The sequence below is a fragment of the Camellia sinensis genome, chromosome 14 (genome assembly GCF_055761805.1).
Source record: "Camellia sinensis isolate YWXY chromosome 14, ASM5576180v1, whole genome shotgun sequence".
Classification (NCBI taxonomy): domain Eukaryota; kingdom Viridiplantae; phylum Streptophyta; class Magnoliopsida; order Ericales; family Theaceae; genus Camellia; species Camellia sinensis.
This window is the reverse complement of record NC_138974.1, coordinates 12,557,156-12,701,334: the sequence shown is the minus strand read 5'-3', so window position 1 is coordinate 12,701,334 and position 144,179 is coordinate 12,557,156. Positions and strand designations below refer to the sequence as shown.

At 35.2% G+C, this 144,179-nt stretch overlaps 5 protein-coding genes, 2 long non-coding RNA genes and 1 pseudogene across 9 annotated transcripts; 6 read left to right on the top strand and 2 right to left on the bottom strand.

Moving 5' to 3' along the window:
• Window positions 1–37,933: 37,933 nt before the first annotated feature.
• Window positions 37,934–38,873, top strand: LOC145807707 (uncharacterized). Its single transcript, XR_014351008.1, has 2 exons — window positions 37,934–38,173; window positions 38,274–38,873. It is a non-coding gene; the product is annotated as an uncharacterized LOC145807707 (long non-coding RNA).
• An 881-nt stretch (window positions 38,874–39,754) lies between these two features.
• On the top strand, window positions 39,755–40,954 carry LOC145807710 (uncharacterized). The gene is made up of 3 exons (XR_014351012.1): window positions 39,755–40,383; window positions 40,463–40,669; window positions 40,757–40,954. It is a non-coding gene; the product is annotated as an uncharacterized LOC145807710 (long non-coding RNA).
• Window positions 40,955–54,461: 13,507 nt separating this feature from the next.
• On the top strand, window positions 54,462–79,512 carry LOC114286335 (BTB/POZ and MATH domain-containing protein 4). Its single transcript, XM_028229486.2, has 4 exons — window positions 54,462–55,157; window positions 61,525–61,870; window positions 62,270–62,546; window positions 78,982–79,512. The coding sequence occupies exons 1-4, from the start codon at window positions 54,763–54,765 to the stop codon at window positions 79,167–79,169; spliced, it is 1,206 nt and encodes a 401-aa protein (XP_028085287.1). The 5' UTR covers window positions 54,462–54,762; the 3' UTR covers window positions 79,170–79,512.
• A 9,209-nt stretch (window positions 79,513–88,721) lies between these two features.
• On the top strand, window positions 88,722–90,749 carry LOC114286336 (cation/calcium exchanger 1). Its single transcript, XM_028229487.2, has one exon. It carries the CDS (start codon window positions 88,786–88,788, stop codon window positions 90,652–90,654), a length of 1,869 nt encoding a protein of 622 aa, XP_028085288.2. The 5' UTR covers window positions 88,722–88,785; the 3' UTR covers window positions 90,655–90,749.
• Window positions 90,750–94,618: 3,869 nt separating this feature from the next.
• Window positions 94,619–98,597, top strand: LOC114286338 (zeaxanthin epoxidase, chloroplastic). Its single transcript, XM_082906929.1, has 5 exons — window positions 94,619–95,015; window positions 96,225–96,289; window positions 96,375–96,435; window positions 96,969–97,115; window positions 97,790–98,597. Exons 1-5 carry the CDS (start codon window positions 94,742–94,744, stop codon window positions 97,918–97,920), a joined length of 678 nt encoding a protein of 225 aa, XP_082763055.1. The 5' UTR covers window positions 94,619–94,741; the 3' UTR covers window positions 97,921–98,597.
• A 7,526-nt stretch (window positions 98,598–106,123) lies between these two features.
• Window positions 106,124–108,121, bottom strand: LOC114298078 (uncharacterized). Its single transcript, XM_082904618.1, has 3 exons — window positions 107,347–108,121; window positions 107,155–107,260; window positions 106,124–106,766 (listed from the first exon to the last, which is right to left on the bottom strand). Exons 1-3 carry the CDS (start codon window positions 108,119–108,121, stop codon window positions 106,124–106,126), a joined length of 1,524 nt encoding a protein of 507 aa, XP_082760744.1.
• An 8,979-nt stretch (window positions 108,122–117,100) lies between these two features.
• Window positions 117,101–125,275, top strand: LOC145807979 (NADH--cytochrome b5 reductase 1-like). Of its 2 annotated transcripts, XM_082907147.1 has the most exons (9): window positions 117,101–117,360; window positions 119,371–119,512; window positions 119,632–119,722; window positions 119,844–119,921; window positions 120,409–120,489; window positions 120,618–120,707; window positions 123,288–123,353; window positions 124,710–124,796; window positions 124,906–125,275. In XM_082907147.1, the coding sequence occupies exons 1-9, from the start codon at window positions 117,237–117,239 to the stop codon at window positions 124,996–124,998; spliced, it is 852 nt and encodes a 283-aa protein (XP_082763273.1). In that variant the 5' UTR covers window positions 117,101–117,236; the 3' UTR covers window positions 124,999–125,275. The 2 variants fall into 2 exon arrangements, with proteins under 2 accessions (XP_082763273.1, XP_082763274.1); XM_082907148.1 differs by lacking the exon at window positions 120,618–120,707.
• Window positions 125,276–125,816: 541 nt separating this feature from the next.
• LOC145807978 (T-complex protein 1 subunit eta-like) lies at window positions 125,817–134,718 on the bottom strand (annotated as a pseudogene). The gene is made up of 14 exons (XR_014351430.1): window positions 134,129–134,718; window positions 133,642–133,902; window positions 132,878–133,003; window positions 132,560–132,763; window positions 131,436–131,606; window positions 131,225–131,360; window positions 130,573–130,689; window positions 130,293–130,412; window positions 130,116–130,214; window positions 129,937–130,026; window positions 129,054–129,141; window positions 128,146–128,234; window positions 127,965–128,039; window positions 125,817–126,338 (listed from the first exon to the last, which is right to left on the bottom strand). The product of XR_014351430.1 is annotated as a T-complex protein 1 subunit eta-like (transcript).
• Window positions 134,719–144,179: the final 9,461 nt, after the last annotated feature.

Sequence of the window (144,179 nt, the reverse complement as noted above, 5' to 3'; positions counted from 1 at the left end):
TTTGATTTCTTTAACTTTACTAAAAAGGAAGTTAGGCCAAGTTTGGGGAGTCTCCAAAAAGTCAAAAAGTCAAAAAGTTATTCAAAAAGTTAAAAAGTTATCACTATTCACCAAAAGTCAACAATTACGGCTGTACAACTCCCAACACTAATTTTTCCCTACACATTAATTTATACAATTTTTTAATACACATTTTTCCATAAAAAGTCAAAAAGTTAACCCAAACATTCATATTTTCAACCTCAACTTTTTAGTTTAAAAAGACAAAAAGTGCACTTATTTAGGACACCCCAAACAACCCCTTTGTGTAATTATGCCAAAACTGTGAGATTTGGTATATTTTCTTCAACCTCAAGAGAGGTCAATGTAATTTACCATATTCGCTAATAGTTGAGGGGTCTTGGTATAAGTAACCCAAATTTTTATTAAAAACTCTACCAAAAGGATGTAATAATAATATTTTTAAAATAATAAGTTTTTTTTTTTTCTAAAATAAATATATTAGTGGAAAGTAGAATTCAATACATTTTTAGTCAACTAATAGGCTGATTCAATTACATTCCTCCAAACTTTAGTAATACTAAGAAAGTTAAACTTGGTACTAATACTCCTAGTATCATTAATAACATTAAGTATGTTCCAATTTGCAATTGCCATTCAAAATATCAAGCAAAACTTAGCAAAACTTGGCTACCTATTAGAATGGATATTGTAGTCAGATTATTTGCTTTTGCCCACTTGATGGCCTCTGTGGGAGCCCAAAAAATATCAACTCACTTAGGTCCAATCCAAACAAGTCTTAAGAATGGGCCAAGACCAACAAGAAAGCCTACCGAACAAATATCTACCAAGCAAATATCATACATCTATAAAAGGAAAAGATCTCGTAGATGGTAGCGAGGGCCTCATCTCTGCAACACAAGCACACTCACACTTTGAATTCTTCTTCTACTTTCTTTGATTCAAGTTGCTAATTTTATCATTGGAGTGTCCCCAGCCGAAAACCCCAGTTGGATGGTGCAGACTATGTTTACCTTTGCAGATCTAAGGGACTAGGCTAATTTATTCGTTGGATATCTTCAACAATTCATGTGAGAGGATTCTGGGTCTTATAGCCTCCGTGCAAGCTTGAGTCTTTGTTGCTTAAGAAGATAGAAAATAAAGTTGCATCACTTCCTAATTAATGATTTCATTCCTTGTTGTATAACAGATCTTTTCCATAGTCAAATAATCAATGTATACACCTGCAAACCTTGAGAGTTAGTAGTATTATGCATGAGTATACAAGACCTACTATGTAACCTAGTGTGGTTTAATGCAATAACTAAAAGCTAGGATGGTTGATGAAGATTCTTCCTAACAGATGCAGACAAATCTTGCACTAATTTCACTACTTGTATTAGGTTTATTAAGTTATGCTTAAATTCTATACTATTTCTCTGAAGTCATATAACCTACAATACAATTATGGACTGAACGAGAAGGTTATTATCCTTAATATACTCCACCAATTAGCGAAACCACTCTTTAAAACTCAAAAGGTTCCTTATACGAGAAATCTAAACTGTGGGGGCTGAGAAGATGATTACCAAGAATGAAAAACAGTACATCCAAGCCCATCTGAGATGAGCCGAATAAAACCCATGCTTATCAGACGTTGGGCCATTACCAAGTATACACAGCAATAAAGAGAATATGTCGAGTAAAGTGTACCTGAACTATAAGGTCGAGTTGAGTGTATCGGGAAATTCGACTTCACTAGGTCAGACGAATCTGGATTGACTTCCACACAATTGGCGCCATCTATGGCAATACTCAAACTCATCCATGGAGAGCCCAAACTAAGATCCTCCGGTCACCGGAGTTGATAATATTACACTAGGACCAATTTTAGGCCCAAAAGAAACCTTTGCAAGGCGGTCTTTGAATTTTGACCCGCTAACCTCATTTCAGCCTTCAACATTCGCAGAGGATGCCATGTAAACATTAATGAGTTGGATGCAACGTAGCGAAAGCATCTCGAAGACATGGTAGTGGAAAACGAACATCTGCGTTAGGAGTTGGCAAAGTCCCAACAATTACCACCTCTTCGTGAACGTGGTCAATCATCAAGAGTGTAGAAAAGGTGACAACATCAGTCTTGAAGGCACGGTAGCAGTATGTTAGATTCTTTCTGGGAAAAACCTAGAAAGCAAGGTCGAGCAGATGCATCTAGCTCGTCAATGGGGGAAGTCCTCCGCAAGTGCGTCATAGACGAAAAAAGAGAGACGATAATTTAGATTCAGAGGACAAGCACGATCCTTTCATACGATGTATTACCAAGGCCGTTTTACGTAAGAAGTTTCAAGCACCATCGTTTACTCTTTATGATGGAAAGTCGGACCCCATGGATCACGTTCGTTATTACAAGCAAGTAATGACACTGCATGCAAACGACGAGGCATTCATGTGCCGGATATTCCCTAGTAGCCTGGGACCACTCGCCGTCAAATAGTATTACAAGCTTGAGTTGGCTTCAATTAAGAGTTTTCATCAGCTCCAAAAATATTTCAGGGCTAGGTTCATCACCAACGAGACACAATCGAAACAAGCAGACTCACTATGGGCAATGAAAATCAAGACTAACGAAACTTTGCGTGAATATTCGGCGTGCTATTGGGAGTGCTTTAATTTAGTGGATGATGATTTCAACGATTCCATGGCAATTAGAGCCTTCAAGATGGGATTGTATCCCGATAGCTTGCTCAGGAGTTTACTGACTTGAAAACCTCCCAAGATAGTCTGGGCTCTAATGAAAATGGTAGAAGAGTATTGCACAGTGGAAGACGATGCAATACAAGTTAAAGCTAGACTGTAAGCTACAAAAATGACAACACCTATCCTGGTATAGCCACTGACTATTACACCACCAGACAGAAGCCCACCAAGGAAGAACCTAGAGCCAAAAGGCTGATCAAGAAGGGAAAACCCCTGAGATTCATGCCAACAAAACGAGCAATACCAAGTAGAAAACAGGCACTCTAGGCGGTCAAATAAAAAATACACCGAGTTATCCGAGCCGATCAATAAGATTGTGCCAAAAATCTAACAACTGGCTTTCTACAAATGGCCCACCAAGATGGTTGGGCCCTCTGATATGATACAACAAGACCTGAAATACGACTATCACAAGGACAATGGGTACACGACCGACAAATGTTACGCCCTGAAGAATCATGTAGAAGACCTGGTCCGAAGTGGCCGATTAACTAAATAACTCCCAAAAAAGGCTAACCCACTAGGTATACTTGTTGTACGTCCCGATTTACCTTCACTTCGGGTAATCTATGTGATATATAGCTTACTCCCGTCAAACGAGGTGAATACGATCCAGTTGTAACAATCTTCCCAACTTAGTTCCGAGCCCAGTATCTCATGCAAACGACAGCGATTGTCGAATGAAATTAGCTTCTCCGATGACGATCTTGAAGGAGTCACTGTGCCTTATGACGACGCCCTCGTTATCAAGTTGCAAGTAAATAAGTTCACCATTAGGCGTATCTTGGTTGACCAGGGGAGCACCTCCGAGATAATGTACTATAAAACGTTTTTCAAACTCGGCTTTAAGGATGTAGATCTCATGCCAGCCGATTACCTCCTTTTTGGTTTCAATGCCAATTTGGAATACCCTCCTGGGCAAGATCATGTTATCGATGCAGGCAGGCACCAAGACATTAGAGGTTGAATTCTTAGTCGTTAAGCTCTTATCACCTTACAATATAATCATGGGCCGAACATGGCTCCACGCAATACAGGCCATACCGAGTACTTACCACTAGCTCCTTCGATGTCTGACTCAATTTGGCATCGAGCAGATCTGCAGTTCATAGAAATCGGCAAAGGATTGTTATCTCACTGCCATTGAGAAGAGGCCAAAGGAATTGGAAATGAATTTAATTGAAGTTTCGAATCAAGAGTGTCTGGAGGATGTTGGAAAACTTTGGCTGAGAAAGTAACAGAGGTTTTGGACCGAGTACAAATCAGTAATGACCTTGACCAATTCTTTTAAGTCGAAACAAGTCTAAATGCCATCGAGCGACAAGAGTTAGTTTCCTTCCTTCTTGGCAGCATCGACGTTTTCTCTTGGTCACTGTACGACACGCCAAGGATAGATCCTAACATAGCTATGCATAGCCTAAATGTTGACCCCAAATTTAAGCTTGTTGTTCAACGAAGCCGTCGTTCAATTGCTAAGCATGTCGCAGCCATAACTGATGAAGTTGACAAGCTATTGGACGCTAGGGCAATTCGCGAAGTTACATACCCCATGTGGTTATCTAACACTGTCGTAGTCAAGAAGAAGACAGAGTTGTGGTGTGTCTGCGTAGACTTTACTGATCTGAACAAAGCCAGCCCAAATGATTGTTTTTCCTTACTCAGAATTGATCAACTAGTGGATACAACTACCCAATATCAGTGCATGAGCTTCTTAGATGCTTACAAGGGTTATCATCAAATTGACATGAATCCACTTGACTAAGACAAAACGGCATTCCTCACTCCTAAGGGAACTTATTATTACAAGGCCATGCCTTTTGGACTGAAAAATGCCGGGACAACATATCAGAGATTGGTCATTACCATGTTCAAAGATCAAATCAGCAAATCCATGGAAGTCTACATCGATGATATGGTGGTGAAATCTAAGGAAAAGAAAGCACACTTAGCTGATCTTGCTACCACTTTTGAAATTCTCCAGAAATACAAAATAAAGCTCAACGCCTCAAAATGTGCATTCAGCATTGAGTTAGGCAAGTTCCTTGGCTATATTTTCAATCATCATAGAATCAAAACTAACCCGAAACAAATTAAGGCCATCATGGAGCTTGCCTCACCAGGTATGGCCAAAGAAGTTCAGAAGCTAATGGAAATGGTTGCAGTATTGAACAGATTTATTAGTCGGTCTTTAGATCAGTATAGGCCATTATTCCAAACACCTCGACAGGGCAAACTATTTAAATGGACTCCAGAATGCCAAACCACTCTGGAAGGGTTGAAAGCCTATCTCAGTTCCATCCTGCTTCTGGCCACCCCCTGGCCAAGCAACATGATTATCTTATATCTGGTGGTATCCGATCGGGCAGTAAGCGCTGTCTTGGTTAAAGAGGAACTCAGTGAGAAAAAGCTTATCTTCTATGTTAGTAAGGTAATAGTGGACGCCAAAACCTGATATCTACTCCTGGAGATGTTAATCCTAGCCATCGTAATGGCTGCCAAAAAGCTTATGCATTACTTTCAAGCGTATACCATTAAGGTTTCAACGAATCACCCCCTCTGTTCAATCATCAGCAAAGTACAATCATCGGGGTGAGTTTTCCAAATGGGCGTTGGAACTCGGTCAATATGACCTCCAGTTTTAACCAAGGACGGCTATTAAGGGATGTCTTGGCCAATTTAGTTGCCGAGTTTACTACACCACAAGTCGAGCTAAATTAGGACCAGTCGGCTTCCTAGTCACAGCCGGAATGGAGAATGTATGTTGGCGATATCTGGCAGTTGTATTGCGATGGATTATCCAACCAGCGTGGCAGTGGGGTAGGAACAGTTATTATGACCTTCGAAGGAGCAGTGGTAGAGCAATTGGTCAAACTTGGATTTGATGCCTAAAATAATGAGGCCGAATACGAAGCCTTGTTGGTTGGCCTTAGAACCTCACTTCAAATGGGAACTAAACATATGAAAGTCTTTTGTGACTCGAAATTGGTCATAAACCAATTTCAGGATGAGTATGCCGCTAGGAATGACCGCATGGCGGCCTAATGAGGATAGCCAACTCCTTGCTTATGCAATTTGACAACCATGAATTGAATCAGATTACTCATGATCAAAATACCCATGTTAATGCTCTCGCCTACTTAATGTCGGCGGTAAACTCAGAAGTTACGTGTACCATCGAAATGGGTTTTATTTTGGAGCTGAATATTAGTGCCCCCGAGTATCTCGTTGTAAACACCATTGAAATAGGCCAAGTTAGGTGGATCCTATTGTTGCATTCCTTGCTTCAGATCAACTGCTAAAGGATAAGAATGAAGCTCACAATCTACGGAATAAGGCTTTGAGATATTATCTGGATCCTCAAGGAAAACTTTATAAAAAAATCTGTCTCTGGGTCTTACTTGGAATGTGTCCATCCGATCACACAAGGGTATTAGTGGTCGACCATGCATACTGACGCTGAGGATTATGTTAAGAAATGCGAACAATGCTAGAAGCTCTCCACTAACACATTTGCCCACTGAAGAACTGAACTCCGTGACTAGTTTTTGGCCTTTGGCTCAAAGAGGCTTGGACATAGTTGGGCCACTGCCGAAAGCTCCAGGCAATAAGTGGTTTCTAATTGTTGCTACTGATTATTTCATAAAGTGGGTTGAAGTAGAACCATTAGCATATATACAGAATGCAGATATCAAGGGCTTTGTTTGGACGAATATCATCACTCGATTCGGCACACCCAGGGCGCTCATTTATAATAACGGTACTTAATTTGACTGTGACATCTACAGAGAGTTGTCTGACATGTATGGTATTCAGCCCTATTTTTCTTCACTAGCTTACTCGCAAACTAACGGAAGGATAGAAGCTTCCAACAAAGTAGTTCTGGATGGTATCAAGAATGTTTAGAAAAATCCAATGACATGTGGGTTGAGGAGTTACCGAGTATATTGTAGGCCTATCGTATTATGCCAAGACATCCTACAGGGGAGACCCCATTTACCTTGTGTTTTCGCAACGAAGCTATCATCCCCCTAGAGATTGGCCTACCAACCTTTCGATTGAGGGCCTTTGATACAGGCCGAAATAATATGATACTAGCCTTGGATATAGACTTACTTGAAGAACGCCAAGATCGGGCCCTTATGACTATAGCGCGATATCAGCAGTAACTTGCTAAATCATACAATCAACGAGTACATCTTTGCCGGTATACTCTAAGAGAGTTAGTCCTTAAAAAAGTACTCCCCGCTGCTAAGAATCCTATAAAGGGTAAACTTGGACCTAATTGGGATAGCCCATACCAAATCGATTCCATCGCCGAGGCAAGGGCATATCGACTCTCAGACATGAATGGCAAAAAGCTACCCTGGCCCTAGAATTCGACTCATCTCCATAAATTCTATTATTAGTATTGATGGTTATTTTGCTCGACTTTTGTATATATTAGTACCTTGTATGCGTACAGAATCAATGTTACGAGATGTTATTTTGCTTGTTTATTTAATTCTAATTACTTTACTCTTATTCAGAAGTGACAATAGTAAAGTCTCCGAATTCATAGCGCTTTTTGTGCTCGGCATGACGAGCTATCATCTAAGCCTCTGAATTCGGAGCGCTCTTTGCGCTTGGCACGGAGAGCTATCATCTAAGCCTCCAAATTCAAAGCGTTCTTCATGCTCAGCATTTATGCTCAGCACAAAGAACCATCATCTAAGCTTCTAAATTCAGAGCGCTCTATGTGCTCGGCACGAAGAGCCATCACCTAAGCTTCTAAATTTGGAGCACTCTTCGTGCTCAGCACGGAGAGCCAATAGTAAAGCCTCTAAATTCAGAGTGCACTTTGTGCTTGGCACGAAGAGCCATCATCTAAGCCTCCAAATTCGGAGCGCTCTTCTTGCTCGGCACTGAGAGCCAGTAGTAAACCTCCGAATTCAGAGTGCTCTTTATATTAAGCACGAAGAGCCATTATCTAAGCTTCCGAATTTGAAGCGCTTTTCATACTCGGTACGGAGAGCAAGCAGTAAAGCCTCCAAATTCGGAGCAATCTTTGTTTTCAGCACTAAGAGCCATCATTTATGCATTTGAATTCGAAACACTCTTCATGCTCGACACAGAGAACCAGTAGTAAAGTTTTTGAATTCGAAGCGTTCTTCCTGCTTTATACGGAGAGCCAGTAGTAAAGCCTTCAATTCGGAGCGCTCTTTGTGCTTAGCACAAAGAGCCATCATTTAAGCCTCCGAATTTAGAGCACTTTTTGTGCTCGACACTGAGAGCCATCATCTAAGCCTCTGAATTTAGAGTGCTCTTTGTGCTCAACACAGAGAACCAGCAATAAAGCCTCCAAATTTAAAGCGCTCTTTGTGTTTGGCACTAAGAGCTATCATCTAAGCCTCCAAATTCAAAGTGCTCTTCGTGCTCGGCACGGAGAGCTAGCAGTAAAGCCTCTAAATTAGGAGTGCTCTTTATGCTCAGCACGAAAAGCCATTATCTAAGCCTTTGAGTTCAGAGCGCTCTTTGTGCTCAGCACGAAGAGCCATCATCTAAACCTCCAAATTCGGAGCGCTCTTTATGCTCGGCACGAAGAGCCATCATCTAAGCCTCCAAATTCGAAGCACCCTTCGTGTTCAGCTCAAAGGGCCATTAAGCCTTTGAATTCAAAGCATCATGTAAAGCATTATTTTCCAGTGAGATTTGGAGACATAACTAGCTTAGTGAAGGTAAACAAATGAAATTAATATTTTTGTTAAAAAAAATCATGATATTCATGTTACATTTCAGGAACATTGTTTTTTCTTAAGACCGATTGGCATCCTAATTACATGGATAAAACCCGAATAATTAAAATATTTATTACGTTGGATAGATCTGCTCAAGGTTCACGGCCTTCTCTTCATAATCCATTTTTTCGACATCATAGGCCTCAAACGGCATTACATAGCTCTGATAGAGCGACGAAGCAAAACCCACACCCATCGCTTGGAGAGCTTTTTTCCAACCATGTTTGAAACCTCGATTATCAAACTTTAGGGCCCCGTCGACATACTTCTATATGGCCGACAACTCTCTATCTCCAAATGCTTTGGTCGCCGCCGACTGCGCCTCTTTCGTCACCGTCTTCGCTGCCAGAAGCTCAGCTCTAAGCTTTTCCAGATCAATCATTGCTTTTTTTAAAGCGACATCTGAAAGATTAGCCCATTTTTTCAGTGGCGCGGTGAAGCAGGTCAACATGTTTTGTCTTTTCCTCTTTAGTGTCGGCCCTCAGGCGCTCTTCATCGGCCCTTTTCACTTCAGCCTCAGCTTTTTGATTGCTATGGCCAATTCGGCAGCTGCTGACTTTGCCTTACTATGCTCGGCCGACACTTCACCTTTCAGCTAATTAATCAGCTCAATAGCATCATAGTGACGATGGCCAATCTCCACAATCCACTCAGCCGCCTACAAAAGAGAATACTTATATTAAGAAATCGATGAGGCTCTACTAACTTACACATTTGTTGAAATAAACTCACCAGAATAGCCGATTATGCGGCCATAGCGATTGAGATGACATTCGGTTCGGCGCAGAACGCTGCCTTGTCCAAAGGCAATGTAATGCACAACTGCAGGCTCCTTCACTGCTAATGGGCCTGTAGGGAAAGTGGCCCCTTGATTTTTGGTTGAATTGTAAGTGGTGCCATCAGATCTAAAACGGGTGAGGCCCTTGGTCTCTTTTCAATTCGACCGACTGAGTGGACTCGGTGAGGGCACTTGTCACCCCTTTGTTCAGCCACTGTTTCTTCGATCAAGGGCTCAGGAGTTAGCTATGCCAACTCCGTAGGAATGGAGGGTGCAGTTATCTCTTCAGGTTGGGTCGCCGCCAACAAAGAAGTTTCTTGATTGCTTCCAGTGACTCCCGCATTCCTCGTCACTGTCATCCTCTCGGCATTTCGCTTCTTAGCAAGTTGGGCGAGCGAAAGGAACTCACCTATCATATCTTCGGCTCTGGACCCAGAAAGGTCATCCAAACTAAAATATATATCGGCCTCTTCTTGAGCACTTTCTAAGTCGGCTCAAGCAGAAGATGACACTAATTTTAAGCATTGTTAGTTGGATTCTTTACTTTCGATGATCTCGACGATAGTCAAATCAATACTTTGTTGCGCTTGCTCGACGCCTTCGTTATCTATGCCTTTACTTCGTTCGACACCTTGGTTAGTTTGTTCGGCGCTTGCTTTGCTGCTTTCACTGTCTGCTACTTCAATGGTTCCCATGTCTCTTAAATTGACGAAACTGTGAAAAACCAAAGTTGTCAGCTGTTGTTCTCCTTCAGGAATGGAAATGTGATCGGTAGCAGTGAAACTAGAATAGGATGGATCGCATTTGAGAAGAATATGTGTAGTACGGCCTTGCCTTTCGAGATTCTCTAGGTTAGTATACTAGAGAGCAGTCTTGACTTGGGCCAAGACAGCTTTGTCCTCTGAAGCGATCGGCTTCTTCAGATCGTTACCTGTAAGGAAACAAAATTGTTAATACATTGAGAGTCGAATAAGATTAAAAACAACTGTTGAGTTACTCGGTCACTAGGTTTCCCTTTTTTGTCTAGGAATCAGATCTGAAAGATCCTCATTAGTGGTGAATTCCAAATTTCCACTCACTAGGACCATGCCATTGTCCACCTTCTTACATAAGCTGGCAAGCATGGTCACCAGTTGGTGATCCGTATCCTTGGCCCTAAGAAAGAATCGTCCTAGCCGCCCAGATGATTTAGCAATGGCGTAACGATGTCGAATAGCAGAAATGCCCAGATTAATCCGTAATCGGCAATTGAGTGCTATGATATCCATGATTATTCGGTAAAAATTGACATTCGATTTTGAGGAAATTAACCCCAATAATGGAGAAAAGTTCAAAAAAACGGGTGTAGGGGAAATCGCGCTCCATCTTCAGCAATGGCTAGCAATGGAAACACTATGATATCACTATTCGTCCTCTCCATATCCATTACTATTTCTGCAACGAGCTCTATTTGAACGTCGTAGGGAATAGAATAATGATGGCAAAAAGCGGTGACTTTACTCTCAGAGAGTAAGGCTTTCAAATAGTTTGCCATAGAGATATTGAAGGGTGGACAGACCAAATGCAAAAAAAGTGGACCGGTGGTGGAACAAAGTCAAAAGTTCAACCGAAAAAGCACAAAAAAAAAATGAAAATGAGGGTTCATAAGACTTACAAGATTAAAACGAGGAGTTTCTAAACAAATGAGGGCTGCCACAGTTATAATCAAGTGATAGAAATTGAAAGGGTGGAAGAATGAAGTCTTTTCAGAAGTAAAGGGGAAGAGGCGACGGATTTTTTGAATCATAATAAATAAAGAGCCATGAGACAAAGGGGCAGCAAGCTTTACATATCCCCCATTGGGTTCCATCCATTGTGTCAGGTGTGATAGCGTGTCTATTACACACTCGCTTTTCTAGGAACAAATTACGATTAGTGCAATACATCTGTACGAAGTTAGCCTAGCGGAAGCCGAGCACAAAGCCCATTCGGCATAAGAGTTATCCCGGTGCTGAGGGGGCAATTGTGAGGGTCGAGAAGATGATTACCAAGAATGGTAAACAGTATATCCAAGCCCATCTGAGATGGGCCGAATAAAACCCAATCTCATTAGACGTTGGGCCATTGCCGGGTATACAGAGCAATAGAGAGAATATTCCAAGTAAAGGGTACATGAACCATACGGTTAAGCCGAGTGTATCGGGAAATTCGGCTTCACCAGGTCAGACGAATCCGAATTGACCTTTCTTTTAAATAAAATCATTTAATAAGAATATGATAGGGAGATGGGCACTGACAAAGTAATGATGGAGGGCTAGGTTAAAAAGAGAAAATATCAAGAAGAATAATAACGATATAAAAGGAGAAGGGAAGCTCAAGAAGGAGGTATGTGAAAAAGAACCTTAACCTCAAGAAATTAAAAAACACTCACCTTCCTACAAAGACTAACTTGTCTGTCGGAGTGTTAATTCTGACACCACCATCTAAAGTTTTATTTCTATTTCAGATGACAACTGGGAGGATTATCCAAGAGCTTGTTTGGATCAGTAGGAAAGAAAGTTTTAAGTAAATCAAGATGCCAATAATAGAGTTCATGATCAATAAAATGAGCAAAGGAAAAGAAGTAAAATCCTGTTAGAGACCTCTTCCCTTAAGTGGATTGTCAGTGGTCAAAATATATTGAGTTTTGTGAGTTTTATGATTTAAAATGAATGAATACCCACTTATTTATAAAATATTAATTATAATTTTATATTATTTTAATTATAAAATAAAATAGATAAAAATAAAAATATATATACTTTTTTAGGGTTTAAATTAAAATATTTGTTAAAAATTAAATTTATTTTACCATTGAATTTTGTTGATGTTCCAAATTCAAAACTGATTTAGATGGTATGAAAACACAATAACATGCAAGGTAAAATGTACATTTTAATGTAAAAGAGATAATAATATATCATTTTTTAGTCATACAATAACAACTTTTTGATAAAACGAGGCCAACTATTATATGAATTAAAATATTAAGTAAGACCACTATAATTATGCCAAACTTGTGAGGTTGTACTTTTTTTAAAATCTTAACAGAGGTTAGTGTAATTTATCCAAATTAAAAAGAGGGGTGCCCCCAATATGTGTAACATAATTTACTTTGGAACACCACTTTATGTGTAAATAAATAAATAAATATTTGACAAAGTTTGAACATGTTTGTTTGTTTGTTATTTTTTTTCTTTAAACGAGTATCTTAAAGGCATTGATCGACGCACACTCAGAAAAAAAATATATATGTATATATACAACAATGATAATTGCTAACAAGTGTACATATGGCATTATTTAGTATTAGGATTGATGTTTAAAAAAAATGTTTTAAAAATAAATGAAAATGCTTGAAAGAGTTACGGATTTAGTGAAAAGTGTATTGTAGTAAGTTTTAAAAAATAGATATTTTTTTTGTTATACCTTAATCGCATTTGTTAACCCGACTCTTTCAAGTTTATCATTAACAAATACTCTAAAAATATCCATTGAGATTACATACATTGAAATAATGAGCACTTATGATGTACAACTAATGGCATTAATGTCACGACCCAAACCCGGCCCTATGGGTTTAGCACCGTAACCGGCCAGTAATCCGAGATTACCGAAGGCCTGCTTAACAATAGTACAGTAAAACAGAACACAGGGCCTGGCGGAACCCAATACAGTAAATGAATAATGTCCATTGAGCTGTGACAGTCTGCATGCCAAAAAGATTTTTCATGCATTCACATATACAAACAGTACAGTCTATACAAAATTTACAGTCACGCAGTACAGGGACCTAATCCCTCGATAGCAGTACGGTAAACATTCAGTCTATACAGAACAGTAGACGGTACAGAAGGGGGAATTGTAAAACACCCCTAAGCCTTAACACGATAGGCTCGGAACCTCGCAGTGAGGCACATAGGCTGGCTTGACAAAACTGGAGTCTAACCCACGCTCCTAGCTCCGGTCTGGTGGCTGAGCACCTACATATATATATAAACAGTGAGCTAAAGCCCAGTGAATAACATAATGCGTAAAGAGGTTATGAATGAAATGTCCTTACAGTAATGAAATCAGTTCATTAAACAATACTTCAGTCTTTCAGTCAGAACAGTTATTCAGTCATATGTGGTACATCCATTAGCATAGCAGTAAACAGTAGGTCTTAAAGACCGAACAGTAATGATGGCCATCAGTCAGTAAACAGTAGTGGTTCCACGAGGGGACCGACAGAGATCTCTGTAACAGTAACAGTAACAGTAACAGTAGTTGCCAAGGATGCCACAGTACAGTTTAGAATATAGGACATACATTCATTCAGTAAACAATAGCAGTTCAGTAAACAGTTCAGTTCAGTATTCAGAAGATAATCATTTGAACATATCTTTACACAATTGTTACTCACAGAGTTCGGGCTACAGTAAGCTAGAGCGTGTCTCCCCAGTCGCCAACCCTACACAGTTAACAGATTGAACACACTAAGCTACGCAGTTGGGAAATATAACAACTTAATCCCTAATGCCTCGGTGTGTTCTACCTCTATATCCTCAATAAGATGTCTTAAACTAGGCCTAAGAATGCCTAGGATGGGATGAGGATGCAAGGAGGCACACTTAAAAGCATTTTCAGAAAAACAGAGTTCCCGTTCGAGCGCAGGTTTCCCCGCTCGAGCGGTCATGCAATAAAGGTACACGCTCGAGCGTAAACTTTCCCGCTCGAGCGTACTGTAAAAGTACTGGTTAGGTGAAATCTCCGCTCGACGCCCGCTCGAGCTTGAGACATGACTCCGCTCGAGCGCCCGATCCTCCGATCGAGCGGACTGTAAAACAGTGCAGAGAGATGCTGAATGCTCGAATTCCACGCTCGAGCGGAACTTCCCCCGCTCGAGTGGAAGTGCGAAATCTGGAAAACCCAGATTGCACCTCCAAGCTCAAACTCAAGTTTAAATGCATCAAATCCGATCCTCTTGGGCTCATTTTCTGGAAAACTCTTATAAACACATGGAATAACATGATTCAAAGCTCAATTTTGAGAAATCAAGGCCCAAGGGTGGTTAATTCAAACCCAATTTCAAGAACAATATGAACATGCAAACATGCATGAATTCAAATCATTTTGAAGCTTCAATTTGATGCTCTCAGGAGCCAATTCTTTTCAAAACATGGTGAAATCATGGACTTAAACATGATTATGAACATGCATGTAACCTTTTGCCATGAAAACAACTCAAACATCTACAATACAAACATGCATGCATGAAATGAGCTTCAAATCAACAACAATGAACCAAAATATGACTTAGTTCTACAATGAAGCATGACTCATGCAAGAACTAGCTCAATGGCAACAATAAGAAGGTGAGTTTCCTACCTTAGTCTTGTATTCAAGGTTTAGGGGCTCAAATGTGAAATCTACACTTCAATCCAAGCAATTCTTCAAGATGAATTCCAAGTTCTCTCACTCTCTCCCTCTCTTGGTCGGCTAGAGCAAGAAAATGGCTGAGCAAAATGTTGCCTAAGTGTATATTGAGGCTCAAATATGTTATATTGAGTGGGCCACTAAGGGTGGCAAAATGGTAATTAAGTCAAACTCTTTAATTAGCTTAATTTAATCTAATTTAATCATACCTAATCAGTTTTCAGGTAAATACACCATAAAATCACATTAATTATGACGGTCATAAAACATTAATCAATTCCAGATTCGGCCGCTGATAGGGCCTTCAATTAGCAGTCTAAACATATAAGCATGAACAGATAATCATACAGTCAAACAGATAGAATGCAATTTAACTAACATATACTCAATCAATTCGGTTTTCAATTTCAGTCAGTCAGTTCAGTACTTTTAATCAGTCTAATTATCAGTCATAATCAATTCAGTTTAACGGTAATCGATGGTTATCGGCAATCAATCAGTCATTAATCGGTAAACAGTATGAGGGTTGTTACAATTAATCACCAAACAGTCTATATCCATCTGTAAATGCTATTCATACAAATAATAATACAAAATCTATCGCAAAAATATGTGATAGTAATATTATTGTAAATGTCATTAAAAAAATACTTTATTTAAAATAATAAGTTCTATTGCAATTATTCTACATATAAATCCTGGAAAATTTTATGGTATATAAGTTTCATTGGGGTGTGTATCATATGTATTTTTGGTTACAATCTTTGTGGTCTTGGTTATGACCTAAAGTATTAGTTATCACTCATTATTACGTTAATTATGACATTATTTTAGTTATGATTTAAGAGCTCTTTAATTCTACCTTAAGTAGTATTTGGTTATAACTCTCTCTCTCTCTTCTTTTTTATTTATTTACTAGCGTATACCCATGCCTGAAGGTACGATGTAAATAATGTTGGGATTATAATATAATTGTAATCCCAATACTATTTAATAGATTATCAATTATCAATTATTAATTTAATATAATTGTAATCCCAACCCTTCTTGTCTTAAAAATAAAATGGCAAGAAAATTATGCCTTCTATCTGAAAATCCCTGTTTCTATACCAAGAAAATGGCATAGGCAAATAACCATTGTTAGGAAATTAAAAAACATTAAAAAAAAATTGAGTTATTGACATAGAATGGCAAAGCTAAAGGAGTCTCAAGAAGGTCTATTAGTGTGCCCCCAATCTGGGAGTCCTTTGCATTATATAGGACAATCAGTAGTGATGGGTCATCACTTATGTCCATTTATGTTGGGATGTTGGGATGGTGAACCCCAATGACAACATATTGAGATTAATGTTGGGATGACAATTGCTATAAAATTGATGTAGGGATTACTCCCAAGATTAATCCCAATATCTCCAAACATTTTGTCCCAAGATTAATCCCAAGATTAAAGTTGGGATGACAGTGTATACCCGTAATAAAATTGGACAGGAGAAGATTGGACAGAAGAAGATTAATCCCAGGATTATTTCTCCTTTATTTTGTACTTTTTTTAAGAAGCCATCAAATACATTAACTAAGACAATTTTAAAAATGAAATTGTTGTCCTAAAAATTGGCCAAAGTTAAAAGGATTTGAAAGTCGTTCAATAGCCATTCTAATATCGATACCTGAAATTAAAAAAAATTAAAATTAAATTTGAAAATTAATAATAAAGTTAGGTTAGATGGATTAAAGTAAAAATGTCTAATGTTCAGTATTTCAAATCAACATCACATAGTATGTAATAAACTTTCTAACTGCTCAAAAGCATCTATCATTTATCAAACATCACTGCCATCACACACAGTCCAACTCGCTTTCTTCACATATTTCCTTATCTAGTTTTACTACATTTATTATGTACTTGACAAAAAATGAAAACACTCGTTTTCCTTTACTAACTAAACCAGGCAAGAAGAATAATGAGACAACAAAAACTCTACACCACGATTTTGTTGTCCTCATATTCCAAGAGGTTAAAAAAGAGAAGACAGAAATAGAGAGGAAAAAAGAACCTACAACTTTAGTTTTCTCTTAAATAAAATGTAAATTTATAAATCCTGAAAAATCAATTTAAAAGACAATTAGACATCAATTTTTATTTTGACAATGGGGGATTCCAAAACTAAGCACAAAGTTATTTCCAAAGTAACTCAAAATTTACCAACGTATATTGTCTTAAGAAAGGCATTTTGTTACCTAAGATTAGTTTGTATTCACAAAAAAAAAAAAAAAAGAGATTTATCTATGTTTATCTTCCTTTTTCTTTTCTTTTTTCAAATTTTTCAATCCTCATTATGTACATTTTCTTTTTGGTTTAAATTTTCAACACACACTCCCAACAATCCCCAAAATATGTAATAGCCAAGCCAACACTTTCTTATGGGGGAAAAAGAAATCTAGTGTACAGTGCATAGGTCATACTAATCCATTCAATTTCATTCCACTACTTTAACATTCACCAAAACCACTAACAGAAAAGCTACAAAGACTACTACAACACCCTTTACTAAGCTCCATAAAAAAAAAAAAAAAAAGATTAAGAAAAATAATCTAGTGGAAAAAGCAAATAAAAGCAAAAAGTTTGAGTAATACTATTTTTTTTTAATCATAGTTTACTGCTCATTAGTCCCATTTTGCCTATCTTTTGTGCAAATGGAAAGGGAGCTTTGTTTAAAACATAACTAAAAAAGTAACAAACCAAACAATTTAACTTTTATCAAAATTATATAAGTAATGAAACAGATGTAATAAAGAAAAATTGTGTGAGAGAGTTGTACCTTTGATTATATTGAGAACCTAGAAATTGATGACCACCAGCAAAAAAACACAACACAATATGAAAATAGCAGAAAATAACAAACTAAAATTTGGGAGAAAACTAATGATTAGAGGGAGAAAGGAAATGACATTTATCAAAACTTTAATGAAAAAAAATTGAATACCTTTCATTATAGAAACTGATGAACTGCGTCAAAAATTCATGAACTGCAGCAAGAGGGAAATCAGATATTAGAAATTGATTTATAAAAATATAGCAATCAAAACAAAAGAAATAAAACAATTAATCAAAGTAATATAATGTTTGTACAGGATCATTTTCAGATAACTTTATTTTTTTAACACAAATAAAATAAATACAGAAGTGAATAGTTGAAAACAAACATTAAGGGTTGAAAGTGAAGCCACCTTCTTCTTCACTTATGAGGTACCATTATGCATAATCATCTAATTAAAAGTATAAAGCAGGTTTAAACTGCTTCAAGCATAAAGTAAGTATGGAGTTTCGAGTTATGTGTTTGGTTATGCGTTTACTAAATTAGCTTATCAGAAATGATATTTCATCTTCAAGTAAAATGGAAAAAACTAATCCTTTAATTTACTGGAATAAGTAATTAAATTGGCTTTGACACAAACACATAGCTATCATCCTCCTATCCTACATACATATCAAAAAAATAATAATTCGATAAACTTTGTAATAAGCTAATTTGAAAGAATAAAAAATAAATAAATGACCAAAAGAATAAATATTGAATGTAGCCCTCATATGCTTAACTTGCAGAACAGATTGATCGCATCTCTATCATTCAATTTTACTAACATAGCAATGATAATCACCAAACAAAGAAAAGAAAATATGGACTCCCTTGAAAGGTAATCACTTCAAATAAGCAGAGCAACAAATCTATTACATTATATTAAGCCAACAGCTCACTTTCGACTGATAGGCAGTTTTTATGTCAAAGTTTGTTCTGACTACTTTAAGTTGTTGACAGTTGGCAAAAGTATAGAGTTTGATATATAGATAAAACTGTCGAGAGTGGGCAACAGCTCCGACCTTATCCTGCAACCACTGCATACAAAGAGCACCAAGCTTATCATAAAAAAATCCCACACCCAACTGACTTGCCAATAAAGGTATGTATTCTATTATTGCAAGTCGAACCCTCCAATGCCTATCCTCAGCAAGTTCAACTATAGCCGGCAATAGAGATTGTGATAAAAGATCAATTCCAATAACCTGCAATAATAGCTACTTATCAATATGATTGGAAATAAATATGCATATATTCAGTCTGCAAGTGCATTGCAGAAGAGCATGTAAATATGACAGAAGACATGAACACCTAAACATTTAAAGGCATACATAAGCATGAGTGAGAGATGCATAGGACAGTATGGACAATCATGAGTAAATTGTAAAGATTTGGCAAAGCATAATTAGGGCCAATCTCTATTGTTATTATTATTTTTAAAAAGGCCAAAATAATATACAAAAGTAAATTATCCTGATGAGGTGAAATCAGCCATGCATGAAATACACAACAAATATGAATAGTGATTATCCTTATCTTTGTTGCATAACACACAACAACTATGAAGGCCTATTAGGGAACATTATTGTTTGTTGCCCCTATATATCATGTTTGGATTGAAAGGAACTCCAAAATTTTTTGGAGGAATGAATAGGCATGATTGTAACCTATGGGAATTTCTTTTAAGGTTCTGTTTGTCTTTATTGCTTTGATTAGTTGGTTTCTACTCGTGTTCTTGTCTTGATTGCTTTTAAGGTTCTTTGAGACTGTTGTTTCTTTCTTTTAAGGTTCTGTTTGTCTTTATTGCTTTGATTAGTCCCCATTATATAGATAAACATTATTGAATCAAAGCCTTGGTTCCATTTGAAAAATCAGTCCCCATTGCTCACCTGAAAAATCAAAGGCCAGATATCAGTCTCATCCCCAATTAAAAAACACCCTTGCACAGTGGCTCCATTGGTCAATATTGAAGCGGGTTTAGGGCTGCCACTGTTGATGACAATTGGGATGGCGGAGGGAGGGAAGAAGAGAGGAGATGAAGAGAGTAATAGGGGGTTTGGGGTTCGGTCGCTGGCAAGGGTTGGGCTCCGACAGGAAAGCACCGGACAGACACTTAGTCTGATTTCAAAACAAAATACTGGTTAGTTAATTCCAAGTAAACTAAAACTATAAGTTTGATTGCATAGAAACCCGACAGACACTTAGTCTCAACGGAATCTTTGAGAAAGAGAGGTCCGTTTTTACAAATCTTAAACATTGAGATCCAAGAGTCATCTCAAGATTTCCTAGCAAACAAACCAAAACACAAAATAAAATCAAGTAATAAATTATCAATTAAAATAAAAATAAACATAAAAAAAATTAACAAAATAAGTGAAACTTAATTCTAAACTAAAACTATAAATTTGATTACAAAGAAATATGATAGATAAACTCAGTCTCAATGGCAACTTCGAGAAAGAGAGGTCCGTTTTTACTAATCTCAAGCATTGAGATCCAAAAATCATCTCAAGATTTCCTGGCAAGCAAACAAATCAAAAGATAAAGTAAAATCAAGCAATCAAGCAATAAATAATATATTTACCAAAAGAAAACCAATCCATTTAAAAAAAACAAAATAGAATGCTGTGAGATATTCCAACTCTACAATAAATAATTAGAGAGACAAAGAATTAATTATTTGAAGTCAGATTGTTAACAAATCTAGTATTATAACCATGAATTATTTTCCACTACCATATAAATGTTAATCACCTTTTGTTATTTTACTATTCCATGATTCAATCCCAGGTCTTGTGTAGCCTCCAACAACCATTTATCCCCTCAAATAGAATGCTTATAATTATTTACAGTGTACAATTAAAATATGGGAAACTCGATAGCATTTTTGACAATTTTACCATTTAGCTTATATTATAACCATGTTCGTTATCAGCTGTAACTTGACAAAATGCAGCATGATGTCTTTTTCTACACACACAAAAATATAGAGAGAGAATGTATTGATATGGTTGTTATCCCAAGTTCTATATATTCTACTCACATTATGATGGTTGCTCATTTTATTAGGCAATGGCAATGCCAAATGAGAGAAAAACAACAAACAAAATACTTCTAGTTTTATTTAACTGAGAGTTAATTGACATATTATCTTATGGACTTCACAGTTCATCATTAGCTAGTTGGTGAGGGTGACTTATCTCAGAAATGAAAGTCTAGGCAACAACACATTGTCCAACTTATCTATTTAATCGTTGGACCTAAAGTTTGGAATGATCTCAGCCAAACTAACAAAATGTAAGAGATATGGTATGCATATTGCAAAGCATACAATAGATGGGAAGTGTCTGTTGAATATCATACTGCAACAAAAATCAATGGTGATGATTCACCTTGGCACACGGTTCCAGAGGCGTGCAGTTGAAAAATAGCAAGGAAGTGTCTGTTGGAAGAGAATAGGGTTCAGTTTTGTGTCAGTAACAAATAAAAGATTGGATAAATAAATAATTTCTATTTTAGAATTTAAATAAAGCTTCTTTTTTTATTTTAAAAAAAAAGTTCAAAATTAAAGGTACCTTGAACATTACATTGTCAACAGTTAAAAATTACTTAGATGAAACCAATTCAAAACTCTAACTTCAAATGAAACTTTTCCCAAACCAATTCCATCAAGACCTTCTTAAGCTGAGGACAAATTTCACCAACTAAAACCAAAATAGAGCAAACAATATATACTAAAACAAAGTTAAACTACATTTTTCAGATTATTACAAATAAAAAGAATGAAAAGGACAACTTAAAAAACTTTAAAAGGGCCAAATTTATTCAATACCACAATATATTCACATCACACCTTGAAAATAACTAAAATAACCCTGAAATTTTCTTGTTTCTTTGATTGAATAGAAATTAATTTTCGATTTAACAGAGGGGGATAGAATCACCAGAAAACAACTGAGGTTCTACTAGATTTCAAAAATTCAAAACAGTAGAAGGAGCACCTGAGGGGGGGAGGGGGGAAACACAACAGAATGGTGTGTATGTGCTGTGAGCTGGAGAAAAACAGATATTGCAATTCTCTTGCAGAAACATTGTCTCCAAAATTATTTAGGAAAACATTTGCTCCCATGGAGAGAGAGAGAGAGAGACTTACCTTTGAGGAGAGTGGGTTCTTCAGGAAGAAAAGCGTCAATATCAGGCTTAAAAGGGGGTACTTATTAGTGCAATGCAAACTAAAACTGATGGAAATCAAAGAGTTGAAAACACAGCACTCATGCACCCAGACCCAGACGCTGTGTCTCTCTCTCCTCCTCTTAATCACACCAATCAAACCCAAATCACACCGATTTGATGATTCACATGCGGTAGATCCATCAGTTTGGGCACAGGAGGGGGACGGTGCAATGAAGAACGGCGAAGGCGGAGGAAGAGCAAGAAAGGAGGCAGCGATCTTCTTTAAGGATGAAGCAGTTGTGAGAAACACGGGTGATGAAGGATTGGACGAAACCAATGCCGAAAAAACTAAGGAGGTAGATGAAGGAAGCGATGAGGGAGGCGATGACAGCGAGTTCGGAGAGAGTGACGACGTGGAGAGGGGTGGAGGATCGGATCTGATCGCGCTAACGATGGAGGAGGTAGTAAGCCATAGAGAAGAAAAGTGTGAAGAAAATGCTGTTGGGAGGAGGAGGAGGATGAGAGCGAATGTGTAGAGCATATGTGTTTAGCTTAGACGTGGGAGAGAGAGCAAAGAGTTGTTTGGACGGGAGATCCATTGATCTGAACCATTGATATAAACTTGGATTAATCTGAGTCATTGGATCAAAATGTATCTCACATACATTTTATACATTTTCAAAAACCTTCCCCCTTATTATATAGATAGTCATGTCTTCTATTTCTATAGACTTTTTATATATGTTCATCATAAACTTATATATATACAAGAAGGTGAGTAGACCTATAAAAATCTATCGATTGAAGGTAGACGAAGAAACTTTTTACAAATTTAACAAACAAATACAGGTGGAGGAAGATGAAAACTAGAAAAGTTATCAAAATCTAAAATTTGAAATTTGAAATCAAAATCAAAATCTAAGCAATTACATAGGGTCAATTTGAAAAAAAAAAAAAAAAAAAAAAAATTTGTGACAAAATTCATACCTAATTGACTTGTACATTTATTTAATAGAATAAATATATGAGTTTATTACATTTTCTGCTCTCTAAACTATTGGCCTCTTTTAGGAACTTGGTTAAAAATCAGTTTTTTGATTTTTTAATTTTTTTTGAGTCACACCACTTTTCTAATTTTTTACATGTTTTTTCAAAAAAATCAAAAAGTTAGCTTTTAACCTACTTCTCAAAACAAGATTGTCTATTTAATTTCTAAACTATTGATTGGTATATAAATAAAATCTATTTAATCCTTAAACTATCGATTGAATCTATTAAATCCTTAAAGTATTTAATTCAAAACTATTTAGACCCTAAAAATATTACAAAAATAAAATATATGCTCATAAATATTATAAATTAGTAAAATACCCTACATAATTAAGATTTTATTACAGAAAAATCTTAAAATTTTATTTTATCTTTAAGAAGTATTTTATTTTGTTGTGTGTTTAAATTAGTATTAAAGTCTAGTTTTTTAGTCTTGCCAATAAAATTATATGAATATTAGATATATTGAAGAAGTAAAATTAGAAAATTTAAATAAAAATAGAATAAAATAATACATTGATTAGTTATAAAAAGAACTTAGTGAAAAACTTAAAAACAATCAATTAAAATTATAAAAAGAATTTATGCTCACTTTTCAAAAACAGAATAAAAATTAAAGGTTTTTTGAAATAGAACTGTAACTAGATATGGTCTTTTACTAATTTATAATATTTATGGGCTTATATTTTAATTTTGTAATCCTTTAAGGGACTAATTAATAGGTTTGAATTAAATATTTTAGGGACTTAATATATTCAATTAATAATTTAAGAACTAAATAGATTTTGATTTATATACTTTAGGGACATAATCAAAAGTTGAGGAACTAAGGCCTCGTTTGGGAATAGCCTATTTTAATAATTTTTTTATTTTTTACGAAAAGATATGTAGAAAAATAGAGAGAGTGATGTGATAATTTATAGTGACTTTTTGACTTTTTAGCTAAAATATGTTGTCCCCAAATAAGGCCTAAGTAGATAGTTTGACGATAGTTTAGGGATTTAAAATATAATAAATCTTAAATATATATACTAGAAGGTGTGCTTACCCGGTGGTGTATTATGAAAACCAGTTAAAATCGAATCTTTTACTGATTGACAAAAAAAATATAGATGAAGTGAAAAAAAATAAAAGAAATTATAAAGATTTAAAATATGAATTTAAAAATTAAAAAAAAAAAAAAGGCTTAGTTGTAGGATAATTTGAGAATGAAAAAGCAATGACAAACTTAAGTAGATCGAGAAATAAAAAATATATATATAAAAAGTTACAAAAATTTGAAATTTGAAATTTAAAATTTAAAATAAAAAAATAAAAAAGTGAGGCTATTTCAGGACAATTTGGGAATAAAAAAACTATGACAAAATGTATTGCATTGTAGGTTTATATATACAGTAATGCTAGGTATCATGAAAAACTTTTTATAAAAATAATCATGAAAGTTTTGTGATCCTTGAATTACAAATAAAATATCATACACTAATCAAAGTAATCTAAGGATCATAAATTTTTCATGATCATTTTCATAAAAAAAATTTCATGATCTCTAACTTTTCCCTTATACATATATATATAGAGAGAGAGAGAGAGAGAGAAAAGTCAAGAATCATGAAAAAAATTTTATAAAAATGATCATGAAAAATTTATGAACACTTTGGGTTAAACCAAAAACAACCTTAATTAGGCCATGACTAACCATTTGGGTTGAACCAATAAAACCCTAGTTACTTTATTTCTCTCTATTTATTTGCAAATCCCATCTCTAGTCTGTGTACATAGGAAAGAAAAAGATTAAAGATGAGTCCTTCAACCTCCTCAAACCACCTCTCTGCAACCATACCCACCACCACCTCACAACCAACCCATAAGAAGCCATCCAAGTCCAAGGACCGCCATTTGAAGGTGAATGGCCGAGGTCGTCGTGTCCGCATTCCGATTGTATGTGCTCAGCAAGTCTTTCGGCTTAATCAAATCCTCGGCCATCGAACCAGTGGTCAGACCATCGAATGGATCCTCAAACAGGCTGAGCCCACTGTCACCAATATTCTTGATAATGCCACCACTGTGCCACCCTCTGATCCTTCTTCTTTAGCCCCTTCAGTGGCCAAAGAAACTCCGACTCCTCTTGAAAATCGGGATTTTGAAGTCACTGAACCGGGCTTTCTGTCTGTTCAAGACTATGATGTTCTTGTGAACTATGAAGATGATTTTTTTGTTAATGAGTTTGCCAACATGCCTATGTACTTCTAGTTGCTTTGTTTAAGAGAAGAAGGAAGACTAGAAAGAATATCTTCCATAGGCCAATAAATAAAAGGTAATATCTATGTTTTATATTTAAATTTGAAAGTTGTTGTATATGGATTTTTCTAAGGCATCCTTAGAGTGTGTTCTTCATTACCTACAACATATGTTTTGTTTGGTAATGATAGTTTGTGGGAGTTATATAGATGGAATGGAAGCATAGAAGAGCTCCAAATTGAATTAGTATTTTCTTGAGAATGTATCAGATAATTACTATATAAATTGTGTGTGTGTGTTTTTTTTTTAAGACTTTGGAGTATGAAGTTCATCCCCTTTTGTCTTAACTTTTTTTTTTCTTTCTTATTTTTTTTGGCAAATTGTTTTGTTAGTTTGTGGGTTGGCTAATAAACCAACTTTAAAATTTTGCTCTTTGCTTTTTATTTGAGCTTCGGCAATGATTCTTTATTCTTAAATCTCTATAATGATATCTGATTGAATGTGTTTGAGAATTGTTTTTAATTAGTTTTTTCCTTTTACTTTTTTTTAAATAATTTTGTTGGATTTTTTTAACAAAAAAATTAAAACTTTCCAATTTTAAGTCTGCTAGATTAGACAAATCTAAAAAATAATAATAATTTTTTTAAAAAGGCTACTAACAACAAAAAAATTGACTTTTTGTTTATATATATATTTTTTTAATTTTTTAAAAAAAACTTTCTAGATAATTTTATACTAGGCGCATCTGAGAAAGAAAAGATTTGAAATGCCTCATGTCAAATGTGGTGTGACAATCCTACGGATTTAGATGGGGTGACATGACTTAACTCTTTGTGTCCTTAGAGTAATACAATATTTATTAAATTTGTATATCGTATTTTCTTTATTGTCTCATGCTACCTTAAATTATTTTTTTTAAAAGATTTTATTTTCTATGAATTGTTAACTCTAAAAATACAAGAAAAATAGCAAGCGAGAAAAAAATAACAATCAGTGTGTTTGGTTTGAGTTTTTTGGATTAAATTTTTTTGAAAATTAAGTTTTTTAGTTTTCGTATTCTTTTGTTTTTAGTGAATATTTTTTAAATTTTAAACATTTTTTTTAATTTTGTAGATGTACCTTAGTTAGATGTATCTAAAAAGTAAAAAATTTGTGAAAAAATATTTTAAAAAATTAATAAATACATAAAAATACAAAAAATGTACTGAATTCTTGTATTTTTTTTTATATTTTTGGTATTTACTGGATTTTTAAAAGATTTTTTTTATAATTTTTTTACTTTTTAGATGTATTTATGTTAGGTGTCTCTAAAAAGTAAAAAAATTGCTCAAAATATTTTTAAAAAATCAATAAAAACAAAAAAATACGAAAATAAGAACGTAGAATTTTTTGAAAAGTGTTTCCTGAAAAATGAAAACAAGCAAGACGGTTTTATACATGGTCAAATTACATGAGTGCCATTATTGCCAGATCATATTTTGATTGATCAGATAATATAAGTGCCGTTGTTGCCAGATCATGTTTGGATAATTCCAGATAAATGTTTTTAGAGAAATTCAATGCGTTCTTTAAGAGTTTCATAGAAATTTAATGTTATAAATATATTTACAAGATTTAACATATTTCCTTAGTTGTAGGCATTTTTTGTTTAACACCTTAAAGTTAAATTATACTTTCCAAAATGGGTCATTATAAAATGATGTTTTCCCACCGCATACAACCAAGCAGTTGTTTGGAGTGTCTTAAATAAGCGTATTTTTTATCTTTTTGAACTAAAAAGTTGAGGAAAAAAAGATGGATATTTAAGTTAACTTTTTATTTTTTTACGAAAAAATATGTAATAAAAAATTGTATAAATAAAGTATATAGTAGAATGTCTTACCTAGAAAATAATTGCCTCTTTCGGAGCAAAGTGTTTGGAGAGTGATAGTCGGTCCGTGGGGGCCATCATGGGTCCATTTTAATAATCTGAACCGTTCAATATATATAATTCGTCGAGTATTATATTTTTATAAAAAATCACGTTGATCGGATATCAATAGCTATATGATCGGATTAGTTTTTTTCAACAGTTAACTATCACACCATCCGTTTTGTTTATACAAAACTGATTTGATCATATAGTTAACGATATCTTATCAACGTGATTTTTTACAGGTATATATTACTCGACGAGTTCTACATATTGAACGGTTCGGATTATCAAAATGGAACCCTTAGTAGGCCCCCAACGGCTCAACATTAGCATCAAACTTTGTGCCTTTACCTATGTTATTTTTTTTTTTGCCCCAAAAAGTGTATAATGTCATTCCTGCTTAACAAGTACGGCTGATAGCATCTATCAAACTTTTGTATTATAAAAATATATAAAATATTTTTTTAATATTTTTTATTTATGAATAGTATTGTCTTTTTTACATTTTGTATAACATTTTAGCTTTTTAAATTATTTTGAACTTGCCAAACCAACCCTAAGACCGGGGGATTGAAATATGTAAGATTTTTGAAAGATACAAGGGTATTTTGGTTGTTGAGAATGCTTTTTAATGTTAGACACGTGGCACACATTGATAGATTGAGTGATTAGATGAGATCTGATGAGGTAGTAGGTAATTTTAAATCTGAAATTGTTCACACATGACAAAAAAATATATAAACAAAACACACATAATTGGTTTGAAATTGTAGAGCTCACTAGTTTTGATGAGGTTAAATACAAATTTAGAGTCCAGTACACAATTTTGGACTAAATAGTACATATCGTTGTGAACAAATTCATTTTCCTAGGAACTCTAGTGGAAGTAATTGATTTGCCAAGTACATATGTGTGTGAAAGCATCATTTGTACAAGTATCTTAAAAGAGTGTTTTTGGAGAGTGTCCATATTTATTAGGAGAATTTCAAAAAAATAAAGTGTAGGTAAAATAATTTTAAAATGATGGAAGGACAAGTGGTTCATGCATAAATTTATACAATAAAGATTTATACTATCATCATTTTTTTCTACTCACAACCTTTTTAATATTCCCCTATTTATTATATATGTTATACATATTATCAAGCATTTTATAAATTTTTACATGTTCATTTTTTGGTAAAAGTTACAAATATTTATTGAATTAATATGCAAATATGATTGGTATATGTTTTTGTGAATAAGATAAATATAAAGAACACAACTTAAGTAAGGGTGTTTTTATTTTCATTTATGCCACGTGTTTGATTCTTATACGGGACAACTTACTTCCGGGATTCCAATGTCATGAGGTGTTTTAAGGGTTATCATTTGGTTTGATGGCTTGCGGCCCTAGCCTGAGATAGGCCACTCGAATGTGTCTTGGGCTAGGCCTAAGCTTAGGGTTTGAAACTTAACTTGCAATGCTAACCCATTAGACCACAAGAGCTTGCATGTCAGGCCAACTTGTGAGGCCCTTAGAAATTATGGAAACAAAGTAGGGGCGAAATGAAAAAAATGAAAAAAGACCTTGTCTCTTGTTCTGTTAGGAGGGAAGCTAGTCTTTGGTGAATTGGGAGATCCTCTTAGATACATAGCTTACATACCTAACTCAACATTTTGAGATAATAATCGAATTGGAAGTTTGGATAGCCTGGAGCAATCTTTATTCTATATAGTTTTAGGCTTAGGCATTGTTAAATTTGACATGACTGAGAGCACTATAATAAAATCTATATGGGAGGGCTTTTCTTAATCCATTCGGATGTCAAAATTTGAAGTGTGATAGACTTACTGATAAGAACGAAAACTATATCGTAGCGGAAAGAATATTTCTTCTTTTGCTTGATGGCCCGAAAGGTACACAACTTATTCTTTTGGAATTGATGTAACAAACTATATGAGCCTCCCAACGAAGCTAGCTCGTAAGTTGGTCTATTGTCTCGACCTAGAAAGTAGTGATAAGGAGTGGAACAGAGGTTGGCTCTAACGACAGCAATAGAGGCAGCAATTGTGGTTGTCCAACGGAGATGTTGGAGAAGGGAATGAGTGAAAAGAAAAATTAGGGTTGTGTTTGGTATAGAGTTTGAATCATGATTCTACCTTTTAGTTTAAGTGCGGCGTTTGTTGACGGTTTTCAAAACACATGTCCACACCCGCGTTTGAAAATTTGTGTACCCGAATGTCTCCCCGGACGTCCGGCCGGTTGACCGGAACAGTGTTCTTGATTTTTTTTTTTTTTTTTTTTTTTTTGCACTTGTTATTTTTATATGTTAAATAAAAAAAAATTCAATTTTTTTTAAAAAAATTTTATGAGTTTTGAATAGAATTTTGGATTGTGTGTTTGGTTATGAGTTGTAAGTTTTTGTATAAAAATTATGTCACATCACTAAATTCAAAAACTTTTTTCAAAACTCATTCATTAAACAAATTTTCTACACTTAAATCATAATTCCAAAACTCACAAACTCAAATACAACTCATATTTAGAAAACTCTACCAAACGCAACCTGGGATTTTAATTTTTTAAGGTTTGTATACTTTCTGGTAATTTTAAAAATAGCTAAAAGTGTACTAATTTGTTTTAAAAAAATTAGGGCGCATTGAGCTCCCTCTAAAATTCTATTTACATATTACGAGAAATCTTACTATTGATTGGCTTGGATGTAAAATTTTAAACAAAAGTCAAATACTTAATGTAAATTTATGAATAAAAAAAAATTATTCAAATATATACATTTTGTTTAATTTTTTTATCGTGATTGTTTTTGTTATAAGTCAAATTTACCCTCACATTTGTAACAACTTTTAATGTGGCCATTCCAACTCATTGTCTCATTGTTTCAAAAACTCATCATCTCATCGGTGGAAATGTGAAAAGGTTCGGGCTTATTTTTAGTTTGGAATCCGACTGGAGTATATTGAGCTCCGTGAACTTATTATAAAGTTCGCATTCATGATTCAAGTAGTTTAATATTTAGTATTTGTCAAATATTTTATTTACGTAAAAAAATTATATTTATTAAATATCAATATCCACTTAATCAAGTTAAATTTGTGGAGGCTTTTCCCAATATAAGCCATTTTTGTATTGTATTTCCAAAACTAGGCCAACTTCTGACGGAATTTCAAAACTAAGTTAAAGCGCCATTACTATTCGCGCTTTTACTGTTAGGAGCGCAAAAGTAGATGAACAGGAAAATCGCTATTACAAATAGCGACTTTGATTAAGAAGTCGCTATTACAAATAGCGCTTCTAGTGTTTGTTTTTCTGCGGATAAAAACGCTTTTTCTAACAGCGCTTTTTGCAAAATTGCCCAAAAATGCTATTTCTAATAGCGATTTTAACAAAAAAATTTCCCCAGAAAAACGCTATCTCTAATAGCGATTTCAGTTCAAATTTTGTTGCCAAAAAAACGCTATTTCTAATAGCGATTTCATTTAAATGAAATCGCTTTTTAGATCAGCGTTTTCAAAGTCCTCATATATACGAACGAACCCCCCCTCATTTGCATACGTTTTTCAGATTTTCAGACTTAGGTTTTTGGCTCTCTGCTCTCTGCTCTCGCTCGCTCTCTCTCTCTCTGCTCTCGCTCCTCCATCTCAGCTCGCTCTCGCTCTCTGTCTCTGCTCTCTCTCTCTCTCCGTGGTATGACATTAACCCTAATTTTATGTATTTAGTTTTTGTGTTTGTAAATGTGTTGTATTTTTCTGTCAATGTTAGGGTTTTACTTGTGAATTATTAAATGTGTTAGGGCTTTTATCATTGTGGTTATGAAATTAGGGTTTGGAATTTTTTGGCATACGGGTTAGGGTTTTTCTGTCAATGTTAGGGTTTTTAAATGGATTTGAATTTTTTGGAATCAAGGTTAGTTTTTGAATTTTTTGGAATTATTAAATGTATTTTTCTGTCAATGTTAGGGTTTTTATCATTGTGGTTATGAAATTGAATATGGTTATGAATGTTTATGCTTTGTCCGTGTGGTTGTGGTGATGAAATTAGGGTTCGATATTAGATTGTTCACATTATTAGGAATGTTCAAATTAGGATGTCATTTTAGGGTTCACATTATTAAGTGTTGTAATGCATTTGAATTTTTATGCTTTTGAATCATAAATCGGGTTTGGAATTTTTTTAATTTTTTGAATTTGTTAAATAAATCATAAATATGAGAATTGAGAATTGAGAATTGAAATTTGGAATGATGAAATTCGTAAATCATCAATTCATATAATTGATAATTGTTAATGTGATATTATGAAATTCATATAATTGAGAATTGAGAATTGAGAATTGAGAATTGAAATGACGAAATGTTTATATTTTTAAATTTGAAATCAGGAATTAGAATTTTGAAATTATGCTTGTGAATGAAAATGTCTATATTTTGAATATTGAATAAACCAACGTACATTTGTTGAATTGGAAATTGTTTTTTTTTTTTGCTTGTGAAGAGGAATTAAAAGGAAATTAGGGTTTTAAAAGTAATTTTTTTTAATTAAGAATTGGGATTAAAAAATCCGAAATTCATATATTTAATTTTGACTCTATTTTATTAAAAAGAAATATTTTTATTGGTTTATCAAAATAAAGTATTTTTAATTTGAAACATATACTGTCATTATATAATTTTAAATAAAGTATTTTTATTTATTTGGTTTTTTATTTTTTGGAATAAATTGAAATGCTTTTTTTTTTTTTGTAATATTATAGCATCAATGGATTTTTGGTTCTAATATTATAAAATTAATAGATTAAAATCTAATTGTAAGTGAAGTTCAACAATCTATTTCAAAGAATTGTTTCAAGTTAAATGAGCTTCCAAATAAAGAAAGTAATATTATTTATATGATTTATAAATTTATATTTTATTTATAATGAAATATTAATGTTTTTTGTTTTTTTATTCAAGAGGGTACTATCATTTTATTTTGTTATATTTTTTTTATAAATTAGTTAATTTCATTATTTCAGATGTGAGAACATTTTTGTCTATGTACAAAAATATCTAAGTTTCATCATATTTATTTCTATTTATGTTTTACATTCTCCTATACAAATGAAGATAGTTAAAATAATTAAATACATTGGGCACATGTTAAAAAGACGCTTGTCATAATGTGCTTAAGCCTTCAAGTCCCATGGGATTTGCTAATTAAGGTCCGTTTGACCAGAGGTAAATTGGCTAAAATATTTGGCTGAAAAGACTACTAAAAAAAAAAAAATCAAAAATCAAAAAGTTAACAAATTCAACCCTATTAGCCTCTATTTGGGAAGAGACTTTTTGGGCTTTTTTTGGTTAAAATAGCCACAAAAGATAAAATAAGCTATTTTAGTCACAATAAACAAAATATCACATTCAACCCATAATCCTTACACTCTTCTCTCACAAAAAAAGTCAAAAAAGTCAAAAAGTCAAAAAGTCCTTCTCAAACCAAACTTTTTAGCCCAGGCTAAAATAGTTAAAAAAGCCAAAAAAACAAACCCACTTCCCAAACAAAGTCTAAGTAAAAGATCACATCATATATATCAATCATTTTTTTCCTCACAACTATTTATTCAATTAAAAAAAAATTCCAAACACATTAATTTTTTTCACCTCATAAAAAGACCAAAACATTAAAAAGCTACTAAAAAAATAAAGTTCCCAAAAGGGTACTAAAATGTGATAATGTAGGATTTTACAAAATAAACGGTTCGAATCATCGAAACGGAACTTGTGATGGACTCTATAGGCTCCTCAAGTTCTCTCTTATTGAGATCTCAATATGAGAAAAATCCAAAGTAATTATATGTTGGATCTGATTAACGAATGTTTCAAGGCACAGGGACTATAAGAACAACAACAACGTAAAAGATCATGTTATCTCTATTTATCTAATTGTCATTTATCTGTTCACGTGTCACTCATTTGTCCAAATTATCACCACAACTGTCGATGACTTTTCCGATGATGGTCCTGTGACTATCTAGCGACAGTCGAGTGATTGTGGTGTGTAAGGATATAACTACACAAGAGTGAAAATAAAAATAAATAAATAAATCTTCAAAACAATAATTTGTTTTTTTTTTTTCCACCAAAACCTTTTATTATTATGTCCTTATCAATAAAATAAATTAATCAGTGAAAATGTCTATATTTTGAATATTGAATAAACCAACGTACATTTGTTGAATTGGAAATTGTTTTTTTTTTTGCTTGTGAAGAGGAATTAAAAGGAAATTAGGGTTTTAAAAGTAATTTTTTTTAATTAAGAATTGCGATTAAAAAATCCGAAATTCATATATTTAATTTTGACTCTATTTTATTAAAAAGAAATATTTTTATTGGTTTCTCAAAATATTTAATTTTGACTCTATTTTATTAAAAAGAAATATTTTTATTGGTTTCTCAAAATATTTAATTTTGACTCTATTTTATTGAAAAGAAATATTTTTATTGGTTTCTGAAAATATTTAAATTTGACTGTATTTGATTTTAAAAAAAAAAATTGGTTTAATTTCGTTTGGTTTATTTCACTATATTTGGGGTCAAGCAGCCAAAATATGATTAAAACATTTAATGAGCTGAATTTGTAATACATATAATAGTATTCTAGTACAAATTAAAATTTTATGAGAAAACTGAAGAAAATTTGAGAAAGTTTTTGAAATGGGTATTGAACGAACTGACTTATCGTCTTTTTCACTTTGTGATTGTCCACTACCATTGAAAAGGAAAATCTACTTTGTAATAAATTTAGAGTAGTTACAATATATGCATGAAAAGAGTAATAAATTATTTTAATTAATAGTCCATAGCAATTTCGTACGTAAGAAAGGGGAAAAAAAAATTGGCACTTTGATGGGTAAGCATGTGTTTTGTAATACCAAATAATTGGTACGGATGGCCCGATAGATTCACATGGATAACTATCCAAAATGTAGTCCATATATTTAACCACCAACTTCAATTTAATTATCTGTAATTTTTTGCCATTATAAATTATTTCTGTAATTATTTTTTTGTTTTTGTATGTGTAAGAAAAAAAAGGAGTAAATAAATTTAATTTTTTTCTTACTTTTCAGAACGATCCAAAATGATCCAAAATCAAGTTTTCTTACTTTTCAGAACGATCCAAAATGATCCAACATGGAAACACTTCAAATAATTTTTCAGTTTCTAGTATCCATATTTCAACTTTCAGTGGCTCAATAACACCTAGAAAAGTCAGAGGTTTCATCTTGTTAAATTTCTGAGTCAACCCGATAATGTCATTAATTATCAGTTCCACTTGCACTGAAGAAGGCGAAAGAGGTAGTTGTTGTCTTTGTTGTTATCTCATGGACTCGGTTAAAGCTTCTAACATTCTTTCCATTCTGCCATCAAAGGATTCAATCACATCATCACTTCTTGTTCTCTCCATTTGCTATAGGTAAATAGAGCACTAATAAACATAGGCAAATAGCTCGTTTATAGTTTTGACAATGCTCAATTTCATTTCATGTCTAATTGTTTCAGACATGTCGTATAATTTCACATACACTAACACATGCTGATGTAATGCCCCTAATTCTGTCTAGGACATCTAGTAGCTTATATGGACTCATGTGTACGGTATAACTCGTGCTCTGATACCACTCTATCACGACCCAAACCCGCTACTATAGGTATGACCGGCCAGTAATCCTAAGATTACCGAAGGCCACTTAAATAGATTTACAAAATTAGGGGTTGACGGAAGCAAATATCATAATTATTCTGTCCATAAAGGTGTGCAGACATATATGCATGAAAAGAGTAATAAATTATTTTAATTAATAGTCCATAGCAATTTCGTACGTAAGAAGGGAAAAAAAAATTGGCACGTTGATGGGTAAGCATGTATTTTATAATACCAAATAATTGGTACGGATGGCCCGATAGATTCACATGGATAACTATCCAAAATGTAGTCCATACATTTAACCACCAACTTCAATTTAATTATCTCTAATTTTTGGCCATTATAAATTATCTCTGTAATTATTTTTTTGTTTTTGTATGTGTAAGAAAAAAAAGGAGTAAATAAATTTAATTTTTTTCTTACTTTTCAGAACAATCCAAAATGATCCAAAATCAGTTTGTTGTTTTAATTTTATAAGAAAGCCTCTATGCCCTCTACAAAATGGACGAGGGTTACTAGTTCACATAGAAAATAACTTTGTCATTAAGGTCCGTAATGGCACAAGTTGGAGCAAATCAAATTAACTTATATTTTCCATAAATCTGAACAATTACATCACCAGGTTAAAAAAATCTCTCTCAATGTTTGCACCCTGTATTTTATATTGTCCAAATCAATCGCGTCACCCTCTACTAAATATCTCTCAACCTATTTTATTTTTCGCCACTAATTCGAAAGAATTAAGACAACAAGTATACTTCTTGTTATGTGTTTTTTAGATGAAGACAATAGAGCAATGACAACAAAGAACATTCACGTTGAACAGATAAGAGTCTTCACATACGAAGTAAATGAGACACAATATATAACTCCACGTATAGATGAAATCTCAGCTGTTCTGTTATACGAATAAAAATAAGTGAACAAAATGAGAAAATAAACAGTAATAATCAAGTTGAGACACAAATATATAGTTGACAAAATACAAATTGAATTAATGTTTCACCTCTACAGTTCCTTCAACCCTGGAAAATATAAATTGATAAAAAATTAGAGGGTTGCTTTTATTTGTGGCTTCTGCAAATTTTAATGTTTATTTTACAAGTACAATTCGATATATGTATATTGTTGATATTTTAATATTTATTGTTTCATTGAAGCAAGTATATGGCAACTGTTCCAATTATCTTTTACTGGGGGGGAAACATAATTCGGGATCCCGATGAAGGTGTGTCATATGATGCTGAGCCGAAAGGGATATATATGGTGCAACTTGGCACCACACTTGGCAATTTGGAGGAGATGTTTATGTCCAAGGTCGCAAGTTACGGGGAAACAGTCCGATTGATCTTCAAATGTAGATATCCTTATCGCCAGTGGCAAGCAACCAGCAAATACAAAATATTACCGATAAATGACGATGAGGCGTTGAACACCGTTTTAAGTATCGGTGGAAATTTCGAACCACCAAATTGTTTGGAAGTGTACATTCAGAAAGAGGTTGTATAGAATCTTCCGAATGTAACACAGATGGAATCGCATCCGTTCACTACATTGTTGACACATGGGGTTGACACAACAGCATTTCAGTCTCCTATGTATGAATCAAATGAATGTTATGCAGTTGGCTACATACAACAGACATTTCATGGCCATGGTGGAGAATCAAGTTCACATGGTGGATACGAGACTGAATTTCACAATAACACCCAAGATGTGCCCACCTATAGCCATCATACGACTCCAGTTGAAGTTGCTGGTAATATGGCTGAAACGGTTAATTTTGTGCAGTTTGCTGACAGTGACATGTACGGTCATGATGTCGCCCTAGACAATGATGAGAATGAAATGTGTGATGAAGAAAATTTATTGGGCGGATCAGATGATGATGATGATGAAGAAGATGATATCGACGCTCCCGTTGATATTCAGAATGCCCCCATTCCACCTAGACCTGAAATCCCTTTCTTTGAAAACATTCACATGGGTGGTGATTTTGACATTAGTAACCGCGATGTCGTTCCCCGTAACCGAATCTGGAATGCTGAAAATCCATAGTTGGACAAAGGGATGGTTTTCATTGATAAGAAGCAACTCGTACATGCTGTGAAATTGTACCATGCAACAAATAATCGAGAGTACAAAGTCGTAACCTCCAAGCGAGACGTTTGGGTGTGTGCTTGCAAGCACGACTGTAGATGGTGGTTGCGTGCATCTCTTAGTAAGAGACATGGGCTTTTTGAAATAAAGCAGTATAGGGGTCCTCACCATTGTTTATACCCACGAACGAACAGGGACCACACAAATATTAGCTCCAGTTACATTGCTTCTCATCTTTTGGGACAAGTTGCGATGAGTGTACAAAATAAATGTTTACATTTATATACACATTGTTTATTTAAAGTGTTCACACCAAAATTGTGTCTTTAAAGTGTTCACACCAAAATAATCTGACTCATAGGTATTGTTGTATGCAGAACGAACCTGATATGCCCATTAAGAATGTCATCGAAGACATAAAAAAATCCATGAACTATACTATACATTACAAGAAGGCGTGGCATGCAAGGGCAAAGGCAATTCGAATGGTATTCGGAGATTGGGATGAATCATATATGATGTTGCCTAAATTCATGTATGCATTACAAACATCTAATCCTGGTACCATCGTGCAATGGAAGCATAGATATACCGGAAATACAACCATTATGCCCGTCTTCCACTTTGTTTTTTGGTCTTTTAAACCCGTCATCGATGGATTCAGACATTGTAGGCCTGTTATAACCATAGATGGTACATTCTTATACGGGAAATACACTGGTGTGTTGCTTGTAGCAACGATTGTCACCGCCAATGGCAAAGTACTACCGCTTGCATTTGTTGTTGTCGACAAGGAGAGTTTGGAGTCTTGGTCGTTCTTCATTTCAAATATCAAGGAACATATTGTCATGGACCGACAGGGAGTGACTTTGATATCCGATCGAGCTGAGAGTATTTTAGCTGCTGTGAGGCGGCATTGGTTGAATCCCTCGCTCCAATTTGTTGGATATCATCGGCACTGCCTTCGACATGTTTGTAGTAACTTTAACACTACGTTCAGAAATAAGGAGCTGAAACAACTTCTATGGAAAGCAGGAAGTGCTCATCAACGACGAAAGTGTAATGGTTACTTACAACAAATACAGGCTATTGACCAAGAAGCCATCACTTGGGTTTACAAGATGAATCCTGAGAAGTGGGCCCTTTCGTATGACGGTGGACATCGCTGGGGGGTATTGACTAGCAATGATGCAGAGTGCTTCAATAGCGTCTTGAAAGGTGCAAGGAACTTACCTATCTCAGCTATGGTAGAATTTACATTTCGGCGGCTTGTAAAATATTTTGACGAGATGGGAGCCCAAGCTGAACTAGATGTACGAAATGAGTTCCAATACCCTAGACAGATGCAAAAAACTATTGAGGATGGCATCGCAAGGGCAAATACTTTCAAGTTGATATCATATGACAGGTTAGTTTGTAATATAAATTAAATTATTGTTATTATGTTGTCAATTTAACTACACCTAAAAACATGAACTTCATTAGTTTCTATTATAATTTTTTTATAGGCCACGCCGCGTGTTTGAGGTGCAAACATCTTTTCGCCATGGACGAGATCGCAATACACAAATTGTGCGGATGAATCAACCCACGTGCAGTTGTGGGAAATATGAGATACGACACTATCCATGTTCTCATATGCTCGCTGTAATGTCTGAATGCGGTGACAATCCATTCGAGTATGTTGATCCAGTATATAGGCTTCCTGTATACATGAGGGTTTGGGAAACTAAATTCAATCCAATACCGCATCAAGATTATTGGGCTGATCCGCAGTGGACTTTAATGCCTAATGTACTGCGTCTGCGACAAGTGAAACGGGGTCGTGCATCTATGTCTCGTATTCCGAATGAGATGGACATATCAGATAGGCGTTTGACCGCTCGTTGCAGTGAGTGCCAGCAGACAGGTCATGACAGGCGAACATGTCCGGCGCGACTTGGTCGATGAAGACTATGTAATACTTACATATTGTAATAGATCTTTTTGTAATTCTTTATTTGTAATAGATCATTTTCTTTTCTTTTGTAATTCATTATTTGTAAACGGGGTCATACATGTAATAGAACATTTTTTATTTGTAATAGATCATTTCTGTTGTTTAATTCTTTATATATTGTAATTGTTTTATTTGCTTGACGAAATTTACAACTATCATAGTTTTTATTCTCTACTTCATTCAAAATGTTTATTACAGAATTTTGTGAATTACATGTACGTAATTTACATGTACGTAATTTACAAATTTTTTACTTTATTGCAAAACAAAAATTACAAAATCAATAATGAAGTTGTCGAATATGCCATAAATGTAACGAATTTTGTCAAATATGTCAAAATCAATAATGACGTTATGTCAAATATGCCAAAATCAATAATGAAGTTTTGAAAAAAAAAATGATCATTCCATTTTGTTTGTAAATATTGACATACAAAAACTATCCACATGTTATTGGTCATTATTAAGCTTATGTAACTGATATCGTAAAATGACTTTGTAAAAGATTTTTATATTAGTCCGAAGCATAGATAACGATAGGTTATGTTGAATTGCTTATCATATTTAATGGGCACATAATATGCAAAATTTTGATTTTAGTTAATTGCTTCCATGTTAATGGCACACAAATTTATACTTTTAAAATAATCGACCACATTTATTTTTCAAGTCGTCATGTACATAATAATTTCAGCTTAATTGATATTGTTAAATTACATGCTCACCAATATAGTTTTTCAAAATGTATTTGTTTTTCAACTGTACAGGCTTCGTGGCGCATCTACCTGATGAGGTCCCCCTTTTGAGTCATCCACATCGGGCTGACAGTATATGGGAGGACCCGGTATGCAATAACGTTTGTTGGACTTTACGCATACAATGAAAATACACTGCATTTTGTTTTTCATTTCCTTGATAATGCTATAATTTAAAATACTCATTATGTTATGCAGGACCAGCCACGCACCGTGGTGGCATGCCGACGGGGAGATTCCGGCCTGTGGGATCGTCCATTGGACCATAGAGTCTTGCAGTGTCTACTACGCGCGGGATTCTATGGTGTATATCGTATAGGCCATATCAGACTGGACCACCCACTCATTACTGCTCTCGTCGAGAGATGGCGCACAGAGACTCATACATTTCATTTCCCGACCGGTGAGGCCACCGTCACATTGCAGGACGTATCTGTCCTATACGGTCTACGGATTGATGGGCGAGCAGTTACTGGACTTGACCCATCATTGACGACGGAGCAGTGGATAGCGCTATGTGCTGAGCTATTGGGAGTAGCACCTACACCTGCAGACTTACAGGCAGGTAGAGTGAGGGTGAGGTGGCTGTCGGAGCATTTTCAGGGCGATTTTCCAGATGATGCTGCAGATGAGTTAGTACAGCAGCATGCGCGAGCATATATTCTGTGGCTTATTGGGGGGGTACTTCTCCCTGATAAGTCACAGAACCTGCTCAAGCTGATGTATTTGCCACTGTTGAGAGACATTGACGTCATCGGCCAGTACAGCTGGGGCACCGCGGCTTTGGCATGCTTGTATAGGATGTTATGTCGAGCCACTTAGGTGGGTGTGACTCAGATCGGAGGACCCCTTGTCTTGCTACAGGTTAGTAAGAATTTTATTACATGTCAATTCATATTGTATGGCATATATCAGTATTGTAATTGCGTTCAAACTATTACAGATTTGGGCGTGGGAGAGATTGATTCGCATTGCCCCGTCTAGGCGGCAACTAGTTGCTCCTAGTGAGGTTCCCATCGGGCAGGGAGACATGCAGATGCCGGCCGGACCTCGAGGTAGCCGATGGAGGGTTGACATGAGCCACGAGGTCGTATCGACCCACGTAGTGGTCGTGTATAGAGACCAGCTTGACCGGATGATAGACGGCGAGGTATCAAATTTAAATACCTAAATTTTAATTGTCATATGGACTGTATATGTTTATGACCGATTTTTAATAGACTTGTCGTTATTGTAGTTTATCTGGCAGCCTTATGCTGATGTCCTCCACACGCTCCCAGACTACTGCCGCCTAGGTGAGGATATATGGATGGCGAGAGTACCACTCATTTGTTATGACGTGGTTGAGTGGTATCTCCCTGATCGTGTCCTCCGACAGTTTGGTCGGGTCCAGGCCGTGCCGGATCGGTGTGACACCGAGTGGCGGTTGCATGTGACGGATAGACGTGGCCGAGCCAGCACTGACTGGAGTCAGCATCATATGCGATACATACAGTTGTGGGATGCCCGTCGCGACACTATTGTACAGGCTGACTGGAGCGATGGGGTCCTCCCCTCTCCCGACCCTTACATGTTGTGGTATCGGCGACATACACACCTACTTGTCGGTAATCCGAGCCACCTGTCCGAGGCCGGATATCAGGGAGTTGGGCCTTCTCTCGAGTCATTGGTGAGTAGCGTACTATATCTCCGATAATTGTTAATATCATAATTGATTATTTTCAGTCAACTATAGCCTAATATATCTATTTTTTTTACAGGTGGTTCGAGCTGAGAGGTCATATCACTTGGCTGAGGACGCTATTTTCAGACGTGATGGACAGCTTGGTCTGCAGGCCCTTGTAGAGATCAGAGAGTTATTGTACGAGGGGATCCAGCATGCCCATCGGGTAGATCGTCTGCATTTTGGGGACTACGGTGTACACACTGCAGCAGCTGCTCCAGACACATCAGTCCCGTCCACGTCAGTGCCTTCCAGTTCAGCGCCAGCCACAGCAGGTTCTTCGACTTCAGTCACCCCACCACATGATACCCCATACATTTCTCCATATTCCCCACACATACATCTTACCCAGCATGCTGACCCTGACCCTGATTGGTCACCGCCCCGCTTCATACATGATGTTATTACCCCACCCACCCAGTTACATCCTACTTTTCTGGGGAGTACTTCGACCGCCCCCCGGTTCATGCATGATGTTGCTACCCCACCCACCCAGTTACCACCTGCTTTTATGTGGACTACATCGACCGCGCCCAGGAGTACACATGATGCAGTTCTCACTGACATCTCACACATTGATGATGAGGGCCATATTGAGCCCCCCCCAGAGCGCGAGGGAGAGGTTATGGTCGTGGGGGACGTCGCGGCCGAGGTCGGGGTGCGGGCAGAGGCAGAGGTCATGGTCCAGCTGCAGATCGTGATACAGTTGCACCAGACGAGGGAGTGGGAGTTTCACAGCTCACAGCAGTATATGATCTACAGGCACAGGCAGGATCAGGGGCATCAGATGCAGGAGAGGGGGGGTCACACTCACACTCACAGGCTCCACAGGCAGTCAGTGGAGGGCAGCATGCAGGGGAGAGAGTGCCAGATATTCAGAGAGTCTACCGTAGGAGACCGAGGAGGGAGATCCACGGTCGGGGTTGTGGGACTGGGGGCAGGTTAGGGCATTAGCGGTTGCGATATGGACTATATAGGTTTTTTTTTTTCTTTTTTTTGTTTGTATGTGTCAAACTTGTACAGCTGATGTAAGTGTCATACTTATTTATTCGCAATTATCATTTCACAATTTTTTATTCTTATTTATATTGATGAATCACACAAATCTGTTTCACATCTCTACCCCTCTCTCATTATCCGTAATTTAGGAGAACATAAATTACAAACGCGTTTGGTTTGAACAAAACGTGTAAAGAAGCTATAAAAAATATGTTTGTTCAAGGCTAAAAATAATTGAAATATCTCGCTTCATTGATAAGTCATGGATAAGCATTACAAATTGCATGCATTACAGAAATGCCCTGGGCGTTCATCCAAACAATTTCATTCATTATCATCATCATCTGACATCTCAATATCAGATTCATACATAACATCCATGCTCCAGGCGTAGTACTGGTGTGCATCATCCATTAACCCATCTTCGGCACGCTCATTTGCGGTCTTCATTAGTTCGGACCTCTGCAAACGTTGGGTCATGCGATTAACCTCGTCGCGGATACGATGCAATGCCCTTTGCAACAACTGTGGAGTGTCAGTTGGCATACGCATGGCTAACCGGCGAGGAAATTTAAGATTAACTTCACGGCATAGCTCAACAAGAACGTTTGCTCGAGTTTTGCGAAATTCCCACTCAACTCTCATGGTATTGACGGTGGCACGTGAGTAACGCAAATTTGGATTTAATGGGTATTGAAATTCATCTCCATCTGCAACCCAATAGCGACCCATTGCTGAATATAGATCAACCACCGTATATGTCATGATCATATCGGTAGAAATAGCTGTAAAACTTTTGTTGTGGTATGCTACGATATTTATACCATATACACACATGGTAGCTGTGTGTATGCAATTTCCTGTTCGATCACATGCATGCCACTGACCTTATCCAGTGCATACGGCTGTCAGGACTCGACTTTGTGCAGTCATGAACGAATCAACGGCCTGTAGCATCGGCTATTGTGCCACAGATGCAGCGATGCCTGTGACTTTGTGCATAATTGCAATGGGCACAATACGTAGGAGGTATGTGACTTTGTGCAGCGATGCAGGGATACATCTGACTTTGTGCAGTGATACAGTGATGCGTGTGACTTTGTGCATCACTGCATCACTGCATGTGACTTTGTGCAGTGATGCAATGCTGCATGTCACTTTATGCAGTGATGCAGTAATGCATGTGACTTTCATAAAAATCGGATGACTGTGAAGTTCATTAACTGAAAAAAAGATAAAATATAGGCACCAAAGTTCCAATCGTGTTTACCTAGCAGGTGACCATTTTCTTATGTTGGTGAGAAAAACAATGATAGTTTATGAACAATATTACTTTAATACAAAGAAAATTTCATTTTTCGATTTCATTTATAATTTCTCGAAAACACTTATACGTACTGAAATCGTCAATTCCAAGTGAGTACTTATTGTATTACAAAAGTAAGCATGACAAAATAGTTTCATGTGCCGATGTGACAACTCACTGCATTTTGTTTTATTTGACAACGCACTGCTCGAATATGAAGGGATAACATTGTGATTCTATGGCCTACAATTATTATTTTATCTTACAACCACGTCCGTGACTACATCACAGGTACACAAAGTCACGGGTAATCAAAATTACATGAAATGAATAACATCAAATAATATCACGTGTATCACTTATTCCATAGTGCCCTAGCACCACTATCATGTCTATAAATACCCCAGTATGATGTTTGTTGAAGGCATAACAATAGTAATAGATATACAATTACTATTATTATTATTTTTTTTAATTTTATTAACAATGTCTTCAAGAGGTGCAGGAAGTTCACGCCGGCAAAGAAATCCGAAAGTATGGCTGCTACCTCCATTTATGTATGACTACAAGAGCGAAAAGTACTCAAGTCCGAAGGATTATTATGCTGGTATCCGAGCAGAATGGGCGTTCAGGGTAACGGAGCAAGAAGGATTGTATAATGATCTACGTAACTTTGGGGCACCGATACCTCATCGTCGTTCATTGACCATGGCTAGACGAAATGTGAGTGACTATGAAAAAGCAGTTAGCAGAATTAAGAAGGAGAACAACAGGATGTTGATGCGGAGATGTCGACATTTCATGCTTCAGCTAGCCACTGAAATGGCAGAAGCAAGCAACAGAGATTTGACAATGGTTGAGCGAAATAATGTCTTCAACAATGAAAAATATCTCTCTAACTACTACATGTCAGATGACGAATAAGAAATCAAACACCGTTATCTTTCATATGTTCGTTCCTGGAGTGTAAGACAACGTTGTTGTTGGTGTAACGTACGGATGTATTTCAAGTATTTTTGTTATGAACCTGAAGTTTATGAAATACCTACATTTATAAGTACACATTTATGAGTTCATGACTTTCTTTATTGAATTGCAATTTGTTAATGAATGTTCTGGATTAATTAATGGATTAATGTATGTTCAATTATGTGAATACTTAAAACACATAAAATAGATCAGGCAACTCGGAGAAAAGGTTCCCTTAACTGGGGCTGCTGAAATAGGGATGAAATTACAACGAATTTCAATCTCCATCAGGAAAGAAGAAAGAGTCACCTTCCAATTCTTGAAAGTCCAGTAAAAATTATGACTCCGGTAATGAATGAGGGGTTGACAAAAAACTAAACTCGGTGAATCGAACTACCGCCTTCAACAACACATAAAACATAACAGGTAGGTCGGTGAATAGCTTCCCAAATGACAAGAACAATTCAAATAGTCATACTTTTCAATGAAATATAAATAGCGGGTCGTAAGCTTCATAAGCTTCATTTTTTCACACATTGAGTAGTCAAATCGTGGAGAGACTTGTCAGTATATGCAGATAGATTGTGAAGTCATGTGACCTGGTGCACAGTCTTCGGTTTTATTGATTTGTTTATTACAGTCACAACTCATCTCTTATTTACATATGTGGGATTCTCAACTCAGAAAGTCACATGGCAACAGTGAATTCATTGATTTACCTTATTGTCAGCCTGCCTTTATTTTGTCTGTATATGCAGATGGATTGTGAAGTCATGTGACTTGGTGCAGAGGCTTTGGTTTTCTCGATTTTTTGCTCGATTTTTTTTATTACAACTCATCTGTTATTGATATATGTGAGATTCTCAACTCAGAAAGTCACATGGCAACAGTGAATTCACTGATTTACCTTAACAACAGCATGCCTTTATTTTGTCCTTATATGCAGATGGATGGTCAAGTCATGTGAATTGGTGCACAGGCTTTGGTTTCCTCGATTTGTTGCTCGATTTTTTTTATTACAGTGACAACTCATCTGTTATTGATATATGTGGGATTCTCAACTTAGAAAGTCACATGGCAACAGTGAATTCACTGAATTACCTTACAGTCACCATGCCCTTATTTTGTTCGTATATGCAGATGGATTGTGAAGTGATGTGACTTGGTGCACATGCTTTGGTTTTCTCCATTTTTTGCTCGACTTTTTTGTTACAGTGACAACTCATCTCGTATTGATATATGTGGGATTCTCAATTTAGAAAGTCACATGGCAACAGTGAATCTACTGATTTACCTTACAGTCAGCATGCATTTACCTTACAGTCAGCATGCATATATGTGGGATTCTCATTTATCCGTTCATAATCAACTATATAAACGAGTAAAGGTGAAGACACAACCTTACAACTCAAGGTGAAGACACAACCTTACAACTCATTTCGCCCTACGAAATTATTATTCATTTGTTTTAAAAAATTAGCATGGCTACATGGTTCATAGGAGGGAGTGGGGGTCGCAGAGGTGGTAGGAACTTGTAAAGGGGTGAAAGTTCACGACGAGGAGGGGGAAGGGGAAGTGGCGATGCTGAAGATGAAACACCATTTCCTTTCTTGGATGCCTCTTGTGCTTATCATGATAGGTTTGGGAAGCGACATTTCGTCATGCCCAAGTACTATCGAGATCCATGTGGTTTGGTGGAGGATCCATCAGAAAATCAAACAGGATATGGTTATGCAAAGGCTAGACTTCTTAAGTGGCCCGCACTATTTATAGAGCGAGTGCAAAACGAAAGATTATGTCGAGAAAGAGGACTGAAGGTGCCAAAAGCACGTTCTGTTGAGATCCAAAAGGAAGATCCTGATAATGTTGATCGACTATGTCAAACACTAGAACGTGAGATTTCTCAAATGGGTCGTAGATTGGTCCGCGATATGCAACTACTCATACTTAAGAAGGATGCCCAGAAGAACAAAACAGAACCAAATGTTGCGGCTATCAAGGCTATCATGGAGGATCCTGAACTTGTCTCTGACGCTGAGCTTTCGGATTGTTCAGACTCTGAGCCACCTGCCGATTTAAGCGCGAATTAGGTGTTAATGTCTACACTTCGGCAATATAACAACTTCCATTAATATGTAATGTCTGTGTTAGAGTAAGTATAACTGTTATGTTATGTTATGTTTATGTTTAAGTTTATGTTTATGTATTGTGTCTATCAAATGTTACGGCTATTAATATGCAATATTAGGTCATGAATTAGGTGTTTCTCTATCTAACTGCTATGTTTATGTATTGTGTGTTCAGTTAAGAGTGTCCAGGATGTATGTAATGTGTGTTCAGTTCATGGTGTCCATAATGTATTTTTGTGGGAGAATTATGTCTGTACTACCTACGTAACTGAAAACTATTACATTTGCAACTTCAGTTATGTTGTTTTCATACCCGTATGAGTATTTTGTAAAGTACTGACTTCGTATACTATGTATTAAGTATTATTACAAAAATGTTGAGAAAATTTATTTTAGGAGCTCTCGCTGTGGCCTTTGTCTTCTTGGCCTACTCCGCGATGGTCTTCGCGTCTCACCCTTCGTCGTTGCTCGTCGAGTTGCACAATGTGTGGGTGTGCTTCGAACTGTACAGCATGCATATCACATTCTAACCTATAACAAAGACGATACAAAAAAATAAATTTTATAAATGAAAACGGGTACAAAACGGTTTTACTAAACTGGTTTACTAAACTGATTTTCTGAATTACATTCTCACCTTCTAACCCAAAACAAAAGAATAAATATATATTTATGTTTAAATGAAAACGGCTTTCGTAAAGCCAAAATAATTTTCTAAATAACACCTTCCAACCCAAAACAAAGACAAAAGAAAAAAAAATTACATGAAAACGACTTTAGTAAAGCGAAAAAAAAAATAATTAATTACACAAAACAATAAGCAAAAATTTTTTTTTACATGAAAACAACTTTAGTGAAGACGAAAAAAAATTTTTAATTACATTTTCTAAAACAAAACAAAGACAAAAGAAAAAATGAAAAATGTAACATGACAACGGCTTCAGTAAAGCCAAATAAATGAACATGATTGACTTAATAATATCTACATGAATATGATTTTGAAATTATATATATGAAAAATAGTATGTAAAATTAATATATGAAAAGAGGTTTTTTTTCATATTATGTAAAATTTATGAATTACACATTCTAAACAAAAACAAAAGAAAAAAAAAAACATATTTTAACATGATAATTGCTTTATGTTTTTTTCTTTTGTTTTATCTTGAAAATAGCGTTTTATTCCAACAAAGTTTATGTTAAAAACGCTGGGTGGGAAAAAAATTTCTGTTAAAATCGCTATTAGAAATAGCGTTTTTTTGGAACAAAATTTGAACTGAAATCGCTATTATGAATAGCGTTTTTTCTGCAAAATTTTTTTTGTTAAAATCGCTATTATAAATAGCGTTTTTTTGGCAAATTTTTTTTTGTTAAAATCGCTATTATCAATAGCGTTTTTTTGGCAACAAAATTTTGTGTGAAAAGCGCTGTTAAGAACAGCGTTTTTTATTGGGAAAAAGAATAACACTATAAACGCTATTCGTAACAGCGACTTATTAATCAAAGTCGCTATTTGTAATAGCGATTTTCATGTTCATCTACTTTTGCGCTCCTAACAGTAAAAGCGCGAATAGTAATGGCGCTTTAACTTAGTTTTGGAATTCCGTCAGAAGTTGGCCTAGTTTTGGAAATACAATACAAAAATGGCTTATATTGGGAAAAGCCTCAAATTTGTGTTAACGGTAACTATAATTTTAAAAATTAACACAAATATAATTTAATTAATTAGCTATTAACATTCCATCAGCATAAATTTTTATAAAAATAAAATAATTTTAAATATTAATATTATGTTTGGTTAGAAAATTTAAAAAGAGAAACGAAAAATCTAAGTGAAATATAAATAAAATATATTTACATTTTAAATAATTTCATACAATTTTTTTGGGGAATGCACCAATAAATCTCAAATCTTTATCTTATGACCCATTTGGTTCTATATTTTGTCTTATAATCCAATTAGTCTCAAGCTAATGTTAATGACAAAATAATCAGTGTTACACTATGTTTTACGCTTTTTAGTAAGGGTAAATGAGGAAACCCCAACGTGATATTGGCTGAAATGCCCAAAACTCTGTAGATGTTTGTTTTCCCTCCAAACACATCGTTACGCCGATCTTAATTGCCTTTTTTTTGGGTTGGTGTTCATCACCATCAACAACATCAACTACATCACTAAGCTCCGTTTGGGAAGTGGGTTGGCTTTTTGACTTTTTGACTTTTTTGACTATTTTAGCCCGGGCTAAAAAGTTTGGTTTGGGAAGGGCTTTTTGGCTTTTTTGATTTTTTTGTGAGAGAAGAGTGTAATGATTATGAGTTGAATGTGATGTTTTGTTTTTTGTGGCTAAAATAGCTTATTTTGTCTTTTGTGGCTAAAATAGTCAAAAAAACGTAGAAAAGCTCTTCCCAAACGGACCCTAAAAAAACAACATCAAAAATCATCAATATCATAGAAACATCATCAAGCATCTGTAACAAGCCCGCGGGGCCTCATGCTACAGTTCGGACTCGATTTGTGTCACGGTTCTTAATCTGAACCAAAGAGTCCAAATCTGGCAAATCGTTTTGAGAAACAGATTTTTGAAAAAGTAGTGCCAAACATGGACTGCTTTGCCAGATACAGAGTCGCCACCTAAATATTTTTTATGGGAGAATTTAGGAAACCCTGACTCGGTGCCGAAGGCCACATATCCGTCATCACCGGAGTTGTCTCGGCTCGGGAGCTTGGGTACGATCGGGGAAGGTCAGCTATGAGCACCCCCTTTCGCCCGGTCCGAAGACCGGCCTCTACTAACCGTGATATCCGTTTTTGAAAACTTTATGTGTTCTTAAACCAATTGTTAGCCTAGAATTACTATGTTATGCGCGCAGCAAACAAGTATAGACCAAATCGCCCAAATTGGAACAAAACATTTCATGTTTGTTTTGAAAATGGTTTGCTACTCGCAAGTAGGCTAAAATGCAGATTTTGCCACCCTCAAGTGGGTTTTTAGAAAAGATGATTTTGCCACTATCTAGTGGGCTTAAAACTCACAGTTTTAATGCATTATTCCAATTTAGGTAATTCAACCTCCATCCACAGGCATTCAAGCAGTTATATCACATAAGCAACTAGCCTCATGGTAATCATGCTATCATGGCAACATTCACACGCATGCGATATGCTAAAGCATAAAAGCTTACCTAGTACTCCGAGCCAAAACAGAAACTAGTTAGTAATCATATGCATGATCTTAGTTCATGTTAAAAATGGCTAATGCAACACATGCAAAGATGCAATCTAAACAGGCTCGGCTATCCTAAAGATGGCATGTGAAATGCTGCAACTAACAAGTACTAAACTTGGGATTGAAATACAAGTGCAGTTAGCATGATGTGCCGAGCCCGGTGCATGTAAGACAAATGTATGGATGCACGCATGCTATCATACTGTTATGCTAATTTAAATATGCCCTAGTCTACCATCATAAGCGGGTAAATAAAAGGGAGAAAGAAGTGGGGGTTGGAAGACATACACACACTCACCCACACTTATTACAGATTTGCCCTCGCTCGGAGAGACCAAATAAATATTACAGTCCAAATGATAAGCGAATAAATTATTACAGACTTTCTAATTAATTAATAAAATAAATGCAGCAAGAAGGTGGCCGCAGCCCTGCCTTGGGATGCGTGAGTGATGCATGCTCGGATCCGTCTCGCCCGGAAAGTCGTTGCCATAGCACTACTGCCTCTGTTTTCACTGCCTTTTCTTCTCTGAAAATTTGTCAAAGTCCCAGAGAACCCTCTATGAGCATTGCAGAACATCATCGGCTGGGAGGGATGGCCACCGGCCGTGTAAAATATCCATCGGCTGGAGATAAAGCTATCGGCACTGAATAAATGGCCGGTCGGCACTGAATGTTGCCGGTCGGCAGAAACTTCCTGCAGAAGACAGTTTTGACAGCAACAAAGGACAGGCAGTGTATGGCATGAAATTTCAAGCAAATGTGTGCACCAACACATCCCTTATTATGCTTTTGACTCAAAGGGGTATGTTCCTTGATTCTCGGACCACCAATTGCGTATTTCGATGCATGATGGTCCAAGAAACCAACTATGCGCTTTGATTTCAAATGTCATGCAAACCAAACAAACACATAAAGCCCAACCTCTATCACATGATCAAGAGGCAAGGCATGCATGCCAATGCAATGCAACCTAGGTATGCAAACAAGAATACAAGCATGCTATGCAACTAAATGGCATGCACAATGCTAACGACATAACATGCACAACGCTTTTAAACATGGCATACACAATGCAAGATGGGCTTACACCAATACAAGTGGACCTCAGCCCCACTCACATAGGAGGCCATAAGATGAAAATGAAGTGCCTCGAAATGCGTGCACACGGGCACGCAAACCGAGGCAATGGCATATGTAATGCAATGGCTAAAATGACATATAGAATGCAACATGGGCTTATACTGACATGAGAGAGCCTCAGCCACACTCACATAAGAGGCCGATGGATGAAAATGAAGTGCCTCGAAATGCGTGCACACGGGCACGCAAACCGAGGCAATGGCATATGCAATGCAATGGCATGGAAAGTGATATGCAAACATGCTAATGGGATTTCAGCACTGAAATGTGGGGGAAAACATCCCCGAAATGAGGCGAAAACACACCCGATGCATGGAATTTCTCCCGAAATGCAAGATTAAGTACGTGAAATGGCTTACAGCTATACAAAGCATGCATAATTGGTACATGGAATGAAAATACAGAAGCAAGGCAGCCTCAAAATAAGCATTTTTCTAGTACAAGTCATGGCCAAACAACAAGCAAAGATAGGGCAACAATGGCATGCAAAAATGGCCCCAAACATAAGGTTATGAAGCAACTCACAGCTGCTAACTCCAAACAGGTTAGGGCCCTTCAACAACATTGAAGAGGGGCCCAAAATAAGCCACTTTACAGAACTGTAAAAATCCAAAAACAGTATACAAACATGCTAGAAATGCAATGCAAAATGAGGCTCAAAAAGAGGCTATAACACAAAGTGTGCAAAATATTCAACAAACAGCCAAAGACCCTTAATAAAACATGTTAAGAAGGTCAAAATAAGACCTTTTCTAGGCCTGTAAAAAGATCAAAAACGGAAGAACAATGGGCTGCCAAAGCATGCAAAAATGGGGACCAAAAGAGAGTATAAAGGCAAGTATAGCATGAAGGTCCCAAACAGTGTTGAGCCCTTCTTCAATGTTGAAGAGGGGCTCAAAATAAGCCTATTTACAGTTTACAGCATGCTCCAAAACAGATCACACGCAAGCCAAAAATTCTATGCAAGATTATGGCATTCAAGGAGGATATTGAAGCAAGTGCAATATGGAGGGCTCAAACAGGGTTGAGCCCTTAAGCAAAAGTGAATAAGAGCTCAAAAGAAGGCCACTTTCAGTTTTGGCCGGAGCTCAAATATACAAGAAACTATGGCTTAGATACGATGCAAGAATAGGCTAGAAAAGGGAAGAAGAGGACTCACCTTTGTAGACCAATGAACCAACAGCTTTTGGTTGAAGTTTGGGTGCTCCTAGCCTCTGGAAATGACCTCCAATGTGCTGGAATGAAGTGTAGAGGTGTGGTGCTATGGATTGGTGAAGAAATGGCCCAAGAACAAGGGTATTTGATGATTGAATGAGAGAGATATGGAGAGAGATCGAGGGTTGTATGTATGTATATTAGATATACATGGTATATCTCTGGTTTTTTGCTTCAAAACCATCCAACCTCAACAATGGAGGAGGAGAGGCCCCTTATATAGGCAAGGCTAAGCTTCTAAGACAAGCTTCAAAGGGTCAAAGGGGTTTAAAGGGGAGGTCAAGGCTTATTGGAGAATCTTGGACAGCTGGTAGGCTTCTTGAGGAAGCCAAGATAAGGGGTCAAGGCTTCCTTAAGAAGCCTTGAGCAAAGGGTGCAAAAGAGGGGTCCAAAGGTGGTCAAGGGTTCAAAATAGCAACATATATGCACGGGGGAGTGTGCTGGTGCATTTCAACTGGCACAGCTGGGATGCACCAGGCTTAGAGAGTGCAAATGGTGCAAACCGGCCAGAAAATTTGGTCGTCGGCCAAAATAAAGTGCCGGTCGGCATAATATTTTTCCGGTCGGCAAAATAGATTGCCGATAGATGATTCCAATGTCAAAAAATGGCCGGTGGTTAAACAAATTGAAGCCCCGGAAGTTAGCTTTCCAATGGCGCAAACCTTGCATCAAAATTCCTCCTGTGCAAAAAGTTATGCCCTTTTTCGTGAAGCCGCGCAGATTAGATCCAACCGGGATGATGCCCGACTTCAACTGATCATATCTCCCCCACCCGGACTTGACTCTAGGAGATTCTTGAGTGCAAAATGAAGTCCCGGAAGTAAGCTTTCCGATGGTGGTGGCCCCATAGCTAAACTCCAAGTGTACAGACAGATAAGCCCGATTCAGCGAGGGCTGCTCGACTCGCTTCTACCCGGATTCATGCCGAACTTCTCCCAAACTAGTTTTCTCCTCTCCTTTCCTCTTTTCTTCAACTCCAAAACCCTAAACAAAGTGTTTTGAAAGATTTGCCTCTCTTCTAGCTGAAGAAACTGATTCTTTGCCCTATACATCTCTCAACACCGAGCAAACCATCAGTAGTGCCCAAGTCTTAAGGGCGGTCAAAAATGGGGTGTCTACAATCGTCAACTACATCACCAACATCACTAAAAAAACATCATCAAAAATCAACAACATTATAAAAATATCATCAAACATCAAACGTCAACAAAACATCATCAAAAAACATCAACAACATCAAACTTTAAAAAAACATCATCAAACATCGAACATCACCAACATTAATCATCAACATGTGAACATCAAACATTCCGGTCCAACAACATCAACCAAAAATTTGAATTTTAGGGCTTAATCGTATAACACAGTAATGTTCTTCAAACTCCCTTTTTTCAGATCGCATCTCCACTATCAACAAAACCCCACTTTGATCATCTTCTCTGTCATTGAATCTAGGGTTTAGATCCAGATCTGGTAGGTCATGGACCCTTAGATGATAGCCACGGGTGGAGAGAGGCAGTAGAAGTGAAAATCGGTCGTTTTCTCTTCCACCGCGATCGCATTGGACGTTGATCGAGCTACGCTGATGAGGTAAAGCCGACAATATTTTCTAACGAAGACAGGTTTGAGGTTTCCAACAGCAGAGGCGGCGCAGTCGCTGTCGTCTGCGGCGGTTACGGAGTAGGAGCTAATAGTGCGATGGATGGATCGCCGCCTAGGGTTTCACGATCTGAGAGAGAGAGAGGCAATGGTTCTGGTGGTGGATCTTGAAGTAGGTGAGGAGGAGGCAGTGGACAGAGGAGTGGCGTCGCTAGAGGAGAGGCGGTGGACAGAGGAGAGGGACTCCTAAGACGATGAAGAGGAAAATGAGGGGGAGAGAGAGAGAGAGAGAGTTTGGTGATGATGTTTACAATGTTGATGATGATGTTCGAATTTATTGGTGAAGATGTAGTTGATGTTTGTTAATGTTTGATGTTATTGATGATGTTGTTGATTTTTGATGAAACAAACATTTCACAAAAGGAGTACTACTCGAACCTACAAAATAATGAAAATTAAATAAACAACATTATCAAAATAAAATAGGGTGCATTTAGGACTAAATGTTTTAATTTTTAAAAAAATAAAATTTATGAATAAATTTTTTTTTTCTTTTTTTTTTATTTTTTAAATCTCTTCTCAAATCTCAGGACACAACCCACCCTAAAAGGTTCGAATTATGACGTGGAGACGAAAGCCCAGCAGAACGCTCCATTTGAGAAACCAACTGGATCTGCCCATGCGAAAACTCCAACGAATACAGATAACACTTCCTCGAGAAAGAGAGAGAAGGAGAAAAAAAAAACCCTAGTCCATCTCTCTCCTCCGTCCTCACAAACAAGATTCTCTCAGAATCCCAAACCCCCAAATCTTCAACAATTGAATACCCAAACCAAAATCTCTCTCTCTCTTAAAATTCCTACTCAAACCCCTCAATTTCACACAGATTACCACGACCTTCCATGAGCTCCATTTTTCCAGAGCTCTGATTCAATGTCTGAGTCCTTCACGCTAGAGAACAACCCCTTGGTCTCGCCGACAAGCTCTCGATCGGTGACCGAGACCGTGAATGGGTCGCACAGGTTCGTAATTCAGGGCTATTCGTTGGCGAAAGGTATGGGAATTGGGAAACACATCGCGAGCGATAATTTCACAGTTGGAGGGTACCAATGGGCGATATATTTCTACCCAGATGGGAAGAATCCGGAGGACAATTCGACTTACGTGTCGGTTTTCATTGCGCTGGCGAGCGAGGGCACGGATGTTAGGGCTTTGTTTGAATTGACTTTGCTTGATCAGAGTGGGAAAGGGAAGCACAAGGTTCATAGCCATTTCGATCGCTCGTTGGAGAGTGGACCGTATACATTGAAGTATCGAGGCAGCATGTGGTATGTTTTTCCATGAAGACATGGTGTATCCAAAGCTAAATTCAACATGGGTTTTGCTTAATTCAGGGTTTATTTTTATTTTATTTATTGTGTATACTAGTTAATTCCATATGGTTTTTGCTCAGTGTTATCAGAAAAGATTAATTTACATTTTGGAACTAATATGAACCACTCCGATGGTTAAACTCAAATTTAAGCATAAATTTGAGTAAAATGTTCACTAATGGCAGAGTGGATTTGAGAGCCACAAAATATTGAAAATTTTGAGTAAACATTCGAGCCTCCCTTGATTTGGGTAAAAATTCGAGTAAAACTCAATTTGGTATAAGTTTGGATCAAGGAGTGAAGGGTGCTTTGCATGATTTTTACTAAAATTTAAATTTGATATAGGTTTGAGTCAAGGATTGGAGATGGCCATAATGACGGACTTACGAAAAGTGCATTGAAATGTGTGAATATAGATATGTGAAAATGTTTTGGATAGTGTAAAAAAGGTCCTATGATTTTAACTTTTTAGCATTTTGCTTTATTAATAGCCTATTGAGCTTCTTGTTAGCATGACCCGTGAAACTGAATGCAAATAATCACTTCATAAGACACTTGCAATGCAGAAAATAATCCAATAAATGATCCATTAACAAATATGTATATAAAGAAACAATTTTGATAGAATATACATTGAATTTAAGAAGGGTGTTTTTCTGTCCGTGAGGATCCCGCCATAGCACTTTGTACTTCTACTAGGCCATCAACTAGATCAGAATCATTCTCAAGGAGTCCATAAGAAGTTCGTGTGTGTGTGTGTACACACACACACAGAATATCAGATATGTCTAGTTGTCAGATGTTTTCAGTATCAGTAATGCTATACTTAATTTTTTGTAATTATATTTTGTTTATGGTCCGATTTGACAAATTAACACACCTACAATAAGTTGAATATTAATGTGGTTCATGTGGAATGAGCCTGCTATGTTACGTGGCCTTTTTAGTTTTGCTGTAGTGCTCATGTCAACATGACCCCACATGGGTACGGATATGGGAAAGGATCCGATCCTTATATTTTGAAATAAATATTTCTTAGTTTTTCTTTCTTCTTCTTTTTTTCTTCCTTTTTTGAGGGAAAGAAATGGAGTAAAATTATTACCGAAATATTAAAATTATAGTAAGGCCAAGTTTGGCATACACAAAATAATCCATCTTTTTATCTTTTTATATTTTTTCCATCACATCACCTCTCTACTTTTCTGCACATCTTTTCGTAAAAAGACAAAAAGTGCACTTATTTAAGTCATCCCAAACAATCCCTAAAAATCATTGAATTCCATATTTTACATTGCCAATATATTAAAATTATAATAAATCATTGTATATAATATAATATTAGCGTGAATGAATTTTATTTTTACATATATAAAATTATATATATTTTCCAATTAAACGACGTATCCTCGTATCCATATCTAATTTTTAGACCATTTTTTGAAGTCCTTGTATCATTGATTTTTGGGGTTTGATTTGTCTGAACCTTAGAAATGCATCCACACCCAGCAACCATACCCTAGTCTGTGTAGCATAGGGAATTTATTGTGTTAATGGCCTTGTTTGGAAAGATGGTTTTTGGTTAAAATAGCCAATAAAAACAAAATATGCTAAAATAACCAATAAGACGAAAGGGTTGTTTGGGAATATGCTATTTTAGTAACTTTTTGTTTTTTACGAAAAGATGCGCAGAAAAGTAGAGAGGTGATGTGATCTAAATAAGATAAAAAAAAATAAGTATGCTAAAGTAGCAGGTTGCCAAACAATCCTAAAAGATTACATCTAACCCATAATCATTTCACTTTTTTTCTCATAGCCATCAAATCAACTACAAAAAAACAAACTATCATCTCAAACAATGACTTTTTTAGTTAGGCTAAAATAGTCAAAAAGTCAAATAGGCAACTAAAACAGCCAAGTTCCCAAACGGGACCAATGATTGTGGATATGTTGGATTGGATGATATAGTAAAAATATGCGGTCATCATAATATTTTTGTCCATTTTCCCCCCTTATGTCTACAAATTGTAAAATATTGTCAAGGTGTTCACGAGTTCGTGTTAAACTACTGCTCATTCTATATCATATACAAGTAATGAATTTTTTAAAAAGGTTAGGGTGTTTAATTGAACACCCTGACTAATACATGGTGATGCCCCTTCGTAATGATTAATCTAGCAATCCAAAAGCAATTCATTTTTTTCTTTATTATTTATTTCATTAAGAGGATAAAGTATTGACTTTAGTTAATTAAAATCTAAAGAGAACAGAGTTTTGGGTAGAAAAATGTAAATAGAAAGAACCATAATGCTCTGAGAAATGTATACAAACTTATCCTACCCAAGCCATATTTTAGAAGATGTGATGAACCACATGTCCATGCTCTTTCCTCATATCGGAACGATTCATATTTCAAGCAACATAAGTTTTGCTTATCTTGTGAATTGTCATGTTAACATGCATAAATGAGTGTTACTTTTGACATAATTGGTGCAATTGGGGATGATGACATTCTAATTCATTGAACATAACAACCTCCATAGATCATTGGCTGTTGGGAAATGCAAAAGGTGGTTGATACTCTTTCCCACTTTCTTTTACATACAACACCAATCAATAATATCTTATGCCTCTTCCTAAGGACGTCAATAGTCAAGATGGTTTCGTTACCGATCCTTCTGACATTCTGTATAAGGACTTTTATGTGGAACTATTGTCTTCACATTTCCCTTGCACCTTAGTGTTGCCTTTAATTTTTCTTGTGCAACCCTTTTTTTTTTTTATTCGAATGGATAACTTAAAAAATGAGGAAAGCAAATTCAAAACAGATCAATCATTAAGCACATGCTTGAGTTTAGACAAGAGACGGAGTGGCAAAATGTGTTCAAAGGTCGAGTCAAATTGACAAAAAAAAAAGCATTAACTTGACCCTATTTAGCAATTTTTCGTAGAACTTTTCATCCCCTTATCCTTTTAAATGGTGAACGAATTTTTCAAAATGGCAAAGAAAACAATGAAGCATGAATATTTCTAAAGCAAAAGCACCTTCATAGTTTAGAATAGATTCACAAGCACTCACCCTTGAACCACCAATACTTTCAACTATGGTTATTAGAATCCCGATCCGGATTGTAGGAGAGTTGGGCTAAACGATTCGGATCACACTAGGATCTTAAATTCAGTAGAATTTTAAAGTGACTACGATCCTAATCATAAAATCGTGTACGATCCAAATCCTACTAATTTTTTTTTTTTATTATTATTATTATTATTATTTATTCCTTATATAGGTATGTATATGTGTATATTTATATAAGAAATTTGACTATAAACTCTTTCTCCAAATATCTCCTCCAATTTATGTTAACATAAAGATGCATTATATCAAATTTATTATTTTTCTTTAAAGATTTTAAAATTATTTAATATACATTTTCATTATGGATAATTTCTTGTTTTATTTTTACGATCCTCGATTCAATTCTATAATCTGACCTTTCCAACTATCTTACTTAGGATCCCAATTTTAACAACCTTGCCCCTCAACTGCCCCGAAATTAGAAGCATGGACATTTCTAAGGGGGCGTGTGCATATCAGACATTCTTCCACACTCGTCAAATACTTCCAAACATGTGTTGGACACACGTCAAAACATGTCCTATTATGCTATATATCTTGAGCATGTTTCCCACATATTGTGTTATGCTTTTTTGGAAAATTGATGTATAGATGTGTCTGTGTTGTGTTGGGTCACCGTGCTTCATAACACAAAAATATTATAGAAATTATGCCCCTTTGAAGTATAATTATTAAAAACATGGTTGTTAAAATCTTGATTTGGATCTTATGATCCTATGATGATATTCTTATGATCCATTTGGACAAAATTGATATGGATCCGGTAGAAAATCTTGGGCTGGTAGGATCTTTCGATCTTGATACTTGGATATTGTAAGATTGTGGAATCTTGATCCAGGGTTGGATCCTACTTGTCCAACATTTAAAACTTGCTTGCTTTGTATGTGGCTTCTTTTTTGTTACTTTTTAGGTTTGTGGCCTAAATACCAATTGCACCTGTTTCCAATTAAACAAAAGTTGGCCTTTTTGAATCAAACAGGCCAAGAAAATTAAACTAGAGCAGTCGAAATTCAAATATTGTCGTTATTCGGGAAAATTAGAGAGTTGAAGAACATCACTACAATTCAAGCATCTCGTTCTCCCCCTAATAGGCTAATACACTCCCCTCTCCAACTATGCTTCATCATCTCTCTCTTCATTGTTGCATAGTAGATTGTCACTTTTTGTTTCTATACATTTGTCGGATTCTCTTCTTTTTAGTGTCCAAAAATCTCACTCTTTTTCTCTTGCTCTTGTAATTTCTCTGTTCTATTTAGTACCAATGGTAGAATGCATCTACTCTAGATTTTTGTAGATACATAAGCCAATCTGTTTCTTTTATTGCTTTCCCTTTGTTGAATTTTAATCTATTTACTATTTTCTTTTTCTTTTATGTACTGCTAAATGAAAGTATAAAATGCTCTGTTATAAAATTCTTCTTCTCTACCATTTTCTCTTAGTTTCATGAAATGCAAAACTTCTATTATTAAACTTTCTGTTATTTTACTCCTTCCATCCCACACTGTTAGTCCTTTTTAATTTGGAATGTTTCAAGATGTTAGTCCTCTTTCAAAAGTCAAAAGCATAAAATTTTACAAATTTCCAAAACTATTCCTCATAAATGATTATGAATATATTTAAGGGTGGGAATATAGGGACAATTTGAGAAACTTATGTCTTGTATTTTTAATTTGAATACATTAATAAGATGTCCTTCCAAAAAAGACTAATATTATGAAACGGAGGGAGTAATGTTCATATTTACATGGTGTATTATAATTTTCACATATTTGCACTTCTTTTAAGTGTAATTTATGTTTATTTTGTGTCTACTTTTAGTAAATGTTTATTCATATAAAAATTATTATACATTGTTTCCTTCCAACTATCTGATGTAGGATCCCTCCAACTATCCAATGTAGGATCTTGAATTTGACAACCTTGATTAAAAAGTTTAGGCTCATTTAAATCAGATTCCTTGTGACATAGTTCAAAATCAAGGACTTCATTGCAATTCACTTTTTGTGGATGTTATCTGTCAATGTTCTGTTTACTGTCACCTCGTGGTTATTGTCCCCATCATCCTTGAAAAGAATACCAAATTCATAATCTGGCTCTTCAATGCTGGTAAAAAAATCTGATTCTTCAACAACTGAATCCGAGTCAATATATTCATCATTGCTTTCTGACACATACTCCAAAGCATCCGTACGCATTGGTATGTCCATCCTCTTGATATTCATATTAGAGTGCGACTATGTTACCTAGAATGTGGATCATTCCGGTACATGGAACGGGAATGTGGTACGTTACATGCTTTAAATTGGGGTATGATAGAGGTAGGCTTGTGTAGTTTACAATGTAACAATTTAAGATATTTTTAATATGGAGAATTTTTTAACAATTAGACATCTGATAATATTATTATTTTATTAGTGTTATTTATTTATTTTTTTCCAAAATTAATCATATGGCAACACATTTTTATGAACATTATATTATCACTGTGTTTTGATGTTGTCATGTTAAAATTGCACTCACCTTAAATTTTAGGTCGTTATGCTCTATTTTTTATCCTCCCAAGGAACCTAAAGGAGATATATTGGAACTACTTTTAGGATCGCTTTGGATTGCCAAATTTTACGTTTTGGAACAGAAGTGTGCCATATTGTGGAACATACTTTCTAAAGCGTAATTCGCTAAGGTATTAACATTTTCTAATAACACTTGCGAGAATATGTATATTAGAGTGTGAGAATGAACTTCTAGAAATGCTTCAAGGTGGGTGATGTAGTTATTTAGATATATTCCCAGGGAGTTGGATTGTAGTATCTACAGAAGATTGAGCAACATTGTCAACATTGGGGCCTAGATAAACGAATGTATCCAGACTAATGAGGAAGAAAAAAAGAATTTATGGTTGTTCTCACCATCTCTGGTCTACTTACCTTTCCTGTACTTTTTATTGTTATTTATATAGTTATATTATATAATTATATTGCTTCAATTCTTTTGCCTCACCCGCAGGTCTCCCAACCTGTTCTGTTCGAATTGGCTAATTTTATGTGTGGAACAATTGATTATTTATACTACAAGTAGAATAAACAAGCAAAAAAGTTTCATCCAGTTTACCATTTTCTCCCCTTCATCTTCAATCTTATTTGTATCTTGAAGACACTCGTTTGTTCTAATCTTGCTATTATACAGGGGATATAAACGTTTTTTCCGAAGAGCGTTGCTTGAAACTTCAGATTATCTTAAAGATGATTGCTTGAAAATCAATTGTACTGTTGGAGTTGTGGTTTCTGCAATAGACTGTCCAAGGTTGCACTCAATTCAGGTCCCAGATTCTGATATTGGAGCACATTTCGGTACACTGCTGGAAAATATCGATGGTTCAGATGTTATTTTCAATGTGGCGGGAGAAAAGTTTAATGCTCATAAGTTGGTATTGGCTGCTCGATCCCCAGTGTTTCGGTCTGAATTGATTGATGGGTCAGAAGGTGATACACAGGAGGTTGCAATTACAGATATGGAACCCGAGGTTTTTAAGGTGAGAGCTTTGCTCATTGTCATTTTTCTTTTTGTTCCATTAAAGCAGTGGATCATCTTCTTGGTTTTCTAGTTGTATTGTGCACTTTAGGCCCTGTTTGGTATAGCTTTTTTTAAGCTAAAAGCTGATAATCAAAAAACAGAAGCTAAAAGCACCCTTTCCCCAGCTTCTAAATAATTAGTTTTTTTCTACTTATTTAAGCTATTTCTGCCTTACAAGTTGTAAGCAGAAGCTGGACCAAACAGCTTGGTACAGACTCTCAAATTAAAATAAGCTATAATCAGCTTATAGAAGCTGCAACAAACAGCCCCTTAGTACTGCTATCACTTTTGTTTCGTTTTTCCAATAAGATGTTCTGCTATTTTTGAGCAGTTGTCATAAAATTTTATTCTGTGACAGGCAATGCTGCACTTTATATACAGAGATGCTCTTGTTGAAGATGAGTTGGTAGCTTCTAGTTCATCATCGACATCCTCTATATCTGAAACATTAACAGCAAAATTGTTAGCTGCTGCTGATAAGTATGATTTGGGAAGACTAAGACGCTTGTGTGAATCGCATCTGTGCAAGTATATATCCGTAAATTCTGTAGCAAAAGTGCTAGCTTTGGCCGACCGTTTTCATGCCACTGAATTGAAAGCAGTGTGCCTAAGATTTGCTGCTGAAAACCTTGCAGGTAAATTGTTCTGGTTCCCATATTGTCTTCACCTCCTTCCTTCCTTCCCATTTGGATAAGTTCCTTACTTCTTTGTTTCTCACGGATGGAGATGCTTCATACATTATCTTTGATTGGGACTCTTCGTCATGAGACCTCTAATGAGATGTTTCAATCTGTTAACTTCACTTGGTTGAATTTTCCCATTCTCTTGCAACCGTACATTGAGCTGATTTATTACTAATCTTATACATAAAGGTTTGCATGATATTCTTAGTAGTTGGATTCTGCAGCGGTAGTAAATAGAGGACTTATGTATTTTGGATACCTTCTAAGTAAGCACAAACACGGACATGCTGACACGACAATTCAAAAAAAAAATGTAGGGCATGATATGCTTGGGACACGTTAAAAATTTAGATTTTTATAAATTTATTATATGTCAATTATGTATCAAATATGTGAATAGTTTATTGAAGGTTAAAAAAAGTAAAGAAAAAGAAAAAGAAGGGGGAAAAAAAAAAAAGAAGCAACATGACACTGATTAAAATTAGAAAGGTGCATATTTCATAACTTAAAACGTTAAGATATCATTCACTTAACAATTTCATTTTAAAGAATGCAAAACAATTGTCGAACATTGAATTACATGCGATTTATTTATCCATTAAATGTTTCAAAACATATTTAGAATGCAGAAGTTGCATCCCAAAGAATACAAAATAGTGACTATGAAGAGATTCATCTCATAACTTATGTTTGAAAGGTAGAAGTGTCGTAAAAGTGTCTAATATTATAAATTTCAATTTTTAATTAAGACACTTTGCACGCTTTTAGGAGTGTCATGTTTGACATAGGTGTTCGACATGATATGTCTACTCAGTGTCTGCTTCTTAAGATGAGCCATGTAATGCAAAAAGGATGCACTAAAATAACAGAAAACAAAATACATATAAAAAATGGTTGAACAATAGCTCTATATTTTATTGTATAATTGCAATAAAAAAGAGACACAACATATAGAGGGAAAAAAAATGAGCCTCTAGGAGACACAAAAGAAGAGAATAAAACAAATAAATAGATCATAGTCTATTTGATAAAATGGAGAAAAGGGAAAGGAAGCAGCCAAATGGTCTTCCTTGTAAGAGAGATAGAGAGACAAAGAAAACGAAGCATAGTTGGAGTGGAGTGGGTTAGAGGGAGAGAGATGGAGATTGCTCGAATTGTAGCAACATTCCTAATATTCTCTAGCTAATCCAAATTATGGCAATATTTGAAGGCCTATAGCCTAGTTATTTTGATTCAACATGAAATATTTTAGTTGGGCGCTGCTAAATGCCCCTACACTAATCCTTTAGACCCCCATCCAAAAAAAAATTAACAATTTTACCCTATAATAAAATTTCATTTTTGAGCTCATCCCTAACCTCCCCAAACACTAACCTTAACCCTACCCCAGCCACCAACTCTAGCCACCACTAGCAGCTAAGGCTGCCCTCTCTTGCCCATTTCCAGCTCTCGCTGCCACCACCCAACCCCTCCCCAGCCATCTCACCCTTCTCCAGCCTCTCTAGTCCCTTCCCTTTTGCACAGACCCAACTCCTCCTTACTTAGCCCCTCCTTATCACTCACTTACCCTTGCGACCCCTTCGCAATCACCGCAACATGCTCATCTTCACCCTATAAGCCGGTGGACGGTGGTCGGTGATGTGGTGGGAGCCTACCAGAGGAAGAGGATTGCAGAGGTGGGGGGTCTAAAGAAAGGGAGGGTAGAGTGGGGATTATGGTGGGTGCTCAAAGAAGAAAAGGTAGGGTTCAATTTTGGTGTGTATAGGACCAAAGAAATAGGGGGTCTGTTGGGTACATAAATTTCAACCGAATTTGTGTTAAGGTTCTAGGTTCAATGGGATGAGGCCCTAAGATTCAAAGTTTTTGAACCTATACCAGTGACACGTGGAGTCTATATAGTTTAGAAGACAATACATTCAATCAGACGATGGCACCTAAAGAGCGTATAGTGAAATGGCTGTAGGAAACCAACCCTAAATTGATTAGTATGATCAGTTGAGATACAATAATATCACATTTAAATGATGTTATGCGGGAACTTTAAGCCAATACAACTTAAGTGACGTGAGTCTACAAGACAATGGATACAATCAAAGGATGACATGTACAATCAGCCCTAGCTCTGTAAACCCTAACCTGTGTAGAGTAGAGCATTCCACACCTATTGCACTGACCTTTATGATCGGAGAAAGGGGAAGGGGTGTGGTTGGTGTGTAAAAGAAGACCACAAGTGGAAGCAACCAATGCTTTGGTCTTTCAGTGGATTCCTTGTTGCCAATCCGTGTTTAGATCCTTTGCCCCTCCAATAGAAGTTGAACGAGCCTACAAGAAGGAAGCTATAGGGAATGAAATTTAGAAGATCAATATGGTTAATTAGATGTATGGTTAATCAAATTTTATACGATAACATTAAACTTAAATTCAAATGATGTTATCATAAAGTTTGAAATTTAAATTGAAGATAAGACTCATTGTGTAGATGACCGTCAATAAAGGAACATCACACAGGAGAAGGGTTCAGAAAGCGAGAAGCAGAAAGGTGATCAGAAAGCAAGAAACATAAAGACGATTAAAAAGAAAAGAGAGACTGAGAGAGTTCAAAAATTGAGAGTTGAGAGAGTTAAGAGGCTACGGAATTGTGAGGAGCACATACATTCACTCGACACCTTAACATACACTACGATTGCATGTTGTAGGTAAAGGGTTTTAAACCTAGTAATTGTACTTTATGTATTTAAGGGTTTTTGAATCCCAAAACTTTAATAAAACAATTCTTCTGCTTAAATTCTCCTATGTTAATTTTTCTCTTCATTAATTGGAGGTTTCACTTGTTTAAAGTGTGTAATTAACGATCTTGAATCTAGATCGAAATAGGAACCTGCTATCAAATAATCAACACTGTTTTGTTGTTTAATCTAAAAACTATACAATGGATGTTTGTGACATGAATTTTGAAATGTGTTAAAAATTCGAAAGGTGTGAGTTGAGAGAGAGTTATAGGCTAGGGAATTGTGAGGAGCAACAAACGTTCAACACTCAACACCCCAACACACAGTACGATGACAAGTTATGTGTAAAGGGTTCCAAATTCATTGATTGTGCTTTGTGTATTAAGGGTTTTTAAATTGCCAAAACTTTAATAAAACAATTTTTTTGCTTAAATTCTCCTTTGTTAATTTTTTTTTGTTCTTCATTAATTGGAGGGTTCACTTGTTTAAAGTGCATAATTAATGATCTGGAATCCAGTTCGAAAATCGGAACCTGCTATGAAATAGTCACAACACTGTTTAGTCTAAAAACTAAACAATGGATGTTTGTAACATGAGTTTTGAAATGTGTTAAAACATTTCACATTTCGAAATTTGAGTCTAGAAATTTTTGGGATGCCTAGTGGGACTTGTTTGTCCACTCCTATCTTTTGAAGCACAGATTTTATTTGTTTATTTCACTTTAAGTCATTGACGTGTTTTCTTGATATAGGAATGTTGAAGTGATTGTCAAAGAGGTCAACTCTCGGGATAGAGAAAGCAAGATCATGGAAAGATCGCTTCTTTTTCCTATGCCTATTACCCAAGGGTCTCTAGAGCGAATGCTCTCGGCTGTCCCCATGGGTAGCTTGTGCTATGAAGAGTACTCTTTTTCAAAAGGCTAAAAGTCTCGAGTCCTCTGAGGACTATGTGAATGCTTAGCTCGAACCTAGAATTTCTTGGTTCAAGCAAAGGAGGCAGACCAGACTGCAACTATGGCCCTTGTAGTAACTTCTATGGGTATAGCACAAAATGTTGTGGCCTAGCTACTCAGAATGGCTTAAAATTTCATTAAGATTGCGGAGTCTGCTCAAATGAATGCTTCTGCTGAATATTGGGCCATAATTAAAGCCATCGGAAGAAAGGTGATGACCCAAACCCCGAACCATGCTAAGCTAACGCTAGCCTTTGAACCAAAGGTTATGGTAAAAGCACAAAATTTGGCTTTTTGGAATTTCCTTACCCATTTGATCATTTTTGAGGAGTCAACAATGACTCCTAAAAAGGAAGAACATTCGTTGGCTCAACGGAGTTTAATGCAACAACGTCGAGCTCCTGTAGTTTTGGGACGTTTTAGAACCCTCCCTGTTATCAAAAATACACGAGGAATATGAATTTGCAATACGCACTAATGCAAATTCTTCCTTCCATGCCAGTAGGGGCTTGACTTGATGCTTGATGCATCGCCAAATGTTCCAAGCTCAACAAGACAAAAGGCAAAGGAAGAATAAAGCCAATGGAGCTAGAGCAAAAATTTGTGGCTGCAAATGTTATTGAAGCTATTGAAAAGGTTCTTGGAAGGGATGAACACCAAAGTAAATTGATTTCCTATCTTCACATTAAGGGGATTTGGGGAACTAGGCTTTGTTGGAAAGTCAAATTTGAACCTCTTTAAAGGTTAGGTAAAGTTATCGATGAGAGATGTTCTTGCCCACAATCGGAGGGCAATGTCCAAATTTATTCCAATCGCCATCTATGTCAGCACCAATAGATGGATCAACAAAACAAACAATGAGTAAAAAGGGTACACTCTCAGATCCTTTATACTCCTTCCATTTTAAAATATTAGTCCCTTATTCCATTTTTCATTGTCCCAAAATATTAGTTCCTTTTCAAAAATCAAGGACTAAAATAATGTAAATTTCCTATTTTGTCATTTTTTTTAAATTCATTAACAACACAAAAAGTACAGTTATGATAATTGATATTCCCAAAAAAAGTACTATCAAAGGGTAATTTTGAAAAATTAATATTTTTAAACTGCAATTATTGTACTACCAAAAAAAGTTAGATTCCCTAAAAGGGACTATTATTTTGGGACAGAGGGAGTAGTTTGCAAGAAAAGGACCAATGACAATATCGATGGCCCGTGCCAAGGCTCAGGACACAGCATCACAGTTCGATGTTTAAGTATAAGTAAAGTTGTAAGGATGGATCATTCTTTGTATGAAAAGGATGCTTTTGTCTCATCCAATTCATCTGCTTTAACCAACATTGAAAATGATGATTTGAAAGGCATCACCAAAGTCATTGTAGTAATGATGTTGAAGGTGGAGATGGCCGAAACTTGCAATCCCAACATGGCCAACGTATCTTAAAGAAAAGGAGGCAGCCTTACGAGAAATGGCTACTATGTTGGAGAAAATGCAAAAGTTGCAAACCAAGATGATGATAGGCACGGGAAGTGTACTTAAACAACAAAGGACACCTATGAAGCATGGGCACTTCTAAGAAGGTGACGTATCCGTGTCGTGTCCGTGTCAGACACCGACATTCTTTGGACACTTTTCTGACACGTGTCCGACACTCTTCAAAACGTGTCTTATTTTTTTTTTTAAAGACTTTAGACACTTAGAGGACACACGTGTCTATTGCTTAAATACATGTGAAATTAATTATAAGTTTGAACAAAATAACTCAAGATACAATAATAAAATAAAAATCAATAAATTTATAGAAATTAGTGCCATATTGTATTTTTTATTATCTTTGAATGCTATATTTATATATATAACATATAATAAATATATAAAATTATATATTTTATGCATGTCCCCCGCGTGTCATGTCTTATATTTTTTTTAAATTGACGTGTCGGCATGTCTGTCTCATATCCATGTCGTGTCACGTGACTGTGTTCATGCTTCTTAGAAGGACACAATTCGCAACAGTAGAGGCATCCATTTGAACGCAACATGCACAAGCTGTGAAGAACGGGTACTCCAAAAATGTTGTCGTACTCATATCGGGTACTGGTACTCATATTGATAGGGCTGCATGCGTACCGGGTACTCGATATAAATATCGGGTACTTCTTATACATTCTTTGATAGTTGGGTACTCCGTGGGTACTTCATGGTTATGAGATGGGTACATTGAGGGTACACCAAGTTATGGGACATGAGTGGAGATAAGTTTAATTTATTAGAGAATTTTGATTTACTTGAAATTACAAATTCTTAACTTGATGCGCCAGAAATGAAAGATGTATTATTTAATGATGAAATTGATGGAAGTGAAAATTGAAATTTTAAGTTTTCAAATTTTGCTTAGCTTGCTTTTGGAATGAAACTTTATTTTGTAATTTCTCCTATTTAATGACATTAAAACAGTTTATAGACTTTACTTTGGTATTGAATTATGATTTCTCTTTTGGTTTTGTAATTTTTTCTTTTAGTTTTGGTATTGAACTTTGATTTGTAGATTGAATCTCAAACTATAAATTAAAAAAAATAAAAAATTTATTGACGTACCCCAGTCGTACCCATATCCTATTTTTTTTATGTCTTGTCGTATCGGCGTACTCGTAACGTACCCTCGTATCACTATCCGTACCCGTGCCCGTGCTTCATAGTGCACAAGCTCCTACAAGGAGCTCCCTTCACAAGTAAAGGCATCTGCTAACCTAGTCACTGTCGATAATGATAATGAAAATGAAAATGAAAATAAATATGAATGGGTTGTTTATGAACCAAAAGGCATGGAAAGACGAAATGCCATGTTGAAAGTTAAAGTTTCAATTTACTTCTATAGGATAATAGAAACCGAAAGATTCCAAGAAGAAGAAAAGGCCTAAAGTAAGCAAAAGCAAGGGGAAAAACACGGCCAAAAGAAGGGAAAAAAGGGAGAGAAGTTGGTTTGTAATGAACAAATAGAGTAGTTCCCCCTCATCCCAGTTACACTTCAGGAATTCCTGTCTCCAAAACTTCAATATTTGGAGTTGCAGGCATATTTTGATAAGAGAAAGGAAGAGAAAATGATAAGTGATGATGAAGAAAATTGTAGTTTGTTCAGAGGCTAAGGAAGGAGATTGCATCATATGTCTCCTATTTTTATAGTTGATTCTCTTGAGAATACATTGTCTTCGCCAGAATATACACAAGAAGTCCTAAAACATACTCTGACCCCCACATGGTAGAAGTCTCCAAGAAACAAAGAAAATTCTTCGGAATATTCTTTAATACCACCAATGTACTATCAAAATATTCCAAAATATGTAAGGGGAATAGGGAAAGGGAAAAGGTATGTGAAATTAGGTGAAATGTAAGTATATTTTATTCACATTTTACTACCCTTTTTTCTATATCTTTCCAAATCTCGTCCCAAATCCCCCTACCAAACACTGCTTTAAGAAATGCAACAAGAATGTAGCTTCAGGAAGATGGAAAATGACTGAGGATGATGATCAATCTTCAGTTGGATCGGTGAACATGGTCCAGATAAGTGATGAGGCAAAAGAAGGTAAAGACAATGGAAAAGTCATTTTTGATGTATGTCAAACTCATCTCTCATACCAGAGGAGACCACAAAATCTACAGGACCCTCAAACATGAGTAGCACAAAAAGAAGTCCAACAAGTATCATTAGAGGAATAGCAGGTGAAATATGATGTACTAGCTCAACTTAAGAAAATTCCAGCACTATTGAGCTTATGTGATGCATTGAAAATGTCTTTGGAACTTCAGTGATCTTTAATATATGCCTTGTCAAAGTCGGAAGACTTCCACAAAGAGGTTGAGGAAAAAGGTCAAGGGAAAATAGCTTCACGCATGGCCATGGTTACATTCGGAAATAGTGACGGACTATAATTGCCCTTTGTTTATCACTGGGCTTATCCATGATGTGAAGATTTCTTGAGTTATGCTCGATGGAGGGTCCACAGTGAATCTCTTACCAAGAAGGGCCTTAAGCTTGTTAGGACTTTCACACCTTCACCCAAGTCATTTCATGATTCAGGGATTCAATCAAAATTAGCAACACCCTATGAGGAAGATTGAACTACAAACCAAGTTTAGGGACCTTGAAGAGGATATTGAATGTTTGGTCATTGATATAGACACCTCTTATATTGCCTTGCTTGGGTGTCCTTGGATGCATAATCATTATGTCGTACTTTCAACTTTCCATTAATGCATCAAATATTGCCTCCACAGAAAAGAGGGGACAATTGTGGTTGACACTATTATGCTAATGCTCATTTCTGTACAGGGATTGCATGAAGTAAAAAGATGTGAAAAAATCTGAAGGCATCATATTCCTTTCACTTGAAAATGTTGAACAAAAGGTGAATGATGAACCAATTCCAAAAGAAGAGGTCTCAAGTTTCAAGAAATCTAGCTTCTACACAAAAGTTGCACAAATGTGGGTAAAGGTTGGTCTAGATCCTGAGAAAGTGTCAATAGGAACAATTACACCCTTTGACATTGCATTGACATCTTCACAGAGGAAAGCCCTTCAACAAGGGAATCATGTCCCTAGAAGGACAAAAGGGTTGGGTTATCATGAAGCTGAAGGAAAGTTCTTAGTGAACATGACTACCACATGAGGCGTCAGAAGACATTCATGAAGATGAAACTCACCCTGCACCAACAAAATTTGAGGAAGGAGCTCAAGCCACATTAGATGATCTTTGTTAAGTAAATCTTGGTGATGAAGGAGAAAACAAACCAACTTTCATTATTGCAAATTTGATAGAAGAGGAGGCTCAAAGATGCATCTCATTCTCAAGAGAATATCATGAATGATGAACCAATTCCAGAAGAGGAGGCTCAAAGAATCTTGTCTTTGGTTGAGGGCTTTTCTTTATCTCCAAATATGATCGATAAGTGGGTTTGGCTCATTCATTCTTCTAGTATCTTTTCATGTAAGTCTTTTTTGGTAAACTTATTATGAGCCTAATGACCTTTCTTTTCCATTTCATAAACAAAATTTGGAAAGTGTTTGTGCCTTTCAAAGTGAATATCTTTATATGGTCTTTTGCTTACAGAAGCATTATGATTAATGATATTGTGTGGTGAACAAATATTCTTTGTTTCTGTATTCCTTGCAACCAAGCTCTGCGTTACTCCGAACGGTGCTGTATAACCTGAAAACACAGTGACGGTGAGCTACCCGACGGGTGTGTTGCTAGAAAACCCCTTTGACAATCAAGTTAGCACCTTTAGAGAGAAAAAATGAGACAAGGATCACTTAGTGTAAGAGATTGCAAACTTTTTGCATGGAGGTGTTGCAGCGTTTATATAGTTTGTGCGTGCGCTACCTCGGTCGTCCTTTCTTGGATGCGTGGATGTACTATCCTCTCTTTGCCTTACATGCAAGGTTTTAAAAAGCGGCCGCAACCGTTACGTAACGGTTTTGGCGGTTACTGCCACCCGTTACGGCCGCTTTTGCAATGTGATTGAGATTCACAGGTGTGTTGGCCGTAGCGGCTGCCGTAGCAGTCGTAACGGTGCTATAACAGCCGTAACGACCTGTTACGCACCGTTACGTAACGGTTCCAAACTGTTTTTTTCGAAAAAACATACAAAAAAAAAGCTGAAAATTGGGGAAGAGGGATAGAGATAAGAGGGAAGACAGAGAGAGAAAATGGAGAAGCAAGAGAGAGAGAGAGAAGAGGGAAGATGAAGAACATATTATTGATTTGTTGAAGTTGTAAGACCTATGCTATTCTATTCAGCTGCTATCACTAAACCATTTTGTTTGTGTGTGTCTATCTATATATTGTTTGAAAATAATAATAATAATAATAATAATAAGTGTGGTCATTATCTATTTGGCTTGGTTAAAATATATATATATATATATATATATTTAGGCTCTTATTTATTCTCTTACTTTTGTCATTGTTTATCTTATATATAATAGTTAGTGATTGATTTTTTGTATAATATAAAGTCATTAATTATTAAAATAAAATGTAAAAAACTCAATTTATAGTGAATTAAAAATATGAAATATATTGGATCATACTTAAAAATTTATAAAAATTGATTAATATTTATTTTTAACCCAATAAATATGATCATGGAAAAAAAATATGCGTATCGGTAAGTTTTTTTCAAATTGTGCGAAAAATAAAAAAATTCACGGTTCCGGTTACCGCAACCGTTACACTACGGCCTTTACACCCCGCAACCGCAACTGCGTCACCGCTACCGTTACGGCGACCGCAACCGCTTTTCAAAACCTTGCTTACATGTGTGCGCATCAATATTGTCAAACAACATTGTCTAAAACATTCAAACGGTATTGATGCGTACGACTGGCGGGTTTTCTTCCCAGCATTCCAATTGGGCCACATAGTATATTCCTGTCAAGCTATCCATAGCGCGGTTTGATGCCGACCAACCTTTGGGATCGTGCTATCCCCAACCGGACTAAATCTGAGATGCCTAGCTAGCTACTTTGAACCCGGTCAAGCTACATGCACTCGTCAAGGCAAATTCCGCCCAACTTTGGAGCTCGGCCGAAGCTTTTAGCCTAGTTAAAGTGCCATTCATTTATCAAGACATATCCCGCCTAGCTTTGAAGCACGGTGAAGAACCTAGCTTGGTTGAAGGCAAAGCCATTGCCTAATCGAGCTCGGCTCTCGGCCCAAGTCAACTAGCTAGCCTGGTTAAAGCGCCATTCATTTGTCTAGGCAAATCCCGCCTAACTCTGAAGCGCGGTGAAGAACCCAACCCAGTCAAGGGCTAGGCCATCGCTTAACCGAGCTCGACCCTTGACCCAAGCCAACTAGCTAGCCCGGTTGCGACGCAAGGCAACGAGCCAAACTTTTCGCTCGGTTTATTTGTTCGGCGCAAATCCTCCTCTCAGATACCTTTCAAAGAAAGAAGCCGAATCGCTCTCTTTTTCCTCAATGGTGCATCATGTGTAGGAAGGATGGGGAATCTTTGAACCACTTATTCTTACATTGTCTTGTGGCATTAAACCTTTGGCGCCGCCTATTTCTTTTGGTTGATGATCATTAGGCGGCTCCAGGGCTGGTCCTCATATGCTTTTAATTGATTTCTGGGTATTCGGAGGCAAAAAGAGAGCAAAAGTGTTGTGGAAGTGTGTTGTTTTTTCGTTTTTTATTTTTATTTTTAAAGAGGGGGGGGGTCATGTGATTGGAAAGGAACTTTGAGGATAGGATTGACAATGAGGATTCATTGTGGGAAAAAGTGTCACTAGGTATTGTACCACATCCAATACTTTAGTTCCCGTTCTATGTAGAGTTGCAAATGAGCCGAGCGGAGCCGAGCTTTTAGATGGTTACGCTCGGCTCGGTCAAAATGGGAGAAGCTCGAGCTTGAGTTGAGCTTCAGAAATTATGTTCGAGCTCGGCTCATTGGATAGTTTTGAAAGCTTGAGCTTGGCTCGTTTAGGCTCGACAACGCAAACAAGCTTGAACGAGCTCAAGCTCGATCTTGATCTCGAACAAGCTCGAAATTCCAATTCCCATCTATAACTAAAAAAATGAATTATGTGCATCCAAAAAAAAATTATGTACTTGTAATAAAAACCTGAAATCTATGCATTCAAAAAAGAATCTGTGCATCAAATCCCCCCCCCCCCCAAAAAAAAAAAAAAAAAAAAAAATTATATACAACTGGTAATAAAGAAATCTGTGCATTACACAATGCATTAAACAATGCATCCTTGAACAAAACATAATTGCCAAAAATATAGTGCATCCTTAAATATAACACATTACACAATGCATCCTTAAACAAAACATAATAACCAAAAATTAAACCACTAATTTCTTGACTCGATTCACTTGAAAACACACCAAAAAGTCTTCATTCCTTTGGAACTTCGCAGGAGCCTTCAACCTGTAACTGTAGAATTATTATATATGAATGAATCTTATGATAGTACTTCAGAAATTTAGTTTATTAAAGATGAAACATACCCAAAGATGTCAAACTAAGGAAGCAAAATCTCTTTGAAAGATGACTCCATAGTCTATCAAAAGAAACAATAATATGTTATTTTAGTATTTTGTTTCACATAAATTGATAATAAAGGAATTTGTCATTGTATTTGTATGGATCAAAGTTAATAATTAAAAAAAATACTTACATCTGATCCCTTTTTGAGTCCATGTAGTGCACGTACCCAATCAGATCCTCATAGTAAGATTTGGACTGTTTCTGTTGATAATGATGCTCGATAGGGATCAATAACTCTACCCCCAACACTAAATGTCGACTCCGACGCCACTGTACTGATTGGAATTGACAATATATCAGCTGCCATCTTGGACAATATTCGATACTTGGGGTTGTTCACTTTCCACCACTCCAACGCGTCAAAATGGGAATTTGAACATTCATTGCATATGTAGACACTTTCTTCTAAATAAATGTCCAAGTCAGATTTTGCAGGCTGAATTGTATCAGCTTTTCTAACAAAAGATTCAAATTTAGATCTTCCCGTCCCGAGAGCTTTTCCAAGACCATAAGTAGCATTATTAGAATCATTAGCTTCTCGAGTGCTTTGCTGCAAACTTTGCTCATTGTTACTTGAAGTATGAATAACAACATATTCATTGTAAAGCTCATATAGGGCCTCATGCACCACGGAAATGTTTTTAGCAGCTTCTGCCTCTGGGTAGATCTCTGGAAAACAAAACTGAACAAGCATCAATTTGAATCTTGGATCCAACATTGCAGCTATAGTTATCAACAAATTACATTCACCCTAATACTTGTCAATTTTTTTTTTTCATCTTCAAAGCCATCCCCTTAATGTAGTCATTGTCATTCACCGATTTTTCATTCAATATTTCTTTTATCCTCCAAACCTCTGCAAGGAACAAATTAGAAGTAAGATATTCAGGGAAGACATCTTTGTGACTTCATTGAAAATTGCCAAAAACTGACATACAGTCTCAACTTTCACCCAATCTTCAAGGCTAGGCACGTAAACAAAACTTTGATCCCTTTCTTGATTTCTAGGGAAGACATCTTTAAACTCCAAAGCAGCAAACAACATCATATAAGCTGCATTCCACCGGGTTGGACAATCTAAAATCAATTTTTTTGAAGGCAACTGTAATTGCTTAGCAATCTCACTAAATTAATTAAGACGTGCTTCTGATGCACTCAAGTACTTGACACCATCTCGAACACCATCAACAATATCTCCCATTTGGCCAAGCCCATCAGGCACCATGATATTCACTATGTGGGCACAACAACATACATGAAAAAATTTTCCACCCAAAAGTAACTTTTTCATTGCAAAGGTTTCTTTCAAAATTCCCAAGCAAACATCATTGTATGAAGCATTATCCACTGTTATAGTACACACCTTATTTTCAATGCCCCATTCAACTAGACACTTGTGAAGAGCATCCGCAATGATAACCCCAGTGTGTGGAGGTGGTACATTGCAAAAGTTAAGAACACGCTTTTGCAACTTCCAGTCATTATTGATAAAATGACCCGTGACAACCATGTATTGAATTTTTTGCCCTGACTTCCATAGGTCGGTTGTAATGCTAATCCTATTAACACTCTTCAATAATGTTTTCAACTTTTTCTTTCCTATATCAGAAGTCGACACACAATCATTTTTTGCGGTGGTACGAGTTATCTTTTGCCAATGTGGAGTAGCAGTTTTCATGAACTTGTTAAATAAAACATGCTCCATTTGCATAAAAAGATATTCATGATAAAGTATCACATGAGAAGCAGCTTCCCTCACCTTTGCTTGGTCATACTTGAAGGCTGTCACATTGGTCACACTGTTAGACCCGGTTGTCTCAAGTGATAGAATCCTTTGCTTTTTGTCAGCAAGTTGTCGTCTAGCACAATTGTTCAAGTGCCTAAGAAGTTGAGTTGTAGCACCCGTTGAAGGAATGGCAAATCTTGTTTTGCAATGCATGCATTCAGCCTTCTTGGTACCATCTGGAAGAACCACTTCTTTAATTTCATTCCAAACTTTTGATGTTTGTTTCCTACTCTTCTTTTGGAATGGATAGTTGTCTTCGGGAACTCCATTTTCTCTTGCATTTTCCTCTAGTTTAAATAAATTATTGACATCATTTGCATCGTCATTAACTGTATCCATCAGTGGACTAGTGGATGACTCCTCAAATGACGAAAACGGTGTAGAAGAATCTTGCTCTAGAGAAGTGAGATTAATTTGTCTGTCTGACATATCTAAGAAAAATAACAATAGTGCAACAAATAAATTAATACACTAATAAATTAACAATCAATATAAAATTGAACTATAATAATAATACATTAAGAAACTGAAAATTGAACCAACCATTGTATTAAATAAGTGAAACCAAGATAGAAAATTACCCAAACAAAGCATCAAAAATTAAATTGTTAAAGCACAAAATTAATAAATCATCTTTATTCACAAATGTAACCAAGACCCATATTTGAATATGGATATATATATATATATATATACATATAGATAAGCACAAAATAATAGCACCATAAACTACAATATTATTGAAGTACTAAAATCACATCCAAAACTGAAATGCAAATTCATCTTCAAAATTGCAGAGCAAATTCTGGTTTTGGCAGTGCATCATGCTCACTACTTATAAGAGGTTTCCAAAGAAAGATCTTTGCCTTACAAACGGTAAATAAAAACGGAACCAAACAATATAACTTACACTCTTAAAATAAATAAATAAATTAAGGTAAGTCATAAACAATACTAAACAGAGTCTTAACATCATAACTGCAATAAATGATTTCTTGGAAAAAAAAAAGGTGTTGAGATTAATGAATTGAATTTGAAAGGTGTTCCAAATTATTTCCTTTGAAAGAAATGCTATCATTGTACTCATAAATTAAAATGGCCCATGTATGTTGAAGTTTTTCAAAAGCCTTGTATGGGTTCATCATTCTTGTTTTATGTGTAAAATTTCAAGCATTCTGTATTGTCAAGGTTTTTAAAATTGTGCCTTCACAATTTCATTCATATGATTTAATACAAGTTTTAACTAATATATTTTGAATTTTGGTTGAATTAAAAATTGAGTGGGAGAGATTGTAATTTTTCCCTAATTTATATGTTCAAAATAGGGAACAAAAACCAATCCAAAAAAAAAAAAACAGTTGACACTCAACAATCCAGATCTGGCCGACACTTGCTACTCTTTGTACACTGCTCCTGCTATTCTGTATCAAGGTTTTTAAAATCGTGCCTTCACAATTTCATTCATATGATTTTATACAAGTTTTAACTAATATATTTTGAATTTTTGTTGAATTAAAAATTGAGTGAATCATGGGAGAGGTTGTAATTTTTTCCTAATTTATATGTTGAAAACAGGGAGCAAAAACCAATCAAAAAAAAAAAACAGGGGACAAATGTATACATGTAATATGAATAAAGTTTCACTCTAGCAGGAGACTGAAGGGAGAGGATAGAGAAAGGGTCAATGGTGAAGTGAAATAAGTGTACTGTGTGTGCATATGAGCATGTAAAACACCATGGTTGAGATTGAGAGAGAGAGAGAGAGAGAGAGAAGAAGATTAACTTACCACAATGGATTCAAGAGAGAAGAATAATCTCTCAGTCTCAGATCTTCACCAGAGCAGTGAAACTATACCGTTGTTGTTGATGTTTGAGTGTCTGAGAGTTGATGAGTTTGTGCGATTGATTCAAGTGTTGGCCAGATCTGTATTGTTGAGTGTTTTGCAGCAGTAATAGGATTAGGAATGTGTAGGTTACAAAGAGTAGCAAGCAGGAGCAGAGCAGCGTATGAATTTGATACACAAAGGAACCCCTAGTTTTTTATTTTATTTATATACTATGGCTCGCGAGCCTTACCGAGCCAAACCTTAGTCAGCTCGAGCTCGGCTCGTTTAGCTCGAGCTCGTTTATTAGCTAATCGAACCGAGGTCGAACGAGCTATTCATGAATAGCTCGGTTCGTTTGCAGCCCTAGTTCTATGTACCAGAATGATTCACGTTCCAGATAATATTGCTTGTGACATATTTCAAGCTCAACATTGACGCAACTAATTTGTAGTTCTTGTTGTATTTTACATATCTCTTTTCATTCATCTATTACTACATACGGCGGGGCTAGGATGATTTCTAAATTGTAACTAACTGTTTCCTAAAAACGTATTACTATAGTCAAATATTGAAAGGTATTTATTTTCAATATGCCTGTATGCTCTTCTGTTTCATTTTGCTAGAATTTCAACCCAATTGTTCTCTCCATGGTTCTGAAGATTAAACTTGATGTTTGAGAACCTTGTTTTTGAATTGAAACAACATGAGGCATTTGCAGTGGCAAAGGAGCTAAGAAAGTGATTTTATGGCTCATTTCTTTCTTTGTGAGAAGGGATGGAGGGAGGATTTGGTGGATAGAGGCTACTAATCTTTACTAATGTGCCCTGCGGAGAAGTTTCTAGAAATGAAATCTGCGAAGGTTTAAATGTGCTTTGACTGTAAGACGGCGTGATGCCCTGCTGCACATTACAAAATTTATCATGCTTTGGAACTGTTCTTGGGATTTTCTTGGTTTAATTGATTGATCGTAGCATTACATTTCCTGTGCATAATTTTTTATTTCTTAACCTTGATTTGGAATTTATGTTGCAGCTGTTATGCGGTCTGATGGGTTCGAGTATCTTAAAGAAAACTGCCCGTCACTGCAGTCCGAGCTCTTGAAGACTCTGGCAGGTTGTGAAGATGATTGTAGTAGTGGAGGTGGAAAGTCGCGAAGTGTTTGGGCCCAACTTTCAGATGGTGGTGACACCAATAGCAGGAGGGTGAGGCAGAGGACTTGATTTTGACAATCAGTGATATCATTGTTCTTGTATAATGATGGTGATGGTGCCAAAAAAAGGTACAGAAAAATGTTAATAGAATGAAAACATATATGTTTTTCAGACATTTTTCTCATGAATGTATGATGTTGGTATGTCAGAAACAGACTGACTGTCGTTAAACTTAGTTTTTTTTTTTTTTTTTTTTTTTACTAGTATAGACCCTAAGGCTGTGTTTGTTTTCGGGCAAAGTATACTAGTACTCTTGTTCTGCAGAGAAGTCCCAGTAGTGTTTTTTCTGTGTCAGTGCTGACAAAGTTCATAGTTGTACAATTTCTTAATAGAAAGTGGTTTTACTTGTGTATGTGTATGTGCTTGTGTGTATACGTAGAAGAGTAATGGTGCTTTGTATGAAATTAGGCTGGTTGCATGTGCTTCATTCAACTTATATTATGCTGATTATTAATTTAGCATGCTGTGTTTATATAGATTCATGTAGTGAGTAATTTAAGCCGTATTAAGTGGCATCGATGGAGCACAAACTTGTGGACTCATGTTTGATTTTTTATGGATAATCATCATCAACATGAGTAATATCATTTGTGACATCTTGAATGGGGTTGTAGCAGTGACAACATTGAGTAATATCTTTGTGGGGTTCTTGCGTTGTAAATTTTTCTTTTCTTGAAAGCAGATGTTGAATTTAGAGGTCGATGTTTTACTCTTCTCCTAACTGTAGATTTAGTTTTACAGATGATGATTACTTTGTTAGAAAGCTTATTTACCGTTAAGTGCTCAACATGACCTGATGATCTATTGCCTCAAATGTTTTTTTTTTTTTTTTTTTTTTTTTTTTTTTGGGTACGGAGTCGGAACCCATGATCTAATAAGGTGTATGAGCTCTAACCATTGGGGTAACGCCAATGATTATTCTCAAATGATCTGTTTGCATCTTCTTAATAGGAATATGAGTTATAAGTAGTAGAATCTGTTCTGGTTTGGACATAAGGTTTTACCGAGTTGAATCTTTACCCTGGTTTAAGGCCTAAAGTTTCTAGGTCTGCCCCCCCTATTTCCCCATCTTTTTGCAGAAGAAGACTTCCTCTTCTTTAAAATCACCCCCAATTCTAGTCAAAATTTGAAATTGGTTTTGGACACTTACAATCTCTTTGTTATTAATCTTCACAAGTACAATCTCTTTGCTACTCCCCCTACGCCTTTTGGCATGCAAGAGTCCCTTTCACAACATCGTGGCATACCTCTAGCTCTGATAACTTTGGGATGTATTTAGAGATTAATTTTGACATATGAGCAAAATGAAGGATCTCATTGAAAGGGTGAGATCCAAATGCCATGCTTGGATGTCTTTTCTTCTTAATAAAGAAGAAAGAATCACTCTCATCAAGTTAGTTTTGGTCCCTTTAATTGATTTACTATTTGTCCATTTATCCTTTTCCCAAATATGTTTGTAGCAAAATCTCTTCCATTCTCTTTAATTTCCTGTGGGCCGGCAATCAGGACAAAAGATCAATTCATTGGCTTAGTTAGGAAGTACGTTGCAAACCCCCCTCAAAATGGGGACTTGGATTAAGAGACCTATCTCTCTTAATCTAACCCTATTGGCCAAACAAAGTTGAAGGATATTGACATGTCTTGACTCTCTCTTGTCAAAAAAAAAAAAATTAAAAATCAATTTTTTTCCCGAGCCAAATATTGCCAATCCTCTTATTTTTTTTTCAGTCCAATTTGTATCCTAATGCTGTGTTTGGTTGGAGGATTTAGGAAGGGAAAGAGAAAGGGAAAGGGAAAAGGTGTGTGAAACTATGTGAAATATAAGCATGTTTTATTCACATTTCACTTACCTTTTTCATTTTTCTTTCCAAATACCTCATTAAATCCTCCAACCAAATACAGCATAAGAGCTCTTGTTAGAGAAGTTCATCTTAGGAAGGAAAGTCGCATCCTAAGAGCTCTTCTTGTGAGAGAACTTCATCTTAGAAAGTAAAGTCTTGGAAAGGAGCATTCATTGTCAAATTGGGAATAGAAAGGACATTTCGATATGGTGATATCGTCATATAGTGTCACCATTATATTCAATATTTACTCTTAAATATGATTCATGGATGGCTTTTGTCCTTACTCTCTCTTTCTCTCTCTCTTCTCCTTGATTGACTCGTCCTTGTAAGTTGTGCGTATCCATCTTTCAGTTCACCTAAACTCTTCAACTTTTGTCCTCTAGAAGGTCAAAATTTTAAGAATGACGTTATTTAATTATATAAGGTATAACCAAAAAAATTATATCATCTTCTTCACAACCAAGCATTCCTTCAATGTTTTAATTGATGCTAAACTTTTTGATTTGAGTAGCTAAAGGACATTTGAATAGCCTAGTTTTCATCACTTTTGGAAAATTATTTTTAATGAAGCAGAGAACTACACAAATGAGAGACAAAGTATTAAAGAACAAAGCTACCGGCCACGGGTAGGGTTGCACAAGAGTCCCAAAATACTTGAGAGTCAAAATAACTCGATCTCTATCAGTTGAGTTGTTTTGGTTTTGGATCTAAACATAACAAATTCAATCAGATCGATTTGATACTAATTAGGATTAGCCCTAGCCCGAACCAATCCGAAGCTTGATGGCACTATGAGAAAAATGATCCCTATAAATTAGAATAATAAATGTAAAAATTCAATTTTACTTTTATTCCCTGGACAATCACTAGTTAATCTAATTCATCTCTACAGTTTTGATTTTGTCTAAGTAGTACCTAAAGTTTTTGATTTTTGTCTATGTGGTTCAATTAGAGACGAGTGTATAAATTAGTAATCATTAAATCTTAATTTGATGGGTAAAAAGACAATTTTATAATTTAGATAACTTAAATGATACAAACAAACACCCATTAAATTGGTTGTGAAGTGTAGTTTGTTCAAAATAATAAGAAAAATGAGGGTTTTGTTATATAATTTAAATATGCTAATTTTCTAAAATAACTTTTTCTTCCATTAAATTAGAGTTTAACGATTATTGATTTGTCTCCAATTAGACCACATGAACCGAAATTAGAAACTTTATGGATTGAATAGACGAAATTGATAGTTTAGGGATATAGTAGAAAAAATAAAAATAGTTTAACGGACAAGTGGAAATTGACCCAAATATATAATTATTCCAGTCCTTTTCATTTGGATAACATGTGGATAGAATCATAGAGATAAAAATGTATATAGAATGTGAGGTGAGGTGGACCTATTGGCAAATTTTGTTTTTGTTTTTGTTTTTTGAAGGGACACTCTTCAAATTATCTGAGGGGCCCCTCTTCTAAATAAGCTTAAGTTCATGTTGTTTATAAGGAAAATGCTATAAATTAATATGGGTCTTACACTCATGTGAGAAATTTGGTAGAAAATTTAATATTATTTGAGATACCCAATATAACTTTGTTTATAATTTATTTATTTATGTTTTTGGAGTGTTCACATTAGAGTGTTTTATGAGAAAAAATAGCTTTAAGTTGAACAAAGTTAATTATTGGACAACTAATGAAGAGATGGTTTTAATTTCTCTTTCTTAATTATTAATTTTTAATTTAGAAGAAGCTGCAGCAAAATTATCTTTTATATCCTTCATATGTCATTTTAAGAATTACTCATCATTATACCAATATCTTTTATACTATTTCATGGCGTTGTTTGGCAAACGGAAATCCAGGCTATTGTAGCCCTCTTGAGGAAAAAAATCCAAAAGGCTATACTGTTGGTCATCACTTCCCACATGATGCACAGCTGTAATGGACAGAGTATAAAATGACTCTTTTGCCCTATTAATTTTGAGAAGCACAGCAGCAGCAATACACACAGGGGCATTTTGGTCATTTAATATCCCAATCATTTCAAAGCTGTAATTGACAAGCTGTAAAATGACGCTTTTGCCCTTTTAATTTTTGAGAAACCCACGCCAGCAGCAACAATACACACGGGGGCATTTTGGTCATTTACTATCCGACATCATTTCAAACATATTTTTTAATATAACAACTCAAATAAAAATTCAATCTATCTTTCCAAACACAAAAACTAAAATAGACTATTAAAATAGCAAAAAAATCTAAAAAATAATCACTTCCTAAACACTCACCATATTTCATTTTGTGCATCCTATTTTAGGTCTATAATAATAATCTGAACTATTTATCTTGGAAATCTCATAGTGAAGATTATTTGTGCAAAAAAATAACTTCATCAAATATTGATAAATAAATAAAAAAATTACATTTTATTCTATAAAATAGACGATTTAAGTTTAAACTCATAATTGTCATCCATTTTAAAATACAATATATAATTTGTTCATGTATCTAATAATATCTGATTATATTAATATTTTATATAAATATTTTTCATTACAAGATGAATAGATTGACTCATTATTGTGGGTTGGAAGATGAAATCCACAAAATAGAATGGTAGTCTCCTTTAATCATATACCCTCAATGGCCCGTTAAGGGCACAACGTGGCACAATCTCTACCTTCATTTTATTATACTATTATATTGGAACTGAATTATGGGTATTTATAATTTATTAGTACCATTTTTTAAATACATGTAATTATCTAACTGAGATGAGATCAGATTTGGGATTTTCTCACTCAAAATCATGCACTTTGATTGATTCCTTGAACCAACAAGTGCCAGCTCTTTCATTAATGCGTTCACATTGCTCAGTGAATCGCAATTTTGGTGTGTCAAGTGTTTAAAAATTTTGGAGAGTGAATGAATATTTTAATAGATTAATTAAAATATTTGTTAAATAAAAATGTGATGTATATATGAAGAGAAAATAATAATTAAAGAATTATAAAAAAAATATGGGCACTATCAGGGACGAAATCAGAACTGTGATTTAGGGAGGCAAATATTAATATATTTTATAAGTTTAATCAAAATATTTATATTAAAATTACAAAATAATTTTATTTATAAAAATAAAAAATATTTGACATTAACAAAATATATTTTTTAATTTGATCATATATCAAAGTGGAACTTGACCATCATGGGTGATGGTCTCGTGGTAAAGGCAGCTCATTTCATAGGAGTGAGTTAGGTTCGACTCTTTGGGAGTGCGAATATGTTGGGTTAATTAGCTTTGACCTCTTCTGGAGTGCGTGGCCTAACTTCCATTAGTGTTTCGATAGTGAATTCCTTTTTATGAGTAGAGTTAAATTAGACTGTCAATCTATTATTTCAAGACTTAATCTACAAATACAGTAATGATATAATATATATATATATATATATATATATATATATTTTTTTTTTGCATTAAAAATGAGTGGGGAACTTGACGCACCTTTTCAAATCTTGAATTTAGATAGGTATGGCATTCAAAATGGTCAGACGGGAGGGGAAAAAATGTTGAAAGAGACAAATGTGTAAAGAAACAAATAAGAGTGAGGGAGAAAGCTGAGAGACATTTTCTGTGCGATTTTTAATAATTATATTATTATATTATATTTTATATATTATATATAAAGTTTCATCACTATAGATAAATATGTCAATGGTGACATAAAAAGTGAAATACAACATGGGATAAGATAATGTAATTATCACGGTATTATTGGTCATCAGTTTGATTATTTGGTAATTAAAAAAGGGACACTTTTTTATAAATTTTTATTTATTTATTTATATTTTATTTAGTTTATATTATTTTTTTATATTTCTATAAGTTTTATGGGTGATATAGTTACCAAAATACCCCTATAATATTTATATTTACAATGTAAATGTTTTGCAATGTGAATGTTCACACTATTAATGTGAATGTTCACATCATCAATGTGAACATTCACACGTCAATATAAATATTCGCATTGTAAAATATAAATGTTCACATTATCAAATTGCTATCAAAAAATATTTGTAAGGGTAAAAATATCCATAAAATACCTTAAATATGAGAATTAAGATTTAATAAATCAAATATCCAAATAATAAAACTTATTAAAATATAATAATATTTTATGGACTAATTAAGATGCAAACACATGAAAATAAATTTTTTAATATTTCCTATTAAAAAACTTGAGGGTCATTTTAAAGATTTCTATCTATTTATTTATTTTAAAAAATGGAAGGGCATGCCTCTAGCCCCATCGCCTGTCATCATCTCTTTCATCACTAACTGTGTCGTTACAGTTAACAACTCTTGTAACAACAAAACTAAAGTAGTGTAACATATGCATCAGAGGTAAAAATAAAATTTGAATTAGTTAAATGAGCTAATACTCGACCCTAGTGAATTCGTAGATGGCTCGCTGGAGATGTTTTTAGAAAAGGAATTTAGTGCTCGTTTGGTAACTATTTTAAAATAAAAATAAAAATCTTTAGTACATATTTTTTATTATTTTATACTTTTTACATTGTTTCGAGACTATAAAGAACTAAATTATTATTATTATTATTATTATTATTATTATTATTATATTTAAAATGAATCAAAATTGGATGATATATTTTCATATCTACTGCAAAATAAACGTGAATAAGAGATGATTATTTATCCCACTAATTTAATTGAATAATCAATTCTATTAATCTTTTCATTATTAATTTTACTAATCAAACGTAATGAAAAAATTGTGGCTGATATATTTTCACTTCATTTCTCCACGTAGGATTTTGTTGTCATATAAATTGGCCACTTAGCCATTACTACTGAATTCACACTGTTATGTGTTGTCCCTCTTACCCACAAGAGTTACAAAAACACATTATAGAGCAGGAGACAAAAAGGACTACCCAATACATTATTGCACATTGTTTGTCATTTGGTGGGGGAAGGCCAGCTCATACAGAGTCCTGGTTGATATTTAATCCCGAGTTTGGGGTTCAGCAGGCTGCTGTGAGGCCCAATGAGGGCATGTTCCGAGTCTTTTTTGATAATCCGAACCGTTCATATTATACGATTCGTTGAATAAATTATTCATACAAAAAATCAAGTAAATTGGACATTTGTAGCCTCATAATAAGAGCACATTTGTTTTTCAAAAAATAAATGGTTAACATGATTTTAATAATTTTTTTTAAAACAATTAAGACTTGATCATGGGGTTATAGATGTCCAATTAATTTGAATTTTTATATAAATAATATATTCGACAAACCTTACAATATGAACAGTCCAGATTATCAAAATACAGTAAAAAAATACCTCTACGGACCTCACAGCAAGGCTGCTGTGCCATAAGGCACAGCAGCAATCCTCAGTCCATATAATCCCATCAAAAATGGACTTCTAGTTTAGAAGCTTTCACACAATGATGAAATAGAACATACCTTCCTTTTTAAATTGGTTCTATAGTGATTTCAGAGTAGTGAACTCTGAATGTAAGAACTAACCAGAGAAACAGATAATATTCATCAATCAATCAGAGTGAATAAAATTAAATTCGATATATTACATACAATAATACTATAAATTTAAAAAATTACTTAGAAAAATAAACCAATGAACTACATTTGTTATGGGCGTGACCCACTTCTCATTAACTTTAATTGTGTATGATACACTCATTTTTCAAAATAAAATTCAGAATATAATTTTGTAGTCCACAACATTTTTGTATTACATATTCAGACACCAATGTTGATATTTCATGGCAAATGATATGACTATAGGGTCTCTAATAGATATTTTTCAAAACCAACAATCTGCTTGACTTTAGAAATAATAGGATGAAGTTGAATTAGTAGCGAGGTGGGGTATATAATCTTCATGTTTGTTTTGAAAAATTAATGTGGGATTAAAAGTCTCATGAGACTTCAAAACCCTCAATGCTGTGAAGGATTTGTGTTTGCTAATTCAATCCCATGATATTGAAAGTGAAAATACCTTATTGTATTTTATTTTACAAAAAAAATAAAATCATCTTTTATGTAATGCGGATTTTTACGTAATTTAATCTCAATCAACTGATATCATTACACTAATGTAAAAATAAACCCAATTTATTTTAGATTTATAATCTAATATTTCGAGATTAATAATCTCCTCGTTTAATTTTACAGTAATCACATTAAACCTAATTCCACGAACAAATGAGGCCAACTCCCATCATCAACCTTGGTGGTGGTTGTGAAGTCACAGTTACACTCATTTTTCTCCCATCCAGAAGTTCGTTCTCATCTGCATTATTACTAAAACTTTTGTCTCCTCACACTACTCAGTCATTCTAATCCCCCCCTCTATCTCTCTTATCCTATGACTATGACTGTTTATTCCAAAAACTCTTTGCCAACTCAATGAAAGTCACTGTATGAAAATCTCAAAATATAATAATTATAAATAGATTAAGACATGAAAACATGAATTGTTTAACAGCAATGCTAGATATCATGAAAAATCTTTTATGAAAATAATCATAAAAACTTTGTGACCTTTGGATTACACTTAGAATAAAACACCACACACTAATCATGGTAATCCAAAGATCATAAATCTTTCATGATCATTTTCATGAAAAAATTTTCATGTTCCCTAACTTTTCTTTCCTGATATATTAATTAATAAAAAATTTAAGTAAAGACTCATTAATCTAAGCCACATAATGGCTATATAGTTAGTCCTTATTTGGCAAGTGAGTTGAGTTTAGGTTGGGATTAAAAGAAGTATAAAATAACAAAATAAGTTAAATAAGTGAATAAGACAAAATGTCATATTTAAACCATAATCATTTTACTTTTTTTCTCATGAAAAAGTTAAAAAAATAAAAAAAAAAAATCTTCCCAAACAGAGCTAATTTAGCCAAGCTAAATTAACCAAAAAAACTAAAAAATTAGGCTAAAAAAGTTAGGGGTACTTACGTGTAAGTCCTATAGGCTTATTGTCTAATAGGTCCTATGAAAAAAATTTGTCATAAAAAAAGTCACTAATTACAAGTTTTAGTGACAGTTTATAAAAATCATAACAAAAAAAAAATCATTAATTATTAATTTTTAGCGACGTATGTAAAAAATTGTCAAATTTTTTTTTTTTTTTTAACAACAATTTTATTAAGACTTATTTTCAATAGAACTTGATGGGAATTAAGTCTAATTATTAGGACCTATTGATAGTTTACTAAAAAGTTATTCTCAAACCAATCCTTAAGATTTTTTAGAGGACAAAACATTGTAACGCTGTGTTTGGTTTGGTAGATTTGAGACAGAATTTAAAAGAAAAATATAGAAAATAAGTAAAATATGATTAAAATATATTTATATTTTACTTAATCTATATATATATATATATATATATATTTAAAAATTATTTTCAAATCTTTTAACCAAACATAAGGTCGTGGTTTGGACACAACTAGTGGAGATTGCATCTTGACCAGCACTGTATCCTAGTCCTGTATCTTCACCCAACTGGGGTGAGTGCTTATCTTGTAATGGGAAAGGCTAGCAAAGCACTTCCCTTGCGTCACTAACAAAAGCTTCTTGATTCCTCCCCCCCCCCCCCCCCCCCCCCCCCCAACAACAAACATATATATATATATATTTGTTTCATGAATCACAATTTTTACTTCCACTCTCTCTCTCCTCTCCCCCCTCTCTCTCTCTCTCTCTCTAGATTTTGCTAGATGGAAGCACCTCTTCCCATTCACAGAGCCAAGTGTCTCACTCTCTTTCTCAACATATCCTTTCTCCTCCTCATCATCTGCCTAACACTCACCCATCTCTCGTCACCTTCCAAATCTCACTTCGTCAATCCCAAAAAAACCAACTACTCTAAAATCTTAGACAGTGACGACATTGGTTGCAAAGACCTTCACAACCACCATGAAAGCCAATCAAAGTGCTCTTACGTGAAATCCCACAAGGGTTGCCAACTAGGAAGCTTCATACCCTATCTCCAACTCTTCTACTGCACTTTCTCCACCAACCCACCACTTGGTTTCACTCTCCTCATCCTCTGGCTTGTCTTGCTCTTCTATCTCCTTGGTGACACAGCTGCAAATTACTTTTGTTCCTCACTTGAGGGCTTGTCTAGGGTTTTGAATCTCTCTCCTTCTATTGCTGGTGCGACTCTTCTCTCTCTTGGAAATGGTGCTCCAGATCTCTTCTCAAGCATAGCTTCTTTCATGGGAGACTCATCAGGAGGAGGAGAGAGTGCCAATAGTGGTGATGTTGGGCTCAATAGCATTTTGGGTGGAGCATTTTTTGTGTCAAGCATTGTGGTTGGAATCATTAGTATTTTTGTGTGCCCTAGCCGGGTATCGGTCAATAAGTCAAGTTTCATTAGGGATGTCCTCTTCTTCCTACTCTCCATCCTATGCCTACTTGTGATTATCACAATTGGAAAGATCAACTTATGGGGTGCAATCTCTTTTCTTTCTCTCTACTTTGTTTATGTGTTCCTGGTGTCCACCTCGGAGCTTTGTAATTGTAATAGTAGTAAGGATAGATCTATAGGAAGCGCCTGCAGTTCCCCCATGTGCAGTACTGTTGTTTTACTAGGCCCATCTAAGCCCCTCCTGTCTGCATCCCCTGAGTTAGGAGCACCTTTATTGGGTTTAATAATTGATAAGAGCCCTATTTCTTCAATCATTGATCAAGAAAACCATGAGCTTCAAGTTGGTGAACCAAAAGGTATAAGATGGTGTTTGAACAACATTGAATGTTCAAGATTTTGGTGGTGGTTTGGGAAACTTTTGTGCATTCTAGAGCTTCCACTTGACTTACCAAGAAGGCTAACCATACCGGTCATTTCCGAGGAGAGATGGTCCAAGCCAGTTGCAGTTATATCAGCCACACTAGCTCCAATTTTCTTGGCTGTGATTTGGGACTACTATGATGGTCCTCCAAACACAAACCAGCCTTTGATGTTTGGAATTGGTGCCTCATTTGGAATTGTTTTGGGTGTTTTTGCTTTCTTCACCTCTGAGGTGTCTGGCCCACCAAGGACTAGGAAGTGCTTGTTCCCATGGCTTGTAGGGGGGTTCTTGATGAGCGTCACTTGGACATACATTCTTGCCGATGAACTGGTTTCTCTGTTGGTCTCACTAGGCCTTGTATTGGGCATAAGCCCTTCAATTCTAGGGCTGACTGTCCTTGCTTGGGGCAACTCTCTTGGTGACTTAGTCTCCAATTCGTCAATGGCAAGGAATGGTGGGCCAGATGGGATCCAGGTTGGCATTTCAGGGTGCTATGCTGGGCCCATTTTCAACATTGTTGTGGGCTTGGGCTTGTCACTTGTTTTTTCGTCATGGGCTGTGTATCCATCTTGTTATGTCATACACACCGATACAACTGTGTATGAAACTGTGGGCTTTCTAATGGGTGGATTGCTTTGGGCCCTCGTAGTCCTGCCCATTTACAATATGAGGCTTCATAGGTTTCTGGGTGTTGGGCTTTTGGCCATATATTTGTGCTTTCTTTGCCTCAAAATGGCAAGAACTCTTGGCCTACTACAACAACTTCATGTGTCTCTATTCCACTTCATGACATAGGGAGGCCTAACAATGGCTCTTTTTGTATCTAGCATTCCTCAGAAGAAGAAAAAAATGCTATCTATCGCCGCATATATTTCATTATTTTATTTTAATTCTTATGTGTGTTCATGTGATAATAGTCATGTGTGATTGTATTGAACCACATAAAAGGGGAAGAGTTTAGACAAATATAATTAGGTACAAGTATATTAAACTACATAAAAAGTGACGAGTTTAGATAATATAACGGAATTGTTATTTTTAGATAGGGTCACCCTTTTTTTGAAGGTGTATATTATGTAATGGAGGCCATACAATGGGGCTTAATTGTAAGGGTTTTGAAAATTAACCCATCAGTTGTAAATATTTCAAAAAATAAATTTTTAGACACTCGGACAATAAATTCAATCTTAAATTTTCTTTACTGGTAAGTCCAACACTGAAACACTTTGTCCATGAAGACAATTCCATGTAAAATGATCAAACTACCGTATATATAAATATTATAGATGGAATACACTCATTTCAAATCCCTAATTCTCAGCCCCCCTCTTTCCATTCTATGTCTCTTCCCTCTATTCTCTTTCTCTCTACCTCACTGTTCGTAGCAGAGGTGGCACTGCCGCCGACGGTTTCGAATGAGCACGGCAACAGACACATCGTTGTTTCACGACGTCATGTAGCACTCTGTTGTCGTCGAATGAGCACAAAAGCTCTACATTTCTCTAAACCAAACCAAACCCTACTCGCGCTCTCTCTCTCTGCCGACGGACTCCATCGCCGCCGTCCTCTTCGATCTGCCGCCGTTGACAGGCCTTCCCACTTCCCCACCACCGCATCTCCTCTCGCCGGCGTAGATCTTAATGCAGTAGGCCAAGATCTGAGGCGATCCACAGAGATCTGTGAACGATCCACACAGATTGCAGATCCATATCTCATATCTCTCTCTCTTAGCACACGACGGCGATGGTACTTCCATCGGCAGTCCACGGGCGGTTCACCACACCTGCACATGGCGATGCGGTCAAAAACTTTGTCTCTTGTTATATGACATAGCTTCATATGTATATGTAGATATATTTATAAATTGATTTTGTTCTTGTTCTGTTTTGGGTGTAAATATGTGGTTTCAACGGCTATCACTTGGATGCATGGCCTTCATTGCGAAGATGATGAACCAAGGCTTGATGATGATGAAACATATTGCAACAGATAGGAAGGGAGGGGGAGAGACAGATAGAAATTTGAACAGATAGGATTTGGTTTGACTTGATATTGCAACAGATAGAGGTTGATTTGGCTCAACAGATAGGATTCCGTTTAGCTTATATTTCAACAGATAGAAAAAAATTTAAAAATAAAATTGTACAGATTGATTTTAGACATTGAATTTGTAGAAAAAAATTGAACAGATAATAAAATTTAAGCATATATTTGAATAGATAAAGGGAACAGATAATTAAAATTTTTCAACAGATAGTAACATTTTAAACAGATAAGGAAAAAAATTAAATAGATAATCAAAAAATTTGAACAGATAGATATAAATTTGAACAGATTGGGAAAAAATTGACACATAGTCAACAAAAAATCAACAAATAAAAAAAGTCAATAGATAAGTTAAAAGAGTAAAATTGAAAACAAAATATCTTCCAAAATCAACGAAAAAGGACTTTTTACCAAACTATTTCATAAATAATAGATCTCTCATTAATAAAAAAAAAATCATTAAACCTAATATCTTGTACTCTCCTTATCTTGGACTTTTCAACAATTTTCTCTAATATTTTTCCTATGACCTTTTTGCTGGTAATATTAATGTAAATATTTAGTATTGCTATTATTAATATATTGCTGGAGTTTCCTTGAGTCTGCAAGGAATCATCAAAACTTTTGTTCAATTTATTTTTCCTGATTTTTAAATTTTGACTGTTTTATCAATTTCTATTTGAACCCAGTAGCAGAGAATTTGTGTTATGCAGGGAATTAAACAGGACCCAAAAAAGAAAAATGTTTCCGAGCTCTAAACAATGAGCTTTAAGACAGGTCTAATCAATGGTCTCTGCTCATTGATGTTAACTGATTTTAGAACTCATTGTTTAAAGCTCTCTAATGTAAAAATGAATGCTCTGCCTACCTTGCACTCCTTGGGGTAACATTAAGCTGTTAACTTATCTTTTAGCAAAATAAAGTCAATAATATGGTTATTTGAGCAAAACTCCTAAAACAGTTTTTTAATATTAGATTTAGACATTTAGCGTTAATTTTGATGTGTGTGCTTGGCATATGCTGCAATCCCCACATATTGTCACCCATGAAATTCTATTTATTTAAAAAAAAAAAAAAAAAGAGGGTAAATTACATTAACACGTCCTGAAATTTCTATTTAATACAGATATTTTTCTCATGTTTGAAAAATTACATTCTCCTCCTTGAGGTTTGTAATTTCATTACAAATTGGCCTCCGGATTGCTAATGTTATGCCGTAAAATTTTCTAAATGTCCATTTTGAACTTGTTCCTATCATTTCTTCTCTCTGTCATTATGACTATATTCTAAAACTTTCCATCATTAAATTCTACATGAACATATTCTTATTGAGTGATGATATACAAACATAAATTTTATATAAAATTTTCAAACACAATGATATAGTTTAATAGTAACCTTTCACTTTAAAACGAAACATCCATAAACATGATTTATATTTACAACATCACGATCACAACATTTTTATGATATTTTTTGTATAAATTTTTATATATAAATAGAATTTTTTATTTTTATTTCCACCATCATTTTTCTTTCTTGTCTGTTCACTTACATTTATTACGGTATTACCAAATACCGCCATTCACATTTATTACAGTATTACTGAATTTTTGTATTTTTATATTTTTTTTATTTGGTGAATTTAAAAATAAAAATCAGAAAATATTATACTTCTTAAGTATATCTAGATTGGGTGTATTTAAAAAAAATTTAAAAATTACTTAAAATATTAAAAAAATATATGACAAAAATAAAAAAAAAATACAAAAAATACAAAAAATTCAATTTTTTGTATGAGTTAAACCAAAGAAGATGGTTGTTATTTCTCTTGAAATGACATGAACAAAATATCTGTATTATTTTATATATATAAAAATTAAGGAGTAAATATGTCATTTTAATCTGATAAGAGAGTAAGTGTAATTTTTTAAACATGAAGAGGATCTGTATTAAACAGAAACCTCAAGGGAATGTTAGTGTAATTTACTCAAAAAAAAAAGAAAGAGATAAAAAGGATTAACTTGGTAAATGAGACGTTGTTTAATCAGATTTCAGGTTTGAGTTTGAATCTTACCTTTGTTCTCCTATTCTTAGATTGTTTGAAATAAATAATAAATAAACCAACTCTCAAAAAAAAAAAAACAAAAAAACTACCTAGGGTTGGTAAGCTCAACTTCTACCATGAATTTGCTCAATCCCATCTATCAAAACCCGCCCCAGCTCATGAACAATTAATCATATGGAATTCATGACCAAAACCTCAAATGCATGCTATAATGGAGTAATTTTTGCATATGAATAGGATAGGAACCTAATATATCTTCTTTTTTTTTTATGATTGATGTGAATAATAGAATCCATTATATTTATGTTAATATTTGAAAGACAACATAAGACGTAATCATTTATTATTATTGAAGAATATCCTTCACGTGATACCCTATAACAGTATGTAATAATTTTTCATTCAATGGCATAATAGTTCAATTCCAATTATTTTAGGGATTATATTTTAGAAAGGAAAATCCGTACATTTTGTTAGGCTTTGGATCCAATTTTAACCTGGACCCGGAAGGACGGCCGGGTTTTCCCCACCCAGATTCAGCTATTCAATTTTTAACCCGGCCTTCAACCCAAAGTCAAGATTTTGTTATCCAAAATCCCCATCAGAGCATTAAATGGGTGCCACATACTGAACACCACATGTGATCAAAATAGCCATCTATCTATCCAATTCCACCACAGAAAATATGAATGAAAGAGCAAAACCAGAGTGCCACATACTACTGTGTGAGTTATAGAGCATTGGCAGCAATTTTTTTTTGGCACAAAAATGGAATTATCTGCACAGTCTCTTTCCTGTGCCAAGCTGCTTCCAAACCCTCAAAGGCCTAGTTGTTCTCTATCTCCTCATCTCCACTCCAAACCATGTTCTCATCATTCTATATCTGTCCCCTTTCTGGGCTTTAATAAGAACATACCCTCAAAGCTACCATGTAGTAGACTCAAAACAAGGCAACAGAGGAACCTAGTTGTCCCCATAAGTGCTTCTGGGGTTGAAACCACTGCAACAGATGATTCAGAAAGATGGCTTCTTGAACCTGTAGGTCAGTCAATACTGCTCTTCTCAGCTTTCTATAAAGGGGTCAGGCTATCTGAATTCTTTTTCGCCATTCGGCTCTTTTTTGCCATTCTGTTCGATCAGGGCTATATACTCGATTAAATTAAATAAATTTTTATTTTTTTTCTATTACTAAAGTGAAGTCCCATAATTGCAAAAGCAAAAGTGAGTATAGACACAAGTTGCAGCTAATTCATGATATAACCAATTCATTCTCTAATCATTATCAGCTGAACCAAAATAAGTGGTCTACATCTATGTGGCACAATGTTAATTGCTTTATAATGTGGAACTAAAGGGTCATACCACATGATGCATATCATATTCTAGGTCTAAATTGGTGTTGATTATGATCCATTGTGGTGGTGGTGGGGCCAACAAATTGTGAAATCAAAGTTGGCCATGTACCATGTTTTTTTGGTCATGTCTAAGGTGGTCTTCAATTATGCCCAAATTGGTGTTAGTTACTTACAACCCAATGTGTTACGGTGTGTTTTGTAGAATTCCCCCAAAATTAAATTGGGAATTGCTTGTAATTTAACTGGTTCATTTTTGGTCTTCCTATTCACCACTGTATTCTGAACTGATATTGCTTCTTGGAATTCCATTCCTTAAAACTTCTTGGGACCTTTTTTTTTTTTGTTTTTTGGTTTTTTTGTTTATTTTCTTGTTCTTCAGTCTCTGCCATGTTGCTTTCAGTTGAATTTGTGGTTTGAAATTGTAATCTGAAATTATTTCTGTTTATTTTCTGGATGAACTCCCTGGCTTCACTATACCCATCAAAATTAGTTTTTGCACACTGCCAATATGCTAAATATTTGACCTTTAATTTAGTGCAAATTTTGTTTGTAATATGTCCTTATATTATCATAATTGGAAGCTCTATCTTTTAATTCACTCTCAAAATCGGATGACATTTATACCACATACTCATGCTGGTCTATTTCTCAATATAAAGATTTCTTCTTTGATTGGAAGACTATAAAATTTATTTGTTTGGACCTTTCGTTTGTCAAATTCCAAAATTTACTGCTTCTTCTGTTCAGGAGCTTTCTAAAGATCATTTGGTTAGTGTTTGAACTAATCAAGTTTGCTATATCTCATTTTACTTGTACCTCTTTTTTGCCCTTCAATTTTGTACCTTTTATTCAAACATGACAATACATGATGTATATACAAATTGGTAACTATATAGGTGACGGTGACTCCAGACACCTAGGTTATAAGGTTTCAATGCCCAGTGCATTCGAAATAACTTCAGTAAGTACTTCAATTGTCATCTTTATGGTTATTTAGTTAATACTATGCACAAAATGTTAACCATATATTTTTGTTGATTCTTCAGAAGATAGTCACCGTTGGGCGTGCTCCTGAGAAAGCAGATATGGTAATACCTGTTGCAACAGGTACTCAAAAACTTGAATTGTTGATTAGTCATTGCTTATCCCCGTGTAGCTCAATGGTATAAATAAAATGTAAAAAATAAAAAATAAAAATGGGCTTTGAAACATCTATACATGACTTGTATGTGCTTACTAAATCATCCACTCATAGAGCATTTTTCTTGCTTGACTGGACTTTACTTACCATAATTAACTATATTTAGTATAACGATCTTCTATGCATATAAGAATAAGGATGAGTCTAAGAATACAGAAACCAGAATGTATATGGATGGGTATGATATTTTAGATGTGAATCCCACCAACAAATTTTGCAGGGTCTTATCCATTTATTCATATATATTTTGTGTCTGATTCTATGGAAGTTTTTGTGTTGATTGCAGAACTAATGTGTATAATCAATTAACCATTAGTTGAGTAAACTGATGACGAATTAGAGAGAAACTTCGACTAGATTCAAATTAATTCGTGTGACTAAATGGAACGGCTGTGTTTCCCTTGTGTATTCATTTGGTTTTCTTTCCAATCTTAAACAGTGTCAGGTCTGCACGCTCGCATGCAGAAGAAGGATGGGAGTCTTTTTGTGACAGATTTAGACAGCACCAATGGTACATTCATTGGTGAAAAACGGCTTAGACCCGGTGTTGCTGCTACAGCACCATCTGGAAGTTATATTACATTTGGTACTCTTTCTTTATCTTGATCTTATCCATTTACTTTTCTACTTTTGGGTTTAGCGTAAGTTGGAATGCTATACCCACCAGTTGGTAACAAATTGATGGTGAAAAAAACAAAAGCACACTTATTAGAATCGGAAACCACACTTGTTTCCAATTCATTGCTATTCAATTTTGTTTATGCTTGCATAATGCATGAAACGATGTCATTTTCGCCTCTCTATCAAGAAATAAAAATGGAGATCAATTAGTTATATTCATAATTCAATGCAAATCAGTAATCATTATTTTAGCAAAACAATTCACCATTTCATCCACAATTTGATAACAATGGTTCCAACACCAAAGGCCTATGCAAGTCTTGAGTTATAACATTGATTTTAAGGGGGGAAAAAACTTCAATGCGATGATGATACCACATCATCAGTATCACCATCCAATAATGTCTCACAATTTACCCTCCTATGCATATGTGGTAAGGTAGTTTTATCTGACAAGTAGGCGTTCATCCTTGCCATGTAGGTTTTATTATTTGTTGATGATACCACGTTGTCGGTATCACTGTTACATTGAATGTTTACTCGGTTTTAAAGCCTTACACACACACATACATTTGTATATACATAAATTTCAATTATAATCATCTTAATTTTGTTTAAATGATTTTTCTTTGTTGGAAGGGGATATCCATCTAGCAATGTTTCGTGTTTCAAAGCTAGAGAATGTGGAAGCTTCTGGAAAATCAGAGGGCTCTGAAAGTAAACCAGAGAGTGAAGAAGACCCAAGTGATAATTCAGAGACCACTGGTTAAAGTTTAGGGAAAATTATTGTAAAATCCCATTTGGGAGAGTTTTGAACTGAGTAGTCCTCCGTATTTTTTAATACCCTTAGAAGTGCTGTTTTTTTTGGTAATGATATAAGGAAGATTCCGTTTGTGTGTTTTGGGATTGATTTTGTGACGCTTTTACCCTTCATTGTAGTGTGTAATGTTTTGACAAGGGGAGTGGTAAATCCCGTTGATTACGTTGTTCTGATGTCTACCTTTGGGAAGGACGTGCGTGGGTGGTGTCTTTGTCTGTATATTTGAATTCCGGGGTGGGGGTGCTGAAGGTAATAACGTTCGGTGGAGTGTTGATTGCGGTTGACGGGCTGGGAAGTTGCAAAGAAATGAAGTAGTGTTTTTGGTTTCCTTGCGACTACATTTTTCTAAAATGTGCTTTGTTTTTGTGTTTGGATTTTGTTTGATTTGTGTGGGGGAATGGGTAATGTTGCATTGCGGTGTGGCAATGGTAGATGCGCGGCATTATGTGACAGGGTCACGTGATAGGTCACGGTTAGCATATGTGGTTACGAACGCACATTGTATGATGCATATTTGTTGTATGGTTACATTTTTTCCCACATCACACGGGTGTCATGTAGCATACTTAACACGGACTCAATGTATGGTTTTTTTCCTGAATTTAATCACATGTTTGTTTTATTTCATTGAAGGGATGGGGGACAACACTATGTTATTGTGTTCTTATGATGCTAATAATGTCGATGTCATGGTGGATGGTGTGCGTTCACATTCACGCCGTTCGTTACATTTCAAATTTAAATATTAGGATGTTTCGTCCTTAGTTTCGCCAAACAATTGGTTACCTCGTTTAATATAAATAACATTGTCTCGTTTCGGTACATGAGTCAAAAGCACTTTACCCCAATTTGCAATTGTGTAGATATGAAAACACATTTGAATGCTTTGTTTGTGGTATAATTTAAATGTTGACCATGACTTGGGAAAACAGCCTAGCAAACACTTTTCGGCTTGCGTTCTGATTAACAATTCGCATCGACATGACATGTTTCAATAAGCAAAGCCACCACCCCACAAGACATCCATTCCCATAGGAGGAACTCTTCAGAATTGTTTAACACACTTGGCACACAAATTTTCACACCAATCTCATTTCGAAATACTCCTCCATTACGAGTAATTATTCAATAATTTCGAAATATGAACACGTGATATTTTATAACATTGTGATTGGTGAAAAATGTGGATAGGTGGGCTATTGTATTGAGTGATTAGGAAACATAAATAAACATATTAAATGATAATTAATTAAAGAATATGCACACATGATACTCTAAGAACCTTAAATAATTTCCCTCCCTTACCCTACATGAACTTCAAACATGGTTTACATATATTTTAGAACATTTTCCAAACGTCTCACGGGGCAGGTACAAATGTGGGTGGGTCAACCCAATGTGGAAAACCATAAAAGACTATAGCAAGCTTTTTTTTCTAGATGTGTCAGAGCATAGAATGCAGAACAATCATAAATTACCATTACTAATTAACCACAATGGGCAAAAACGGAAATTAGCAGATAATGAGACTTCCAAGAGTATTAAGGCCTCGTTTGGGAACAGATTAATTTAGTAACTTTTTAGTTATTTTGCTAAAATATGAGTTAAAAAAATTTGTATGTGTGGGATGACTTTTTGACTTTTTAAGAAAAAATGTGCAAAAAGTAAAGAGAAAAGAAAATCTTTGACTTTTTGATATGGGTTGTTGGCTTTTTGGCTTTTTTACTAAACCGGTCGCTTTCTAAACGAGGCCTAAATAAAAGTTAGGATGATTAATTCACAAGTCATTCATTTGGGATTTCTAGGTCAATCACCCTAAAATTTAAGGGCAATTCCATTAATTAGACTTTTTTATCTTTAGATTTTGATTGATAAATTTATCAATATAAATTTATTTATAAAAAAATAAATAAATTAATAAATTTATCACTTGATAAATTTATCAATAGGATTTAATAGGTAGTAAAAATTTCAAAAATAAGATTTATTGATAATTTATCCTAAAATTCAAGGGGAATTGACTGGTAAATCCCCATTTTTGAACTTATGGTGTGGATGGTCCCAAATGTTTTCTTATGCACCATTTGGTCCTCATGTGCATTGAATGACTATAATGCCATTAAGTTCAAACCCGTGTGGGGGTTTCACTAACGTAACGGATGAATGTGGTTGGGTGTCACGTTGATGGATTTTGCAATATGGGAATCAGACCCACATGCCCTGACCCTTAACGTTTCAAATCTCCCAAATTGGAAACACCACTCAATTTGGTATGTAAATGAATATTGCCCTAAAATTGAGGGGTGAAAATCGGTGGTTCAATATTCAAATTCAGTCAATTGTAACCCACGTTATAGATTTGGTGTGGCTTTACAAAGATTTGGAGATTCAAAGCGTTGCGTCTAGAATCGCTTTGGTGTTTCTGCAGTCTTTGGTTTGTGATAAACAGTAAAGAGTGGTGCGACGTGCCGACCGTGCGACGTTTACAGGAATATTACGGCGGAGGAGTACCTTACTCACACTCGTCAACAATGATTGGTAAACTTAAGTACATGATTTTGTTTACAGAATTTATGTTCCGATTCGTGTTTACAAAACTTGTTCACAGTCATCGACGATGAGTGGATTCTACCATTGTGGTTGTTGATATATGTTACGTATGACATGTTTAAGTGCTAATTATGTTGGGCAAAATCAGAAGGTTGTAGTGCGTAGTTGTTTACGTAGGTAGGTGTGTGGTGTCGCAATCATAAAGACCAACTGTATTTCCTATTAAAACGCTGAGAGTGGTGGGGTGTGTTAATAATGTAATGTGTGTGTATGTGGGCCTTCCAATTTTTTTGATGTGGTTGTAGTTAAAATGTTTTATTGTCTTTGAGATGTGTGTTGGGCATTAGTCTACGTAGTTGTGTGGATGTCAATGTTGCGTTGGTTGGAACGGTAAGGGATGGTCGTCACACATTAGATTTGTATTCATGTGAAGGGAAAAATATTGTGGGGTTACGTCGTTATTTGCATGTGGGCATTTTGAAAATAGGATGTGTTACGTTAGGTTGGTGTTGGTATGTCCATTCCGTTATAACTGTATGATATGTAATTTCCGTACATTATAAAGTCAAACTTTAATATAAAATGTTATGTGAAAATATCGTAATGTTGTTATTGTTACTGGTTGGACGGGGTTACTCCAATGTTTTTTTTTTAATAAGTACCTGCTACTGTGAAGAGTCTTTTTGTTGTAAACCCTGTGCGTGTGGTGTTGACGTGTTATAATAGTGTAAGGTAGTTACGAAACTTTTTTGTTTTGAAAGTTATGCTTTTGAAACTGATATTTGATTTGATTTTTTAAATGCAGGTGGTAGGAGGACAAATAGTCCATGGACACGTTCATGTGAGCGTAAACGTCAAGATGCAGCCAGCAAAACAATGGCAAACGAACTTGCGGTACGTAGACAAGGACGGATTTTGTTCAAACAGACAAAAATTGTTAATCGTCCAAGTGCGACATCGAAGCTTAACTGTATGAGGCTCAACTTCCGGTCGAACATTGCAGGCATTGTGAAGTTAGTGTACGTGCTTAATCTGCGAGACGAACACCTTGTGCACCTTAAGAAAACACCGTTCTGGTTGATGTTTGAAGCAATTTTGGTAAATCAACTTGACCAGGCGGACTTCCGCAAAAGGGACAAATTGGTGGTAAATATCATCCGGGCGTACAATGCGCGGGACAGGATGTTTCGCATTGGAGGACGAAGAGTGTGCGTAAGCGATGAAGACATCAAATTAATATTTGGGATACAATGTGGGTTTGGTTGCCTTGATTTGACCTCCCAACCTAAGCCACCGTCAGATTTCGTACAACGTAGGTGTATTAACACTAGTCGAATAACCTCGAAACTGATACGGACCCTACTAGTCGAAGCTGCGGAGGGTAGCACTGCTCATGATGTGAAAGACACTGTGAAGTTGCTATGTTTATATGCTTGTGGGAAATTATTCTTCTCAAATTCTGGGGAAACAATCAGCTGGGCTCTAATTCGGTATGTGGATAATTTGGATGCAATGAAAACCTACGATTAGACGGGGGCAATACGTAGCTCGTTGATGAGTTCGGTGAGGGAATTTTATCGAACATTTGAAAAAGTCACCGGATGTGTCGTCGCATTGATTGTTAGTTTGCTTCTTCTTTTTTTTTTCCTCTGGGTGTGCCATTAATTGCAAGTGATTTGTTATATGTTGTACGCGGTGTAGTCATGTAGCTAACATGGATCGTATTGTTTGTTGTGTGTGATGTGGGGTACAGTATTGGCTCTGTGAACATTCAACGATCATATCGCCGAAATCTACAGTCGCGTTTCCCAGGTTCATGAAGTGGGATGTTGCCACATTAGTAACAGCGGCACGTGGGGTCAATCTATCAGGGCATGTGGATTTTCAGGTAATAGTAAATTGTAGTTATGATTGTATTATACGAGACATCGTTTCATAATTGTTCATATATTTGTTATGTTGAATGTTGGACGATTGATGAAGAAAGACTATGAGGTTAAGTTTTTTGAGGTGGATGGGGTAAACTACGGTAGGAGTGTTGGAAATGCAATTGAGGAATTCGGTGGTGGTGTGCATGAGGATGATTTTGTTGATATAGGAGTGGATGGTAATGTGGAGGGTGTGGACGGAGGAATTTATGGTAGAAATGTAGAAAGGGGTTCGTCTTCAGTCCGTTTTCAGACACCATCCAGGGATGTTCCACGAAACGCAGGCAAGCACGTAATGGATGTTGGGATACACGTTTGCTACGCTACGGAGAAAATTGTGGAGCTTGAAATACAGATCAACGAGAAAGACATTGTGATTTTAGAGTTACGTGCAGAAGTGGACAGACTGAGGCAGGCGAATGAGGTGCAAACGTTGCATCTTGTTGGAGGTTTTGGAAGCTTGATGCAAGCAAAGGACGATGAGGTGAAGAAACTCAACACTCAAAATGCTGAATTGCAATGGCCAATCAATGTTTTAGAGGATTAGCTTGCGGAGCGTGAAGTCCATAACGTGACACGGGCTTTTCGTCATGTAGACATGAATGTAGATGGTGTGAATTATGGTTTGAGTGGAAACGAACATGTTGCAGACCTAACAAAAAATGCCACCCCCAACAGAGTGTTTGTAGTGAATAGGGATGCAGTTCCAGTTTGGGATGTCACACCGGTGAGGGAACAAACAAACAGTGTTAGTGAAATGCAGCATGGTGTAATGCCTGGAACAGAGGTGGTGATTATCAGTCCAAACATGGCAGAAGGTGGTAGGTTGAATGTTGGGAAAAGTTCTTTTATGTGGGATGTCAAACGCAAAGAAAGGAAGGGGTTTACACTAACGGGGGTTGAGTGCGTGGGTGTAAGTGGGCAGATGAGCAAATTGAACGTGGTGCATCTTCCTTCATCCATGAGTAATGTAGTCTGCAATGCCAATAATACTGGGTGCACGGATGTAATTGAGGTGGATGATGTTGACGTAAAACCAAAGAAGAAGTCAGGATTTGACATTAACAACAAACACGCGGTGTGGAAAATGATGACAGCTGCGGAGAAGAAGAAGATAACTGACGCGTACAACAGAGATGGTGATAGGTATGTACGGAGTAAGTGTTTAGATTTATCGTTGCTAATGTAATACATTTTTTTGTGCGATGACGTGTGTTGTGTGTTGTATGCAGTGTTGTGATGTGGGACGGGCAGGGTCATGGTGTTGCTGTGTATTTCACGGATGTGAAATCACTTGTGCGTCAATCTGAGATACGGGGGAATGTAAGTTAGGGGATTTATTCAATCTGTTTGATGTTTATTGTTTTTTTTTTTCAACCATGCAATAATCCAACATGTGAAAATGTCACAGGTGATCGATGCATATGCTATTCTGCTAAATGCTGAGTAGGAGAGGATAAATGAGGGCGTTGATGCTACAGACAAATCTTATTTCTTCAGTAGTATATGTCTAGTAAGTTTGTGATTGTGAATGTTATGTTTGTTTATGCGATGTAATAATGTGTAACATGTTCGCATGGTGATGCAGGACATGATGAAGAACAACAACGTACGGTCAAGGAATAGGTATGTGTTGGACAACCTGCGTGCAGCTAAGCTCTTCCGTTACGTACATTTCCCGCTTTGCAAAGACTCACACTGGACGCTGGTCGTGTATGACACTGAGGATGGGAGTTGGAAGCATTTTAACTCGATGAGGCCGAGGAACGGAATTGTGGACGTACACTACATGGAGGCACTTTCCCTGGTAAGATTTGAACATGTTAAATTGTATGGGTGTCTGTGTCCACATGACAACTGTATTGGCTGACTTATATATGCGGTGGTGTAGAAAGACATTGTGTCAGAGGTGCAGAGGCAGACCATTGGAAATCAGTCGATTGATACCCAGGACTATGACCCGCCGCTAGAGTCAGTTATGGACTGTCCACAACAACATCCCGAATCGTAAGCACATTTTAATTTTCTCAATGACAAACCCTGGTACAGTACATGAATTGTCTTCATTTGTACTTATGACATTAATAACATGTGATGTGAAATTATTGGACAGGCTTGACTGTGCTATCATTGTGTGTGCTGTGATGCACCAGTATGTGCGCCATGTGGAAGTTAGAAGATCGCTACATGGGGGCAACTACAGTGTGTTGCGGGCGATCATGGTGAAGTCTTTTGTGAATGACCCGCTGCGTGGATTGAAGAACGATCTGGATTGAGTGAGGGCTACGCACATATGGCGTGTTCACAGTGTGTAGGGGCGCACATACAATTATTTTTAGGTATAATATTAGGAAGCTAGAATGTGGGTTTTCCAGATTGTGTACGCTATGATGCGTAGATGTTTATCTTTTGGGTTATGCACATTATATTATTTAGCACATATTGTGGTTTGTTCATAGTGGTAGTTTAGTTTGGTGGATGGTTGGTCGTGAATTAATGGGTGACGGGCGTGCACAACATTCTGTCTGAAATTAGCTGGAATATTTTTTAGGGAAATATTATGATATGTTTTGCTTGCAATTCTGTGTAATGTATGTGTATTCTGATGAATGATGTGCTTGTCTGCAAAGTATGTTGATTGTTTATTTCTCTGAGATATGCATGAACATTAGTCAGGTGTGCATGAGTGGAAGGGGTTGAAAATATGCATGACAGTGTTTTAGAGTGATGTGGGATGCTATTATTTGAGATAGTGTGTATGTCGTACGACTTTGAGTACACGGGTGGCGTATTGTAATTCGTTATTGGCAACAGTGGTGATGTTAATTTGCGGGAGTGTGGTGTAAATGGGTGTTCTAGTAACTGTTAATTGGAGTTAGGGAGGCATCGGTTTTTATGTGGGATGTACGTTGTATGTAAGTTACATAGTTGTGTGTTTTTCGCATTATGGGATGTCATGTACGATACAGAAAGTTGTGTGTGACTCGAAGGTATACAAGTGTATGAAACTAGAATGTTACTGGTTGATGGGTAATGTGTCAACCAAAGCAGATTGACATTGGTTTACGAGTTAAATAAGCCACACGTTCCAGTCCATTGTGTTGAGTGAACATCAGTTAGGTGTCAATGAGTTTAAGGGACTGACTAGCTGCATGTCGCGTTTAGTGTGATGTGGGATGCTGTTATTTGAATTAATTTATATGTAGTACGATGATGAGTATGCGTTTGGTAAATTATAAGTAGTTAGCGCCGACGGTGGTGATGTTGATGTGGGGTGTGTGGTGTGAACGGGAGTTTCGTTAACTGCTTATTGAAGTTAGGGAGGCCACGTTTTCATAATTTTGTCGTTGTGTGTACGTTTATATGTAAGTAAACTTTCACACACAGTACATGTAGGCAGGGTCTGCATTCATGTGTTGAAACACAAAAACTTTCATAAAATTAAAATATGGCTTAAGCAAAGGTACGTAGAATATGTTTGAGAAAAAAATAAAACATAACAAAAACTGTAAGCCAGTTGTACTTATAGGCGAACACAAACATTCATCTAATAAGTTATTAAAATACTAAACTGTATGTGACTATCACATTCTTACTTAATGGTATGCACGAAGTACACAACCACTTAAAACGTACTAAATATAAATTGGGATGTCGGACGTATTGGGATTACGTCTAAATAGGTTCTTTGCAGGTCTTCCTATTGTGGTTTTCCATACGACCACACCTTTCACACCGTATTTGTTGCACATTCTCACCTTTAGACGGTATTCTCTTCTTCTTCGGCCTCCCGTGCGGACGTTTGACGTTTGGTGGGTAAATGACGTAGTCAGTGGGGTTGAATGGTGGTTTTTCAACTGTTGGTATTGGGTAGATGGTGGGCGCATACGTCAGACGGTATTCAGACACATGGTACCAAGGTACGACTATGTCGTCAAGGTTTTTTCCGCTTTTTCGCACTGCGACAATAGCATGCGCACATGGGAACTCATTTATTTGCCACTGGAAACACGAACATGTACGGCTGGCAATGTCCACCATAACAGATGGGAATGAATGGACCTCGTACACGTCATTATTCGCCTGACTCACTTTCCATGACCGACTTTTGTTGTAAGCTTCTTCCAGGCGGGATTCCATTGTGGGACAAATTGCGCATGTCCATGTGTGGGCCGACACCCTTCGTTTCGCCATTTGTCGCATAATCTGACCTCTAATGTTGTCAACCATTCTGGTGATTGGTAAATTCCGTGCTTCGCGAGTCCAAGAGTTGAATGACTCGGCGGCGTTGGAGCTCATTTCGCCGTATCGTCTACCTCTGCAAAGCCGAAAGGGGAAAAATTGTAAAGAATGAAACATGCTCGTTTGTTGTTGGGTATGTTCACGTTTGCGTCGCGTAATGGAAATATCCGTACCTGAAAAATGTGTTTGCCCAGTGTTGTGGATGTGCATCCGCAAGGAATTTCGTGGCAATGGCTTTTCCAGATTTTTGAAAGTCGTCGGCATTTTGATTAAATGTTGTTATGGTGGATGCGTATGCACACTTACGAAATTTGCTGACAAGCCCAATCCGATGCATGCTATTCACATAACATAGTTTGTCCCGCAGATTTCTGTGTAAATGTTAGAGGCAGAATGCGTGGTGAGATGTAGGGAAAAATGTAGGCATTGCTTCCATAAGTCCCACATTTCGGTCAGACACGAACGTGAGTGTCCTGTCACTGGGTACCATGTTGCCAAGATGTTGTAAGAACCAACCCCAATTCGCGTTGTTTTCAGAGTCCACAATGGCATAAGCAAGCGGGAACAAACCTATTATAAATGATGAGAATATGAGTAGCGTGTACAATATATCAAACCATTAAAGAAAATTGTTTTGAAATTTAAATGGGTCACACCTTGATTACCGTCTTTCGCTGTGGCAGCTAGCAAAAACCCTTTGAACCTGCCTTTCAAGAAGATTCTGTCGAGGAAAAGTAATGGACGACAATGACGAAACCCATCAATGCATGCTTTGAACGAAATAAAAAAACGGCAGAACCGGTAGTTATGTTCATCGTAATCAATGTCAACATAACTCCCAAGATTGTATTGCATGACGGCTTCACAATACCAACGCAATTGGTCGAATGATACGGAATGGGCGCCGAACAATTCCCCCCTTGCCTTCTCAACCCCTAACCACGCAACTCGGTAGTTGACGTCCAACCCATAATCATCTTTCAAATCTAAGACGACATCAGTTGGACATGTGAGTGGTCTGTCCCGAACACAAGCTGCGATAATGTCAGCAACCATATCAGATCCAACCCTTGGATGATTTGATGTCCGGACGGATACACCGCAACTATGTACACTGTTCAATTTGCGAATGTAGAAAAATTGATTCGCTTTCAACACCTGAGCATGTACAGACCACGTGCATCCCTTATCCTCCAACATGGAGCAGACTGCTGTGACCCGTACGGAATCGTTCTTAACATATCTGAAATTGAACCCGAACTCCACAGCGTACTTGTACAAAACCGTACGAAATTCGTGTGCACCCCTCTCAAAGCATTGACCGACATGGGTTAACCCCCGCGCCCATGATTCAGTCAGTAGTACTTTGTTCTTGTGGGGGGCAGAAATCAGGCAACAAATCAACCTCGTCATCACTTTGTCCTTGGTCATTAACGATTATTCCGGACACCGGGTTAGGTTGCATATTATGTTATTCAGTGGCCGCACTTACACTATCCAACCTTCCATGCTGATCAACCAACACACAAACGTGTTGCAACCCGAACGATTGGGCAAGACTACCAAGGTTTTTCAAATCAACATCATCTTGTAAAGTAAATCTATTCAAACCTGGAATGTTGTACGACAATCCCACATTATGGGGACCTATCCCGCTGAACTTGGAACACAGAAAATCAACCAATTCGGCAAACGTGCCATGATCCCGGAGATTGTAGGCTGCGTTAATGTTACGATAAGAACACAACAACATCAAACTCCCTTCCATACCGTCGAGCACACACTGACATGGGTGAAAACACATGTTATATATGTAACAAAACCAAAAAAAGTACCAACAAAATCAATACAGTAGTGAACTAAAAAAAATCTGAATCCTCTCACCCCGCAGGAACGGTGTGGGGGGGGGATAAAAATCAGAGGCAGATACATCACAATGAAACATAAAGTATAACAAATGTGGACAGTGCGAAGGACGTAAAAACGTGGTCATGGGCACACGTCATCTGCAGGGCAATGGCGTGTTAACTATGAAAAAGATATAAACGTATTATGTACCTGCAATGATAACCAATGTTGACGACTGCACACAGCTCTCACCACCAGCAAGAAGACAATGAAACCCTACTTTGCTAACTCACAATAAGCCCTTAGCCCGACCCACGAAATTATCACACCCCAAAACATAGGATCCAACTTGCCAACGTGACAGAGCAACGTATCCCACAAAATATTCAATGAATCCCATAATATACGTACATGCCATAACAAAAAAGGGCAAATCAGTCTCCCCACACCTCACACAATTTGAAATGGGACTTGGTTGTCTACCAAACGTGTAAAATTGGACTTGTCAATCAAAAAGATTAAATTTAGGACCATAAAGAGTAACAGTTTGGTACATAGGACTTTCTGATAATTTTCCCAAAATTTAATACATATTTTTGTAGAACATTCAGTTAATATTTGAATTCTTTGAATTCCAAGTCTATGAGGAAATTATTCACCCAAGAAAACAGTCTATGAGGAATTTATTATTTGATATTTTTTATTTTTTTTTTGGTTTGATAAAGCCTCTTGTATCTTCTCAAAATTTTCATAATAAATATTATTTCAATATTAAAAAATAAATAAATAAACTGCTGTTGAGATTTTGCTTTTAACCTCATTAAAAGTTGGGCCAGGCAATTTGCAGAACAAAAATGACTCGTAGCTCAAAATAGGTGGCTCGAATAGTGGCTCGAATACCCAAAACGTCGTTTTGGGTTTTTTTTTTTTTTTTTTTGCTTCTTTTTCGAACACAGAGGGAAAAGAATGGAAGGGGAGGGAAGACGAGAGAGAGAGAGAGAGAAAAGAGAAGAGGAAGAGAGAAGCGGCGATCAGGTCCTTCAATCCAGATCAGGTACTTTATCAACATCAACAACTTCATCATCTGATCAACAACTTCATTTTACTTCTCTCTCTACAAATCAGGTCCTTCAATTTCTCTCTCTACAACTTCATCATCATCTTATTTGTCAACCCAGCAATCAGATTTTTTTTATTTTTTTTTTTGTTGATGTTGATCTGGATTGAAGATGAAGGAAAAAAAAAAAAAAAATTTGTAGATGAAGATGTTGATGATGGTGATCTGGATCTGCAGAACTAGATATTTTTGTTGATCTGCAGAACCAAATTTTTTTTTTTTGTTGATGTTGATGAACCCAACAGTCAATCTTCTTCTTGTTCATGTTGTTGATGTAGCAGAACCAAAATAAAAATACTTATTAGACTAGTTGTTGATGTTGCAGAACCAGATCTTGTGTGTTTGTGTGTAAAAAAAAATTTGTGTGTTTGTGTGTAAAAAAAAAATGTTGAACCGAGCCAGATTTTTTTTTTTTTTTTGTTGATGTTGATCTGGATTGAAGATGAAGGAAAAAAAATTCTGCTGATGAACCCAGCCAGACCCAACTCCTCATCCTTCTTCTTCAGAAAAAAACACGGAAAAAAATTTAAAAAAAAAAAAAAGACACCAAAACGACGTCATTTTAGTGTCGAGCCAAATTCGAACCTCCGAATTTTGAGCTACGAATTGGAACTGTTTTCGGAATAAGAACTTGATCGCTTTTGTACACTTCTAAAGGTTTTTTCCACTCTTTATTATAATGAGTTGTTGATTTTTTTTTGTTTTTTTGTTTTTTTTTTTTTTTCCTTCTATAAGCTAAATATTTAGAGAAAATTGCAAATTAGTACATGTTTTCAAAAATAATTTCAGATCAATGGTAAAGTTTACTAATTTTTATAATTAAAATTTTGATTTTTTTATGAATTTGTAAATATTTTGTGATGTTTACTTTGATTTGTAATTTTTTCAAATATTTATTATTGGATGATAATTGTCCAATTTGACTAAATTGACTTATATTTGAAAATAATCAACTGCTTGAAAAACATGAAGATAAAAATGTATTTATGAAGAGTGTTAAAAACTCATAATTTAAATTCCATAACTCCCTCACAGAGATTATTTGACAGACTTGAAGCAACACTATACATCATTTAAATTGTGTCGCTTGCGTTTGTCAAAAGTCAACACAAAAGTAGTATTTCTCACTATTTCAACCAATAAAACACTAATTGGGGCATTAACATATCATGTCATTGCAAGTATAATTGTGGACCTTATATTATGAGTTTTGATATTTTTTATTGATCATATGCCTTACGATACATCTATAATAAAAAATATTTGTGACCCTTAAAAAAATGTATCTATTTTTGTAACAAATGGTTTTAAAAAAACAAAATTTTCCTCAATTTTGGTCTATTTTTTAGATGGGACCCATGCGTCAAAGTTGGCGGGTCTAAGTAGTAACGCGTTCTATGCCGCGTTGTGATTCACGTAGTATATTTGGTTGTTCAAATCATTATCGGGTGAATGAGAAATTGAAACTAAAGTGAGCTTCATGGAAATGGTATATTGGTGAAGTTTCCTTAAAGGTTTAAATTAAAGGTTTGTCCTACATTGATTTGGTGGGGCAAATTTTTGTGGGTTTATAAGGCATGGGTTTGCAACTTGGGGGAGGGCCTCAAGAGGTACCCAAGTTTTGTGGAAATGTGAGGTTATAGGTAAAGTGGGCTAGACCCATTAGATCCAAAATAAACACGCGCGCTCCGCCCGTCGGTCGGGTTGGCTGGGCTTGGGCTCAGGTGCGTAATGTGTGGTTGCGTTGGGTTTGTCCGACCCAATACTTATCTTTTTGGGCCAAAAACATTTGAATTTATTTTTATTTTTTGGAAAATAAAATCTGTCCAGAAATTCAAATTTTTTTCTCTTCAAACAGATTCATATCTGTTCAAGTTCAAACCCAACAAGTTCCTATCTATGTGAAATAAAACCGAACAAATTCAGTTTTTATTCAAAATTCAAACCCAAACAGTGCCTTACCTACTCAAATAGTACCGAACAGGTATTATACCTGTTCAAATAGGTTTGCTATCTGTTTCATTCAAACCGAACAACCACTATTGCATCTATAAATAGACAAGTCCCTCATTTGGTTTTTCACTCAATTTTCGTTCTCAAATCTGCTATTGCTCTCTGCATTTTGCTGCATTAAATTTTCTGTGAGAAAGAGTGTAAACATAAAGTGTGTTCGTTGTGCGAATAATTTGTAGTGTTGCTATTATTCGTTGTTGATCATTTTATCTTGAGAGATAGACGTCCACAATATGAAAGTACCGTGGAGAGGACGAATCTGTCTTTACGGACACAATGTTAAACACTGAACTTGATCAAAAATTTATTCGAAAAAATAATAACGTAAGTGCCTTGATTACTTTTCTATTTAATTATTTTTTCTGTTCTAGATTTTGATTTTGTTTTTATAACAAAATAAAAATATGTTTGTTATTTATTTATTTTTATACACTGTTTTGATTTTTGTAATCAAACAGTCTCTCTCCTTTCCTTTATTTCTTATGTGTTCTGTTTGTTGTTAAGTACACAAACATAATTTATTCTTAATACAGTGAAGATTGTCCAACAATTTTAACTCTCAATAATATAACATGACATATGTCGATTTTTAATTTGTCACACTCAACCATATAAAACGTTTTTCCCTTATCTTATTATTACGGATAGTGTTATTCTATGTAGACAATCTAAGAGGGGGTGAATTGGGTTACTAAAAAATAATTTCACAATATTTTTATACCAATGTAATAATTGAATTTCAACAAGCAAGTAATAATAAAAATTCGAATTACAACAAATAAAAAATATAACAATAATAATTAATATAAAAGAGATCGGGAGAGAAGAGCAAACATAGAGATTTATAGTGGTTCGGTTCACTGGGCCTACGTCCACTCCTTAAAAATCCTTCTCGAGAATTTCTTCACTATCAAATAAATCAATACACCACTAAGGCTTCTCTAAGATTATGGATTTTACAGGTCTTACTCTTATCTATTAAGTCTCACTCAGCAATAAATGCCTGACATTTACAGGTTTTCTCTCACAAATTCATCAATAAGGATAAGAGATATTTCAGCCATTTTTTTACAACAATTTCTCTCTTTCTATAAAATAGATATAAAAGTGAAGGAGCAAAGAGAATAAATAACAACACTTTGAGAATATCAGATTTGAAAGTGAAAGAACATAATGAAAATGCAATCGAAGAATAAAGTTTGAATACTCATTTTTTTCTCTTCAATTTCGTTATTTTTCATTTTTCTCTAAGCAAAATGCTTCTTTTATGGTCAAAAAATCTATCTATTGGAGGAGGGAAGATGTTTCACTTCTAACTTTTGCATGCTATTCAAATCACGAGGATATAGCTGAACGGTCCATGTTGTGTAATAACCCGACCCTCGTACATGTTTTATGGTATACTTTCAATCCCCTATTCTGCGTATTTATATGTTTATTGTGAAATTTCGTGTGAAATGAAGTTTAATTAAGTGAATCTTATGAATATAGATTCATATCTGTCTAATGGGGGAAAAATCTGTTACAATTACAATGTTTGGATCAGAAATTGAAAGACTTAGAAGCTTAATAATCTGGAATTGATTTTATATTTGAGATTAGTATGATTTTTAGGTTGTAATATGATTTTCTGTGAAATTTCAATTTAGAATGATTAAACTAACTGATTTTTGTCCTTATTCACATTTTAGATATATATATATATATATATATCTATGTTCTTTTAAAAAAAAATTGACTTGGAAGCATTTTCATAAATATCTCCTAAGAGAGAGTTAGAAGAAGAGAGTTAGAGAGGAAGAGGAGAAGATTAGAGAGTTGAGAGGGTTTGTAGAGATTGAACTAATGTATGTATGAATCATCTTAAATAACCTCTCTTTAACCTCTTCTTAAATGTAGTAAGAATACTTTCATGTAAGCTAGAGGTTGTCTTTGAGATCAAGTGTGTGTCAATTGTTTCATTGGAAAGCATTCTTAGCATTTTGTGGTTTGGAGGTACTTTGGATTATAGGGAGGAATTATGACAAATTCCTTGAATTCTCATGTTGGAATTACATGTTTATGCATGTGTATTGTTGTGTGTTTAAGGGAATTGAGTTGTGTTGTAAAAGTTAAAAAGGGTTAACTTACTTGAGCTTGTGATTTATAATTCTTGTGACATTATACACTTATAACCCATGTTACAGTGATGTTGAACCATTGTATTGCATTAATTTCCCTTATTTTATGCTTTGAATTGAATTTGTCAAGTTGAAAGTTGCTTGAATTTCAGACTGCAAAACAGAGCAAATCGCCGCACGTGCGGGGGTCATGGCCGCACATATGGGAGCACTACCGCACGTGCAGGAGTCATGGCCGCATCTGTGGAAAAGAGGGGATTTTGGGTCTTTGGCTACTGGAAAAAAGGCACGTGCGGGACTTCACTGCCGCACATGCGGGAACCACTGCCGCACGTGCGGGGCTCACAGCTACACGTGCGGCCCATGCTGAAAAAGTTCACCTGCTCCGTTTTACGTGCTTGACCCTCTGATATTATTAAAATCTGTATTTGATGCCTTTAAATGTTTGTAAAATTCATTTGGAACAAAAAAAATAAAAAATGATTAAAAAGGAAGATGAACTAATTCTTGAACTGTGTGTGTGTGTAAGGCACATACCGGAAGCAACTGCCACTCCACCGTAGCACTGTGAGTAGTAGTACTATAGTAGTACGCTTTACTTATCGCTAATAATTACTATTAGCACTCTGTTAATCGCAAATTAACTGTGTTAACTATATGAATGATTGGAAGAATCTGTGTACCTCTGTATGACTCTGAAACTAGCCTGCTCTGATGATATCTGGGCCTATGGCCAATATGTGAAATCTGTTAGGCCTATGGCCAATCTGTGAAATCTGTTAGGCCAATGGCCAATCTGTGAAGTCTGTTAGGCCTAGGGCCATTCTGTATATCTCTGGGCTGGAAGCCGCTCTGAATAAAATCTAGGCCTGAGGCCGTTTTGAAAATATTTACCAAATAAGATTAATCATATGCCCTCTGCACCTATATGTGTTACAATTCAAGTTTAATTGGTGATTTGTTTAAGTACTATTATTCACTGAGCTTGGCTCACTTTGTGTTATATCTGTTTCTGTAGGCAATCAATCCGGAGATCGGTCTTAGTTCGACTTCGGTCACTCTTTTTTGATCAAGCTATATAAAGCAGCTTATGCATTTTGTGGGATTTCCCTAACAATCCTTAGTTGGTCCTTCATCTTTTTGTCTAATGTAATTAACATGTATAACCTTCTTTTCACCGATGCTTTTGTTACATGCCCAACCATAGGGTTGGGTCTGTATATGTGTGTGTGCATAACTGATTCTCATGTGTGTGTTCACTGTAAGTTTATCTACCTGATGCAGTGTTTGTGATCCTGACATGTTAGTATTAGCTCAATGGATGTTATTTTGTATTGTTAACTGCTTCCGTTCAGGCCCCATATGTTGTGTAGATTGAATTTAATGTCCGTTTCTGAAGTGATCACGCCCAAACTTTTAGAGGCAGGCTTGGGGTGTGACATGCTGCTTCAGGTTTTTCTCTTTTAAATTGCAAGCGGAAGTTTGAAATTATAGGGCAAAGGTCGTTTTTGATAAATTATGAAATATTATTTGTATAGTAATCTATACGAGATTTTGAAATAATAAATAGTAATTTACTATTCACTGCACAATATTTTTTATTATTCATTTCAAATGCATCATACAACATATATTTTAACAGATAATATTTTGTGACAAAGAATATAAAATATGTGTACTAAAAATATGATAAATCTAATATATTTTAGATATCATCAAAATCAAACAATGAGATTAATAGATAGATTTAATAATCTATATCGATCACTATGTAATTTACTTAATTATTAGTAATTCAAATGGTACAACCCTATATAGCACCAATTTTTGGGAATTAGGATCCTCTCCTTTCCTCCCTACTTGTAATGATGGAGATGCATTTTAAGATAATCTAACGGTCCAGATCTAGTTATTTTTTAATTTTTTTTTTTTTTGTATATCTCAAGATTTAGATCGTTGGATCATTTTAGAGTGCATCTTCACCCTTACAAGTAGGAAGATAAGGAGAGAATACAAGTAGAGAATCTGGACTCAATTTTTGGAGGTAAATTACAAATACACTTACTGAGATTTGTTTAAAATATGCACTATCTTTTATAGTTTGAAAAATTACAAATACTCCATCGTAAAAAAAAATTATTTAACAAAATCAACTAAAAAATGAAATTACTAACTATTCTTCTATACAATGATAAAATTACCTGAATTATTAATTGAAATAAATTCTTTACATCATTAAAAACTATTAATTAACTTGATGAATTATTAATAAAATGAATCATTTATTATAAATTTAAAAACTTTAAAAAATAAAATATAATTTTTAAAATCACATAGGACGAATCGTATTTATTTATAATTTATTTTATTTTTTTTTGGTTGCCCAAAGGTACAACCACATGAAGCAGGAAGTAGTTGGAGGTAGGGTTGGATATTTTGATCTGTCCAAATTGATCAAATCGATCCGATCTGCCGCATTTTGGACGGATGTGTGATGATGAGTGGACAGTTACAGATTAATTTTTTCCAAACCGTCTAGTTTTGAACGGATAGCAGATTTGAGATTCTTTTGACCACAACCGAACCGAACTGAACTGAACCGAACCGCAAGCATTCCCAGTAATTTGTAAGATTTTGTGTTTTCAATTTGTTTAGATATTCTATTTGTGTTTTCAATTGAAAAAGAGTTTAGTTATTCTGTTGTGTTTTCAATTTGAAAATCCTTTTATCAAATGGCAAAGGTTGATATTTGATATTTTTGTGTGAAAAATATAAGACTTAATTTTTTCATTTTTTTAAAAAATCAAATTAAATAGTTTTTGAATAAAAAAAAATAATGAAATAGTTTTGATAATATATGATTTTCTTATATGTATTTATTATTGTTATTTGATAATTTATTTAATAATCTTTTGGTTATATTGAGTTGGATTATTATCTTAAAAAAATATATATTGACAAGTTATATTATGTTTAAAATTTATAAAAATTTAAACCGTTAAACCAATTCATACTTATCCGTCAATTCATTCAATCTACATTTATCAATTTACTAAATGAATATAAATTGATTTTTTTCAACCCCTCGTCCGACAGATGAATGATGAATTAAAATTTTTTCAATCAAACCGAACCGCGGGAGGACTAAGAAGACCCCCAGGATGTCATCCGCACGTGGAGAAACAAAAGACCACGCGACACAACCCAACCCAACCATCCATTCAACAACCAACCTTGTTGGAATCACAGACAAAGGAATAATCATCTACAACGCAGACTTTCCAATCATATCTGCAACCCATAACAATTTCTCTGGTACCGAGAGAGAGAAACAAACAGAACCAAACAGGCTCGAGGAGAGAGAGGGGGGGGGGGGGGGATAAAAACACCATTAATATATTTCTTCCAAGTTCCAAGCTTTTAGGAAATTAAAAGCAAAACCAAAAAGATGAGAATGGAGGTTTTACAATCTCAGAGGGTGGAGTTGATGGTGGGCATAGCCTTTGCTCTCGTTGCAGTTGGTGCCGGCACTGCCTATTACTTCTATCTCTCCAACAAGAACAAACCCAAAGGTAATCCCAATCTACATACATCTATCTCATTTATTTATATCTATGTATTCATGTAAAATAATCTATTTCAAAAAAAAAAAAAAAAAAACAGAAACAAATCTATGTATGCAAATATTTGTATAATGTAGTGTTTTTTTTTTTATATGGGTTTGGTTTATTATGAATTTTTAACTTTATGGTCTGATGTGTTTTTTCTTGGGACAAATCTCTACCTAACCAGAGCCAGGTGTCCTAACTAATTTTGTAAAATTATATAAAATACAAGAAGGAAATGTAAGAGAGAAGTCTTCATTTTGAACTGTATTGCCATAGAGAGAGAAATAGAAGAAAATCTAGGAAATGCAAGAAGAAATATCAAGGAAAATTGAAAATCACTTGCATTGAGGTAAGAATGCAATGGTCAATATTAATTTCATGTTGTCTACTCCATTTTCATTCCTTCAGACCTCATTAAAACCATCAAAGAAGGCCCATAATCTGGTGTGCTTGCAGATTGATGAGATGAAATTTGAATTGAATCTGCAACTTGAATTGTATTTGAACTTAGAGTTGTGTAGGGAACTTGGACTGCTGATGGATTTTGACCACTTGAACATGTATGTATATACACTAGCAGTGGATGCAAAGGTGACGCATTTGCAATTATAAATTTAAATTTTTTGGCAGTTTGATAAATGAGGAAAATCATATAGGAGTTTTTGAATGAGGAAAACCATTTAGCAATTGTAAAAGCAGTTTGAAGGGTGAAAAAAACTGTTTAGCAATTATTAGATGTGACAATTATTGGAAGTGAAGGGCATTTTTTTGACAATTATTGATGAACGGGACAGTGTTCACACCAAATTGAGTGTACGGTTTATATAATAGAATAGATATAATGGATTTGGATGTGTATTGAGACTCGCTTGAGACCTGTTAGAAGTGTATCAGCACGTGTATTTATATCATAGTTTGGATAATAACATAAATAGCAGCACCTAAACACAATTTTGTAAGATAGAATTTCAATGATTTCCCTGTAATCACAACTACTGCCCAACAATCAGGTACAATTTGATTCATCCAAAAAAAAAAAAAAAAACAAATTGTATCTGATCAATTTTTGCTAAGACATTGAACTTGACATTTCTGCATTAAATTGATCCATATCCTATGGCAAAGGCTGCATTGAAAGAACAGATGGTCACGTGACTCGGTCCTTTTCTGAAAAAATTAAAGAACATTCCCTGAATCAATCTCATTTGCAAAACCTCATCTTGAGTTGTCAACCTTTCTCTCATTGCAAGACCAACTAATTTGATGTGTATATTGTGTAGTTTTATGCCCAATTATTTGGGGATGCTTTATTTGATTATGATAGTTCATCGTTACATGAGAAAATCAGTCTACACAATCATCTGGTCTCGCTTTTTACCAGTAAAGAAATGCTTGATATTATTTTGATGACCTGTTTGCATTTTTGTTTCTCCCACAATCTTCCCTACTGTTCACTTGTATATATGGATGTCTAAGGCCAAACCATTTTTATTTGATCAATTAGTTGGATTATCTTCATTCATTTGTAGATTTTCTTTTTGTTTTTGTTTTCCATGTTTCTCAATTTTTTTTTTCCTCATATGATTTCAAGAGGTTATGTTTCTGAGCTGCCTCAGCTGGCACATATAAATGGGAATTTCATCCCTGTCTTCCATTCTTTTGAACCTTCCCTCATTCAACAAGAAGAGTGTACTAGGCCTTAGTTTTTGCGGATTATTTGAAATTAATTGTAAGTTTTAATAATTGTGAATAATTTGAGTAAAAGGTTTTTTTGCTTACTTTGGCTGGATAACATTTTTTTTTTTTTCCATTTTATTTATCCAAAAAAAAAAATTCCATTTTGTTTGTTTGTTATCTTTGTTTTCTTATCCACCTTTCCATTAAAAAGTAATTACAGCCCTTTTGTGGTTGTGTTACAAGACTATTCCTCCTTTGTGTTTGCATTTCAACTGAACCCTTCATATGCATTGATAGGTTGCTTGGACCCTGAAAACTTCAAGAAATTTAAACTTGTTAAACGCACCCAGCTCAGCCATAATGTGGCCAAGTTCAGATTTGATCTACCTACACCAACTTCAGTTTTGGGACTTCCGATTGGACAACATATGAGTTGCAGGTTTGTCCAATTTACAACACAATGCTATTTGGCTCAAATTTTGCATAAGTGCTGATTGGTTTGGATTAAGGTCAAATATATGAGGTTATTATTGTTAGCTTCATTTTTTTCTCAAACAGAGGAAAGGATAGTCAAGGTGAAGACGTTATCAAGCCTTACACACCAACCACTTTAGATTCAGATGTTGGTTACTTTGAACTTGTTATAAAGGTATATGTACTCTAAATGTTCCACTAATTTATTTAATACTTCTGATTTAGGTTTTTTTTTTTTTTCTGGTTCTTATACCTTTTGAATTGCTTTTGTATTTTCGAATTTTCATATTAATTAGATGTATCCACAAGGAAGGATGTCCCACCATTTTCGAGAGATGCGTGAAGGTGATTACCTTGCTGTGAAGGGACCCAAGGTAAATTTTCTTCCTCTTTCTAGCATAATGGTAATTGGAATATGGATTATTACGGTAATGTGAAACAGATATGAGAACTCAATATTCCACAAGTTATAAATGTGTGATGTCTGATAACTATTGGAAAACTTAGTATGCTATTATCTATTGTTTGATTTGCCTTTGTGTCAAGTTTAGGGCAAGAAAAGCCTGTAGATTTAAGGTTCTAGAAGGTATAAGAAAGGTTGTAGGTGTGTGGGGATTGAATACGAAAACATATTGTTCAGCTTTGACTTTCTTAAAAAAGGTCTCTGGCAATTATTACATGTTGAGCTCTGTCTACACTTTTCTATAAACATTCAATGAAGTATATTTTAAGACATTCAGTGAAGCTCATGATGTATAAATTTCTTTTCTGAAGCTAAGATGGTTATTTGAAGTCAAGGTTCTGAACCACGTTCATGTTTTCCAAATCTTTGTAATTGATGTATATGTGCGGTGTCTCTAGGGAAGATTCAAGTATCAACCGGGCCAAGTTAGAGCTTTTGGGATGCTTGCTGGAGGCACTGGCATTACTCCAATGTTTCAGGTACCTAACTTATTGACAAAAGATCGATAGCTTTCCCCAAACATGGACTCTTTTTTTTTGTCACACATTGTTCTTTATATTATTTTGACCTAGCTAACTTTTAATGTTTCTCGATTTGTTTGAATTAGGTTGCTAGAGCCATACTTGAAAACCCAAATGACAAAACCAATATTAATCTTATCTATGCTAATGTCACATACGAAGACATCCTTTTGAAGGTAAACCTCTCTCTCTCTCTCTCTCTCTCTCTACCAACATAAATCATGCTCACACAAAGAGATATAAGCGGAATTTGACTGATATGCATAATTTAATTTCTGTTGTACCATCAGTTTATACAGCTTGGCATCATAATGAAAATATTTAGGTTGTATGTGCGTTCATGCCTTCTTCTAAACATACCTGAAAGGAAAGAAGAAAGAGAGGAACTTATTTCACGTCACTCAGCAGTCCATAAGATAGTAAATGTCTTTTACATGGTTATTTTGGAGTGAATAAATATTGCTTTAGATGCTATTTTGCATATAGACGCCATCATCAAGTCTATGCCACAGAGGAAAGCAAGTAGGATTTATAAGTTTAACAATTCTACAATGTTAGTGTAGGCTTTTGGTATCTTGATCAGTGAGGGATACAATCTCCGAACTCTAGGGAAAACTGGGTCATGTTTCCCTGTTTTGACAGGAAATAAGTGACTGTTAGAATGCAAGAGTGCATGGTTTCTGATATGATACTCCCTCTGTCCCAAATTGTTTGTCTGGCACAGAAAATGAGAACTTAAAAATAATATATTCTCATCTCGTACTAAATTTTAAAAAAAAATTCACCAATTGAAAGATCTCATTAAGTACTTTTTATTTGTGTAAAAAAAATTGAAAATTTTGACGTAAAAACACATTATTTTTAAGTTATTGCTTTACCTACTGGACAAACAATTTGGGACAGAGGTAGTATTTAATTTTGGTCATCTTGGGACAGATCATGTGGTACAATAACTTTGCCCCACCTGTGGTGTCAGCACTGTTGGCCATTGATACACCTAACAAGGATTGGTGAAACATGAAACATAGACAAGAATAAAACAAGAATCTAAATAAAGTACACAAGAACACAAAGATTTACATGGTTCACCCTAGAATAAGATTACGTCCACAGTCGCTACAGTTTTCACTGTGATTTGAAAGTGTCACAATACAATACAAAGAGATGTGGCATTTAAACTATAAATACATAGTATTAGGGCAACGGGGGAAAACTGTGAAATACCAAAAATACCCTTACTGCTAAAGAAAATTATGTCTGAAAACCTTTTTAATACAATCCCATTACTAGTAGAATACAGTTGGGGATACTTTCCTGGAATTCAGACCCATTCATGATTCACCAATTCCACCAATGGTACCTGTAAAGAGACCAATAATCTCTTAGGCAGAAGCAAGTAACGTTGCGTTGCTAATACAGGGAAGGTAGCAACTTGATTTCTTGCTCAAAACCAGATAATGGTTCAAGACTAGGTATCAAAGTCAGAGTTTCACTAGAGAATGGTGTGCACTATGATTTGTTCCTCACCTTGTTATATTTTTGCTCCTATGTGTTTAGTCATTTCCCATTATCTCTTGTCAGTTACTATCACTCTGTCAGTTATTATTACTGATTAAAAGCTTTGATTCCCTTCTACAGTAGTATAGTTATTCTAGCCCATGTGACATAAACTCTTCCAAATATGTTGTTACCAAGTCAAACACAAACACAAAACACTTGGGTAAGGATTATTGGTTACGTGTTTGGCACCTAGCAACTAGCAAGTATGTTTGATAGCTAAAGTTTATTGTAACATAATTTTTTTATAAATAATAATTCTATAAAAGGCTGCATAAGGGGAGTGCGTATACAAAAGAGAGGAAGAAAAGGCAAAAACTACATATACGCCTCCTCTTATATCGAAAAGCTCTACCACATCCAAGAACTGGTAAACAGAAGAGTTAATAGTGTAATCTATACTCAATTCTACCCCGATCATACTGCATTTTAGAACATGTGGTGCACCACATTCTTGTTCCACGTACCGGAATTATCCACGATTCAGGTAACATAGGATGGCATATAATACTCCTTTATCATGTTATTTGTTACATGTTTGCTTCAAAATGAGTGAAGTGCCATGTTTAACATCTATATAAAATATAATACCATTTTATTCTAGAAAATGAAAGAACATTAAGAAATATGAATATTTAGCCTTTCCTCTGTGTCCTTAGACTTGGGAATTAGCTGAATTGGACACATAAATGCATTCCCATGTCCAACACACATATGAGACCCGTGCAACACAGTTCTCCTCTAAAATTTCTTTTCTTTTCAGTTTCTCTTTAAATTTGCATACTCAATCAGCTTAAATTTCAGCCCTTTTTCCCCAAATGTTAGGATATTTGAGAACTTAATGTTGAGAAGAATATTTGATAATGAGAAATTGTTATTAATATTCCTATTTGAATAGCGTAAATAGTCTTTATTAGTTTGTACACAATACACAAATTGTTGTATGGATTTTATTTTTTTATTTTTTGTTTGTTTTTGCTCTTGCAATTTAGTAGCTTTTTAAGAAATCTTCATTTGATCTCTCTGGCCTAAATTACAGTGGTTTTTACAATTACTATAACAGGTTTTGGAAAATGTAATCATTGTGTTTGGATCTGATCATTCTTGCAATGATTCTAAGAACTTGATCAGATTAGCTGGTGGTTGACTGGAGTTAAATAATTATGTTCATCGTATTTATTTCATTTGTGTTTTTTCAGGAAGAATTGGCTAATTTGGCATGTAGTTTTCCTAACCGATTTAATGTCTACTATGTTTTGAATCAGGTATCATCCTTTTTATTTGCATCTTCACTTTTAGTTTTAATTTCTTTCACCCTCTGATAAGGATAGAGACATCCATTTACAAGGACCCTTTTTTTTTTTATTGAAGTTATTTCTTGGGTAAGGATTCACATTCATTCTCACACAAAATGGAGAAATTGTTTTGCTTACTGATCTTTGTTTAAAAAAAGAAAGGAAGGGAATAATTTTTGTACTGTTATTGCTTAGGACATATTGCACTGCAATTTTTTTACCTCTGATGTTCTAGAACATGTGTCTACTCTACATCACCAAACTTTTACCTGGGTTACTCTTAGCTTTTTTTTTTTTTTTTTTTTTTTTTTTGAGGTACATTAAGAGACTAATTTCACGGCAATTGCATTTCGTTTAGATCAGAAGTGATGCCATAACTAAAAAAGCATGATAGACGGACAGATTCTCTTTGCATCCTAAAATTGTCTGTGCAATGTGACCCTCCTTTAAAATGTTTTGTGCAAATGTTATTGAAATTTGTTTCAAATAGAAAATTGAGCATTAAAATCAATGTGTTGTTCAGATCATAGTTACTATAATAGGAAGTGAAACCAGGAAACGATAGGGAAGACAGAAATGGGAAATGTGGCCAAAAAGTATGTGGGATATGGGAAGTGGGGAAATGATTGAAAATCAAAAGGGAAACCTAGTAGAAATCCTAGCAAGAAACTTTTGCCAAATAGAAGAAAACATTAAGGTTGTGTTTGGATTTTGGATTTTAAGTTAGATTTGTGGAGGGAAAAAGAAAAGGGTAGGAAAATGTGAATGAAATATAAGCTTTTTTTTTTTTTTTTTTTAATGTTTTCCTTCCATTTTCTTCTCGCCACAAATCCCTATCTAGATCTAAGATCCAAACACAGCCTATGGATTTGGGTAAGGATTTGGAAAGGGAAAAGTTGGGTGAAATATATTTCACCCAATTTTTCCCTTTTCCTTTCCAAATTCCTATCCTAATCCATGATCCAAACACAGTCTAAAAAAATTATTTAGAAACCTATAGGAATACTTGAACAAAAGATGTCGAATTCTTAGTTAAATCTTAAAGGAGAAACATTTAGGAAACTAATGAAAATCACTTGGTGGATCACTATAGTAAGAGAATAGGAAATGAATAGGACACGTCATATTTAAGGTGGTTTTTTGGTAACTCAAAAAAAATATTGATGACCTCTAATTCTTTTTCCTAGGGTTATTATACTCTCGTCTTTTGTGATCTCAAAATCTCCCCAAAGTTCTTGTGCTTTTGCCTTAATACCATTTTTTCCCCTTACTTTTGATGATAAATGCGTTTGCTGATTTTAAACTGCTTCAATAATACATCCTCAGCCACCTGAAGGATGGGACGGTGGAGTTGGGTTTGTATCCAAGGAAATTATTCAAGCCAACTGCCCTGCACCTGCGTCGGATATTCAGGTAAACTAACTAACTAACAAACTCTCTCTCTCTCTCTCTCTCTCTCTCTCTCTCTCATTTTTCTTATGCATCCATCTTGGATCTAAACGAATCTCCCATGATGTTAAAGATACTGAGGTGTGGGCCTCCACCCATGAACAAGGCAATGGCTGCTCACCTTGAAGCTCTTGGATACGCTCCACAAATGCAGTTCCAGTTCTGAGCCTTTCACATAACTTCTGTTTGCCTCTCCGTGTGCAAGATTTGTCACTTACATGAACAATGTAATCCTATTGTTTTTATTTTTGAGATATATATATATATATATAGAGAGAGAGAGAGAGAGAGGCTGTCAATAAAGTGAGAGGCTGTGTTTCTTTAGCATAGCTTGATGTAGTTTGGAGAGGGCCTTTCAACTGTCATTCAAACTCAAAATGTGTTAGCGAACTCTTTAGTAGCTCGATTATTTAGAAAACATTCTATTATCCCCATTCGGTTTCTATACACAGTGCAGCTCTACTGGTGAAACCATTCATCTTCTGTGCAGATTCCAATTCAGTTAGTCTCATGGCATGCAAACTTGAAATTGAACAACGGCTTCTGAGATGCAGAAGCAGTTTGCCCTATGTCAAAGGCTTAATTTGAGAATTAATATATATGTGCACCCGCGAAGAGAGAGGCAAGTGATGACTAAAACCCATAGGGCCGCTAAAATATATATATATATATATATATAATCTGAATGATGGAAAAACCTAGATGTAATTTATCCAATAATGCAGGTTCAAGTTCTGCTTTGTGACTTAATTTCACTGTTTTAGATTCAGTCAAGCTATTAGGTTACGACTTTGCATTATTTAGTGCCCTTGTCAGCGTCCTTATAAGTAGTAACTTAAAGAGTCAATTTGAAAAGAACTTTTAACAAACCAAACCGAATAGTAAATTATTTAGACTTTAATTTGAAAACTTAACAAGTTATAAAGTGTGTTCAAATTTAACTTGTTTGCCCAACAAATCAAATGAACTTCTAACAAACTAATATGAGCTTAATAGCTTGATTCATTTAACAACCTTAATCTTACATCCAAGCAAGAAAAATTTCAAATTGTATCTGAATAAAAGGCATAGGCTAGGGCTTCAATTCCAGCCAGCTCATGTAATGGTCCTAATACACCAAACAAATTTCTCCTTGAACCCACATTGCACAACGAACTAGAGTGGGTAGAAGCCACATTCCACAAAGAAACTAGTGTCAAAAAGCTACTTGAGGTTCATTACACTCGGCCGTTGGAGAAGGATCACATGCAAATACAACTTAAAATCACACCATGAGTTTAGGCTTGGAAAAAAAAAAAAGAAACCGTAAAGATGAAACAAAAATACCATCTTAAAACCCAAGCTATGTCGAAAACTTTTAGTCAAGAAAATGATTCCTTGAAAATTCAAAATCTGTAAAGCCTATCGCCTCCGCATTCCTTGTCCATGACCACCACGGAAAGCAGCTCCACCACGCCCTCTACCACCCATGGCACTTGCTGCTGCATCTCCCTGTGCACTCTCAGACTGCATTTTCAACATCAATTAGGACCATAATAAGAGTTAAAATCACATCAAACAAAACAGAATTGCATCACAGATTCACAGGTAAAATCAGGACTCAGACAACCCAGAACACCTGAAGTTATCAAAGCCATGAGATCCATGAAAGTATAACAGGATACAGGGTACAATTGCTCCCACATGTAACCAGCATCCAAGTGTGTTTTCCTTGTACAGTTTGAGTAAAGAGCAATATCATATATTACATTACCATTATGTATCACGTGTTGTGATACCCTACATACAGAAATGTGCATACAATACATGGCATCAACAATAAATTAATAATATCTTTGAAAAGATCGAGAAAACCAAATAAAAGAATAAATAGCCCACATCCTCTTATCAATAGATTCATGACTCAATGAAACACCGTCAACGACAAATAATAAATAAAGAAGTCAACTCATTGGACTCCCAATCATTAAGAATTCTAAAAAAAATTGAATTTCAAGAAGTCGAAGCCAAATATTGAAAATTCATCTAGGCAATGGAAATATTATGAAACTAAGAAAGGTGATTCAAATGAAGGAACAAAATCTGAAAAGAGGCCTCACCCACCCAAATATCCTCCCAAAATCAAATAATCTCTCCTCATTAACCACAATGAGTTGAGTAAATCTAGAGAAAAAATAGATGTAGTGAGAAACAAATTTCCATGGAGATCTAGAATTCCCCCAAGTCCCATCAATTGGTATCCATCCCATACTTACTCTTATCAACAGAACACGCCAAGGACTCCCTCTCCCAAGGAAACATCCATCACCACTTCGCAAGCAAAGCAAAGTTCTTAGCTACAATATTACCCAAAGCATGACACCCCAACCCCCGCCCCACTTCTCTTTTGGGCAGAACAACACTTCCCAAATGACCAAGTGAACTTTATTCCCCTCGTCACTACGTTTCAACAAAAAGTCGCTCATAATTTTTCAATCTTATTTGCTACCCCCTCGTTAGACAGAACGGAATGGACCAAGATAAACCTAATCCCCTTAGAAATTAAAGCCCTCTTCCACCCTTTCAGTCTTTTACCAATCTTCCCAATGAAAGGTGCATAAAAATAATAGGATTGCCCCTTCACACTAGTTTTAAATACTTCATTGCAGAGATACGATTGGACACCCTATCAACCCAGCCAATTTTTGCGAAACAATCTGTGAAAGATTAATAACCACTATGGCACATCTCCAGAGATTAACCTTGACCCCAAAATTTGTCTCCATTCAACACTACTTATATCAGAAACTTCAAGGGACTACACATTAAAAAAGACAGACACCCAGTACTTGAAGTGGTCACAAACAAAAAAAACCAACTTCGCAAGTTTACAATTTAAAAGGTAAAACATACTCCAAATGCTAAAGAGAACCCATTGTTCATCCTTTTAATATTATCAATGAAAGATTCTAAGCTAGCTTTCAATAACTAAATTTTATAAGACACTGAAACAGAAATAGCCAGTAACAACTTGAGAGCCAGGAGGTTAAAGAAACCACACTTTCTACAATATCTATAGAAATGCCTATGTATGATAAAAACAAGTGGAGAAGGCATTCACTATCAACACTTTAAAATAAAAGTTCACATTACCTTTGGGTTTTTCACAGTCTCATCCACACTTAAGATAAGACAAGCTGCCTCAGTAGCGGCATTTATGGCATTGATCTGCAACAAAGTTTTGAAAATTATCATAGTTGTTGACAACTTTAAAACATCAACAAGAAAACAACAGATGTCTTCAACCCATAACCGAGTTAAAATGGGTAACTACCTTGACAACTGCTGGCTCCCACACAAAGTTAGCAAATGAATCAGCAATTCCAACAGTGTTGATATCTACTCCATAGAGTGCACCTTCACCTGTTCAAAATCCCGCAACATTCTTAACAATATGTGGTGGACATAAGTTCAGTAATAAAATACTTTGGGTGTGTTTGGTTTGGTTTTGGGAGATAAATTTTCAAAAAAAATCTTAGGGAAAGAGTTTAGAAATTTGTTTGGTTTGTTTGGTTGTATATTTTGGAAATAGTTTTTGAGTGTGGGAGTTTATTTTGGGATGATTTGATATTTTGTCGTAGTTGAGTAGATGCGTGTGAGAGAAAAGTGATTGAGAAGGAGAGAGGAGAGACCAAAAGTGATTGATTGATGTGTAAGAGATAGAAAGTGATTTCGGAATTTTTTTTTCCAAAATCACTAAACCAAACAAAATTTTAGAAAATTTTCTAAAATTTGTTTCTCAAAAACAAACCAAACAAGGCCTTTGATTTTTTAGAATCTAGAGAATTTATCATATATTTTTCATTAAATACATAATCACCCACTTTACTTCTCAAACAATTTGTTATTATCCCAAATATTACAAAGAATTTTGCATTTTTCATTTCAAATTACATCGAATAATTATAATAGCAGTATTTCCTCAAATCTCTGGAATTCAAAATCAACTCCCCAACCCTGAATTTGTCACCAAGGTGGCACGGCAAGCACTGGCCTAAAGCCACCTAAATAATTTCCTAGACCTAACCATCCAACCTACAAGTCATTCTAACCAAACACAAGGCACCACAGTACAGGAAATGGATGGAAGACAGTAAAAACAATCATTAATTCAATGGTTTTGCATGGGCAGAATGCCAGTGTCAAGTTCTAGCACAAAATATAACACAGAAAGAGGCAAACCTGATTGTAATGCATGCTTTTGTCTCAGTTTATTCAGCACATCAGTTGCATCAAAGCCCGCGTTGTCACAGAGTTGTCTTGGGATAACCTGCAACACATGAGATGCATTATAATTTCAACCAGTCACACATTCTTAAACTTCATACAAATTATAATTAGACAATTACTGATCCGGAACTAGTGTCCTGCATCAATACACTACAAAAACCTCATGGAAAATACACAAATACTAATTTTTCCACTGAAGAGGTAAAAACCAATTAGCGACATTATCAGAAGTACATTCAACCAAAACTTGCAACAAAACCATGAAATATGGTAAAGCAAACCTCCTATTTACAATAGGTTTTATTATCACTCAAAATAGTATAACACAACAACTTTAAAGTAATCTAAACCATTTTTAAGAAAGTATTAAAATTGCCAAATGATGGTTTTAAATTGTAGTATAGGCCAGCACAATGGTTGCGACCGTGTGTAACACCATCATTACCACCATGGTTTTAAATCATAGTATAGGCTGGTACAATGGTCACAGTCACATGTAATTGGCATCAGGAGTATCAACCGATGGTGTAACAGAAATAGAAAACTGAACATGTGAATTTTTTTTCCAAGTATTAGCAATTGCCAAAACACTCGTTGATAAGCATGCTCTAACTTTATTTATCACAAATTGAATGTTTGCAATGTGTTTTAATCAAACGTTGTAGCATCTAAAAATATATTTTCTAAAATAATTTTATATTGTTTTCAAAGCAAAATAATAGATAATTTCATATTGCAAGAGAATTTTCAATTCACACAAATAATGAAAGGTAAGAAAATGATCAATTCATAGCAAATTTTATTCTAAGCAGAAAAGACACCCCATAACACCTACCTCAAGAGCTTTTGCATAAGAGTTTATAAAAAGCTGAGACTTCCCAGATATTGTCCGTGCATGCTGCCGCAAGTATCGGCTTATCTCCATCTGCAACCAAGAACATAGTTTAAATCATCAAGGCATTAAATATCCTGAGATTTTGAGAATAATTTCTAAAAGTAGATGTAAACCCATACATCTATCGCACCACCACCAGCAACCACAGTAGAGTTCTTCAAAGCCCTCCTAACAATCATGATTGCATCATGTAGACTCCGTTCTGCTTCCTCAATGAACTGAAAATATTCAAAACAATAAGGGCGGGCCAAGATAAAACTAGTATACACGTGTTTGCTAGGCAAATAATGACACACCTGATCAGCTCCACCGCGTAGAACAATAGTGGCTGTCAGACCTGATGGGCATCCACTAAATATGTTAAACCGTTCATTCCCAACTTGCTTTTCCTCAAAAATCTCACAGAACCCAAGAACCTTGGAACAAATCAAAGCTCAGCCAAATCAGCTGGACTTACAATAGAGAGCAAAGGGTCATTTACTAAAGCATGAAATTACCCTAACAACCAACACATCTAACTGTTGAATGCTTCATTTGCTAATTAAATACTTCTGGGACAAAAAGCAAGGCAGAAACCTCGTCAATAATGTTATTAACAGATGTCTGTACAGTTCCACCCGTTGCAGCTGCAACTCGCTGCAGATCCTCCTCTGTAACACGACCGGCACAAAATATATCCCGATCTGCAAAATACTGATCACACACAAACCATTTGAGAATTCTGTTTTGGCACTCACCAACCTACTAAAATAGCCACAAATGTCACACTTATGTAGTCTACATGCACAGAAAAGAAGATTTCTAAATCAAAAGCGCCCCCCCCCCCCCCCCCCCCAACCATGTGAGAGAGGGCCTATACATCCATAATGGATGAGGATAGCGATCTTCAAAGAAAATTCGCAACGTAAAAGCATCATAGATTTTCTTCCCACCACATGCATCCTAGTGAGGCATATGTTGGCACCATCAAAATTAAAAAACGTCTTTTTAAAGGTCATCAAGCAACACCTTGCTGCATAGTTGGAATTGACATTTATATCTAAGAATATGATATATGGCCAAGTCTACTAATGAATTTACCAATGGCTTTGGAATTAATGAAATTGAAACAAAAAGACAACTGCATCAGTATTTGGGATATATTTAAACATTTTGAATGAATTCATGTGCTAGTGTTCCATGGAAATAAAAGTTAATATGCACTAAGAGAAAAGTATAAGTCACGAACCTGAGTGGCTAGATCACCAATAGCCAGCCGAGAAAGAACAATTTTGGCCCCACTCTTCACACATTTATTCAATTTGTCATATATGATGTTCCATTCTGCATCAACAATCGACTGATACTGTGATGGATCTGAAAGTCTACAACAAATAAGAAAATCAATCAGGTATGTTCAGCACTTCACAATAAAAGAACGTTAACAACAATAATCCTACCTTATTTCTGCATTTTCTTTCTCCGATTTTAGTTCCAATTCAACATTTAACAGAAGAATCTTGGGATTTAAAAACTTTTTCGGTTGCTGTTCAAACCCCAGCATATGAGAAGGTCTTTTTGAAGGCTACACCATTTACAAGAAAGGAGTCCCGCATATTACCTCCTGGAACCTATAAATGCAAACCAATTTTCCCAAGGCATTAATTATTTTGAACTATTATCTCAAGCCAATGCCAAATTCATTAAGAAAATATACTATAATAAGGGAAAAGCTGTAATATGATCTATGTGGACCAATTCAAATCAACTCAAATGTCATAAGCAAGAACACTAGTGCAAATCCATGCATATACACAGATCCATATATACAGACATATAAATCAACAAAACCTAACAGCCTAAATTCAAAGTATCAAAAAACTACATTTATTGCAATTTTTCTTCATTTTGAAACATTGGCAATTTGGCATAGGGAGACAGAGATGCATCTATTGAGTGGTTATGGATTTCCATGTTTCTCATCTTTTAGCATTAAATTGTGAGCCTTACTAGTTTATTTATTGCAAACAGATACTTTTCCATTTTCTATGACTTATAAGGGGAGACATTAACATTTTTTTCTGGCAGACATTCTCTAATCATAAGATATATCACCTACAGCATGCCACATTACATATAAACTTCTGCGTTCTTCACTACACATATTATTTGCTAAAATTTATTACCAAGGCAATGGCAAATCTCTATACTGTGATTTTTGAGTACCAAACAGAAAGATGTTGAAAAAATTAATATATATGGTAACATCAGCAGATCCAATATATTATATCATTTCTTATCAGTGTAATGTCTATTGAAAGAGAAATACCTCAAATAGATATTCAAGATTTTGAACCTACAAATATTTTAAATGACGCCATAAATTTGAACTTGTCTATGGCACAACGAATATTTATCAGCAGAATAATTTTCACCGCACAACAATGGTGAGATTCATCATATATAGCAGCTAAAAATCTACAGAAATTAAGATTGAAAAGAATCTCATGTCTAAACAAGTAGATCAGAGGTGCAATGCAACAAAATAAACAAAAATACAACATTCAGTGTCAAATATGAGTACCTTCTTGATTCCAATCATATTTAGCCTGTCATCATAGCCAATTGCAATGACAGCATCAACAACCATAGATGCAAAGAACTCCTTTTCTCCACCAATGAGCTTTGAAGAGAGAGTTGTAGCAGCACATTTTGCCAGTAAGATTTTCTTCTCTTCCAGACTTTTTCCTTCTATGCTAACAGCAAGTTCTTTGATCTTCTCAATTGCCTATTGTGTAGCATGCAATATGAAGTACACATAAGAACAAAGCTCTTGAATGCATCAACAAAAAAATGATACAAAAACAAACTGGGACAAAAAAAAAAATATCAAAACGTATACCAAATTGCTTGCAGTGCGGTAACTCCGGATCAGATTTTGAGGGTGGACCCCATCCTCAATAAAAGGCTTGGTCTCCTTCAATAACTCCCCTGCCAGCAGAACTACCGTGGTGGTTCCATCACCAACCTACGCCACAACCAGAATATTTGCAGAAGTGAAAAGCTTACAACCATAGAAGTGTCATATACAAGTAAGTGGAGCTGTTTTCTACAGCCAAACCCACCTAAGACATTCGAAGGTAACTAATTCTTAGCGCACCAGGAGGATCACTAATTTTGCGTGTTTGCATGAGGTATTTTTGGCCACACAGCAGCAAATAATTGCCCCCTCACCCCAAAATTTAGGGTTACTCTAACTGACTAAATTTAAAACTATGTATTCTTAAAGACAAACACAATTTTTTATCAATCAATCAACAAAAAAAAAAAAAAAAAAATACAAACACAATTTTTAAATGAGATAGTACAATAAAGACCAAACCACAAACTAATTTTCTCCTTTACATTTCAACTTCTCAAGAACCCAAGTGTTTAGTTAAAGTATAATTTGGATTAACAATAAAAATGAGGCCAACGCCACAAAACAACCACCCTGCACTACGAACCTATACAAAATTCGTATGGCCATAGTTTGAATACGAATCCCAAATGGAAATAAAAGTCATCCCTTTAGTATAATGGAACCATTGCCTAAAACCAATTCGGTAGACTTGATAAATTATCCACAACAGCAACAAAATTAATAGCAGTGGGCAGCAAGAATACCTCAGAGTCCTGTGACTTGGTAATGTCAACAAGGATCTTAGCCGCCGGGTGAACAATATCAAGAAGCTTCATGATGGTGGCACCATCATTGGAAATAGTACTATTGCCTTTGTCGTCATGGATCAACTTCTCCATACCCCTGGGACCGAGCGTAGTGCGAACCACATCGGCGACAGCAGCACAAGCATTTATGTTGCTAACCAGCTGTGCCTTCCCTTGGGACGTGTCCGTGCCTTCCTTCAGCAAGATGATCTGGGGTTGCTGTTGTTTCCATCATCACCACCACATCCAGAAAAAAAAAAATGAAAAGAATCATCAAAATCAACAAAGTAAGTTATCTTTATTGCACATTATCCTCGGTTTGGGTGCCGAGAAAATAACAGTTGAAACTTAGGTATTAGATTTTCTCAGCAACAGGCCTGTTCAATTTTCTCAGCAACCAATCGGAGTAAACAGAGAGAGCGAGAGAGAAAGAGAGAGAGCTTACCAGCATAGCTGCCATTGGAAGTTGAGCAGTTTAGAGAGAGAGAGTAGAAATGAAGCGCGAGCTTGGGAGAGGAGAGAGAACAGCGGCGTAGTAGATCGGTGGGGAGTGGAGAGGGGGTTAGGGTTTTGGTTCCTTCGGTTTAGCTTTTGCGGTTTAGATGTTTCGGCCGAGCCCGGATTCTCGGCCGCCCTTTCCGGCGGCCGTGCCAGCAGCCCCCCAAAACGACGTCGTTTTGGGGGTTATTTTGAATTTTTTTTTTTTTTTTCTCTCTTCTTCCTCGTTGGAAGACCGAACCAGAGGGAGGGGAGGGGAGGGGAGGGAGAGAGAGGGGGGAGGGGAGGGGAAGGAGAGAGAGAGGAAGGGAGAAGAAGAGGGAGCACCGGACTGGAGGGGGCCTAAATCACCGGGGGAGGAGGCGGAGGCGGGCCGGACGCGGAGGCGACGGCAGATCGGGCGACGATCGGACGGTTGGCGAGCTCGACGGCGAGCTCGACGACCTGCGACGGCGAATCCGGACCCCAAAATCCGGCGAGCTCCCCCCCCTCCCCTCCCCTCCGGCGAGCTCTCCATCCCTCCCCTCTGCTCTGCTCTGGTTCTGCGATCTGCGAAAAAAAAAAAAAAAAATGGAAAAACCCCCAAAACGACGTCGTTTTGGGGGGGCTGCTGGGAACTGCCGCCCAAAAGGGCGGCCGAGGATCCAAATTCGTTTCGGCCCTCTTCTAGGTTTTTTTATTTTATTTTTTTTTTTCATGACTCTTCCATTTCTTCCCAGAAAAAATTCAAAAAAAAATAAAATAAAATAAATATTGAAGTTACAATTAAGAGATAAATTTTTGTATAGTATCAGGTGACATGACGTTTCACTACTCGTAAATGTGTATATCATCTATTATTTTTCAAATACTTAACATAAATATATTGGATTATACAATTACAATTAATCACAATAATAAAATATATTACATGACATATACCTTATTTGAATCTAAAAATTACTCAAGTTATTGGCTTTATTGTTAGTTAAATTTAATCAATTTTGAGTTTTCAATTTTTTTAGTTTACAACTAAGGGCTTCATTATAAGTTAAATTTATTTGATCTGGAATTTATTATTTTTTGTGTTTTTTTTTTTTAATAAATTTTTTTCATATTTTAATAATTTATTTTATTTTATTTTTTAGATACACAAGGGATTGTTTGGAGTGATTTACTTTAAATCATCTTTTTATTTTATTTAGGTCACGTCACTTCTTATTTTGGTTGCATCACTTCTCTACCACATTGCATAACTTTTCATAATAAGTTAAAAAGTATACTTATTTAGATCATCCCAAACAACCCCTGAATGTTCCCGAAAAGTAAATATTTGTGAAAAATCTATAATAAAAAAATAATAATTAATGAATTTTTTTAAAAATAACAAAGTATATATATTTTAAGTGTATTTAGATTAATTAGATCTAAAGATAAAAAAATTTAAATTGATTAAAATATTTAAAAAATTCACAAAAAAAACTAAAAATATGCATATTAAAAACTCAAAATTTGTTTTCAAAAACTCCAAAACTAATCAGTGTGTTTGGTTTTAATTTTCTGAATTCAATTTTTTAGAAATTGAGTTTTTTTTTCGTTTTTCATTTTTTTTTTTAGTGAATATTTTTAAAATTTTAAGTAATTTTTTTACTTTTTTAGATGTACCTTATTTAAATATATCTAAATAGTAAAATATTTGTAAAAAAATTAATAAATACACCAAAATATGAAAAATTTATTAAATTTTCATTTTTTTGTATTTTTGTATTTTTGGCATTTAATGAATTTTTTAAATAATTTTTCACAAATATTATACTTTTTAAGTGTAATTGTGTTAGGTGTGTCTAAAAATGAAAAAAAAAATACTTAAAATATTAAAAAAATTTAGTGAAAAAAAATATATATGAAAAACAAAAAAAAAGTAAACTTTTTTGAAAAGTGAATTCTGAAAATGGAAACCAAATTGAGTGAATAGGATTTTTATTATGATTTTAAATAACAATATTAAACTATGTATCAATATCGTAATACAATTAATATTAAATAATTTTATTTGGTATATGGTCAAATAACAGTATCGAAAATAAAAAATTATAGTACATAATAATCAATATTTAAAACTCTTATTTTGATATGAAAAATGCCTAATCTCTCTATTTTATCACCTCTAATTACATCTCTAATATTTGGGACATTATTGAGGGAGTATGGGTGGAAATTGGGGGAGACGGGGTCACTCTAGCGTAGCAGTAACTGTTGTTCTTGAAACAATAGCATTTTTGGCCAAGTCTTGTGTGTTCCAATGAGTAGCCACATAATGATGGTGTTGTGTGCATTTTAACAGTCTATCTGTGCACAATCAATCCTTCAACTATATTATAATATAAATTTTTGCAACAGTTGAATGGTTGATTGTGCATAGATGGACCATTCAAGTGCACACAATACAATGGCTACTCATTGGAATGCACAAGGCTAAAACACCATCGTTTCAAGAGAAATGAAGATGATGGAGAATTTACCTAAAAGAAAAGGTAAAGGGTGAATAAATTAGTTGAACTTACAACAGCCTCTTTTTCTCTTTTTTTTTTTTTTTTTTGAGACATAGGAAACATTATATTAATAAAAGACAATAACAGTACATAATTAGGCCATTCCAACCAAACAAACAACAAAAAAATAAATTCGTTAAAAAACAGTTACGATCCAGGGAAAACAACCGATCTGCTCAAAGATGTGGTCTGGAAAGCAAGATCTGCTTGAAAGCGCGGCGTTTCCACTGACGTCGTTCTTGTCGTTGTTGCCCAACTCCACCACTGCTTCCACCAAAGAATGAAGGACACCCACAATGGTATGGAAAAGAGTTGAGAGAGGAATGAACCATTGTGCGTGTAGAAAAATCAAAAATCTATGCCAAAAGTGGAGGAGAAAACTCTCAAAACTCTGATTTCAGATGTAAAAAGTTTAGATTTACCCTTTAAAACTGTAGATCTCTACTCTAAGAGTACAGATCTACATTTTAGAAGTTTAAAACGAGTCACCAGAATGTCATCGGAAAACCACTGGAGCATTGCCGAAAATCTCTTAAGAGAGAAAGAGTCTGCTCAGTCTCTCTTTTTCTATAACTGCTCTTCTACAATAGCCCTTTTAATATCACTTATAAGTTATAATTTTAAATTATTAATTCAAAAGATTTGAAATAAGTTATACATCTGTCTGGTGTAAAATTTCATAAATTATAATATATATATATAGAACTTGTTTAAATAAATAAGTTGTCGCATAACTTGCTGTTAAATATTTAAGATTTTCTCAAAAGTTATAATTAAGACAAAAGAATTGAGATTTTTTTGTCCATACATGTTTAAAGATTTCAATTAAGTTTTAAAAAAATTCAAATTGTAATTTAAGAAAATCTATTGTTTTTTAGTCAAGTAAGTTAAGTTTATAATATAAAATTACCACTAAACATCATTAGTCAATTTTTAAAATCGAATAATCTAAATAAATTAGCTTATAAGTACTATCAAATAAACTAAATCTTGTTTGTTTATATGCCGTTTGCTAACACTTACGTTTTCAGTTTTCTGTTTATATTTACAAAAATTTAAAAAACTCAAATAAAAACTTGTTTGGTAAAATTTTTGATTTACAAATCAGTGGTCTCAGTTTATAAATTTGGTAAAAAAATGAAAACACAAAAAATGTGTTTCCGTTTTGAGTTTTGAGTTTTTTTTTTTTTTTACCACCTAACACTAGTCACCACCCGCTACCATTTTCTACCACCGTCTTCCGCCACCACCACCCACCCACTCGCCGCTACCACTCACCACCCGCTACTACCATCCACCGTCCGCCACCACCACTCACCTTGCCACCACTACTCACCACCCACCTTGCCACCACTACTCACCACCCACCTGCCACCACTAGCCACCCACCACCACCAGCCACCTGCCATCCACCCGCCACCACAACCCACCACCCACCACCACCACCACCACCACTATCACTCGCCACCTACCCGCCACCCACCTACCACCACCACCCACCACCCACCATCCACTCGCTAGCACCTACCACTCGCAACCGTCACCCACCCACCTACCACCCGCCACCTATCTGCCACCACTAGCCATCCGCCACCCACCTGTCACCACTACCCGCTACCACTACCATCACCATCACCACCACCCATTCGTTATCACCCACCACCCCCCACCGTCACCCACCCACCCACCCACCCACCTGCCACCACCCACCACCACCCGTCATCCGCCACCTACCTACCACCACCACCCGCCACCACCACCACCCACTCGCTACCACCCACCACCTGCCACCGTCACCCACCGCCACCTACCCGTCACCACCACCCACCCACCACCACCCGCCATCCGCCACCCACCTGCCACCACCGCTACCACCACCCACTCGCCACCACCCACCACCGTCACCCACCCACCCACCCACCCGCCACCACCAGCTACCCACCACCCACCGTCACCACTTTCCACCACCGTCGTCCGCCGCCACTTGCCACCACTTGCCATTTCTCACTCTTTTTTATATTTTTAAATTTTTTTAAACATTTTGTTAATTACTAAACGCGTTTGTAGTTTATGTTTTTTTAAAAATAAACAATCCATGGATTGATGGTTAATCCAAGAGACTGGAGGTTAAACTATTATTAAAGAGTGGGTTTGGTAATTGTATTTTAGCAGATTTTTTTTAAATTTTTTTTTGTGTCTTTAGTTAATTATTTTTTCTAAAAAAATTTAAATTTTTTATTTTGAGGTTATATTAGAATCATTTAAAAAGTAAATAAAAAGTTTAAAATTTTGAAAAAAGACTATAAAGACAAAAAAAAAAAACACTTTAAAATTTTATTTATTTATTCTTGTAGTGAACTTTCTTTGATATTTTCAAAATAACAATTACTTATAAATTCTTTTAGACTGAATGAACCTGAAAAAAAAAGCTTTTGATCCAAATTTTTTAAAAAAATCATTTAATATATATATATATACAAAAATTTAACTGTTATGAATTTTCAAATATGTTCAAATTTGATTTATTTACTTTTCCAGCCGATGATCTCAAAAGAGTTTGTTGAACATAAGGTGTGCTCAAGTAATTTGATTTAGTGGTGCAATTAGTATACTAACTAGTGTATCAACATATTATTATTGACCTACTCTATTATACAAATTATAAATATTCAAAACTTTTAAATTATGTCACACCATCTGTTAGTATATTAATTGGTATAAACCCCATTTGGTAAATTTATTTGTAGCTTAAAGCCACTTATAGCTTAAAATAACTTATTTTGGAGTATTTGGTAAAAATTATTTCACCAACTTATAGCTTAAATAAAGCTAATTTTCAACTTATTTGGAAAGTGGGTCTGGAGATGCTTAAGTTCATAACTTAAGCGCGCAGCTGTGTAGTGGGTGCTAAAATGACTTAAATACCCCTCCTAATCTCCATTATTTACGAAAATGCCATTATATATACCCGTCTGAAAACACTGTTCACTCTCTCTCTCGATGAAGGCGATTTCCAGTAGTGTGGAGGCGATTTCCGGCGTGTCAAGGTAATTTCCGACGTTATGCTCTCTCTCTTTCTCTCGATCTCGATGAAGATGAAGATCCGGGTTGCTCGTAGATGAAGATCTGGGTTGATCCAAAGTCGCCGTCATCGCGATCTCAAAACCCTAGGTATCGCGATCTGCCGTCGTCTCTCTCTTTCTCTCTCTCTCTCTCACGAACCAATAAACCATCTCCGGCGCTGTTCAGGCGGGTGAACGGTGACGAGCGGCGGCACTCCCTCTCGGCCGTTCCAGATCGCGGCGGTGGCTAGGTTGCAGATTTCCGGCATACGGAAGGTTCATGAGGAAGGAAGAGAAGAAAAAAAAATTTTAAAAATAATAATTAAAAACAAAAATAAATTTATTTGGTAATTTCTTTACCAATTAAAAACAAAAATAATCAATTAAAATAAATTGCACAATTTAAATAAATTTATTTCGATTAATATCAATAAATAATAATTAAAAACAAAAATAAATTTATTTGGTAATTTCTTTACCAATTAAAAACAAAAATTAAAAACGAAAATAATCAATTAAAATAAATTGCACAATTTAAATAAATTTATTTCGATTAATATCAATAAATAATAATTAAAAACAAAAATAAATTTATTTGGTAATTTCTTTACCAATTAAAAACAAAAATTAAAAACGAAAATAATCAATTAAAATAAATTGCACAATTTAAATAAATTTATTTCGATTAATATCAATAAATAATAATTAAAAACAAAAATAAATTTATTTGGTAATTTCTTTACCAATTAAAAACAAAAATTAAAAACGAAAATAATCAATTAAAATAAATTGCACAATTTAAATAAATTTATTTCGATTAATATCAATAAATAATAATTAAAAACAAAAATAAATTTATTTGGTAATTTCTTTACCAATTAAAAACAAAAATTAAAAACGAAAATAATCAATTAAAATAAATTGCACAATTTAAATAAATTTATTTCGATTAATATCAATAAATAATAATTAAAAACAAAATAATAAAAATAATAAGTAAAAACAAAAATAAATTTATTTGGTAATTTCTTTACCAATTAAAAACAAAAATAATCAATTAAAATAAATTGCACAATTTAAATAAATTTATTTCGATTAATATCAATAAATAATAATTAAAACAAAATAATTAAAATAATGATTAAAAACAAAAATAAATTTATTTGGTAATTTCTTTATCAATTAAAAGCAAAAATTAAAAACAAAAATAATCAATTAAAATAAATTGCACAATTTAAATAAATATATTTCAATTAATATCAATAAATAATAAAAAAAATTGTAATAGTTGTTCTAATTTATATTAATGAAAACAAAATAAAATAATAAAAAAATGAAATAACTTCTATTAAATGAAATGACATTTATATTAATTGATATTAATTGTAATGAATTAATAAATTAAACAAAATTAACAATTGATACTGTTAATGAAAATAATGATTTATGTGATACTAATTATTTAGTATTAATTCAGATTAATTAAGCCACTAATTGATACTAATTAATAATTTTAGTATTAATTGATACTGATTAAGCAATTAATTGATACTAATTAATTTATAATGGAAAAAAATTATTACAATAATATTTCTATTACATTTTTATCAAGTGTATCAATTTTTATATTAGTTGATACTAATTAATACTAATTATATTAACTTTTATTAATGAAATATTTTTTTAAATTAAAATTGAAAAAAAACTGACAAAATTATCATTTTTATATCATATAAGGGCAAAAAAGTCAATTGTACAGAAAAAGCTATTTACAACTTATTTACGAAACACTATTCTGCTACTTAAATCTATAATCACACAGCTACACTAAACAGGTTACCAGCTTATGCTCACAACTGTAAGCTATAATCTATAATCACTTTTCCCACAGCTCTACCAAACGGGGCCATAGTATTATTCAATTTGATTTGTATAGTGTTTGGTTTGAGTTTTTTGGATTAAATTTTTTGAAAATTGAGTTTTTTGGTTTTTATTTTTAGAGAATATTTTTAAAATTTTAAACATTTTTTTTACTTTTTTAGATGCATCTTACTTAGATGTATCTAAAAAGTAAAAAAATTGTGAAAAAATATTTTAAAAAAATTAATAAATACATAAAAATACAAAATATGTACGGAATTCTTGTTTTTTTTTTTTGTATTTTTGGTATTTAGTGAATTTTTAAAAAAAAAATTTCACAAATTTTTTACTTTTTAGGTATATTTATGTTAGGTATGTCTAAAAAGTAAAAAAAAAAATTGCTGAAAATATTAAAAAAATTCAGTAAATACAAAAAAAATACGAAAAACAAGAAAGTAAATTTTCTGCAAAAAATTTTTGGAAAACTCTAACCAAGCATACTGTGAATTTGATAAACTCACCAATAACCTTTCATAATAAGGCTAAGTTTGGCATAATACAAAAAAGTCAAAAAGTCAAAAAATTACTATCCTATTTAAGACACATCATCTTATTTCATATTACTTCTTTACTACATTATTTCAAATTTAACTCATATTTTATAAAATGTCAAAAACTACACTTATTTAAATCATTCTAAATAACCCCTAAAAACATATGCAAGACCCAATTATCTATTATCATGCACCTGAAGAGGTGTGTTCCACGGAAGGACAAAAAGCAGGCATGTCCAATTTGCATCACAGGTGATACTTATAAGAATCTAGTGAAGCTTTACTCATTCAATCCACCGTTATCATAGGAAGAGCACGCTCGCTTGTTGCAAATTGGGAGAAGAGTGAGATATACTCTTAGCTGTGGTTTGATATGTGACTTTTTTTTAGTTAATTAATTATGGTTAAAAAGTTCATTTGGGGTTACTTTTTTGATTTTTGAAAGAGGGAAAAAAAAATGATTATGATTTATGTGGGTGTCAATTTCTGACCACACTGTCAAACTAGTATTCAGCGGGAGAGCATTGGCAGAATAGATGGCACATGTCTGACCTGCAACAGAAAGAGAAGATTCCGGCGGTAGTTCGTCTACCCGGAGGCACTCCGACGATCAAGTTAGTGTATTTCTCAAAGATAATCAATAGTACTAAACTCACTGGACAAAGCATAAAAGACATACCTTAGACTCATGAGGGTGCCTCTCTTTTATAGCCAACATAATCCTAGTCCCAATGGACTTAGGATTACTGCTAGTCTTGGACTCCCAATAGGATTCGGATAAACTCTCCAAGAGTCTTATCTTTACCCAAACTGAAGTCTTCTCCCATTTTAGGACTCTTGTCATTTATCCGCTTATCCCGGATTCCGGTTTTTTCGCAGATAACCTCGGCCTAGCCGAGATCATCTCAGCATTATGACCGGGACACGTGACACCTCGGTTGACATTTCGGTGTCACCTCGGCCACGTGTTGTCATTCAAAAATTATGTTCTCACAACTGCCCTCTAAGTTCTATTACCTCGGCATTCTGAGGTGATGGAACCTATATCATTTCTTCCATTTAGCATGTCGGCTAAGCTCGCTTCATCATCTATTGCCGAAGTCAGAACTCGTCGACTCAATATGACTATAACGACCCCACCACGTATAATGATTAGTACTTGATTAATTAAGATGATTTGAAATTTAACTGCCGATTATTATAATTTAATATAGGATTCACGAAAATTATGGAGATTGCTTCATATATGGTTTTATCAAGGATTTATTTTGAATTTAGAAATTAAGGGTTCAAATGGCTTAAGGAAGTAAAATTAAGAAATTGAATCAATTTAATTTTAATTACGGACCCATTTGGGAGTTTAATTAAATAATCGATTCAGTTTATTAAATTGAGATTCGATTAATTAGCTCTTAATTGGAGTTGATTAAGTCATGAGGATTGAGAATTGTGGTTATTATAAATTAAATTTAATTATGATGTGTCCAATTTGAATATGTAATTTATTGACCAAATTTTGAGTCTGATCAGAAATTGAAGGATTAAATGATCTAAGAAATCAAAATTGAGGATGGAAATGAGTTTAATTTAATATTTGGAGCCTTTTGGAAGTTTGATTAAAAATCTGATTCGGATTGTTAAATTTAAATATATTTAATTAGGCTCTAATGAAACTCAACTAGACTAATTAAATTATGTGAGATTTGAGATTAGTTATAATTAACTAATTTTGTGTTAATTAAAATTATTTAAGATTAAGTGATGCTTAATTAAATTATTCCTAGACATATATTGAATTAGGGACTAAACTAGTATTGGGAGGTGTAAATGGATGTGGGTGTATTGAGAAATCTGTGTATGTGTGTGTATGTGATGCGTTGGAAATCAAAAGAGTGTGCACGTGTGTATTGTAAAGAAGGGAGTGTGTATACATGAAGAGAGAGAGAGTAGGTAACTCTTGGTTTTATTATTTTATCTTGGTGGGTGCATTC

What these genes read in the sequence shown, in the direction of transcription:
- LOC114286338 (XM_082906929.1), top strand. Translation starts at nt 94,742, where the DNA reads ATGGAATTATCTGCACAGTCTCTTTCCTGTGCCAAGCTGCTTCCAAAC. An exon ending in ATGGCTTCTTGAACCTGTAG is followed by an intron (nt 95,016 to 96,224) that starts GTCAGTCAATAC and finishes GTAACTATATAG; the next exon opens with GTGACGGTGACTCCAGACAC. An exon ending in GTGCATTCGAAATAACTTCA is followed by an intron (nt 96,290 to 96,374) that starts GTAAGTACTTCA and finishes TTGATTCTTCAG; the next exon opens with AAGATAGTCACCGTTGGGCG.
- LOC114286335 (XM_028229486.2), top strand. Translation starts at nt 54,763, where the DNA reads ATGTCTGAGTCCTTCACGCTAGAGAACAACCCCTTGGTCTCGCCGACA. An exon ending in TGGAACCCGAGGTTTTTAAG is followed by an intron (nt 61,871 to 62,269) that starts GTGAGAGCTTTG and finishes ATTCTGTGACAG; the next exon opens with GCAATGCTGCACTTTATATA. An exon ending in TGCTGCTGAAAACCTTGCAG is followed by an intron (nt 62,547 to 78,981) that starts GTAAATTGTTCT and finishes TTTATGTTGCAG; the next exon opens with CTGTTATGCGGTCTGATGGG.
- LOC114298078 (XM_082904618.1), bottom strand. Translation starts at nt 108,121, where the DNA reads ATGACCAAGGACAAAGTGATGACGAGGTTGATTTGTTGCCTGATTTCT. An exon ending in AGCGAAAGACGGTAATCAAG is followed by an intron (nt 107,261 to 107,346) that starts GTGTGACCCATT and finishes CATTTATAATAG; the next exon opens with GTTTGTTCCCGCTTGCTTAT. An exon ending in CCCAGTGACAGGACACTCAC is followed by an intron (nt 106,767 to 107,154) that starts GTTCGTGTCTGA and finishes TCGGCTTTGCAG; the next exon opens with AGGTAGACGATACGGCGAAA.
- LOC114286336 (XM_028229487.2), top strand. Translation starts at nt 88,786, where the DNA reads ATGGAAGCACCTCTTCCCATTCACAGAGCCAAGTGTCTCACTCTCTTT.
- LOC145807979 (XM_082907147.1), top strand. Translation starts at nt 117,237, where the DNA reads ATGAGAATGGAGGTTTTACAATCTCAGAGGGTGGAGTTGATGGTGGGC. An exon ending in ACTTTGAACTTGTTATAAAG is followed by an intron (nt 119,723 to 119,843) that starts GTATATGTACTC and finishes CATATTAATTAG; the next exon opens with ATGTATCCACAAGGAAGGAT. An exon ending in CACCTGCGTCGGATATTCAG is followed by an intron (nt 124,797 to 124,905) that starts GTAAACTAACTA and finishes ATGATGTTAAAG; the next exon opens with ATACTGAGGTGTGGGCCTCC.